This window comes from Pseudonaja textilis, chromosome 4 (assembly GCF_049901715.1).
Source record: "Pseudonaja textilis isolate UNSWEBS1 chromosome 4, rPseTex1.2, whole genome shotgun sequence".
Taxonomy (NCBI): domain Eukaryota; kingdom Metazoa; phylum Chordata; class Lepidosauria; order Squamata; family Elapidae; genus Pseudonaja; species Pseudonaja textilis.
Genome location: NC_141993.1, coordinates 49,006,507 through 49,150,685, shown reverse-complemented (window position 1 = coordinate 49,150,685; position 144,179 = coordinate 49,006,507). Strand labels below are relative to the sequence as shown.

Sequence of the window (144,179 nt, the reverse complement as noted above, 5' to 3'; positions counted from 1 at the left end):
ACGATATTCTATTTTTTCGAGTTTCGCCTGTATATTGCAAAAAGCTTTAAAAGGGAGCTAAACTTATTTGAGTTTTAGAGTTTGCTTTTCTTCAAGTCTGTAAAATGTCTTTAGAGGGGCATGAATGCCACCTGCTGGACAACAATTAAGCTTACAGCAAGAGTACCTTCTGCAGAAAACGGTAAAGCAGCCTTCCCTAACAATAGTGATTTCCTTATCTTTGGTCCTGTTTACAAGAGTTCTGTATAGGTTTGACTTGTATACAGTATTGCTTGTTTTCCCTCCCTTATAGCCATATCTTCTGTTTTCCAGCAGTTCTCATTTCTCATAATGCATTTGGTTTGGGTTCTGGCTGTTTTGACCACTCGAAGATCTTTTTCTCCATCAGGATGCATGGGCACATTTATATATTTATGAATCTTTTATTCACAAAAAACACAATTACCCAGTTCTTTTTGGACAATTTATTTTTATTTATTTATTTTTATTTTATTTATTTTTGTCAATTGCTTACAAGATAATAGGTATAAGTAAAAACATAGTTATGAATACATGGATACGTATAAGAAAAATACATATATATATATATAAAAGAAACAATAGGACAGGGACGGTAGGCACGTTGGTGAGCTTATGCATGCCCCCTACAGGCCTCTTAGGAAAGGGGTGAGGTCAATAGTAGACAGTCTAAGGTTAAAGTTTTTGGGGTTTGGGGAAGAAACCACAGAGTCAGGTAGAGTATTCCAGACATTGACCACTCTGGTGCTGAAGTCGTATTTCCTACAATCAAGTTTGATGCGGTTAACTTTCAGTTTGTATCTATTGTGTGCTCTTGTGTTGTTATGGTTGAAGCTGAAGTATTCATTGACAGGTAAGTCATTGCAATGTATGATTTTATATACTATACTTAGATTGGACCGAAGGCGGCGTAGTTCTAAGTTTTCTAGGTCTAGAATTTCAAGTCTGGTGGCATAAGGTATTCTGCAATGAGTAGAGGAGTGGAGAACTCTTCTTGTGAAATATTTCTGGACTTTCTCAACTGTGTTAATATCAGATACGTAATGTGGGTTCCAGACTGATGAGCTGTATTCGAGTATTGGTCTAGCAAATGTTTTGTATGCTCTAGTCATTAGTGTAATATTACCAGAGAAAAAGCTATGTAACAATAGGTTAACAACTCTTAATGCCTTTTTGGCTATGTAGTTACAGTGGGCTCTAGCACTTAGGTCATTAGAGATGAGTATTCCAAGATCCTTGACAGAGTTTGGATCATCAACAAGGTCTTGATTATTCAGCCTGTATTTTATTTTCTGATTTTGTTTTTGCCAATATGTAAGACAGAGCATTTATTTCTTGAGATTTGAAGTTGCCATTTGTTTGACCATTCTGATACATAGTCGAGGTCTTTTTTGAAGGGTAGCAGTATTGTCTGTGGTATTGAATAGCTTTACATCATCAGTGAAGAGAACGCAGTTGCTCTTGATATGATCACAGAGGTGATTTATGTAGAGTATGAAGAGAATTGGTCCTAGAACACTGCCTTGGGGAACACCATTGTTGACAGGTACAGAATTTGATAGGATGCTCCCAATTTTGACCATTTGTTGTCTCTTTGACAGGAATTCTTCTATCCAGTTATGAAGGTGTCCAGAGGTGCTATAAGATTTTAGTTTTAGGAGTAGTTTGTTGTGTACCACTGAATCAAAGGCTTTACAGAAGTCTATGTAGATTGCATCTATGCTTTTAATTTTAATTTTATTTAATTAAATAAATTTATTTAGTTATTTATTTAATTTTAATTTTATTTTTTTAATTTTAATTTGTCATTGTTTAACCATTCATTTGTTTTTGGCTCTTCAGGACCTTCAGTATGATCAGAATTTATGCAGGACTGTCTCCCATTAATTGCTTCTTGAAGTCTTTATAAGCTCGTGCTTCTGTCATCAGTGATGATAGTCCAGATTTTAGTGATTCTGCCAGCACACAATCATAATAATAAATATTTGGAGATTCTGAAACTGCCACAGGACCTGCCTGATATTCCATTAGTTCTGCTGCCAGATGTCTATTGCTAAGACTGCCTGGCAATTGTAGTTCATCTCTATTGGCCAACGGGACAAGCGTAAGCACTGTGTGGTTACAGTAAGGAAGACTGTCCTTTGCTGGGAGGTTTTTTCGGTGCAATTTGTACTAGACTAGATTTTCTCTCTTTTTTTTCTACCTCTAGCTTTTTTTCTTGGAAAACCGTCACTTAACTGGCACTAACTGGCACTCAGGTTTGAGTGAGTGCAGGTAGTTTGTCCCTGTTGCATAACTGGGTCTACTAGGAGCTACATTTAGAAAAATTGGGTGAATGGACTAATTTAACTGTTTTTGGTATCTCCATAACAGCCCACTATTTTCCCTTCCTCCCTGAAGTATGTTAAGACAGGGACGCCTTTGCATTTCCTTGGACATTTAAATATTTTATAGTGTGTGTGTGTGTGTGTGTGTGTGTGTGTGTGTGTGTGTGTGTGACATGTCCTCCTAAGCTTAGGACTGAGAGAAGATGAGACTATGTTAAGGGTGGGGGCAGGGTACCAGTTCTTTAATCTGTCACTCATGGCTCAGGCTGACAGGAGCTGTCCTAGTGGCAAAAAGCACTGATTGCTGATTTGAGGAAACAAAATAGCAGTTGTAATTACGGGCCTTGATAAGATAAGGCCTTCTGAAGGGAGGAGGGGAGAGTCCTGAGCCATCACCAGCCATTTACACTGAATTAGCAGCTGTCACTCATTCCATCCTGAGCAGGAACACAGTGGGAGCACTCTTTTTTCGGTTATTTATTTGTAAGGGAGCTAGAGGGTATCTTGGCCACAGAAGAATCCTCTTTTCCTTTCCAAATTCTGTACAAGTGTGAATGGCCCCACACCTGACCTATGATAAAAAAAAATAGATGGACTCTCTCTCTCCCCCTCCCCCTCTCTTCACCCCCCTTTCTCTCCCTGAGTTAGGTGAGAGACCTTTACTTGAATTTCACTAATTCACTGACACTCATGCCACTGCCTCCTGATCAACGGTAACACTTGCAATCTGCAGGTCCTCAAGGAAGCTATTCTTAATCTTTCTTAAGCGAGTGAGAACCATCCTCTTCCTTTTGTTGCTCCCTCCACTGCCAAGGACTTCTCTTGTTATGGGCAACCTGTGTTTAAAAATTAAGGGAACCATTTGCCTTAACAAGGGGATGTCTATCTTACAGCATTCTGAAATCAGTGCAGACCTAGATGACCTGGGATTTATCAAGTGCTGAAAGAATGACTTGGTGCTGTGCAGTCCAGTTCTGCAGGTCCTAATTTCTGCCTGAGTTGAATGGGATTAACTCCTAAGTAAACAGACAGAGATTAAAATCAAAGTGGTAGTTAGCTAATTAGCTGGAACCGTAACAAAAACATTTCTCATGTTTTTGTGGTATGGCCCTCACTGAAGTCCTCAGCTTCTCCTTTCATTTCTTGCAAGTGTTTTAATTATCAGTGCTTAGCATATCTCCATGCGGTCATTTGCCATCTAGTTCTGAACAAGGTTCTTCTCTGGTTTGATCCACAGCAGGGCTTTAACAGAAAGGTTCTTGTTCAAGATGTGTCTCTTGGTATTTTTGCACTTCAATGTTTTAATGCCTCTTTGCTATTTTTTTTCTCTCTATTTCATTTTTTACACAGGACCATCTCCTGTTAGCAAGTCTTTTTTTAAAAAAAAACAAACAAACACCCTCTTCTTTCCACTTAAAAACAAAAGCACTAATCTCATACTGCCATACTGGGAAATAAGCTCCACTGAACTTGGCGAGACTTAATTCTGATTAGGTATGCCACTGATTAAGCATTTAATTTCTTTTACGTAGGCAAAAGAATACCCATTCAGCAACCAAACTTACAACAGCGCTAAACAAGTGGTAGATACAACCAGATCTCATACTTATGGCTGTTGCAATATTCTAATTAGTTGATCAGAATATAAAATAAAGAAATATGAAAACAATGGGAAAATAGAGGAGGAAAAGAAAAGGATGAAAAAGTGAAGGGGAAGAGAAAAATAAAAGCATGGACTTCCAACTCCATTTGATGCAGTAGAATAAGGTAATAGCATACAACTCCAACTTTTTTTTCTTTTATACACTAATATATATTAACCATTTCTCTAATAACAAACCTATTTAATCAGCAAAGCTCAAAATCAAAGAATATGCAATCTTAAACATTAAAAGGAAGAATTTCATATCTTCAACCTTAAAAGAGATTGCTCCATCATGCAAGGGCTATTGCAGAGAAGTCGTGCTTTCTAGTTGATACTCATTCCTCTTACTTCTGGCTTAAGTGGATCCTCTTGAAATTCCTTTACAGAGCAGACAGACGCAAACTGGACAGATGGTCTGTTACATACACTTGTGCTGTGACATTTATGGGCAATTTCTAGTTCTGTTTGCAGTGTATATGTATCACGCTCTGTAATATGAATGGTAATTCCATATGTGAAAGACATTCATCCCTAATCAAAGAAAGAAATCAAACCACAATTAATGTTGTATTTAAACTTTGTTTGGGTTGATATGTCTGTCTGTCTGTCTCTCTCTCTCTCTCTCTCACACACACACACACACACACACACATATTTGCTTATCAGCAGGAAATATTGCTGGTTCTGATAACCTGTTTCTATAATGTTTTCCTTGTACATTGAATTAATGTCCATTTCTTGTCTAGTATAGACATTGTCTATTCTAGCCACCCATCAGAAGTCTCAAATTGATGTACAATATGACTAACTCAGTAAGTGGATACAGTATATATCAAAAAAGTCTCGTTTTTTATGTTTTCCAATGATAAAATTTCTAATAGCAAAAAATACCCTAAAATAGAAGCAAGGCTCCCCAAACACGATAAATACAAAAATAAACAAATTAACACAGAATGATCAAGGCAGACAGTTTTAAAATGCTGCACCTGAATGAGAACAAATGAACCCACACAATGATTATTTATTTTGAAAACTTTGGAAGGTTAAATTTACACCTGCTTTTTGAAAAATGTTGAAGATATCACACAGCCCTGTTTGAATCGTTGAAACAACTTCCAGAGATAAGCCACCTATACTTTTATGCTGTATGAAATATGGAGTCATGGAGTCCTTGGTGCTCTCTGAGCTTATTGTTTGCTGGCAGACATTTTATTACCCAACCAGATAACACCATCAGTGCAAGTGAATGTGCAGTTTGTTCCCTATTTATACATACTGGGAGTAGCCAGTATGGCTACTAGAAGTATAGAGCCAATAAGGCTATTCCCTTCTTACTGAAGTATGTGGATTTCTACTTCCAGACTGTCCTAGTCAGCACAGCCCATTTCTGAGAGTGTATGTATCTCAAGTATATTTAAATTGAAAAGGCTGGAGTACATATTGGAGAAGCTACTCTAACATTTCCTTTTAATTTTCAATTAATATTAACACTCTGATTCCTCGCTAGTCTTTTCTCTAAAGAAATAGCTGGTTTAACTGTCATCCTAATAGTAACTGGAAACAGCTGAAATGTCATGTTTTAAAAAAGAAAATTATATGGCTTCACTTATATTCCTATTGAGATTAGATTTAAAATTTATATTTAACGCATTTTAGTTAGAATTCAAGGTGTCACTAAACAGGGTCATCCATTTATTTTTTAAAGGCAAGTTGACAGCAAAACTGTACAATTGAAGTTTTGCTCCTTTTATATACAGCATGTTACATGTTAAATAAGAACAGAAGTTCAAGTGTACAATTGACTTTTTTTTTTTTACTATATCACAAACTGTCCCAAAGCTGCTTTTTCAAGAAGCAATTGGACTTTCTGGAAAGTCCAGTTGCTTCTTGAAAAAAGTACCTTTGGGAGAACCATGACCTGGATGACTGAGAATTTAGACATATATCACAAACTGTTATGAAGGGATATCCAATGTGTAACGCCCTCAAAGTAACAATGGACATCCTTAGAGATAGAATTCAGTGCTACCTTTTTTCCCATTTTCTTTGGGTTTTGTAAAAGTTTGTAAAAGATTTGACAGATTAGATAGATAGTTAGCTGATAGAGAGATGATAGATAAATAGATAGATAGATAGATAGATAGATAGATGACAGATAGAAAGATGATAGATAGATAGATAGATAGATAGATAGATAGATAGATAGATAGATAGATAGATAGAGGATGATAGAAGATAGATAGATAGATAGATAGAGAGAGAGAGAGAGAGAGAGAGAGAGATAGTTAGATGATAGATAGAGAGATGATAGATAGATAGATAGATAGATAGATAGATAGATAGATAGATAGATAGATAGACGGACAGACAGATAGACAGACAGAGATATACTTTACAAATTACCTGGAATACATAGCATTTATAGAATAACCCACCTACACCCTTTTTTAACATCTGAGATTCATATTCCCCAGGTTTGAGTTTGGAGCAGAATAATAAGAAAACACCTTTCTCATTCAATATTTATTCCTTTATCCATCAGCTGTGGGAAGTGACCAAATGTTTAGATAATTGATTTGGATCAAGAGAGATAGCTGTTTATAAAGTGTTACCTTGGCAAAGATAAAATAACAATGAAGACCTATCCTAACCTTAAAAGCTATCATTGTGGCTAATAAAAAAGTTAATCTTTAAGGCAACAAGGCTTTTATAGCTGCTGCAGGTTGACCCCATGGATCTTTCAAAGACTTACATTTCAGTCTGACCCATTTAAAACTGAATATATGCTAGATCTGAGATTTTGGTTGTTCCTAATATAAAAAAAGCATAGGTATTTGCAAATGCAAAGTTGTCTGAAAGAAATGTCCTGTATTTTAGATGTTTCCTTACTTTCCTCTATTCCCAATAAAATGAACAAGGCTGTCACCATTGGCCTTATCAGCGTGCTGAGCAGATAAAGTGACCTCTCAGACAGAAGCTGTGCCGCTTCTGTTGTTTCTGGCCCTCTAGCTAACTGTATCCTTGCTTGATCTTAGCTTCAGCAGACAAGAGGAATTATTACTTTGGAACCCTTTCATGGTTTTCTAGGTGTTTATGCCACCAGTTTTCTCCTCCATCACAAAATCTGGCTTAGGCAGCCTTAAAAGTAGAGTGAGAGAAGTCGGGTAAGCGGATAATGAGACTTAGTATAGATAATAGGTTTGGTGGCTTATTTATTTGTTTAGTAGCATGTTTTTCCTCTTCCGAAACTCTTGTTCTTTACTCTAATCCTTTGAATGTCTATCACTTGCTGTAGGTAGCTTGTGCCGACTGTCTCAATCCACAAAACCAGATTTCCACAGCTCTATGCATAATGATTCAAGTCCAGCACCTTCCTTCAATCTGCTGCCGTGGGGTAGGAGCGCCCAACCAACCCAGTCTAGGACCGTGCCAGATTCCTATCATCCTTAATCTGCACTGTGGGTCTATAGAAGGTAACGTTCAAAGCATCCGGGAGGCCACTAGAGCAGGAGGCTTACAACATAGCACAGGTTAAAATTGCAGCTGATGTTGCCTGTGAGTGTTGAACATGGCAAGCCATTCGACTGTCGATGTGCGAACATTTCCCCCCCAAACACTTGACCGCTCTCATTATCAGAAACAAAATTATAATGGGAGGCGGGGGGGGGGGAAACACCCAATCACCTACTCCAGAAAGTCACACTGGATTCTAAATTTCAAATTAAGGAATTGCGTAAGAAATTGTTATATAGTCAGGGGAAAAAAATACAGTACATCGGAACACACCACCCCATCATCTAATGAATGAATTCTTAGATGCTTTTTATAGAATGGTCCTTTGACAGATGAGGAGTTTATCTCTTTTTTTTTGGTACAATGTTGTTTAGGTCTGAGGTTCACAGCATGACCTGAAAAAGTGATTGTTAAAATATCGATTTATCGCACTTTTATTACTGTCTACAGTCTCTAGCATTGATCCATGACAAAAATCCTTATTTCTAGCAGCCAAGCAGGGCAGTCTCCAACTTGTGCCTTCTGTTAACAGAGCTGTAGTTGGATACAAGAAGATCAGGTTTCAATAAGACAGAGTTGCTTCCCCAGAGTTTGGGGGGTGGTAGTGGAGGAGAATGAATGCAAGCTTCTCTTTTCCCAACTTAGTATCTAGATCTGTGAGACTCTTACTGTGATCAATTTGGGAACTAACTGTGTCTTCTTCATAGTTACAGATGTGTTATCTCTGGATATAGCAACCTAGCTAAGGCTGGGGTTTCAGGACCAAAGTTCAAATCTGGGGGGCAGAGTTTGCAAGAGAATTGCAGGAGATGGACAAACATGTCCAGACTGATCTGTCAATTGGCAAAGACATGTTGGGTTGCATTCTAGCAGTTGCTTGCTCTTTCCCTTTTCCCCTCTTTCTTCTGTTATACTTGTGATTGGTAAGTATATCACGTACATAGTTGCACGCGCTCTTCTTAACGTTTTTGTTTTAAAAAATATATTATTTCTTCCCATAATTAAATGATGTATATTCCGAAATAATGTGCATGGCTATGTAAAAGTAGGGTAGTGGGGAGGCAGGGAGATGATAAGTTATTGGTTGCATCAGAGGTTGGACGTAATTCTTAATGAATGATTTCAGTTTTAAACAGAAGGGATCCTATAGTGTGATATTTTTGGATTCCAATTCTCATCAGCTTTAGTCAACATGACCATTGCTTCAGATTGACCGGAGCTATTGTCCAACAACAATGGAAGCATCTACATCAGGGGTCCCCAACCCCTGGTCCATGAACCAGCACTGGTCCACAGCATGCCAGAAACCAGGCCATGCAAACAAGTGAAGCCCCACCCACAGGGTGCAGGCAGCACATGAAACCACGCCCTCCCCCCCACCCCGCCGGGTCTGTAGAAAAACATCTCTCCACAGAACCGGTCCCTGGTGCCCCAAAGGTTGGTGGTCCACTGATTACATCCCATCTTTCGGCTGCAAACAATCTGGAACCAAGATAATTGATGGGGTTCCTACATAAAACCTCCTCTTTTTTAGGATCAGCTAATGAGGGTTTCCTCTGGGTTTGAGCTTTGAGGTGGTGATATTTAGTTAAGCGTAAACAAACATTTTCATTTTCATAAGCTTCTTCTGACACGTACTTGTTTGGGCCATTTAGTTATACCGTAAAATGTTCTGCTCTTTGAGGTTGCTTTGCTTTTATTGTGGCAGGGTCAATATTGTTGGATCCATATTGGGGATATGTACTGTGAGTCAATAGTTTTGGAAAGGTAGCATATTATAGTATGAAGTAATAAGAATATTTTCCCATATTCCTTTGAACTCTTTCAGAATTTACTTGGAGTTGTGGTGTTTCTTTTTGAGCAGGAGTAGGTCACCTTTGGTTGGCCAAGGGCTGGGCTTAACATTTGGTTTTTGTTGTAAGATTTGCAAATTCTGAGGGACCACATTACAGGTGTGGGCAGAGCTGGGTTTACAGGTGAGTTTGGGGTATTTTCTTTCTTTTTTTTAAACTTTGGGTACTTACAACTGTTTTCATTTAATTCTTAAACATAAAGGGAGGCTTCACAGTTTTCAGTAGTCAAGGCCAGAAGGGGCTCTGAGAGTTGCAATTGCAGGTTGCTCACCCACTTGCCTTATGAAGTCTGGCCAATTCAATTTGTGGAACTCCCAAAGTTCCTCCCAGAGTTATATCTGATGGAGATCCTCTGTTGGAAAAGACAATATGTATTGGAAGGAAGATAGTTCCCCTTCTCTCTGCTTTGTCATCTAAGAAAATGAGATCAGTCTTCTGAGTCATGTACAGTAGAACCTCTGGTCATGAACGCTTCTGATTACGACCAAATCGGGTTCCAACCAAAAAATTCACAATTTTTTTTGAATCTGGTCACAAACACATACTCTGGTGGCAATCAAACGTGATCCCTGACCCAGAAATTCCTGAAAATGAAACATTAGAAGATGAAGAAATTGCCAAGGTTATGGAACGAATTATGGTCGTGACCACAGGTTCTACCTCAATTGGTCATTTGTTACCTCAGTGGCTCAGACAGCTTCAATAGGCCTCAAGGGTCATTCGTTCCGGGCACTTGGTCTTCTTCAGTGGACATCTTTCTCTGCAGACTTCAGAAATTGCAAGATAATCTTGCAATAATGAAATTAAGTCATTTTTAATTGGATCAATTCACACATTGTACAAAACCATATTGTGGTTTATTTGCTTTCGACTCAGTATGATGTGTGAATCCAATCACTATGGCTTGTTCGAGAACTTGTTTTGCCCTGATCCATTTTTAAATCCTAGCTTAGCATTACATATGAATGTAGAACATGTATGAAGTCCTCAAATTCAATTCTTTTCTTTTTTTCTAATTACTATCTAATGAATTATTTTGCTGTTTTTGAGCCAAGGGAATTCAGTGTGCTTCACTTTCTCCCCATCTTTTCTTTTTTTCTCCTCCTGTCCAGTTAGAAAAGGTGGGCAGGAGCTGCAGTTTTACCATTCTTATTGTATTTTAATCTTCAAAGTGATTAATTTCTGAAATGCAGAAGGGTTCAAGCTGGTATGGAAGCTCAGCCTCTCTTCTCCTCCCGGCTTCTTTTCCTCGGTTACTTAGGCATTGTTTGGTCTGTCCTGGCTTGGAAGCACTGAGTGGTTTCAGGTGTCTTATGGCTGTATACCACCATTAAAACCAACCAGGGCTGAAGGGCAGGTGTGTGTGTGTGTGAGTGTGGGTGTGTCTGTCTGTCTGTCTGTGCGCTTGCGAAGGTTTGTGTTCCTCTATGTAGTCCTAAGGGGATGAAGCCATCACTGGTCTTTATAGGTATTTGGTATTGCTCCACACATGCTGTTAACAAAGCACCATTGGTTAATCAGGTACATCATGCGTGGGCATGCATGCTCCTATATCTGCGCTACCTGGCTTTATATCTACGTTTTAACGCTAAAAGGGAGCACGTTGCTTTGAGGAATTTCTCTGCCGGCGTTGGATGCAAATGGAGGGAAATGCTAAATATTCAGCCGCTCTTTGGAAAATCAGAAGTATCCGAGTTTTGCCCTGGCGTTCCTTCCCTTCCCCTTTTGCTTCTTCGAAGCTGCTTCCGAGACGCAACCCCGAAACCCGGGAGGAAAGCTGGCATTCCCTAGCCGCTCAGGTGACCTCTGCCCTGGTACTTTCGCGGGGATTTCTGTCTGGCCTGGTCTCCCTCTTTTACTCATTTTTCTCTGCCAGGCCTCTGGAGCACTGCCCACTTCTCCAACCGGGCAGGCGAAGCAGACGCCCGGCCACACTTGGCAGACGTTCCGCGTGCGTCCCAACGTTGGGCAGAAAGGAGCGCTCGAGCTTTTTAGCCGAGCTGTGGTGCGCGCAGTACTTTCAGCGGGAAACCCCAGCAGCCGTCTCCACGTAGGGGCTCGAAAAGAGCCACCCCCCTCAGATTGGTTCCGCGCCTTTTTCATCACGGGGGCTGCAGGTGTTACGCCGACAGGCTCGTGGGCAAAGTAGGGGAACCCCAAAGCGTGATCGTAGCTTCTTTCTACACCAAAGGCCACAACCGCGCGCCCGAGAAACACGCGAGGCGTTCGCAAGCAGCCTCCCCTTCGGCCAAGCTGAGGGGGGTGAACGAAGTTGGGGGAGGGGGGAAGAGTCCCTGGAAGCCAGCGCATCTCGGCCAGCGGGATGCTTCCAAGCGCTGCTGGGCTGGTCCCGTCGAGAGGTGGATGGGGGACGGTCTATGTTGTGGGGGGGGGAGAGAGAGAGGTGGGGAGGACGCGGGTCTAGGGACATCCCCGGATAGATGAGAAGGGGCTGGCACATTGGCGAGCAGTACACAAGAGGAGGGACCAGGGCCGGGCTGGTGCGTACTCCCCCTCGGGTGCTCCGGGAGTGGAGCGCACACCCACCCGGCCGAGGGCTTGCCTCCCCTTCCGAGTTCCGCAGCCGCCAGCCTCGAAACGCCGGGCTCTCGTGCTCCCGGCGCGGAGCTGTCAGCGGAGCCTCGTCCTTCTCCGCTTGGCCCCGAAGTCTTCTGACAGCCCAGCCGCCGCAGCCTCAGGCGCGCCGAGCCGGCCGGGTGAAGCTCCGGCTGATTCTCTGCCGCTCGGCTGCGGGACGCTCCTCGAGGGATGGGCTGGGAGCGCCCAGGGAGCCCCTCGCCCTGACCAGGAGGTTGAGCCTCCCCGGCGGGAGACGGTCTGCGGGCAGAGCAGCGCCTGGCGAAGGGAAAACGACGCCCGCGGAGAGAAACCGAGAGCCTCCCCCGCCCCCCACCCCCACCCCCAATCCCTGCTCCGGACTCCCGCCGGTTAACATAAGCCAAAGCAAACCAAGGAAACCACCCGAGCCCGCAGCGCCTGCTTCTGCGCCCGGAGCCAATCAAGTCCCCGCGTAAAAAATCTCTCAGGATGAATCTCTTCTCTTCCATATTCAGCTATTTGTAAGTATTGAGTCCTGCCGCTTCTGGGCCGCTTTCGATCCCCCCCCCCCACTCCCCGAAATAGTCTCCTCGATTTTCCATCTTTATTTCTGCTCCATTTCAATGGCAAAATTCATCTCACCATCTACTTTGTTTTCCCCTCCACTCCCCCTTTTCCATTATTCTAGGCTACTGCACTTGTTTGCTTTCTGCTTGCAGGCACAGGTAAGGAATTGTTTTAATCCTTTCTAAATAGATGCGATGGTTTTTATGATACGGGATAGAGCCAAGTTTTTCTTTTCCTCTTTACCCGCCCCCCCCTTTTAAAAACTGATGTAATAAAAGGAATCCCTGTGATTAAGAGGCGAAGTGTGGGGTGTAGAGAATAAAATGCAAAATGTGGGAACCAGCGTTGAGTTGAAGTAAGAACAGATGTACGCTGAACTCCCCAATTGTACAGCGTTGAAGAATCCCCATGGGAAATTGGTGATGATCTATTTAAATCTAAGTAAACTGTTTTCCCATCCAATTTCCAGACTTAAATAAGAGCACATTCCTTCCATTATTATGCTTTGTTAAAATTATATTTAAGAGATAGACATTAATTATAGGAAAGACCTTACTAATACTCTTGCTTCCTAGAAATTAGAAACCTCATTAACATATGGAGCAACACAGTCTGATACTCTGGAATTTATAACCCTTTTGGTGTGGTATTGATTGCAAGCCCAGAGAGTTAAAGCCAAATGTTTGCAGAAACATTCCCCTGCAAGGGAACAGGTGTAGGATTCTGAATTAAATTTGGAATGATCTCCTATAAAGCTGAGTAAACAAATTGAATCCAGTGGACCTGAGTGTAAAGGGGTTATAGGCTCACCGTGTTGTAATATTTGGGGACATGCGATGGAAATCAAAGAGCATTATGGCTGGCCACATGGTCTACTCATTAGAGCAGGCAGAGCAATACAGAAATGTTACGGAAAGAAATGCCAATAGGAAACCCATGCGTCCCTCCGTGTGTGCATGCACACACACGCACAACGCAACACATACAAAGGATAAGAGAGATACGCGATCAAGGGAAGACTTCTATGAAGTCTATCTTTCAGGAAGAGCTTGCTTCCCTGCGTCTTTTGGACAACTTTAGAAGCTGATAGGGGCTGAAGATGGGCGGGGAGGCAGTGAGGAGGGAGGCTTTCTTCATGCATTACCACCCCGTGAAGTTGAAAGGAACAAATCTCCTCAACATTTGCTCAGAATACGTCTTTATAAATGTCAGGGGCAAACTAAAACCCTTCAGACTTAAAAGGGGAACTGGAGACATATTGGGGGTGGAAGAAGAGCAGCCTGAGAGAGGAAGGGAAACAGACACACGGGGCCCCGTGGCAAAGCCCAACTGCATGGTTGCAGTTGGAGCTCAAACCTCCGGTCGCTGGACCTTCAGCTAACAGGCTAACGATAACTTTGAATGCGGGCGCGGGTGGGTGGGGAATCCACGGCAAGTTTCTCTGCATGGAAGGGCCTCATAAATATTTGGGAGAGACAATTCCGAACTGCCTGGACTGCTGACACAACCGATCCCTGTTTAAGGGGATAAAATACAGCTATCCCCATCCCCACCCCCACCCCACCCCCATCCACCAGTCACTCTGGTCCAGGGCATGGAGCCACAGGACAAAACTCTCAGATGGATCAGTTGAAACAGCTGGGAAGCCAATATCAAAGCAATAGAAACAAATCCAGGAACCGAAAGCCTGATTTCCAGGCAAGCAGGACGCATCGTATTCCATGTGATTGTATTTAGGCCAGTTCAGGATTTAGTCGTGTGTCTTGCATGATATCGTTGTGAATGATGGGCATCTTCATTTGCGTTTTTGTTTGCCTTGTGGAGCCTTCCTTGATTTAAAACGTCACAAAGAGGATTGAGAACCTAGTTTAAATCTGTGTAAGTCTAGACACACCACTTTGAAACCAAAGGAGAGCCATGCTAGTACTTGATTCCGAGCCAGGATCATCTTTATTTCCCTCTCGCATACTTGTTTTCCAGTAATGAACTCCTGGGCAGCCCAGTAACTTTTCAGTCACGGCTAGAATCCTGGTCTTTTACTATATCAACGCAAATAAGAGTCTCGACTCTACACTGCACCAACTTGGTGCCCTCTCCAGATACACCAGGAGCACACCAAGATAGCCTTTCTCAGAGGAGTAGAGATTATAATGGTGTGTTGTATATTTTTTAATTTCCTAAAGGTAACTGTTCAGTCCCCACCTAATTTTACACAGCATGTGAGGGAGCAGAGCCTGGTGACCGACCAACTAAGCCGGAGACTCGTCCGGACCTATCAGCTATACAGTCGAACCAGCGGGAAGCATGTTCAAATCCTGGACAACAAGAAAATCAATGCTATGGCAGAAGACGGAGATGCTCATGGTAAGTCTGTATGTGTGGGCAGGAGCATTGGGAGAAGACTGGGGGGTGGGGAGGGCGTGCACGCAGCCCAGTAATTGATGATTTCCGTCCCCTTTGTTTGCCAGAAATCATTACAAGCATTTGGAATGCAGAAAGCTTCTGATGGAAGAATGTGGGGATCAATATTTGTAATAACAGTATAATGCTTTCCCTTTGCGGATTGAGTTGGAGCTTCTGTGGAGGGGACTGGGCTGGATTTTACACCTGATCACTGACCACGGAAATGGTGGGATGAATTGCAGATTTTACGAATTCAAATCATGGGACTGTGGGAGAATAGAGGTGTCCTCTTGCAGTATGTTCCAGACTAACATTAGTGCAGCGGAAATAAGGAAACTGGGAGCATGTTGTGATGTTAAACCCAGGTTTTCTAGAAGCATAGGCAAAATGTGCCTTTAGCTAAGGGAAATAAGCTTTTATGATGCACAAAATATCTTTCCCAAAGAGAAAAAGATGTGAGAATAGAAGACCAGCTTTAAAGTTTTAAGTGAGACTTAGTTTTACAAATGATCAGTTTATATTCAGTTCATCCAAAAAAAAAAAAAAAAAACCAGAAGTCCATGTTCTCCTTTCTAACTTTAATTATGCTTATGAAACACTGTATAATATTAAATGAGATGCTCCATAATTGCGCTGTCTTCAATTTGTGGTCTGTAATGCACATCCTAGTATTGAATCTCCATATCGCTACAATTTATGTATCATGACTACAATTATTGACCTCTCACATTAGCCACAATTTCCCCCTCTCACATCAAACTGTTATCTGAAAATCAGGCAGGCTTGCTTATATTTAAGCTGGCTGAAGATTTTATTAACATTTTTAGCAGGCATTGGTAGTGAGGGCAATGTTTGCATGTGTATAAAGTATGCAACTTAGCTTTCAAGAAAAATGTCCCAGCCATAACTGAAATATACAATATAGTTTGATTCTAAATAAAGGAAAAATGTGCATCCCTTCTTTAAATATATCATTTTCTAAAAAGTTACTTAATGTTTAAATAACAGCACTACAACACACAGGAATGAATGATTTGAAAAAGAAAATATTTCTATTAAAATGGTTAAGCATAAGAAGCAAACTCAGCAGCGATTTAAAAAGAAAGAGAACACAAGCAATTTTTCAGATGTAAGGTTTTAGGAGAATTGCAAGTCTGTAAATGTTAAAATAGAGATTCAGGATTGTTCTATATGAATCTCTGGAGAGACCCCCATGTCTGGAAGAGCTATTAAAACTCTTCTTACTTTCACCTTTTTAAACATTTCCTGAATACTTTCTCCTCTTTGCAGTCCAGTTAGGGGATCAAGTGTGCCTCGCTGCATTTTTTCTGCATCTACGTAGCCACTTTCCTTTCAAAGTTTGAGCATGAAACATAATTTTTACTGGGATAAATCTGTCACTGAAGGGAAAGAATAGAGTTGGAACTGTTAAGCTTTCATCCCTTCACTAACAAAACCAACTTTTCACACCCTTCACATCTTATGTTATACTTCAGGTTGTTTTGTTTTGCTTTTTAGTTATTGTTTTTCTTTCTTTCTTTCTTTCTTTCTTTCTTTCTTTCTTTCTTTCTTTCTTTCTTTCTTTCTTTCTTTCTTTCCTTCCTTCCTTCCTTCCTTCCTTCCTTCCTTCTTTCTTTCTTTCTTTCTTTCTTTCTTTCTCTTTCTCTTTCTTTCTTTCTTTCTTTCTTTCTCTTCTCTTTCTTTCTTTCTCAAAAAAGTGATTTATTTCCACCAATGGCCATTTTCTCCACTGTGACATTTTAATAGCTGATTTAAGGTCAGGTCCATTTTTCTTGGTTATCTGTCTTGATTGTCAATGTCTGACTCAGTTTTCTAATTAGGAGTGAAGCCTATGGATCTTAAAGCCTGGTATCCTTCTGTCTTGTATAGCAATCTGTAATCTGGCTTTGAATCATTATGAGAGGAACTAGCATTAGAAATGAATGATAATTGTTGCATTTGTTTTCAGTGGTGTCTTTTAGGAAATTTTGCAACCTCAGAAATAATAATAAAACATACAACTTTTATATTATTATTATTATTATTATTGGATTGGAATGGACGTTTTGCTAGTTTGGCTTCTTGCAAGCAGGTTATCATTTTCTCTCTGACATTTTCTACTCTGCTTTCACTCTGTATCTCTGTGCCAAAGCAATGCAGTTGAGGTTGTCAAGGCAGCAGCATTTCAGTGTTAGAGGGTGAGTCCCTGAAGAGGCTCGTGTGGTAAAGCTGACCAACAGGCAATAAATCAGAAAAAGGCCTTTGAAAAGGTAGAAGAGGAAAAAAGCATGTGGTGTTCTGCCTGTGTTTGGGGCTGCTTTTCTATGCCTTTCCACCAGTCAGCAGAGGAAGAGCATGAAAACTGATGCTCTTTAAATGTTAACTGCTCTCTTGATCGACCTCCCTTACTCGTGTCCCCCAAAGAGAGATAAATAAGGGAACCTTGTCTATGCAGTTCAATGAAAAGGAGTCAGGGGTCCAATTGTCCTTGGGCAAGGAGGAGGTTACAGATGTTAATATTTTATAGACAAAAAAAGCAATAAAGTTAAAGGGCTCATAATAGGTTAGAAAAAGAAGTGATGTGATGCTGGAATTTAGCAGTTTTCAACCTGGGGATTATAGTTGGTGAAGTCCGAAGCCAGTTTGGAGAAGGCTGCAGTAGTGTAATCCATATATAGCTCAACATTCACCCAGGGAAAAGAACTGATCCTACGCAGTTTCAAACAGCAAGAGTTAAGAGAGGCAAAAAGAGGTGAGGAGGGTGAGGGTGACGACGTCAGGTTAGATGGCTTCAAAAAGATGGATTCATTAGGTTTATGAAAAAATTGGTGTCCAATTGAGTGGCTGAATTGGTACGATGCAGAAAATGCCCTGCATGCTTCTGCTAGTAGCATCCATTTCCAATGATAATATTAGTTCAAAAAATACAATTCATTTTGAAAGAAGTTCTCAAGGAACTGGGTAATGAAGTAGAAAAACAGAAGGCTCTTGTAAAGGAAAAAAATGCTGTTGATAAATTTCAAGTTAGTGGTTTCTGCATTATTATTAAATATCACATTATTGGACTTGGCTTACCATTATGGGAAATGGAGTTTTGTTCTAGACAGACTTAATCTGACCTAGCAGTAATTGTGGCTATGCTTTAATTAAAATAAGAGTAGAATAATATATTTTTATTATAGAACAAACTATACTTCTTTAGGAAAGCATATAGATCACTTGGATAGGGAAACCAGACCATAGTTTGTTTGAAACCTTAAAGGGATTCCTTACCTGATCAGTTTTGTGCCCCATCCTAGTGGTGAGAGGGCAGTCTAGGATTTTAATATTCCAAGTATTTAGAATATTTTGGAGGAATTCATTGATGGGAAACCATCAATGTTCTTTTAATCTTATTGAAAAACTGCTCCTTGCACAAAGTAGTAAGACCTTATAATAGCCACCATCATTCCAAGAATGGGGTTTTCATCCCAAAAAGAGACATGCCTATATTTAAAATATTTTCACATTGGTGACTTGTAGCATCTTCTCACATCACCCAGCCACCTCATTATCTCTTTAGTGACTCCTCAATAGTTGGATGTCTCCAGAAGATGTTGCAAGTTCCTAAGGAAGATCTGAAGAAAGTTCAGTCATAGCCCACAATCTTTGCTCCTTTTATAGAGCAAAGAGCTTTGTGACTGGAGTCATTTTTTCACTTTGGCTGCTGCAAGTCACAGGATATGGCCATCATGACTATGCATTAGTTGTGCTAGAGGAGAATGGAATTCATCTCATTTTGGACTTTTGAAGTAAAACATTAAAGAAGTAAAACAAAATCTCATCAAATTAGACTTAATAAACCAATTAGTTTACTTGGACTGTTTTGTGGCATTTCTCAGATGAACATTGACATTGGAACTGTGGCTGTGGGGGAGGGAAGCATTCAAGAATTCAATAAAAAGGAGCTACATGTAAGTCATATGTTGTCCATCTCTGTGACATAAAAGTGGAAGAGGCAGATTTGGCATGAACTATAGAAACCTGTGAAATAACATATCCAAAAAAGTATTATAACCAGCTTCTAGTAATAGCAAGCTTCTATTCATTCAGGATACTCCTGGGGTTATTGTCTTGATGATAACAGTATCTTGGCTCCCATTAGTTTATTTATTTAGCCCAGTAGAGTGGCAGTTTCTAGCCAACTCATTGCAGGGCTTGTATGTGGACTATGGAGCAACTGATGCGGTAAATAACAAATGAACAAGTTCTTGCATTGCAAGCTGCAAGATGAATAAAGTGAATAAAACCCAATACTTGATAAAGGTATCGAGTTTTTGTAGACAAAGAAGTTGTAGAGGTTGTTTCAGTGTTAACATAGTAGCCTGGGCACTAAAATGATAATACCATGTAATCTCTCCCTCTTTCTCCTACCTGGGAAAAGTAAATGGTTTGCACTTAGTTTGTTGCATGGTGTAGGTTCAAGAAGGCAGGGCAGAATTTATTTTTTTAAAAAGACTGAAAGATCTAACACACCTGTAGAAATGTTTGTTGTTTATGGAGAAGGCATATCATTAGGCTGAACCTGACAGTTTAAAAAAAAGCCTTCCATTGATTATTTATCAAATATGCACTCATCTTTGTTGCAAAGAGATCTTTCTTCTGCTTGAGGCAAGCATATCATATCTTCAGATTTGATAGAATAATTGATGTGGTAATTTATTGTTGCTAGAAAAACAAGGTATCCCTCCCAATCCAGCATTCCTCAGACAGTCAACACTCTTAGAAGTTGGGAATTCTGGGAGCTGTTGTCCAAATGTATATAATTGGGCAAGACTTTTGTAAGCAGAACAATTGTGAAATGTGGCTGTCTGTTATAATGATTGGTTTAAAAAGAAGAGTTCCTCCCAAACATCATGATGGCAAGTGAGACAGTATGGCTATGGATGATTCAACCTGTGTTAACAAGAACAAAATAAATGCAAGATTATTGGAGAGAAGGCAGAGATTAATGGTCCAGGACTCATAAATTCTTCCCAATGGCTATCAGAACTGCAAAATTGTGGATGATGCTGACATGGCAACTAAGAGACTCTTTAAAAAAAATCATTCAGCATTTACTAGAATTTGTACTGCAGTTCTAATAATTTTATTTTTTCCCTTATACAGAATTATGTCTTGCGTTGGAAACACAAGAAATAATTACAGAAATGATGACTTAAAAGATTGAAGTGAGGGAAAGATCATTAGGAGAATGGATAAACCAAGGTTAAACAATTTGTGCAGTTTCTCTTATGCTCATGTGTTTGCCCTTATTGTGTACTTCTATTTTTGTGCCACAGTTAAAAATAGTTTTTTTATATTGAAGACTTTAGCTGAATGTAGTATTTGGGATAAAACAGTGAGCCTCTCCAAACTTTATACCAAACTGGTATACTTCCAGCTGTTCTGCTTGTCCACCAGCCTGGTTTTTCACTGTAATGCCTTGACATCCAGTCTAAAAAGTAAAATACAAAAAAAAAAAAAAGATGGTAGGGACAACAATGAATATTATGGAAAGCATTGTGGCTTGTCTCCATTGCTATTCCTCTCTTTCCCTAAAATTAATTACAGGTAAATAGTGTAGTACTACTTTTGAAAGGACCTTGCAGATAACTATTCTGCAAAGGCTGAAGTGCCATAAAACCAATCATCTGGTTGGCTGACCATGTTTGTGTTTATATTTGTCCTAGTGTGATTAGCACAGTCTCAGTGAAGTAGGATTTGCATTAATGGGTGCAAATTCAGGATCAAGCATGACGCACAAAAGTTGTTTCACTGGTACCAGCATACTAGATCCTTTTTGGTAGGATATAGGTAACTTTATGCTCTCCAGATATTTGGACTGCAACTTACTTCGGTTCTAGTTGTCATGGCTATGGCAAGAGACACAGTCGAAGACTACCTGTACTGAAACTCGTATTCAGCATTGTTGTTTCTGATTGTAGCTCTGCAGTTCATCTTTTTAATTCCTAGCATATCTTATGCCTTAAGTATGAGTATGGCATGTTTTAGCCTAAGCAAACTGTGGTTTGTCACAATCTCATGTCCTCTGAACTCCTGTAGACAATTGGTCATACTGAATGTGAATGAATGGACTCATCACAATCCTTACTCATAATGGCTAGGAATACAAATGTGTAAGAATTTTAGGGGACAATATTTGGGAAGGATAGAAGTAGCAATGTAGAACTTTTTATATCTATATACTACTAAATCTTTTGTTATCATGACCTTTATTGAATGAAACAGTGTATCGTAAGGCAACATTTTTTTGAAGCAAGGTACCTCAAATGAACTAACTTATAGAATGCATCCAGAATCTGAGACCCATGACTTTGAGGTAGTGAAATTTGGAAAAATTGTGATTGCTTCAGTGCTGCTGGCTATTGCTGCACTGCCGGGTTACTGCTGTGGTCATGTGATCTTAATTTTCAATGTTTCATGACAGTTGCCCAGTCAATCTCATAATTCCTTGCTCCCTCCCTCACCCAGCCACTTACCTGCCTGCTGAAAAGGGGAAAGAAGGATGGGGGAGGGGAGGGGAGAGGGAAGGATTTCTGATGCTCTTGGCCATTCTGTTTCTCTGTTTAGGTGAGGAAATATCTCTGAAACCATGACCCAATAGATTGTCTATTTCATATTAAAAACGGGTCCTTCATAGAAGCGGGTGGGGGAGACTAACAGAAAAGATCAAATATGGACCATAGAAGAAGAGTTGTTTCATCTCTACAAAATATGATGGATTCCAATCACTAGTGTGGATATTGTTATAAAGTTACAAAATTTGCCCTTTGTCAGCAAAAGGCTTCGTCTGCAATGACTCAAGTATTATCAGAAAAAAAGGGTGGGATGCAATTTAGAGATATATCATTTTATAATCAGAAATGGCAAGTAAGAAGTCCAGTTCTTTACAGAAATTTTGGGCACCCTGAACCCTTAATAAAAGTTCCACATAGAATTCTTTATTTCTTTCAGACACAATAATATGGCAGAGTTGGAGTGCTGAGATAGTTCTTGGAGGACAGCTGGCTCCAAATCTTGGGGTTTATGCAAAAGCAAGAAGAAAGGACAAGCTATTGATCTGTAATTTACATAGCAGCTCTATAAGTCAATCAATGCCCATTAAAAAACTGAGATTAAATCAATATACCCTCTCAACTCTCACAAAGATGAAATGCATTAAGGGGCCAGCTTTTCTCTGCAAAATCAGCAACCATACAAGGAAGGAAGAAGTGGAGAAGAGTCTTAAACTGTCTTCTGGTTCTTCATGGCCTACACAGAATAGAGATGCAACGAAGATAAGATAATGAAAGAAGAAATTATATATTATTTTTGTTGCACAGACCATACCGCTACCTTTAGAAGATACCATTATTTTAGTATTTATTGCTGACCTAGATTTTGTATTAACATATGATTTTCTTGTATCTCCATATTTTGTGCTTTCACCATTTGCACCGATTGTGACACAAGCATGTGCAGGCAATATTGGTTTGTGTGTGTGTGTGTGTTCCCATGATGTTGCCTTCATCTTGTCTCCAGACTATGACAGGCTTAATCTCTTCTTAGATGTTCCAGTATTAACATAATATTTTCCCTTTATTTCAATATTGTCCAAGGTTAGTATCAGGTTATACAAAATCTATAAGATTATGTTACTGTTACCTTGGAAGGTAGCTAGATGACTTGAAACAGCAGTATAGGGACCTGCTATGGGGACAGCTAATTTCATGGCAGTGTACATTTTTTGTTTTTTTATTTCCTAAATGAAGTATGGAAAAAGAGTATTTAAATTCAACAGTAATGAAAGACTGTCCATCCGCTTTCTCCTCCGGTTAGTTAAAATTCTAAGTTTAAAAAAATATAAGAAATTTAGAATAGTCACATTTTTTGCTTTCTTTATTCTACCTTTTGGACAAAAGGCTGCTGTTACAATAATGAAATGAATTATTATTTTTTTCTGTTGCGGGGTATATACAACAGGGAACAATGCAAAGAGTAAACTTGTGATGCCTTAAAAATTAACCAAGTTATTATCACCTAATTCTTCATGGGTAAAAAAATTCCCCAGTCTTTCAGTGACAAGTGGAAAAACATATTAGTGCTATTGGTGTCATTTTTTCATTCACTCCCTTACCATAGGGAAAAAGTAATCTACAATACAGCTCTTGGTTCCCTGTAAAACATATTCCTTTTTGCCTTTGCTTCAAATGGAAACCCTTAAATGAGATTTGGGTGTGGATGGACTTTCAGCAGGCAAGTTGCTCTGTGTATTGAAAAATAAATGTATGTGATTTTACATCCATACTCCATACTTTCATTCCTTATCACAAGAACAGCACACAATCCTGGGTCCTCTTTAGCTCCATTGTCATTGTACACAATGCCCAAATTACATGGACTATCACTACTTTTCATTGTACTATAAGTCTTGCTACAACTGAAAAATGTTATTCTGTCTGGCAATTTTTTTAATCTCTGGGACTTCTATATGATGTTGATCTTATAACTTGACTTCTTCCTTCTGTTGCCTTATTCTTTCCAGCTAAGCTCATTGTGGAGACTGACACTTTTGGGAGCAGAGTAAGAATCAAGGGAGCAGAGACAGGCTTCTATATTTGCATGAACAAAAAAGGAAAACTAATTGGCAAGGTAAGAAATAAAGTTTTGGGAAGATTGTAAGAATATGGCTGAATTGGCTTTTGATGAGGCAGCAAACAATATAGCCTTATGCAAACAGGAGGTTATGTGACTGAAGCTAGAAATTTGCTCATTTGCATACTTTTATGTGTTTTGGGAAATCTTCATGCAGTAAGTTTGCCTTAACCTCAAGAATCCAGTGATTAAAGTAGTCAGTTAAACACACTTTTAGAAGGTGGAGAAAAGAGAAGATGCTTAAATCAGTATTAGGTAGGTGACTTTTTTGGATTAGAGGAGTATTTGGATGGACAAAAATATATAGTGGATTTCCTAACTAAATAGCAATAGCACTTTATACTGCTTTATAGTGCTTTACAGCCCTCTCTAAGCAGTTTACAGAGTCAGCATATTGCCCCCAACAATTTGGGTCCTCATTTTACCCACCTTGGAAGGATGGAAGGATGAGTCAAACTTGAGCCTGGTGGGATTTGAACTGACAAATTGTAGGCAGCTGGTTGCGGCATAAGTGAGCTTGCTGTACTGCACCCTAACCATTGTGCCACAGAGGCTTCTTCTAAATAGTTAATATTGGGATATAAAATTGACTATTTATAAAATGGCAAATGTGACCACTCAAAAAACACTTATTTCGATAATCCCAATAATTGTTTAGCATTTTGTTTTCTCTCTTGCTTCTCTTTCCTATGTCATTGGTTTTACTGATCATAAATAGTCAAGAAACATTTACACCAGTTTTAGATGCTGTGTAAAATATAAATGGATGGGAAAACACTGTACTTGACCTGGCAGCCATCTTATTTCATGATGAGATCTATCACAAACATGATTCTTCAGGATTTTTTTTTGTTATATGACTATTCATTTTAAAAGATCAACCATTTTAACCTTAAGTCTCTGCAGGCTGGCTGGAGACCAAAACTGTTTGTATTCTAGGCAAAATTTGTGACCTTGACCCTTGTAGAAATCCAAATGAAACATCACTGGATTTGTGAAACATCTTTTTCAGTCAACATATATGATGAGGAAAGGAGAACAGGGTTTGTTTAATTAAGAACTCTGATGAATTTAAAATGAGAACATTGAAGGGGTGATACTTCTGCTAATTTTTACACAAATTGCCCATGAAAATTCTATAACTCAAAGGTCTTTTGTAAAAAAAAACCTTGAAAACTGTAGCTTATCTTTTTTCGATGAAAGAAAATCATGCTTGGTACTATAAAAATAATGACTTGCAGAGTATACTAATAAGAAACTTAGAATTTGCCCCTTTAGAGCCCCTTTACCCAGCCTGGAAGCTATTATATTTAACACTACCTTAAATCACAGTATTATAAAGCATTCTGGTTTTTTAAATTCTCCCCTTTTTCTATATTTATATGAAGTATTTGCATGCTGTTTATTCCACTAATGCTCCATAGAAATATAATTAAAACAAAAGTACTTTTAAAGACAGATCTTAAAATGTTATTAAAACATTAAATTAAACAGTTCAGAACAATCAAAATAACTTAAATATATTTATGAATAGTATCTTTGACAGCAGTCTAGTTAGGGGCAAACTGAGTGGCACACCCAGATCTTTTCTTCAGGGTTTACAGTCTAGGCTGCCTGAGGCAGTTAGTTCAGTCTGCTGGATGGCAGGGCCAGTTCCTTCCGATTAAACCCTGAGGAGTTAGACACAACATCAGCATCCTGATCCTTGGGGATTAAAGACGACACTGGGCATGACCATGCAGCCATCAGAAAAAGATTGAGGAAGGCCTTGGCCCTGGGGCTAGACCAACCGATATTACTGCCTGAAGTTGAAGAGCAAATGCAGTCTTTTCCCAGAGAACATGTGGGGGTGGATAGGTGGGAATGAACCTTGGCCAAGTTAGTTGGCACCTGAGGCAGAAAACTCACAGACTTCTTTTTACACTTCTGTGTAAAAATAAAGTAGCAATACTTTTAAAAAAAAACAAACAAGAATTTTCTTTCTTCTCATGAAAACTATGAAAAGGTTTTCCATGGATGAAACTAACTGCATGTAGAGCCACCTTAAAGACAGCAATTCCAGTCCTGGAGAGATATTCTGGGAAGGTTTAATATTTTCTCCTGTTATGCTTTCCTAATTCAGATATGTTACAGGTGGGATAATTCAGTCTGATGGATTACATAAAGAAAGAACTTAACCTTCAGTTTCTTGTCAAAGCTTCCAATGTCCTTCAATTTTTCATTCAAATTATGAGCCTAGATTTACATAAGTAGATATATGGTCTTCCATGATGACTCTTCCTTTTCAATTTGGTCGTCTTTTAGATCCCTCACTTTTGCTTTGCAAGTGCCATCTCTTTATGGTTAGAAAGGATCAGCAACAGAGATGATGAATTGATGAATCTTGTATTGAGATGCCCATCTTGGAGCCTAACTACCTCTGTCAATCAGGAACCATAACACCACTCAATCTCCAATGGATATGATGTGGTGTATTCTGTCTTCTAAATGAATCTGCATTCTTCTAGTGGCAATTATTCTTTGACATTTTAAGGGGAACATTTTATCTAAACCATATAGTAATTATACCCACTCTAGATGTTTCTGCTTTCTTTTTGACAGAAAATTTATTATATGTGGAGGACAAGAAATTCACAATCAGAGTGATTCCTTTTGGGCCCCCTCTGGATTTGCCAGTTGGTGTAAAGTGTTTGTGTTTGGTTTCCAAACACTCCTATTTACATCTGTAATGAGTGAGGCTGCATTCAAATGAAGTGACACTAATTAGCGGCATCCCAAGTCTGCTATGTTTGTAATAAGCGCTAAGGATACTTGGCACCTTCTGTGAGGTGCCATCTTCTGCATCACTTTAGAGTCTAAGTATTAAGGCAGGGAAAGATCCACTCTATCTAGATACAGCTTTATTAACTAAAACATAATGAAAGGAAAGAGATATATACAAACTATAATTTATTCACGTATGTATATGTAAGAGAGTGAAGTAAATGGGAGAAAATAGACATAACAAGGTCATATCAAATTCCTCTTTCAGTTTCTCCAACTTTACATTTCTAGAAATATGTGTTTGTTGAATAGAGAGCCAAAAGAAAGTTACAGTGTTTGTGCTACTGAATACATCCAACATTAAAATTAATAGTCTTATTGTTAACAGACTGTAAATTTCAATCCTAGTCCTTGTACAAAGTAGGAGAAAAAGTTTGAAACGACATGTAGTACATATATATAGGTTTGTAGGTGGAATCTAGTTCTTAAGGCATTTAGCTGCACACATGGTGGTTGAAGCATAAACAGATATTATCACTATTCATAGAACTGTTGCTATTCTGATTATACATAGTGATTTTGTTGTGCAACAGTAAGTAAAAATGTTTGTCTCTTTCTACTTAAATTGGAGCTTTGCGTAATAATAAAAGAAACTCATTGCAGTTGTAGGGATCAAAGGATAGTCAAAGTATAATAAACAACAAATAATCATAAGAATAAATATATGAAAACTCTATATAATTCTTATGAACTTAGTTACTATATCAGCCATTGCTATTTACTCTCTGAATTTATGAAGAAAAGATTTTTCTTCAGTCATGAAATTATACCATATCACCATCATTCTGGTATTTGCTTCAGTAAAGCTGCTTGGCATAATGGAGCATAGAAGGCTTAGGTAAATGGAAACAGGAGACACCTAAAATGTTTTATTGGAAGAGGCTTATCCTCAGTGTGGGTCTGCTACCTGCCCAAAGAGGCTTTAAGGACAGCAGAGATGGGCAAGACAAAATATCTCGGATTATTCATTCTTTTTCACTTGCAGAGCAATGGCAAAGGCAAGGATTGTGTCTTCACTGAAATTGTGCTGGAGAACAACTACACAGCATTACAGAATGCAAAATACGAAGGATGGTACATGGCCTTCACCCGGAAGGGACGTCCCCGCAAAGGCTCCAAGACTCGTCAGCACCAGCGTGAGGTGCACTTCATGAAGCGGCTGCCCAAAGGCCACCAAACAACAGAGGCTCATAGACGCTTCGAATTTCTCAATTATCCTTTCAACCGAAGGAGCAAAAGGACTCGAAACTCCAGCCCAAAGCCATCGCCCTGACCTGCCTCACTTTGTCCCACTCAGGACCATTTTCCTTTGCTGGAGGACATTGTGCAGAGACTCAGTTGATGGACAATAACTAGAGACTTACCTATGACGATGACTATAAAAGGGGATTGGAAGAAGAGGGGGAACAAAACTTGATTTAGTTGTTTATAATTGTTCTATGTTTTTTTAATAAAACAAAAGAGGCTCTATTTTTGTATTCCAACTTGAATGCTTTTTTAAGAAAAAGCAGTATAATGTTTAAATACTCATGGAAGGTTGCTCTTCACTTCAGAAGATTTTGAGTTCTTTGGGAGGGGGCAAGCATTATGTTTTGTTAGATTGCTTTTTAACTTGGGGTAGGGATTGGTAGGAGGTAGTTGATCTAGGCATAAGCATAGAACATGCCCTCTTCAATAAATCATACACTTGGGACCAAATTTCTACCTCAGATAAGATACGTAACTTAAGAGGATGGAGTCCATCCCCAATTTTTTGTACTAGGAGCTTATTTTGGTGTGTTTTTGCATACATGTGAAATGTCCCTGATACTTGCAGATGGTAATCTTCCTTGAAGTCAAATTTGTTTAAATAAGTCTTTTAGGTCCTACCCAAATGGGACATGTTCATTGGTCATCATTTTTGTGTAATAAAGAAGAGATGATGAAAACATAGTGACTGCCCTTGCTGAAGGAGATGCTTAGGGTGCTGGTTTGCTTTGTTCTTTCAATTGTAATCATTTTTCCAAAGGTCTGAATTTTTTAAAAAGGATATTCCATAAGATTGAATAAAATTTTCTTGTATACTAGGGCTATCAGAATATTTTCAGTCCCTAGGTAATCCAACAGACAAAAGAAGCCTTCTTTTCAGAAGGTTGGCAACTTTTAACCTCTGAAGTCAAGTCCTTGAGGATTTTTTTCTTAGTCTTGCAGTTTTGCCACTCTAGAATTTGCAATTTTATTTGTAAGCCAACTTCCCAAAAAATACTTTGAAGAAAACTAGCAACTGAACTGATTTGTGGTTATTTTTTGTTGCCATGTTGTTAACACATATCAGTGGTTCTGAACTTGTAGCTACTGATGTGTTGGTATTGGTATTTGTGTATGTGTGCTTCACATGAGGTTCAATTGACATATTTATGTCAGGTGGAAAACTATCTAGGAACATTTTCTGTTTTCATCATCTTGTCCAATTGTCACTGAACAAACATAGCTATTAGGTTATAATCTATTGGGAGTTATGGTTATGTTTTCATACAATGTTCAAATTTAAAGATGGATTTTTAAGGCAATGTAGTAAGTTTATAAGTTTTTAACAATTTCCATTATACATTAATTTGATTAAAATTGAGGGGGAGGGAGATCATGCAAGTCAAATTTCTCACAAACCTTTCCTGACCAAGCAAGCTTTGCAACAATATTAGTTTTTTTTCCACTATCCTCATGACTGTTTCATTCAGAATTTACCAAGGAATATTATTTGCCACTCTGTCTTGATTAGACTTCAAATTGATTACTATGTGAGATGTTGATGTTGTCTACTTCCTTTCTGTGCCCTGGTTTAGTTCTTTATCTGGACAAAACAGGTTTTGATACAGTCCTCAAATCTGCAGTGGTCTGGAATGATATGTCCTGCCTGAACAGGGATTTCAGAAGGCTTCAGTAACTGTGGAATGAGATTCTATGTCACATATTTGATTGGAAAATGTATTTTCATACAATCATTAAAATAACACCAATACAAAAAAAGTATGTTAAAAAAGGTTGCTCTGACAACCTTGCTCTAACAGCACATTTTTCTCTTCTTGCTCCTTGAGGGCTTAAAAAAGTTTACTGTATACAAATTGAAATATGAAATTGTTGGAAATATTTATTTAATATGTGCATTAAAATTTCTACTAGTACAAATGAACTTGATGTTTTGACTCTGTGATTTACAGTAGGAACAAGGATCTCATAGGAATGGAAGATGAGACTGTGGGGAACAAATCTGCAAACAACTTTGTTGAGAAAAAAAGATTCTGGGCTCCTGATTTTGGCTCTGAGGCATCACAGCAGCTTGGCTGTGCTTTCTGCAAATATTCTAACTATAGTTTTCCACTCAGCTGGGGATAATTTTAATGACCCTTAAAATGTTTAGAAGAGTGGTATGCATCAGTGTAGGAAAATTTCAAATCCTAACTTTCAATAATTGAGAATTGGTGGTAATGATTTAAATATATTTTTTGTAAAAATTGGTAATTTAATTTTGAATTTTTTTCTTTTAATTTTACTTTCATAAATTATATTTAAAATGATATTATTTAATAGCTTGTACTATATGAGTTAAACTGAAAAGCTATACGTACCTGGAGGTAAATTCCATTTAACTGGGTAAGTCCTATAAATAAAATTACACTATTAAAGAAGTTAAATATTCTTGTACCTTCTTTAAAACGATTGGATACAGTCATCATGCATAATTAACTTACATATTTCACTGTCAATAGGAGACAGCTTTGAAAAACTAGAAAAATGGCTTTATTAGCAGCCTAAGTTTTTATATATGGCCAAAAAAGGGAATATGCTAATATCAGATATGAGTGGGATGGGAGTGAGAAAAGTTACTGTGTGAGAAGTCACAATAGGCTTACACAATCCCAATAAGAAACATTTAGTCAAAAGGTGTTGATCTGTGGGTCCTTGGAAGTCAAATATTGAAACGCAAACTGGAGATCTAGAAAGATTAAGCAGCATGCAAACATATAATAGGTTTAAAAGAAATAGTTACAGAAAAGTACTTGAGAACCTTCTAACTGAACATTTTCTGTTCCAGTTGCCTTTCAAAGTATAGTCTTCCTTTAAAATATTGCTACTGTATATCTGCTGAGATAAATGACCATCCTTGCACTTAACTTATAGATGAATATTTATCCCAATGAATTCTCAACATGAAACAGGGATTGGATATAATTCATTTGGAGTGTTCTGCAGGTGCTTAATTTGGTTATTTATTTCAAAATTCTCTAGTATTTTCAACAGTGTATTTTGTTAATAGTAAAGAAACAAGGAATAAAGATAACTCTGGTTCACATGACTTCGTTTTCCAAAGTTAAATACAAGAAATGGAGACATTTCTTCTTCTTGGCTCGCTGGATGAAGACAGGTGAAGGCAGGAACAATAAGAACGAACTGCAGACAGATTCAGAATTGGCTCTGGGGTCCCTTTCAGGGTATGAGGGTTGATGATTGCCAAACTAAGTCCACCACCATCGGTAGAACCAGAAAATCGCTCAGTCAGTCTTGCTACATAGTAATAATACTAGTACCTACTTTCATTAACTTTCCATTTGAAGCCATGGATTTTTTCTGATGATTCTTAGTATGTGCCCTTGATAAATGAAGTATAATAATGTACGCTCCTTAACGCTGTTTATGAAGGGCAGTGAAATAATATTTACTGGCAACAAAGATGTGAGAAAGAGGTATTACTGTTCTGAAGAATATTTATTGAGAATATTTCTTTGTAGATACCCTGGACATTGTCTTAAACAGAAATTCTTGGAGGGAAAACTGAGATTTGAGTATGAAACTATAAATATCCTAAAGACAATATGGCTCACTCTTCCCTATCTTAGTGTGCTACAGACTGTGAGATTCAATCTCTATAATTCCCAATTTGCAACTATATGAAGCAGTAAAAAGATTGGATGTTCTGTAAATCAAATTAAAATCAAATGAAATAATAACAAATGATCAGTTGAAGTCTTTTGGGAATTTTCTTTCCATGTTTTGTGTAAGAAAGGACACTACCATCAAACTACCACAGAACTGGCATAATTACTATTAACAGAAGCTGATAGACTGTGGCTATTACTAAGATTCCTTTTCCTCTCTCCCCATCCCTTTTTAAAAACTCATCCCTTCGGGAGGATAATTATTTGAATAACCTTAATATACAGTATGAAGTGTATTAAACTATCTGAAACAAACAATAAATTGTTTGTAAGAAGAAACCATTAGCATGTTATGCTGAAACTTTGGTAGGACTACACTTGGAGTACTGATCACCACAATACAAAGAAGATGCTGAGGCTAGAAAGAGTGTAGAGAAGAGCAACTAAGATGATTAGTCGGCTGGAGGCTAAAACATGATGAATGGTTGCAGGAATTGGATATGTTTAATCTAACAAAGAGAAGGATTAGGGGTCACATAATAGCAATCTTTCAATATGTGAGGGCCTGTCACAGGGAAGAGAGGAGTCAATCTATTCTCCAAAACACCTGAGGGCAGGACAAGAAGCAACAGATGGAAACTTATCAAGGAGAGATCCAATCTAGAACTAAGGAGAAATTTCCTGATAAGGGAACATTCAGTGGAACAACTGGCTTCCAGAAATTCCGGGTGCTCCATCACTGGACAAATTGGACAGTCATTTGTCCAGAATGGTATAAGGTCTCCTGCTTCATCAGGGGATTGGACTAGAAGACCTCCAAGGTCCCTTCCAATTCTGTTATTCTGTGAGATTCTGGTCTAGCCAAAGTCATATGTAGACAATGATAATATTTCATATTTCCTTGTGGCCCATTTTTTTGGTGAAGAATTCATGGTATTTTGAGTGTTCATTGCCTTTTGAAGGCAATCTTGCTTTCCTTTGTTACTGTACTGCCTTTAGCCCAAGCAAAGACATATATACTAATTGATTCCATCAACTTCTCTTGCTGTTTAATGACATGAAGGTTTTTCGAGCTTGACACATAACTTTTTTGTAGGCACACTGACTCACTGACACTCAGCTTCCTCCTAATGTCCTATTCTTTATGCAATGAAGCCCTTACTGAACAAAATGGATCGTGGTGCCAGGACTGAAGATGGAAGCTCCTGAGTTGAATCTCCCAGGTGTCCTGACTACAAGAACAGGCCAAGAACATTTGTTTATTGCTTAGGGCTCAGCTTTCCAACATCTTCCCTTTAGTCCTGTGTGTCCTGCTCCTGCTCCATTGGCCCTCCCTAGTCCTTTAATTAATTCTAGTTACAAAGTGCTGCTTTATTGTACCATAGAGCCAAGGGCTCCCCGTGGGAAAAGTCACACCTTCTGAACAGCTTCTGATGCCATGCAAATGAAGGAGAAGTCCAGGAAACGCTTTCATGTGGGACTTGTCCAACCCCCTGCTCCATTAATTACACATGTTTCATTTGTTTGAGAGCAATTCCAATTGATGGGGGAGGGAAAGGGAGGTAGAGAGGGCTTTGGGTTTGCTGCTAATTTCTTCTGCATTTTCTAAAGGCCTCCCTCCTTTTCAAGAGATTTATAGCTAAAAAGGGATTGTAAAAATCCCACCTGGAAGATTCCATATTAATTCCCTTTTTTCCATTCTCCACTTCAAACTGGCTCAACCCACAAACTTTTGCCCCACTACGGCTAACTGCTAAATGTTCTGAGAGCAAACTATATTCTTAGCACCCGTCAAGATAGAACCACCAAATAGTTCCTATCTTCATTCGTAAATTGTCACTTTTAAAATCAAGGTTAGGAAGATACATCTGAAATCAGCAGACAAATCTTTGATCAACATTAAAATTGGTGTGTGCCAAAAGTCACGAAGAGACCAGAATGTATTTCAGATAGCTTTTAAAAAAACCTTTCAAGGATAGTAGAAAGTGGGGAAAAAGTTACTAATACATATCTCTTGGGTGGGATGGGTAAGGGAACAGAAACTGGATTTAAAGTGGAGTTATCTGACATTTAAACCAAAGACCAGATTATTTAACTATTTAAATCAAATAGCTTTGGAATAATATATGGATAGAGGACATTGCATTTCCCTACTAATTTTGAAGAAAACTATTATCTTCTCCCACATTATGTAAACCAACAAACAGTGATTTGGGTTTGGATTTGTTGGGCAACTAGTTTAACCCAATACACAAAAATATATATTTGCCTAGCCAGTCAAGATGAACTTTCTTTGTTAATTCCTTAGATTTAGGTTTCCTATCAAGGTCAACACCCATGTATTGAAATCCTACCCAAATCATGATCAATGGTGCTTCCATTTAGATGGTTTCCAGTCCCTAGCTCTCAAAAGATATTGGATATTTATTCCAACTACTTCTCATTAACAGATTCCCCCTCTTTTTTTTTTTTACTTGTATGCGTGCCAAGAAATAAGACAAAAGAAGTGCTGGGGAAATAAAGAAAAATTACAACTGAGAGATGCTATCTGGATGTCCATAAAACTTCAGGAGTAAAAGAGGTGTTTGCGTGATAACCTGCTTAGCAAAAGAACTCCAAGACTTGTTCTTCACATCCATTGCATTGAGAACTTCTGGCACTCAGAAGTTCTATTCTTAGTCTACCTTTTAGTTTTGCAAAGGTTGCTGATACCTCAAGGACTAGGTACCCCTTCATAGGTCTCTACAATGTAGACAGTTCAAAAAGTGATAACTTTGAGCAATTAAACTATTAGCTAAATTGTTTTGGTGCATTTTAAGCTACCTTTGTGAAAATAGTCACGTGGGGAACTTGACCAGTGGTCGAGGGGAAGATCCAAGGAATGAGACCAAATGAAATTTCAATTAAGTATTCTCTGTGGCCCCTAACAAGTCATTTTTGTACTTGCTGGTACAAGTGAGTTTGTGCTGGTAGACAGATACAGTGGTCTATTCTAGTTAAGAGGAGTCCAAGCACATCTGAGCAAAGGTGTCACTCAGACTGGATTCAAACAATGTATATTGGAAGCTGCTTCACCCAGACTATATGTTATAATCTTTCACTTGTCCTTTCAGTTTTCTCTATTGACTAAGTTAATGTATTTTCAACTCTTTTTCACTCTTTGTCATTCCCTCTTAGTTCTTCAAAGTAAAGATGTCCTGCTATGGATTGGAGTTTTCCTGTAGATGATAGTGGAGCAGCAGGAGGCATTACAACCAGGGGATTTGATTGTTGGAGATGTTGAACACGCTGGGTTTTCACAGCCACTTTGCTAACAATTCTTAGTGTTTCTAGTGTAAATTAAAAATACCATGCTATCATCATCTAATTAATAACATGATTTTCACCCTCTTCTTGAATAATGAAGGCAAAATAGAATTAAAGTAGGCATACGGACAATTAGTTCTAATTTCTACCCATCTCATGCTCAAGTTCTAGATGTTTTCTTTCCAAATTGTTACATGGATTTTATGGCATGTATTGGAAAGGTTTTCCTCTCTACTCCAGTCAGTGTATTATTGCAGGCTTATATTGGGATTTTTGTTTTAAACATTTATCCTGCTTTTTTTTTCATGTATAATTCAAGGTGGTGAACCCACAACAACACCCTGATGTGAGTTGGGCTTAAGAGAGTGACTGATACAGATATGTCATTAGTAATAGAGACAGAACTCAGTTCTGTATCATTCCTATATTTCTATTTTTTTTAAAAAAAAACAACCTGTTTACATTTTTAAAATGACTGGGCATGTTGCTACACTGAACTAATCAAATAAGCTTTCAAAAAACTCTGAATACTGGAAATTCACATTAGGCCTAAGTATCATGTAGAATCTAAGGTAAATTCTAGTGTAGAGTGTAATTCTAACACCTGCATTCAAAAATGGCTCTTAGGACCTTCTGTGGTAATAAAACATGGCTCTCATTGGGATTCTTCTGTTGCTTCCAGTGGGGTTTCCTTGTATGTTCCAAGCAACTTTGATTCACTCCTACTGTGTGTGAGGTGCATATAGCTTATCATTAGCCTAAAAAAATCTGTACAATCAAAGGGAAGTGAAAGAGAGATGGAAATATAAAAACCAATCAATCACATCTTTGGTCCCTTTAGCTTCTTTAATTTAGCCCAAGATGTGGTAGGATCTCAGTTCTTAGAAACTCAGGTTGATGGGTGGCACTAGTTTAGTGAAGATATTGGTAGAGTATTAATTAAATATAAGCTTTTTTTATTTGCCAGTAGCCTTTCCTGAAGACACAGACAAAATGAAACAAAAACAGGCAATTTAATAGATTTCCAAATATAGTCTTCCCTTCAAGTGGCTTGCATCAGGCCAATGGTAGACTAACTTAAGAGAAGGAAATGGGTCCCAGTATATTTAATCATTTTCTAATGCTGGACAAAATATTTTAAAGAGGCAATGTTTAAGCTGAATATGATAATCCAAATGTGATCTTACTTGATTGAATCATCCACAATAAAGTCATCAAGCACCAGATTCATCTTTTATCATGAAGACATTGATTTGTTGCTTACAGTCCACGTAAAGTGATACCCAATAGGGAGAGAAAGACCTTTTGCTAATCGCTTGTGAACTTCTCTTTATTGCCTGTTATCACAGCCCTGCCTGCTAATTTTAACACAAGGTAAATTGCTGAGCATCTCATGTCTCTGTGAAGCAACTGCTGGAAACCAGCTCTTATTGCAATTAACCACCAGTTGGTTTCAGTTCAGTCTGTTAACTATCAGCCTCCTATCAGGAGCTGGTAATGATTGATTCTTCAATAGTTGCAAATGGATGGAGAATGAAGACATGGGTCATGGAGTGGTTTTATGGTTTTTGCCAATTTGGCAAAATACCCTTTCCATAATTCTAACCAGAATTACCAAGTGAATTATGAGATGAATTTATTGCTGGGAGTTAAGGGGTTTTCTATCCATATAAATGGAAGCATTTTAATTTCCAGATTACACTTTTGCTGAGTCATGGAAGTAAAATCTGATATAACTGAAGAATTGCAGATTGGGAAATGTTATACTATTGAATTTTCAAATATGTATTTCTTTATCTCAGTATTTATTAATACACTGGATTTTTGTGCACCCGCTATTCTGCTAATGCAGAGCTCTTACTTTTTTTTTGCTGCATCAGGGCATAAAAGGAAGTTTTATATTTGAACTAGAAACTAAATCAATAAAAATAGTTAGGCTCCAAGATTCAAATCAACATTTCCTGAGTTGGTAACCTTCAAATATATTGGAGTTCAACTTCCTTAGTTCCCAGTCAGCATAGTTGGAAATGGTGGAAGTAGAAGTCCAATAAATCTGGTGGGCCTCCCATTCCTAGACCATGTTCTCTGGGAATTATGGGGACTAACAACATTGATATATATTAACAGAGTTGGAGGATATCAATTTGGGAAAGGCTGTTGAATGTGCTGGACAACTGATTGAAGGAGAAACCTTTTTCTTGGGAATTTAGATGGTGATATGAGGTCCAGGGAACATGTAGTACCCCAAATTTCTTAAGAATTATCTCAGAACACATTATTTATTTATTGCATTATTATGCTGTAATTTTGCCTGTTTCCTGTGGCATTCAGTCTGTTATGGTTCTGGCTTACCCAATAATAAAATACCATAAAAATTTCTTCTTAGAAGTTTAGCTTCTTCTTTCCGTCATTTTTACCAACTGCAAAAACCCTTCTCAAAAAGCATCTCCAGGGCCATTAAATAGAGAGTTTATATTAGTATTTGTATTCATATTAATTTTTACATGTTGCATTTCTATGAAATTTCTTAGGGCTAGTTTAATTTTACTTTTAAATAATTGCCATATAGTTGTTAGAGTGACCTCACAAGATAGATTTGTATTATTTGATATACATACAACCTGCCTTCAACATAGATAAACTCCTTTTAAGTGAAATATTCTTAATTAAAATATAAGACAAAAATTGATATGGGATTCATAATTGCAAATATTGTAGTAAGGGAGGCAAAAGACACTGAATTAAAATAACTATTATTGTTTGCTGACATAGAAATGTTCTAAAATAATAGTGAGTTATTTCTTCAATTATTTTTATCATCTTTACTACAGGTTAATATCTGTATAATTCTTTTCTCTAGTTTATCAACCATTCTATAAAACAATTAGACTAAGACAGAGCAGTCAGGAGAAAATAGTTAAAAGGAATTTTGAATTCAAGTATCTCAAAGTAGTCCAAAGTTCCTGGTTTTTCATTATATTTCATTAAGATATTTGCTTGTTGGTAACCCAAAATTCCATTATGATCTTGAAATGCAATTGTTTTTAAATGGGGGGAGGGGGGGGTTGAAAATGTCCACACACCTGAGTAACTAGGTAAAGCTCTTAAATACTTGGATAATGATTATTTTGAACAAAATAAAAAACCCAGTATAACATCTGAGACGTTCTTATATTTATATTTATGCCTTTCAGATGGATTATCTATTGCACGCCAAACCCTGTTTTATAAAAGAGATGGAAATTGTGACCATCAATTGACAAAAAAAAATATATATCAGTGTGTTAAATAGGTTTATCTCATGAAATTGCTGGAATTTAGAAATAATGGAAAATTCAGTTAAAGGATTGTCTATGTTTATAAATCAAAGATTTTCATTCTTTATTCTTGCAAAAAGAGATTTATAAATAAACAGACTTTATAGGTAACAGGGTAAATTTTACACATTTTCATATACCGTTGAAAAGGGCACTAAGCATAATAAGCTATTGGTATAATTGACCTATCTATGAAATGTAAACGAGTTTAAACTTTCAATATATTTATTTGGAATGTGTGTATAAAATCTATATGACCAGAAACAGATTATTACAAAAGATTCTTGCAATGTTTAGGGGAGTGATGTGATTCCAATGCGGTTATTTGTTTTCCCTGGCTTGTTTTTCAGAAGATACAACAAATATTACATATTTTTATTTAAATGTAAAAATCTTCTTTTAATATTAAAAAAAGAGTGAATTTTTAATGGGGGAAGGGAACAAGGAAGCTTCTGGCCAGCTACTAATCTGCCCTAGTCTATTGCTTTTCTCTTGTCTCTAGCAATATCTGATCTATCTGACTGTGAGTCTAAAGCATTGTTTCTGGTACTTAGGAGCTTTGCTTACACGTATGATCAAAGCTTCTGGTTCAAGCTGTAGCATGTAAAGGAGTGGAAAGAGGCTGACACCTGTTTGAAAATATTTAGAAGACAGAGAGAATGTGCTACAGTGATGGAATATCCCTGACCTTATGAAATGTAAAGAGATAATGCAGATGTTCATACCATCATGACCAGGGAAAGACTAGCAAGTAGATAATGCAAAGATTGAACTACAGTATTAACTTCTCTTTCAGGAGCTGGACTTATAGGACACTGTCTTTGTCAGCATACAGTCATGTTTATGGATAATTCTTGGGGAGAGGGAATAAATATGCTAAGCAGTTTGTGATTTTATTTGAGCAGAAACTATTACACAGATTTGAAAACTGCTATACATGACATGATAGCAAACCCATAGGTAAACTCAGTACAGATAAAGTGCCAACTTCTGTTGAGTCCATTCTGTGATGAAGAGAGAGTGAGTTCATTTTATGTTTTATTTGTGTATTCCTTATATTCCCCATGACTTATTCATAGATCTTCTGTTGACAGAATGTACTGAGGTCATATTGGATTTCCAATTAGAATTTAGCCCTCAAGAAACTATGTTTTGAAAGCAGGAAGTTATTTAATCATATGCCAGTATACTTAAGGATGAGTCGTTGAGGCAGTGCCCTTATAGAACCATATTATGGGTTAAATTTCAATAAGGATTGAAGAACACAATTTGTTCATCTAACAATATTAGCATGTATCCAAATTATTTATATCATGCCTTTTATATCCTACCAAATTGTCTTATAAGCAATACAAATCATTGTAAATTAAAATACACTTGTGTACATTTAATGAGAAATCAACCAACTTCCAGGATTCTTCCCACAGAGTAGTTGATGGCGATGGCTCTACCTGTTAAAAGTAACATGAATAAAGAGTCCACATATACTATTTAATTATTTAAAGGAGCTGCAGGGCCTACCATCCATTTTGCTTTGGATTTGATGATGTAGAAGTATTACTGAGAACTTCATACCCAAATGAAACCATTGGGAGCATAAGATTTGCATTGAATGGGATTTCCTCCGAATAGAGAATGTCTGGTTTGGTCTTTGTAAAAATGCTCCCATTTAAAAATTATGTAACATAATCCTTCAGATGAAAGAGAAACAATGCAGGCACTCATATGTCTTGGCAAGTAATGTCAAAAGGAAAGGAAACAACTGCAAGAACAGCAGCAACATGACAACTCCATAGCTTTCTGAAGCATAAAATCTTTGCCCCCTCTTTCTCTCCCTCCTCCTCATTCTGGAATTGGCGTCTTCCTGGAAAAAACAAATCTACTGGATTTCATCCAATTTTAATAATATTTGGTAACTCAACATAAATTATTATTCAAACAAATTGTAGAAACATGTTTCTAGGCAGAGAAAGGATTAGTTCAGTCTCCCAGGGATCAGCCTTCTGTTACATTCAGTAATGATATGCTGTGGAAAGAGAGTGGGCTGATATAATACAATCCACAGATAACTAGGAAACATTACTGTTGCAGGGAAAGAGCAGGAAATTAAGCAGGATTGGTACAGATTATGTCATGAATAGGAGAAACAGAAAGCAAATGCAACCCAACCTGGTAACAAAAAAAGTAAGTCCATATCCAGTTTTTCATCATTTGGGTGCTCATCTGCTTGAAAACCACAGAGCGATGAAAGTCTATATCATTGTCATGAACAAAGCATGGTTGGGGGAGAAAACCCAACCGACTGGACTCCTGATAGTTAAGCATTTTCAGAAAAGAAAATCATTTTATATATGTAGACATTTCTCATTTAACAATGCCACAGTGAGAGTTCATTCGCAGTTATGATTAAAAAATAACTTTGTGACCAATCTTAGCATATAAAATCTTCACAGGTCTATAAAACAAAGCAAAGCTGAAGCACAATTTTAAGCACAGTTGCTATTTCACTTAGCAACTGTTTTCTTTAATGACTGAGGTGCCAGTCCCAATTGTGGTTGTTAATAAGGACTAACTATAATGCAGTAGTAAAGCTGTGATTAGGTTCTTGTAGGCATAGTGGAACAAAATAGATAAATTCATGTGGCAAAAGACATACATAAGGCAGAAAAAGAATATTAAAATATAATTTTGGTTGTTCTTTCTACTTTTTAATAACTTAAATTCTTCATCTTGGATTAAAAGAGGATGAAGATATCAAAATCTGTCTTGTCAATGAATACATAGTCTAGAAATGTCTCAGCAAATACAATCTTTAGATACCATTATTTTCCATTTAAGTCCCTCCCCCAGGTAGGTTGAATGGAACATAGTCTCCTAGGTTTGGAATATTGTCTTAAGGTGCTACAGTATCATTGGACCAATAATATTACAAAAGAAACAGCTACTACTGATCAGCAGAAGATAGTAGCCCAGCAAAAAATGGCTGCACAGGACAGTGACCAACTGCTGGAGGGGAGTATGTGTGCTGGCCATCAGAGCCAGTCAGCGCTGGGGTTGTTACTAGAATGGAATGAAGAGCTGGAGACCATTCTCCCTGAAGGGCTTAACCTGGCTCATGTTGGCAGTTTTGAATTGAACCTGGTGAGGGCTGGTTGAAATGGATTGAGAGTGGGAGTAGTATGACATCATCTGTTCCTGAACACAGAAAACAGGGAATAGTTGACCTTCCCTTAATTTTCTGAGTTTCTGATTGGTCTACTTTGGATTACTGAAAGGACAAAAAAATGATTTCTTTCCCTTTGCTTTGTTTCAGGTAGCGTTCTGGTGACTTTTTTATAAATTCAGTTCAAAACAATATATTTATGTAACTCTTTTCAAAATTCTATCTGCATTAGTTTGTTGCAGCAAAAAATAATGAATGCATAGAATTGTAAAAGTTACGTTGTAACACATTTCTTGATTTTTAAAAAAACACCACAATATTCCTTGTTATTTATATGAAAAAACTTTTCTTTCCTGGCAGATTGACTTCAACAAATACAGAACAAGGAGAAATTTAACCAATTATGCTTTATTCAATCTTTTAACTGTATAATTTATCCTTGTAAGAAATCTATGAAAGGAATAGTAACTCTGGAAAGGAAAGGAGATATATACTTTTTCTAAAGAAAACATTTAAAAGCAATGCATATCTCCTATTTTATAATTTACAGTAGCATTAGGGTGCATAGAAATGAGAACAACTTATTTTAATTCTGAAGAATCTATCAACTTTGTAATATCAATATATGTAGATTCCCCAGAGCACATGCTGTTTGACTTTTACATGTACACACACATCCATCATTTACCTACAACATAAAATATATCTTATGGGAACCCTATATTATTTTCAAATGCCCGTGAAAATTTTTTGAGAATGAGAGATGCCTGTTTTTAAAAACACAGAAAATGAATCTCTTCTACTTAGTTGGTGCTAAGTGGAGATGGAAACTCTAGTGGCATTTGAAAAAAGTCAGTTATCTATATGCAGACTAGAGGAAGGACAACGGGGGAACAACTAAGCACAGAAAATTCACTTCAAAGGTAAACAAGCGTGTGAAAGGCTCCTGGAATGGAATGAACTCCTATGGGTGACAAATTCAGAAATTGAGCTACCAAGAGTCAGATGCCTCCAATGGGGTTTTGTATGATTGAATTTATTCACCATTTATTCAATAAGCCATACTTTCCTTAAACATAATTTGTTGAATTAGTCCTAAGTGGCTGGAAAATTCTGCATCTCTGTAAGAAGGTACTGGGGTTGCTAGTGTATCCACAGATGCCTTTCTGTTTTCAATAAGGCCATATTTGTTGTTGTTTTTTTAATGTTAATAATCAGAAAATTTTCCTAAAGCAAAATTTTATTTTCAAGAATGCTCCCGGACCCTTGAGATATTCTTATATTTAAAAAATGCTAGATAATTAAAGCATAGTGTTTTTTTAGGAACATTGCTTGCCTGTTGTGAGGTGGGGTAATAGCTGAAATGGAAGCAAGAACCTTGCAGATTTAGAGAAGGCAGCTGGAAGCAACCTTACAAATGTTTTCCTCTGGTAAGATGTTTCATGGGTGGCATGGTCACCATGAGAATGCCCACAACAAATTCTCAAAATTCCATTTGTGTCCACTCATCTCTAAAGTGGAAGACTTCTGTACGAAACTATAAATTATGGTCTACAAACTACATTGGTTTGGTCCTTACTATACGGAAACCCCAAATCAGCCACACATTCTAAGTTAATATAATGCATCTTATCCACTATTACAGAATGATAAAGAAATCAAGATTGTCAACTTCATGAATGAAGGCAAATTATACATGTTCCAGGAGTCCATCTTCAGGAAACTTCTCTCTATGGACTATTCTGTGACTCGTGTTTATGTGGTGCCTTCCTATTGGCTTAGGAAAGCACCACATAAATCCACAGTATAGCCCAAAGCACATATTCCAGTGGAGAGAAGTTCCTTGAAGATAGGCTCCAGCATGAGTCTGAAAGCTTGAAAGTGTAAATTTCTGGTCTGTGTGACTGACCCAAATTCAACTGTCAACCTCACTTGTCCTTTGGTATCTAAGAGTTTGCCAATTAGAGGCAATCTGTAGATGGATAAGTGCCAGATGGATTTTTCTTGAAAAAAGAAACTAACAATTTTATTACATATCTAGGAGTGGAGAAACAGAAACCCCTAAACTATTTATGCTTGATTACAAAGCCATTTTTGCATCCATGTCTGGCTAGAATTGCTAAAAAGTGAAGAGACAGTTGCAGGAGAAATGCTCAAAATCTGTAGTGTAAGCTTTGAAATAGGCTTGACATAGCAGAATATCCCCAAATTTCCTACAAACTCAAGAATTTCCCTACATATCTTCAGTTTCTCTACTTAGCATCATTATCCCTGTGGCTCTTGGATATCCCAGAAATATTAAATGTGGCTCTAAGACTTCAAAATATTTTCCAACCCTGTACTACAGTATTGTCTTTTTCCGTATTGTTACTGAACATAAGCAGCACAATATGAGTTCTGCCATTCATTCAATTCCAGCTGGTTACTAATTGAAATACTTGTTAGGTGAAAAGCTTATATGCTATGCTACGACAGAAAAAAGTTCCAAAGAACCTTAGGTTGCAGTCTAATGCTACTTTACATGGGAAGTGAGCCCCTTATTCAGTGGGTATCCAAGAGTACAATGAGTGCATTGTAAGGTGTATAAATGGGATTCTCATATCATGCTGAGTCATAATGTAATTTGTCTGGTTTTAGCATGATGTGTGAACCAGACAACTATGGCTGATGATTTTCTATGGTAACACCAGTACCTTTGTTTTTGTTTTAAATCAGGATTGCTGCGCCTCATGAGATTTTGGCACCATAGGCCCTAGCCATGTAAAGATTTTGAGAAAAAATGAAATCATGCAAAATCTGACAAAACTGTGACATTTCAGCTTTTTAAAAAAAACAACAACTTATTTTGAAGTTTCAGAGATGTCATTTGGGAATGTCGTGTGCAACATGGTGCTGATGGGCACGCATAGCCAATTCCTGAGGTAGTGGGATACATGACCCCAGCAAGTGGATTTTCACTCTTAGTTAATTTTCTAGTGCAGCCTCTCCAGTCAATATTTATTAGATATTTGTCACATCTATTTTACTATATGTTCTTGACATTTAGACTATGGAACAGATTATTGTCCACTAGCTGTTGTTGCTGTTCTTTTTTATTTATTTATTTAAAGGCATTTATGAACCTGTAGAACTCTGAAGTTTCCTTCTATTTGGAAAGGAACTGAGTTTGGTACTGGTATATACGTGATGATACAAAGACATGTTAGTGTCAGGTATGAAAGTGCAATTCATCCTAAGGAAGAAATCATGGCCAGCAAATCTCAACACAAAAGTTAGCCTATTATGCTAAGTCAGGGTTCCTTCAAACTATCTTACCAACATTGATTAGCATACTCATCAAGAACTGATAATGGTTTTCTCACTCTAAGCATTCCTTTCTTGAAAGAAAGAAAAAGAAAGAAAGAAAGAAAGAAAGAAAGAAAGATGTATTTTTTTATGGCAATCAATGTACATATCAATCTTAGTAATGCTACATGCATAAACCTGCCTCTGCCTGCTAAGAGTCACGACCCCCAGTGATTGGAGCCTTCACCCTTCCACTCAATATAAAAGCTGAATGGTTTCTCATCCCTGCACTAGTCAAAACATATCATATTATAACTTAATATGGTTTATATGAACCTAGTCAATGTTTTCCAGTGTTTGGAATTAGCTTTCCCAATATAATCTACGAAAAGCACATAGAATAGAAAGGAATGTTCCGATTCCTAAAGCTTAACATTTTAGGACTTGTCCTTTAGCTCAAATAGTGATCCCAGTAATGCAAGTTATTTCACTTTGTCTTAGTTTTTGTCTTTGTAAAATGAAATGTCAGAGAGCTACTTCCTTTAATGATGATGGAGAAGTGTGTTTGGAATACATTTTAGTGAAAATTTATCAAATTTGTTCTTTTTATAAAGTATACAAAATGCACCATATTTTTTATTATGTGTTCATGTTGTATCCTGCTCAGAGTTATATTGAGTTGGCAACTTTATACTTTTTGAAATAAAGCAAGCAAACAAACAAAGAAATATGTAAACTATAATGCCGTTATATACCAAAATTGCCCTTTCCCCCAAATTTACAATGAATGAACAATTCAAGGGGGACAATGCACACAAAACTGTATTAGCAAAGCTTATTCATAAAGCACTTGTAATAGGCACACAAACACACATCTATTAGACAAAACCATGGTTAATAAAAGGAACACATTAGAACATATGTAAACAAAATACATGTGGATTTTCATATGGATATTTAGAAAATTCCAAAAAATGATTTATCATTGGAAAGATGAGAATCTTTTGCTAATCTCTACTTCTAGCCCTGAATCTAATACAATCCCTTCCTGAAAAATGAAGCTTAAACAAAAAAGCCTTTGTTTTTACATTCTTATGAAATTTAAGATATCTGAGCCACAGTATGAAAATAGTTTACCATTGCCATCTTTAAGGATTTTTTTTTTAAATACTCCCCAGTCTAGCCTACAATCCTAGAATTTTCAGTGCACTAGGGATCCATAAATCTGATATTTCATTATTGCTCTTTCATGATAAATGTGGGGAACATTGACTCATTTTTTGTACAGTGCACATGGCAAAAAGACTGTCTGGGTACACAGAAGTTGCCTTTTCAGTTTGTTCCTATTGCACATTTACCCACTATTAGTTTTTCCCCTTATGATCCCTGCTTTAATATGAATGTTAAACACCATTACTATTTTGTGAGAATTCCAGATGCCAAATGGTAAAGATATATCAGGTAATATTTTTCTTAGATAGGTTTTTAGTGTAGCTGGGAGAGTATAGAGGAACGTCTGGGGAAATGAAAAACTATCTGCTAGAAATAATCTGCTAGGAAAAGCAAGAAACCAAACCAACCCCAGCCATAGTTTTCTGCCAGCAGAGGGAGCAGCACATCATTAACAAATACATTGTTTTCTGCACTGAAGCTTGCAACTTGGGAAGCAAAGGCAAGAGAAACCGAGATAAACCATGAGCAAAAGACAACCGTAAAACTACTTGATTTAATGTTGTGCACTAAAAGTAGAATGGATACAATGGAAAAAGATCAGGAAAAAGAGGTAATGCTGATAGTGTGAAATGTAATCAGTTAAGCGGGAGACAGAATTTAAGACTACAAGAAACCAAATAATGTGGAACTCCCCTTTCTTAGAAACTAGTTCTGAGTTTCCTAAATGCTCCTCATAGTTAGGCACTATTTAGATAAATCTGATTCCTGGTGAATGCATGGATAAATGTTCATCATCTTGACCCTTCTTCACCAATAATTCAAAGCTCTTCCAAGGACTTTCATCACTGTTACGTTTTTAGCTACGTTTTACCTATAATCTATAGATAGGCTGGATCCCAAAGACATCAATTAAATGTTTTCGGCTTAATAAACAATTCAAGGACTCTTTGTGATTTATATAAGTATAAACTGTATAGGCTTTACAATTTTAATAAGTTTTGGTAATAATATTATATAATTATCCAGAATAACTATATTATAGTATTTGCATTTAAGAATAATCTATCTTTGGTGTCAAGTACCAGCACACTTAATATCTTAAGACTATCTTAACAGAGAAAAACAATGCTCATGAACCAAACTAAAGATTAAATGAGACCAAAAACACTTTGTTAGGTGTTACGATTAAACTTCAAAGGTTCATTGAGCGTCGTTTTGATTGCAATAGCATAGAAAAACGTTAAGCAAAAAGAAAGCAAATAGAGCCATTGGGTTAAGCTATCACACTGAAATCCAGTGTACAAAAGATGGTAGAAACCTGTTGTGAAGGTTTATTTATTTCATAAATTTGACCTAAACCATATCAGAGACCTTTTCAGTGTATAATTAAATTAGATCATCTGATTCGAATTTATCTCCTTTGATACCAAAGAATCTATCACTAGGCAGCTATTATCAGATGCTTGTCTATATAATTTTTTTAATAAACCCATACTAAGATGGGTGATTATAAATGGTATTACTTTCTGCAGCCTCTTGCCTAGTGTTGCAATTAATATTTTAGTATCCATGTTGAGCAAAGATATTGGTCTATAATTTACACATCCAGTAAGGTCTTTCTCAGGCTTTAATATTATTGTAGTACAAGCCTCATAAAAGAATAGAGATTAAATGATTGATTGCAGACCTCTAACAATATAGATGCCAATTGGGTTATAAAAGTTCTGTATCATTCAGCTGGAAATCCATCTGGCCAAGGGTTTCCCAAAGTTCATAAACTGAATTGTCTCTGTAATTTGTCGTTCAGTTACAGAAATCTCTGATTTATATAGCTGAGTACCACAATCATAAAACTGAAAATTATTTAATTGTGTCAATAAATAACTGTCTATCAGCAGTCTGAATTCTAAATAAAAATTGTATTGCTTTTGTCATTTCAAATGATAAGTAATAATAACTAACTTTTACAGTTGCCTTTTACTGCTTTTATTTATAAACTGCCCAGAGTCACATAGGTAAGATGGGTGATACAGAAATTTGATATATAAATAAACTTTGCAGCTTTTTCCCCCTGATAATTCAAAGTACATTCAAATTCTCTGAGAACAATGGCCACAAGTTAAGCTTTGCTGCTATAAATGTTTGACATGATTCATCAATGTAGGGATATCATCTTGAGTGAATCTAGATAATATTCAGAAAAGATTTACAGAACCTCTCTCATTCATCAGGATGTAAAATAGGGAGATAAAGGATAATCAGGTTGCAATATTCTTATTATGGTCTATCTCAATAAACTATAATTCCAATTTTGAATGTATTACTGCAGTGCATTTTTCATCCTTGAAGACTACAGCTGAAGTAGAATGCAGTGGCATGTGTACTTATGGTTGCACCTTAATCATAACCATATGGCACATCTAAGAAACACTGATACTCTCTGCAAGCTGCACTGGTTACCATTTGGTTTCCAGAGCAATTCAATGTGTTGTTAATCATCTATAATGGCAAGGGCCTATCGCCCCCCACCCCCAACCACAACTTTCGTTTCTATCTGTCACTACTGTAGCCTAGTCTAGCAAGTTGTATGAAGGCAGCCATGAAACAGTCACCTAAATGAGAGCTGGCCAAACTTTCTATCCCAAGAATGAATGTAGCTGATGCACAAGATGAAATCAAAGGCATTCCTGGCTGGTTCTACTCTCTGACTTTGCAAAAGCAATACTGGATTCAAAATCAGCAGTAAACTGAGCATTCAGAGAAATGATACTACAGACTCAAAGAATCTTTAGTGGCTACACAAGACCTTTGACATTCTTGTTATTTGATCACATGGAATGTCTGGTCTGCAGATATTCTGGGTAAGTTTTCTCTAGCAGTTTCAGTTATTCGGGCCTTCCCATGATCACCAGTACTGTATTACCCTTTGCTTTGATCAAGTTCCAGGAGATGTAAAAGTGTGAACAATCTAGGAGGCAAGTATCAAAATGTAGATGTTTCAAAAGCATTTTAGGCTGTCTATTGAATATTCTACAGGGTGGGGGCAATGGCAGAGAAGGCTCTCTTTCTGGAGCCTTTCAGTCCATATTCTTTAGTTGGTAGGGTTCACAACATGCCTTCCCTGCCTGATTGGGTGGGCTGGGCTGATGTAATGGGATAAAGATGATTCCGTAGGTAGCCTGGCACCATGCCATATAAGGTTTTAAAGGTTATAACCAACACCTTGGATTAGACCTGGAAGCAAACTGTCATCAATGCAGCTCTCGCAGCAAAGATGTTATATATGCCATTCTTTGGGTACCCAAAATTGGCTGTGCAGCCACATTCTATACCAGCTGAAGCTTCCAAATACTTTGCAAGGATAGCCCATGTAGAGTACATTTCAGTAGTCCAAATGGAGATGATTGAATGGCGAGCCTTCCTAGCCAGGAAAGGGCATAACTGGCACACAATATAAAATCATGGCTGCCACCTGATCTTCACGCAGGTTGGAGGTAGTGCATCCATCCTTGCCCTACTTTGACTTCACAGCTGTGAAGGATTGGTTCAGAGGATTGGGAGTTGATGGGAGTTTTGTTGGTTTGTCTCCTTCTTTCAAGGTTAGTTCCAGTCAGTGATGACTGTGGAGAGGGGTTCTGCCCTCAGCTCCTAGTATGGGAGTGCTACAGGGTTACCCTTCCCTTTTAAACATCTATATGAGACTGCTGGGTGAGCTCATTCATTGCCATAGGGTGAGGTATCATGAATATGCTGATAGTACCAATTATATCTCTACTTCTGGATGATTAAGTGATGCTGTGAAGATCTCAACCTGGAAGCTGTGGGGGTCTGGATTGAGAACAATGAGCTTCAGCTGAATCCAAGCAAAACTGAATGGCTCTGGATTTTAGGGCCTACTGCTTCCAGTACTGTGCGATCATTGGTACTAGAGAAGTACCAGACAGATCCAGTGAGCAATCTTGGGTTGTCCTAGTCTCCCAATTCTGTTTGATGAGTAGGTGGCAGTCATGACTAGGAGGGCCTTTGCTAAACTTTGTCTTGTGTGCCAGTTGCTCCTGGATCATCAGGCCTGATTACAGTCAACACCAGATTGGACTACTGTAATGTGCTGTACATGGGGCTGCCATTGAAGACTACCTGAATGGATAGAGTTTATCAGCTGATAGACAATGCAGCAGCATGGGCAGTTATGTACATTCCTAAAAACAGCATGTACAACACCTCAGCTCTACGTTGCATTGGCTGCCAGTTTGTTTTGGGGTCCAATTCAAGGTGCTGGTTTAAACTTTAAATGCCTTTATGGCATGGGACCGGGCTATCCGAAGGGCTACCACTCCCCAGTCAAATCAACCCACCCCATTAGATCTGGCAGAGAAAGCATGCAGCAGATACCATCAGTTCGGGACCTACATTTGGTGGATGACAGGAGACATGCCTTCTCTGCTGTGGCACCTGCCTTATGAAATATGCTTCCCCCTGAAATTAGATTAGCCCCATCTCTTGTGACATTTCAGAAGTCCCTCAAGACCCAAATATGTAATCAGGCCTGGGACTCCCAGGGAACTGGAGACATGCTACCTCCATGAGGTAGTCATTCTTATCCTCTGTCTCAGGTTATATTGTTTGTTATATTGTTTTATAATATTTGCTTTATAATGTGTTGTTTTTATATCTGTTGTTTTACCTGACAGATTATTATTAAAACACATTATATTTTACCTTGTTGTTTTTCTATGAACTTTGAAAAATGCCTTGAAAAACAGAGAATGTTTTTTTTTAATGAACAGCAATCAACTGACATTCTTTATTTGGAAAATAGTTAAGGTTGTTTCATAATTGCTTGGTCCTTGGAATTTAAGCATATACTCTATTATTTGTAAAATACTCAATTAAAGAAACAATTGAATACAGTATATGGTATAAATGGCATGGAGGATACTTAAAATACATATATTGATTTTTGCATTAGAGTGGTAATGCTTGATGATTTTTATTTTTTCCATTATTTGTACTGTATCTTGTCAGATTTCTACATAAAGAATGTTGGGTCATCAAAATGATTGTAAATTTATTTCATATTATTAATACATCACTGAAATTATAATTCCACAAGGGCAATCTTATATTTTTTTGATATTGTAAGAAGTTCTAGGAGTGTGAAACAAATGCTGCAGGCATTTTAAACAATAAATAGAAAAGACTGTTCTTCGCCAAGCCCCATGTATTAGACCCTATGTAAAGATCCACTGTTCTTCATAAGCCAAACTGGAAGTGAAATCAGTTGTGTTCCTTGGAAGATGAGTTCTCTCTTTTGGCCTTTAAGGCATATTGTAATTGTGTCAGATAGTCCTGGAAATAAGGCAAACAGAAAAAAACCCTTAATCTATAATTAATTAATATAAAATACTACAGATATGACTGTCTGTTTGCTAATGTACTTACATATCTTAATTCTTATATTCTATCTACTCAAAGTTGGCATAAGATTGTCTTCATGCAGCTTACATTGTGAAGATACATTTGCTTATTGTCTAAAGAGCACAAGGAAATATTTGGGAGATATTCAATTTACTGTAATTTGGAGATACATTGTGGGTTCACACCTCATACAGGTGCTTGAATCCTTCTAGTCCTCACTGGTCAGCAGTAGTTCTATCACTGTGAGAAACACATTGGATTAAATGCCCCCCCCCCCCCAAATGAATGGCTTAGCTTCTTGGGTGGAAAAGTTTGTCCTAGGATTAGAGCGTTTTTTCCTACTGATTGCTGGATCAGGATAACTGTACGTTTAAACACAAATAGTGTTCTCCACAGGCCGTTTGAATCTCTTTTTATGAAATACAAACTGGTTTTTTAAAATCACTTTTTAGCCCAATGATTATTCACTGGGCCATTTACTGATTCATTGTGGAACGCTTTCAGCTATTCTGGTGGGAGCATGAAACTCAGCCTGGCAGGATGGAAAAGCAGCAGACAAATGATCGTCCAACCTGACTTTTGAAAAAGAGGCTCAATTTCTTCAAGATAAAATGAGCCAAAATGAGCTGGAATGCCTTGCTAACCCCTCGAGACCATTGCTATGATAACAGTTGTTGTCCTGGAAATCTAATGCCTGCAAAAGGGTTAAATGCTGGCCAATGGGCAATATCAGTGACATGCCTCTGAATTGAACATGCTCCTAGAGTGAGACTGTGGACTGGTGTTTCTCAATGAATAGGGGCCACTCCAAGGGAGTTTTCCCTTGAATGGAATGGGGTCAGGGAGCCGCTTTGGGGAACAATGGTTGCCACCAGCAAGCTGAATTTCTTACAATCACACACCATACCCCCTGATCAAATAGCTCCTTTGTCAGGCTGATATAAAAACATGTCATACAATGATGATCTGGAAGAATGACATGGGCTAGCCTTTCATGGAGATCAGAAGGGCTTGTTATGCACAAAAGGGAGCCCCTGTCAGAGTCAAGAATGGGGGAAAGAAACAGAGAATAAAAAGGAGCGAATGGAAACAAACATTAACAGCCACAGCAGCAACAACAACAACAGAAAAGAGAGTGAGTGGGGAAGTTGTGCTTGGTTCTGCTGCAAGATGCTTTGGGGGACTGAGAAAATTGCTCTAAATCTGCTGTGGGGTCAACAGATGATTTTAGTGGGTTCGGTCCGAAGGGCTCTATTGTCATTCTGCACTGGGACAGAAAAAATTGCTGGGTGGGAAAAGGTCAGTAGGCCCAACAAACCTGTCCCAACCTTATTTTTTAAACTTTGCCTCAATCTCTGAGAAATAAGCAGTCATAGAATAATAAAGCTGATAAAAAGGAAGTGTTACATAAAAAGAGGGAGAATGCATTTATTTTTTGGGTAAAAGGGCAAATTTCTAGTATTTTAAAGCCAAATATTAAATAAAAGTGAAAGCCAACATCAAGAACACAGTTGGAAAAAAATAATAATTGCCTGGGGATAGTCTGAATGTTTCATCACAGGAGATTTTAAAGAAGTCTTAAATAAGTATAATTGGAGATTCTTGTAAAAATCAATGCAACATATAAAATGGACTATTATAGCTATTATAGCATATTACAATTACCTTTGGCAATAAAGGTAGGAATGAACCATATGAATATTCTGAACTTATTTCCTACATGGGGGAGATTACATCTGATTGCAACATTATTTGCTGATGTTTTAAAATTTCTATCCACTTTTACTTTTACTTATCTTTACTAACTTTCAATATTTTTATTTTCCTTTTTTGGCCTAATACCAGATAAAGTCCAATATATTTTTGCATCTGAAGCAAAAAATAAAATAAAAAATACAATGTTTCTTCTTTCCCAGTGATAAAAAATATATAAAACAACATCTGATGAATAACATTAGTTATTTATCTGATAACAATAACTCAATTCCATCAAGATGTATCAACTGCATTTACTGAACAACTCATTTTTGCACAATAGCACAATTTGACTCTTGATAACTGGGATGAAGTAAAATGTTAGTAATAAAGGTAGGCTATACGAAGAAACCTTTTATGGGGCTGCTGTGTTGATTGCATTGTAGCTTCAAAACTAGACCTTCTGCAGATAAGGCTAATCTGAAGTAATTTCTTAATATCCATTGGATAGCTGATTGTTAACAGAAGCTACTGCACTCTACATCAAGTCTGCTAAAAATATAAAGGAATGATGGTAATTCAGGAAAGTACAACTGTTGTATAAGTATCAGGCTTCTAATTTAATTACTGTCATTTCCATGTGTTGGGAAAGACCTTGGAGAAGACAGTACTGAGCTAGCATAATATGTAATGTTAGTTCCTACTGTATTTGCTATTATCAGCTTGGGCTTCTACCTTTATACTTTTTCCTATCTTTGCAGATGAACAAAGACTACTACATTTTGATATCTATCTCTTCACTCTTAAGAGCATGCACAACTATTTTTTTACAGCTGTGGAACTTTTTTTTCATGGAAACTCATCAAATCCAGAAATATGGGAGGACCTTTAGTGATGTGGTTAAATTATTTAAAAACTATAGTATTTATTATGTAATTGAACATATATGGGGTATATTTGCCTTTTAAGATATTAGTATACTGTGTGTGGTAGGCTAGAAATAAGGGAAAGCAGAAAATATAAATCAAAGCTGTACCATCTGTTTTAATACTGTCTTGTCTTTCAAAACAGGGAGCTGATTCTGATAAGTGCCATACATACCACATTGATTATAGTAAATATTTCATCTGTATGCACTTAGAAAAGGAAAGAACTAGTATCCTGTAGCTAGTTGTATATAGCTGTGATGGTGAACCTATGGCACGCATGCTGGAAGTGGCATGTAGAGCCATCTCTCTGGGCATGCCAGCTGTTGCCTGTTGCTCTTCTGGGCTCCAGCGTGCGCATGCGCATTGGCCAGCTGGTCTTCTGATTTCCTGTGTAAGCATGTGTGTGAACACTCCTGTTTCGGCACTCAGTGCCGAAAAGGTTCGCTACCACTGGTATACAGTTTCAGAAACTACTGTAGCTCCGAAGTTTCTGAATGATTGCAGGGATAATGATACCCATCTTATTTCCTACCCCTCCCTTTTCTTCACTTAAATAATAAACATATTTATGTAATTAATAAATGGAAGAATCTGAAACTATAACCATGGTAGCCTAGTTAACCCAGTCATCCCAAACTAAGTTTATATATAGATGGTGGCAGAGTAACTTTTCTTAACAAATTAGATCTGCTTTTGCATTAATACCACAGGAACAAGTTGATGGGATCACTTCCTTCCTTTCCAGGAATTGAAGAACAAGAATTCTGCAAACTCAAAATTCCTTCAAATTACCATACTATACTCATTTAGCAGAGAAATAAAAGTGAATCAGAACAAAGCATCTGAACATAAGGAGACTAGTATATTTACCGTACTTCTAAAAATATTCTCATGCTTCAGTATCAGATATGTGAACTTACAAGTTTTAATATCAAACTGTTAGTCAAATTTAAGATCCATCCCTTGATACTGATGCTATATCTATTATACAAAATTCCAAACTGTAAAATTCCGACTACTTAGTTCCTACAGTTGAATTCTTAATTAGATTTACTCAGAAGTCCAGTTGAGTTCAATGGTGCTTACTTTGTGATAAGTATCCCCCAAAGTTCACTGCATATATCAGTACACACATACACAGCATTGCACATTTGTATTCTTGTAACCTGGCAAGTAATTTTCTAGTAAATCTGATCTCCAGTGCTGTACCACAATGGATGCCTGGTGTCATGTATTATATTAATACAAAAGCACTCAGATACCATGGTGATAAGTGCATTAGAAATCCTTAAAACAGCTGCATTCTTATTCTGCAAATTGCACCCCTCCCAACTGGGCATTTTGAATTGACGAGGCACTTGAAACCTATGAAAAAGACCTTGTGTTTTTACAAGAAACAGAAGCTGCTGGACAGTTCATTGCTATGGGGATGTAACTAAACTGGACTTGTTTAAGGCAGAGGGCACAAACTAAGAACAAAAAATAGACACAAGAGGGGGGAGAAGGAAGGAGCTGCATTGATTTCAGTCTGTTCAGGTCTAGCTAGAAAACACAATGCAATGAAACGGTCCCTTAGGCGGCAAATCTCTTTAGGGAGTTTTTTCCCAGGGTTTGAAGTAGAGTTGGAATGGTGCAACAGAGACAAGGCAGAGATGTGAAGCATGTCTTACAGAAGTGTAAAGTGCTATCTTTCTGCTTGTGCTTTTGTATTTGTTTGTTGGCATAAAGGTGAAGCAGAGCCAGGTAGATAAAGATCTGAGTCTTGTCTTATTGTAGGTGCAACTTCTAAAAGTTCTAATGCCTTTGAGAAAGTCGATAGGAAAACTGATTTGATCAATTCATGAATCCTGTTCTCTTTGTTATTCTACAGCCTGCCCCTTACTTCCTTCTATTGTTTAATTTCCACTCAGATCTCCATATTTTCCTTTAATGTTTATAGTAGATGCTGTAGAATGCAATGTACCTTTCCTTCCTCCCCTCTTTTTTTCTTTGCATGACCCTTTAATCCACAGGTGTCAAGCTCAATAGCATCATGTGATGTATCCTGACATTTTTTGCCTTTGCAGAGGCAGGGTGGGGAGTTGCCCTTTGCATTATTTTATCCAGCCTGTGGGTTGCCAGTTTGATAGGCCTGCTTTAATCCCTTTCTTTGGGGTGGAGTTGGGGCAACTGAATGGAGTTGAGTGTTTACTGGCTGGATGCCCTTCCTGATGCCTAGATGGAGTTCACAGCAGATATTTTCTCTTTGCGTCCTGATAGAGAAACATCTGCTACTACCTAGGACTGAACTCTCAACCTTCTGAGTCAGAGGTGAACGTCTTCACCTCTTGGTCATCACATAGCTCTTTCTTTCCTCCCCTCTGCTATATGATTATTTCTGTTCTCGACACACACACACACCCAGTATTATCAGTTGTTTTATATTGAAATGAACAATTATTTATCAGGCTTGTTTACAAAGCTACATTAGTTGAACTGACATATCATGCTAAACCATTAATGTGCTAAACCAGGAGTTGCCATCCTTTTGGACCTCAAGGACCACCAAACACATAATTTTAAATCCCATGGACCAGAGACCCTGAGAAAATCCCCAAATAAGTTTTCAGGAAAATTCCCCACCCCATTTTCCTACCGATCAATCATTCTGTATTTGGGATCGCAGGATACCGTCTCCAGCTTTGTTCTCGGAGGGGGGCAGGAGAGAGACTTTTGGCTTCATGCAAGGAAAGCACAAGTCTTTCTCTCTCTCCCCAAACTCCATCAGAAATGAGTCTTTGCCGGCACAGCGTCTTGGAGCAGGATGCCTTGCAGGGTTCCAAAGACTCATTTCTGGCAGAGTTTGGGGGAGAGAAAGACTTTTGCTGCTTTCGTTGTGTGCAGCCAAAAGCAGAAGTGGAAAGAAGTAGCCCTGTGGCCAGGCGAGGCGTGTGGGGCAAGTTCCCCCCTTCTGCCCTTTCCCCCCTCCCCTCACTACCTCGTGTTGTCTGCAATGCAAGCGACACAAGCCTTGTGTTCCTGCGCAGCCTGTATTAATTGCTTTGGGGGGAACAATTCTCTGCGGACCACCCAAATTTTCTTGCGGACCACCAGTGGTCCCTGGCCCACTGGTTGGTGACCACTGTGCTAAACCATATATGTGAATCCTTATACTAAAACTGCTTTCCATCCTACTTTCTCCTTTGAAAGTCATAATGAAGTAAAAAAAACCTGGAAATGTTTATTTTTTTTTACTGGCATTCTTTGAAAGAGATAGCCATCTTCCTTTAAATTTCTCTGTGCCTAATTTACAGTTATGTCATCAGCTGGTTTATTTTATTTCCTTCATCTATTGAATGAGTCCGAATGAAGTATAATCAATATGTCAATGAAACTCAATTCTGTAATTTTTATCATTTCAATCAGGGAAATCCACACTGGTATCTGGTCTCAGGAATGAGCTAAATGAAGCCAATGAATTAAAGTTAAATCCTGAGAAGATTTAAGCCCCGTGATTCACTAATTCATTTATGGAAGTTGGGTGTGCAATTTAGACAGTCTTGCGTGCACCTTGAAAGTTTGGTAGACTTTCTGGATCCAGTATCGTTATCTGGATAGAGCTGACTTTTGAGGTTCAAAGTCCTTTTATCAATCATCAGCTGATTTAAAAAGCATGTCAGCTCTAGATCAGAAGTTGTCTGGTCATATTTATTTATGCTTTCCTGGGTCCTTAAGTAGCTTACAGTACTGATTAAAATATAAGTCAGAATGTTTCACTACTGTAGTATGAAATGTTTATATATGTGATCAAATGAGATAATATATTACATTTAAAAGAGCTGCAGTTGTTGCCAGGTTATTTTTGTGGCCAAAGAAAGGTACAGGTGATTTTCTTTAAAATATTAACTGTTTGAGGCTAATCACTTAAAGAAACATTTCTCTCTATTGCTGCTTTCCCATATTTCAAGACTTTCCCAAAGTACCTTTTGCTCATTATATTATAATGGCAATTTGTAAAATATTTTTTCCCCAGAGAGATATCATTGCTCTAATGTTAAAATCAGTCTTTTTAAACTGCCATCCTTGCCCAATGTATTTTCTTGTCTTTTAATGTTGATTTGAATTGTATGTTATTTTACTGGATTTTAAAATGTTATTTTCATGTCTGTATACAAATATAGTCTCTTGGTACAGAAGATTGGTATAGTCTTTCGATCAATATTTAACTTCCCAATTAAAAACTGGCTTTGTATTTTTGATTATCTTACGTTGCTGCTATTCTTGTTGTTATTGCCAGTACTATTTAATGTTTATTAAAATTAATTAAAAATTAAATGAAATTATTGTATGCACAAAGATGGAGCAATTCAGCATTACCCACAATGGAGAAATGATTGGTGAAGAGGATGGAATATGCAGAAATGGCTAAATTTACTTTTTTGATCAGAGAAAAGACAATGTCTACATTTATTGCTGACTGGAAACACTAGATTTTATTTTTGAAGTGAAAGAGGAAAAGGAAATTTATCATTTAAGGTTTTGATAATTAGATGGGAATAGATTATATGAAGAAGGGAGTGATGCTGTAACAACAGAGTAATTGGGCTTCATTGCTGTAAAGAAAATCAGGAGTTACTTCTTTGTTTTTTCCCCGTTTTATTTTTCTTTTCCTTCTTACACTTTTAGCTTTCTTTGATTTTTCCTTTTTCTTAATTTATATTAGTTTGTATTAATTTTTATCTTCTCTTTAACAGAACAACAGAGTTGGAAGGGATTTTGGAAGTCTTCTAGTCCAACCCATGGATGTCCAGTCTCTTCTTAAAAGCCTCCATTGATGTACACATAATTTCTGAAGGCAAGCCTGGTTAACTGTTCTCACAGTTAGGAGTGAGTTCTTAGTTTTCCTTAGTTCTAGGTTACTTCTCTCCTTAATTAGTTTCCATCCATTGTTTTTTGTCTTGCCTTCTGGTACTTTGGAAATAGGTTGACCCTCTCTTTTTTGTGGGAGCCCCTCAAATATTGGAACACTGCTATGTATCACCTTTAGTTCTTCTTTTTGCTAGATTAGACATACCAATTTTCTGCAACTGTTCTTCATATGTACATGTGAAACTTGAAAAATTAGAGTATTGTGCAAAAGTTTATTTATTTCAGTAATGCAACTTAAAAGGTGAACCTAATATATGAGATAGACTCATTAAATGCAAAGCAAGATAGCCGTGATGTGACATAATAGAGATGATCATGGCTTACAGCTCATGAAAACCCCAAATCCACAATCTCAGAAAATTAGAATATTGCGAAAAGGTTCAATATTCTAGGCTCAAAGTGTCCCACTCTAATCAGCTAATGAAGCCAGAACACCTGCAAAGGGTTCCTGAGCCTTTAAATGGTCTCTCAGTCTGGTTCAGTAGGAAGCACAATCCTGGGAAAGACTGCTGACCTGACAGTTGTGCAGAAAACCATCATTGACACCCTCCATAAGGAGGGAAAGCCTCAAAAGGTAATTGCAAAAGAAATTGGATGTTCCCAAAGTGCTGTATCAAAGCACATTAATAGAAAGTTATGTGGAAGGGAAAAGTGTGGAAGAAAAAGGTGCAGAAGCAGCAGGGATGACAGCAGCCTGGAGAGGATTGTCAGGAAAAGGCCATTCAAAAGTGTTGGGGACTTTCACAAGGAGTGGACTGAGGCTGGAGCCAGTGCATCAAGAGCCACCACACACAGACGGATCCTGGACATGGGCTTCAAATGTCGTATTCCTCTTGTCAAGCCGCTTCTGAACAACAAACGTCAGAAGTGTCTTACTTGGGCTAAAGAAAAACAGAACTGGTCTGTTGCTCAGTGGTCCAAAGTCCTCTTTTCTGATGAGAGCAACTTTTGCATCTCATTTGGAAACCAAGGACGCAGAGTCTGGAGGAAGAATGGAGAGGCACACACTGCAAGATGCTTGAAGTCCAGTGTGAAGTTTCCACAGTCTGTGTTGATTTGGGGAGCCATGTCATCTGCTGGTGTTGGTCCACTGTGCTTCATTAAGTCCAGGGTCAACACAGTCGTCTACCAGGAGATTTTGGAGCACTTCATGCTTCCTTCCGCAGACAAGCTTTATGGGGATGCTGACTTCATTTTCCAGCAGGACTTGGCACCTGCCCACACTGCCAAAAGCATGAAAACCTGGTTCAATGACCATGGGATTACTGTGCTTGATTGGCCAGCAAACTCGCCTGACCTGAACCCCATAAAGAATCTATGGGGCATTGCCAAGAGACTGAGACTGAACAATGCAGAAGAGCTGAAGGCCGCTATTGAAGCATCCTGGTCTTCCATAACACCTCAGCAGTGCCACAGGCTGATAGCTTCCATACCACACTGCATTGAGGCAGTAATTGCTGCAAAAGGGGCCCAAACCAAGTATTGAGTACATATGCATACTTATACTTTTTAGAGGTCCGATATAGTTCTATGTACAATCCTTGTTTCATTGATTGCATGTAATATTCTAATTTTCTGAGATTGTGGATTTGGGGTTTTCATGAGCTGTAAGCCATCATCATCACAATTATGACAAATCATGACTTGAACTATCTTGCTTTGCATGTAATGAGTCTATCTGATATATTAGTTTCATCTTTTAAGTTGCATTATTGAAATAAATGAACTTTTGCACGATATTCTAATTTTTCGAGTTTCACCTGTATTAGCAAGAACACTTGCAGGAATTAAAATGGTTAAAATATTTAACAAAGTGATATAAAAATTAATTAAAATTAGAGAGTCAGTTTGGTATAGTGATTAAGGCATTAGACTAGAAAACAGGAGACCAGGAGTTCTTAGGCACAAAGCCATCTTGATGACTTTGGACCAATCAGTCTCTTTCAGCCTTAGCAGGCAGTGGCAAAGTACTTCCAAAATCTTGCCAAGAAAGCTACAGGCATTAGTCCACTGTCAGGAAGGAAGGAAGGAAGGAAGGAAGGAAGGAAGGGAGGGAGGGAGGGAGGAAGGAAGGAAGGAAATAGTATACTGGATTATTTAATAGGAAATTTTCTTTGTACTCCAAATATAGCTTGCATGTAACATTATTTAAGTGATCATTTACAATTTGTGGGGGGGGGGGGTAAAAGCTAACTTGGGTTAATTTTTCTAAGAACAGCATAATAAAACTGATCCAAATGCATGAAATAGTTTGATAAAAGAATGATGCATTGTTGGGATCAAAAAGAATAAAGAAATTGATCTAATAATCAATATTTAGATCAGGTTAGACTCAGTACTAGATCTATAGCATTTTGCAAATATTCAGAACAGAAACTAGAGGAGAGTGGAATAGAGCCTTACAGAATTCAGCATTCTGCCTCTGAATTTATGTATTCTTTACTGATTCAGAAGAGAGATTTAACATAGTTGAGTCTGGACTAAGAAAGGCAACCTCATTAATTTCTTTCAGAATATAATACAGTGACATACAGCACATACATATGTATATAAAAATGTGTGACCTGGCCACCCATTTACTGGATTGCAGATGTTAAAACTATCAAAAATGTAAGTCCTTGTAGTTCTGAAGAAAAATATTTACTATTTAAGAATGGGCTTTTTAATGTAAATAAATAAACCCACAAAAATAGCATGCTTTTCTGTGGCAAGATTGACATATTACATGATGTAACCCTAACAAAATTGTTATATTATTAAGAACTCTTAAATGTACTATAAAAAATATATTGCTTCAATGTCGTTGATGAAAATTTATCGACAACAAATTGCCCCTAAAAATGATAGTTCTATAAAATCTGCATAATTTGTCATAAAGGATAACTTATTATTTAATTAATTCATATACCTCTATTTTATAGCTATAACAAAGACTGCATATCTACCAAAATTATAAAAAAGAAAGGAATGCAACATTTTTTTGTCTCTGATCATGGCTTACATAGATGTTTAATAACTTGCATCCCATTCTTACTGAAAATAACTTATAACTATCCTATTGCTACTCCACCACACAATTACACTTAGTACTAATATAAATTATTATAATAAAATGCAGACTTCTCAAATGTAAACTTATTCATTTATTTAATAGTATATATTCATGTAATATAGATCAGTCTTGAAAACACAATCTTGTAAATCATAAAGTCTGTAACTAGATGTTAAATTAATCATTATTGTATAGAAAGCATAGAATAAATGTTTAAATATATGTGTTTGCTGTTGAATCTACATGCAATATTTTAAATGATACTGCCATTCTAAACACACTTATCTGGGAGCAACCCCCATTTATTTTAATAGGCCTTACTTCTGAATAGATACACATAGGATTACATAAATACAATGTTTTCCATCTTTCATCTTAACACATTAACTTTTTTTCTTTTAAACTGTAGAGGTTTTATAAGAAAAGGAAAGGATAGTTGATAATATAAGCACCTTGATCAGCAAAGATTATTGTGGAGAATAAAATATATATATACTAAGATATACATTTCTAGCAAATATTGTATACTAAATCAATTTGTACTTATCATTACAGAGGATTTATTGTTTAATTAAGCAGAAAAGAATTTGTTGAACATGATTTTACATTTAAAGGACACATGTTTGAGGATAGTAATGCAAATGAAAAGCTTTAAAAGGGCTGTGAATCTTGTATGTGTGTTGGTGGGGGGAGAGTCATATTATGGACTGTTTCTTTGACTCTTGCCTTTGCAGTAAATAGAAAGTAGGCTCAAGCAGTCTTTCTATGAAGTTCTAATTGTTCATGACAAAAGCTTTCAGCAGCCCACAAAAAATGTTCACTGAAATGGGCCCAATTCTGCTATCAAAGGAGTAGGTGGGATTTTGCTATTGATTTCTAGAAAAGCAAGGTCAGGCTTCAAGTGTGAAGGGGGGAGGCTTCTCTTAAAATAAATATCTTTGTAAGAGCCCACTAAAAAGACCCAGGATTCAAACACATTCCTTCTGGAGATCAAGGATGTCCGGCCTTTGAAGCCTGAAGGGTTGGGGCGTTTCACAGTCTGTGTGGCAGTCACACTGTGGCATTAGAAATTGTGCATTTGGAATTGTAAAGCATTTTAAATGGAATCTTTCAGAATTCCACAGCTGGCTGGTGACTGACAACCTGATATAGCCTGGGGCACAGGGAGAGATGACATTGCTTGGATTAAAGTTAAAATGATCTCCTTGAGGTGAAGAGATACTTAAGAACATTTTGGTTAAAAAGGGGGAATAAAATAAAATTCAAAAACAGGGCTGAATGTTTTGTATGGTAACAAAGAACTCTGGTACAAAAATCAAATGGATATACTGGAAACTGAGCTGCAATAATAGTAACACAGTCCTAAACATATTTGGTTAGGCATCAGGGATATTGCATTTTATGGGATTTATAACTATCTAGACTGGGTTTTTTTTTTTGAATAAACCTTACTGAACTAAATTAAAATTATTTTTGTACAGAAATTCATAGTAGACATTTCAGTCTGCTTAGTGGAAGCTATAAATTGATTTGTGGATTAAAGTTAATGTTAAATCACCACAGAAGTAATATTGAATGTACTGGATGGAGCAGATACAAACCACCAATCAATCAAGCTTGCTGCATCAGGATTTTGCTACATCTCTCTTTCCTTACCTTTAAAAACTACTAATATTTATCCCTTTTTATTGTCATAAAAGAGCAATATTTCTTTTAAAATATTAAGGAGACAGGGATGCTCCCAATATGGTTAGGTTTCATCTAAACTAAAGGTGGAACCATATTCACTGAACATGATTATTTTGTTCTCGTACAGAAGAGAAAATTGGACTGCAAGCATTGCTTGTCTTGTTCTCTCTTTATGCTTAATTTATGCTTTATGCTTCATATTTCAAACACTCAAATATTTTTTAAGGTTGCACCTAGAGGCAGAAGCTGAATAGCTGGGTGATGATAGGTACTCCTATAAGAGAAATTATATCTTGGTTGGACTAGCTGATAAGATTCTTACTAGAGTAGGATCCTCAGAGAGCAACAGTAGAAAATTACTGAACCTTTTATTGATCCAATGTTCTTTTATAGGAGTATTCCATTTTTTCTTCTTATGGTCAGAACGTGATATGTATTTCAGATTTCAAATCTGCTGTGTTTGAAAGAAAAGAGCCTTATAGTCTTAATTTTTTAATAAAGTTACTTAGATCTGGGAAATTGCTCAAAAGGTCAGAGGACATGGCTTTGGGGCTGGTTTGTGTCTTAATAGTTATAAATAATACTTTTTTTAAAAAAGTCATAAATGCAGAACAGTTCTCACTCTCTCTTTTTTGCTCTGATTTGCTTTGCTACTTCTTCAGAGTAGTGAAATCCATGAAGCATAATTTGGAGAAGACTGCACCCCAAATTCAATGCAACCTTTTTTATCCCTCTTAATCCTTTGATAATTTTTTGTGCTTCTCTAGTAGAAAAGCAATTTTGCTAATCACCTTTGTGCCGATGCCTGCATTCCTGACAATAGCGTGAACAACTTCCATCAAAGTCTTTGATGTGGGAAAGACACGCATGCACACACATATAATCTGAAAACAATTCCATTCCTTGCCACTCAATGGAGAGCACTCTGCTTTAATAGAGAGCCGATTCTGTAGAAGTTTCTAATCCTTTCTGCCAAAGAAGAGAGGGACTCAGCCAGGTAGCCCACCTTATTCAGGAGTTAAAATAACATGGTTTTGCTCTCAAGAGAAAATCAAAACAACTCAAGATCAAAACCAGATTTTCCCAACCCTAACAGGGCAGCCTCTCTACTCAGATAACTCTTGATCTAAGTGTGTAACAAGTAACTGGCTTTAATCCCTCAAAGTGATGGCGTTACAGATAAGTACCTCACTAGTATCAGAGGTGTCTTGAATTTCAGGAATACACAAAAGTGTTAGTTGGAAAGAAAAACAAAAGAGAAAAATCTCATCCGCATGTCTAGTGTCATTTGCTGAAGAGGTAAAAAGCTTGAGCAGCATAAAGAGCAGGTCTTTGAAAAATGAACTGCAAATAAAAGTGACAGTCAGGTAATGAAGAGGTAATTCTTCAATATAGTGCCTGGTGACTTTTGGTTGCGTTTTAATATCTTTCATAACTGGTTGCCCTCTGGGTGTATTGGACTTGATATTATGCTAACTAGGAAGATGGGAAGCTTAAGCCCAACATTGTGAAAAGCAGATTAGGCATAAATTTGTTCCATGTTCTGAAAACCACCTTATGCAATGCATTACATAAGCGTATCTATGTAAATTCCTGAACACCTAACAAAAACACTGGGAATCACTGACATATCCGGGGAAAACCTATTCTTGAGAGATAGTTCACATAAGATCTAATAACTTCATTATCACATTTATTCAGCTAGAACACATGGAGTGATTGCTCCTGATAACTGAGATTTTTCTCTCCCATCTGAAATCTTGATAGGTTAGCTGTCCCGCCCTCCCATCTACGTGTTCTACCCCATAGACCTACATGCCAATCAGAGAGTGACTAGTCCCTGCAGATGGACATTTATGCCTATCAAAAATACCTCATCGTATTTTACATAACCCGACTTTTCATAATAATGGGTTTAAATTGTATTCATATAACCTAATCACATGGATTGAGTTTGAAGAAACTTAAGACTGAACTGAAATAAAGGCTGAATTAAATGCAGTCTAAAAAGGACATAAACCAGGGAATGATGGCTTGGGGTGTGTACAGAGGCAGGAAAATCATTAATTGACACATTGCATTTACTTCCGAAATTGGTTTCAGGAGAAACACCAAATGGAACACTATACAGTATAAGGGTTTCTCCAGTCAAGCTCCATGACTTTTGATTGAAAGAGGGCCAGTCCTATACGAGAGAAGGAATCTGGGTCTATTCAAATTTTCTCAACTATAATTTGTAATTTGCATAACTGTAAAATTAGGAAATAATTATTTAAAAAAATCAGAATTTTTCACGGAGTGTGTTTTAGGAATTCAAATATATCTATTTAAGCAGACTTGATACTAAACTGACTAGTAATTTACTTCTTTTAAGTTATTTTATAAAAGAAATTCTAAGCACGGACAGTCTGTTAAATGTTGAGATGCTTCATTATATAGTATGGAAAAGTCTGATGTTTCTTTTTTTAGAGTATCCTTCACATTTCAGTGCCTTCCAAGTCCTGCTATATTGTCCCATTGTGGTGATGATGGGTGTTTTGGCAGAAGTGAGCACAGAACGCTGGAGTATATGCCAAGAGCATATAATGGCATCAAGGATCCTGATGCCCGGTATATTAGGCAATGTGATACTATATAGGAAGATGTTGGGGGTAAACGATAACTTTAGTGACAAAAGCAGTAGTATCATTTCATCCTGCTTTTGAGAAGGTTATGGTAAACCACTCCTTTTTTAAAAACCAAATAATCACATGGATACACATTGTGATAGACAATATATGGATGATGAGCCGCTTACGTTGAACGCTATTGTTCTGAAGCAGACTGAGGATATTTTACAGTACTAATGGAGTTTACAACATGACTATGTTAAAATCTTTGGGACATCTAGTTGCTGATGTTGCTAAGCAGGAAAAGAAAATCCAAAGCTGAAAAGGTAGAATTAATGGGAACAGGTAATGTGAAAATCATGAACACATTAAGCTCAATACATTGAAAGATGAAATGAATCTATGAAACAAACATAGCTGTTGAACTTCTTAGGCATCATCAAATTGAAAGAGACTGAAATTTGACCATATCCTTTATTACTCACAACACACACACAAAATGATATTTCTTGGCAAGATTTTTCAGAAGTGGTTTGTCAGCCTTCCTAAGGCTGAGAGAATGTGATTGGCCAAAGGCCACACAGCTGACTTTGTGCCTAACGCAGGACTAAAACTCATTCTCCCAGGTCCTAATCTGGTGCCTTAACCATTTCACTAAGCTGGCTCTTGTAGTGTTGGCCTTAGATGGTATTGCTTTCTTATAAATACTTTTAATACTGGAAGATGAAGACATACCAGTATTGTGGTTATTACCAAGGTAGAAGGCTAGCAAAAGGGATGAAAACTTTGCAGGGATATGGTAAACAACAGAAGAATCTATAAAGATTCTATAATCAACTATTCCAATAAATCTGGAGAATGACACAATGGTCAATTGATCTGCGTACTATTACCAAATAAAGGAGTCTTAACAGAGTGTGCAGATTATCATGCAACATCCTTAATTCCTTATGCAAGCAAAATAATGCTTAGGATCATCCGGCAGATACTAGATGGCTTTAAGAAAGGCTGAAAAACAAGAGACATCATTGCTGATGAATGCAATTCAATAAAGAATGAATTGAAAAAGCTAAAAGAATTCCAAAGAAGTCAGAATTTGCTTATAAAAAGGCCTTCAATTGTGTTGATGTCAAGCTGTGGAATGTATTTAGAAAAATGGGAATTCCAGAACATTTCATTGTCCTCATGCAAAATTTATACACAGGTTAGGAATCCTGTCTGGACTAAACATGATGAAACACACTGTCTATGGTTTAGTAAAGAACTGAAACAAAATTGTAAATGCTCCACTTATTTATACAACATTTATGCAGAATATATATAGAGGAAAAGAAGACTGAAAGATGAGCATTGTTTAAAATTGGAGGAAGCATAATCAATAACCTAAGCTATGCCAATGATACTGATTTAACTGAAAATGCAAATGATATGCAAGCTTTAATAATAAAAGCCAAGGAGCATAGTGAAAAAATGGATTAAGATTAAATATAAAAAAGCAAACAATTGCCAATGAAGATGCTGAACTGATTAATACAGAATCTCCTACCTGTGGATTGACTGCTCCAATGAACCAACAATCAACTTTCAGTTCTTTACATTGTAAGCCATTCAGTTACCTCAAACCGTGAGATGGGCAGCATATTAATAATAACAATTATTATTATTGAGTGCCTTACACCTTCTTTGGCTGAATTTGTCAGCTGTATGGTCCTCATTTATGTTTTCTCTTCTACCCTGATGTATGCATTCTGCCTGGGCTTTCAAAGTTGTTGCTTTAAACAGGTTCCATGTACTTGAAGGAAATTGGGCCTTACTAATTTTTCCTCCCAGCTTTCTTTTAATCAGTTTCCTTTGTATCTTACCTGATTTCCAAAAGTCTTCCTTCTCATAGTAGTGAGGAAATAAAATTATGTAATCCAGGGGTATCAAATTCAATTTCATTGAGGGCCTTATCAGAGTAATGCTTGACCTGGGGGGAGGATGGGTGTGGCTAGGATGGGCATGGCCCACTCAACATCACTCATGTCTGAGACACTTGTGATGGCCAAGTATTAAGGCAGGACTTCCCTCAGACCCTCCCTCTCATTATAATCTTCCTTCCTTCCTTCCTTCCTTCCTTCCTTCCTTCCTTCCTTCCTTCCTTCCTTCCTTCCTTCCTCCCTTCCTTCCTTCCTCCCTCCCTCCCCTTCCCTTTTCTTTTTCCTTCCTGACAGAGGCACCATGGGCCGGTCCTTTGCTGTTACCAGGGCGGCCCTGCAGATCAGATCTAAGCACCCTGGGGGCCAGATGTGGCTCGCAGGCCTTGAGTTTGACATCCCTGATGTAACCAATCTGTAAATGTAATCAAATCCATTTTGATTCCGCTGGTGTGCAATAGCAGCCTGCTTTCTTTATCTGTGAAAGGCATTTTATTTCATTAGAAGGTTCCATGGAATTACTGTCCATAATGACAGCAAAAGCCCCACAAATGCTCAGTGCTCTATTAGGCCCTGTATGCTTGTCTTTAATTTTGCAGATAAAATAGAATTAATGTGTAGTCAAGTGAAAGAGAAAAAGGCAAACTTATTAACCTGAGAAAACACTTAAATAACGGCTGGACATCAGGAAAAAAAAAGGAAGCTTGCAACCATAGGAGACTATATGCATTTCAAGTGTAGGGTAGACATGATGCAAATTTGCAAAATTTGATAGCTTTTGGAATTCATTTCATTTGGAAATAAAAATGAATTTAATTAATTAGTTGTACATTTCCACCCAATTACTTGCTTTTAGACTTGAATTCTAGCATGATTTTTGGCTTTACTTTATGATAACTATGATCTAACTGGTTTGGCATTACAGTGTATAACCAGTATCAAAACGTGGACCAGAACATCAGTTATCTATGTCTACGAGAATTACTTGTACAGTGCATCAAAGGCATGGAACTACAAATCAATGTAAGCTTTTTTTAAGGAGTATCAAATATGGAGACCAAAGCTCAGCCCACCTATTATTTTAAGAACCTGACTCTACCCAAATTTTGGAGTTTTTTTTTTTTAAAAAAAACAGCCTAATGTAATTTCATTTTCTGTGCTAAAGGGAAAATTAACTATAAATTGCATCAGGAATGTGATTTCCTTTGTGGGTCAAGAGCAGATTGAACATTAGACATCTCCTTTTATATTGCTCCTTTTGTTAGGAGCAATATTTGTATGGAGTTTATTTCATGTCTACTTCTACTATTATTACTACATCATCCTAGGTACTCAGAAAATTAATATATTTGACTTCTTTTTAATGGATAAGCTCCCCAATATCATTTATAAGAGGGTTGTATTCAGTGTTGTATTCAGTCTCATGGAAGCTCTTGATGGATTTTAAATGAACTTTTGTTATAAAAGATATTTTATAATAATCTAAATAATAAACATATCACAACTATGTAAAATGCATGAAAAGTGGCCTTGGACTATAATAGATATTCTAGTTTGCAAAAATAAGAGCAAAGAATTTTCTTTAATGAATATATTTCCATATCTGTGAAAACTTTATGGAATACAGCTTATCATTGTTAATTTATTTCATTCAAGAATTACAATTGTTTATAATTGTCTATCTGTTTCAAACTAACAACTTTTCAACTTCAGCTCCACTCTATAAACAAAGAGGTAATCTGTCTCAGGTATTTATTTATTGGATTACTATTCAATATAACAAGATCCCCGATTCTAATTATCACTAGATTCTCTGACAGTATAGACACTAACTGCATCCCTTCCCCTTATAGTGAAGGGGGAAAAAATCATTGTATTGCTCGCAAAATCTGTAGCCCATATTAACTATTGTTATCAATGTATTTCTTCCAAACTCCAGGGATTTTGCTAACATAAAAATAGCATCTATTCACATATCCAATTGTTTCGATGATGATACACATTTTGTTAAATATATTTTTCATTCATTTGTTTGCCCTCTCCAGCGTACATGAAAAGATAGAAGAAATGAAAAACATTCAGAGATATAAACAGCAGTCAGTTATATTTTCAGATATTCTGGAGATGGTAAATACGGAGTGTCTGAGGACAAATTAAATGACTATACTTAAACATATATTTATTTGCACTGTTCCTGAAAGTGTGCTGGACTGTAATAATAAAGTCTCTCCATGATGGACAGATGGATGTTTCTGAGATGTTGTATGAACACCTGATTCTTCTTAATGCATAATTCTTATTGCTCTTTATGAGGAGACATATCTGGAAATATACACACACACATATAAAATTCTGTGCAGTCTATTTCCTTTCATGACAATTCAAAATAAATAGACTAAGTTTGTAAGGTAGTTATATGTATGTACAGAACCTAAGCTGCATATAGGGTCATTCTTTAACACTTCACCTGAAACACTGGTTATAATAGATGAGAATAATAATTCCATCAGAATATTTGTGATATTATTCTTTAAATTTAGATCAATATACTAAATTTTCTAACAGCATCCTCTGTAAAAAGTAAATATCCTTGTGCTTTTAAAAAGTTATTTCTTATGATTGTGTTATATCAGGATACAGGACAAATGAAGATGTACTACTTGCATTTTATAGTTTCATAAAATGTCTGGGATCATAAGACCTTCTTTTCTACAGGGATTGTTTGGTTAAGTATTGCAATAAGGCTACATTATATTTATCATCAGTGTAACACTAATTAAAAGTAACCAGATATAAGTCCTTCATTTTTTCAAATATGGCAGTTCCAAAATATGAAGTAGCTTAGAGAGAGATTTTAACTTAGGAACTAAGGACCTGGATTTTTAGTAGTTGTGATGTTCCTTAATAAGAAAAGTTTGGTTTGGAGTTCAAGTGTTCAGGGATACTGTCCATAAGAACAATTATTAATTTTCTCAATACATGTAAGCATAACTTTTCTGAAATGACAATGTTGCAATTCAAGTAACACATAATTCTTTAGGAACTTTTCTACTTCTTTAGGAACCAGGAAGATACGAATCTATTTCTATTGTCTGTATAAAGTATAAGGACGTTACAATCCTGAGGAAGGAAAATATGCAGAAAACTCCTGCAGAGATAATAACTCTCGCATGAACAGTTGTTTGCGTAACATATTTACCCATTATTAATCGATCCGTTTTCTGGGCTTATGTATTAATTAAAATAAGTGCCCAGGCTAGGTTCTCACAATATGCTAGACTACGTGTAACTATCCTTGCCTACCAGCTCATTTGTAGAAGTAGGCCTACCTCCAACTAAGCCTATCCTTCCGAGAAACATATGCTAGCCCTGGGGAAAAAAGAGTATCCGATTGTCATTTTCCATCCTGAACTCCACGCAGAGCCAGTTCAAGCGTTTAATGCATTACCGAAGACCGGTCTTTGGAGGGCCGGGCGCACTCATGTGACCGCTCCGGCAGGCGGGCAGAAACAGCCGCCCCGAAGAGCGACGGCCTACCCGGGCCCGGCAAGCAGCAGCAGCAGCGTTCCCGCTGTTGATTTTGTCGCTGCCGGGCCCGGCCGGGAGAGATCACCCCTCGATGGGGAGGCCCAGCAGCCCTCCGCAGGCCGAGATCCGATCTCCGCTGTGGGCGTTGCCGGAGGAACTGCTGCTGCTGATCTGCTCGTACCTGGACGCGAGGGCCTTGGGCCGCCTGGGCCAGACCTGTCGCCGCCTTTTCCGTTTCACTTGCCGTGATGTCCTGTGGAGGCGCCTCGCCCGTTTGTGCCTCAATGCAGGCTTCAGCGCACTGGGCGCCGACCTGTAAGCGTCTAGGCTGGGGAAGGCTGGTTGGGAAAAACAGGGCGTGCGGCCTAACAGGGCGTTGCTAAGGCCCGCCTGCTCGATAAGGGAGGAGGGCTGTGCTTGAAACGGCGTAGTCGCGGGGCGGAAGGAGGGGAAGATACTGCTTAAAGTCCTGGCTTTGCTTTGTGCAGGTGGGAATTCTCAGGTCTGGGTTGGGTTGAGTCCCGTGCTGGCTATGAAGGAGCTTTGAATTCAGTTGCTCAAAAGGGAAACTTCCCGTTTTACGTTCCCTGGAACATACTAACCGACTATATTGGATACGAGATTGCTGGTGACTTTTATCACTCCGGTTTTTTTAATATTTCCCCTGCCCTGAGTTCGAATTAGAACCATCATTAAGGCAAATCCGAGATTACTGATTTCAGGACAAGTTTAGTTGGCTCACTTTAGAGTGAGTCCAGGGAATAAACCGTGGCAGTTCATTTTGAGGGTATACCCTGTTTTTACATACCTCTAAAAAAGATGGGGATGGCATTGTTTACTTTACCCAGTTATTTGTGAGTGAAGCTGGGATTTGCTTTTTTAAAAAATCCTAAAAACGTTGTTTTAGGAATTCTGCGGTGTTCGTATTTTTTTTCCAATCCGAATAATTTTGGGCTGCCCCACTGGTTCTTTAGAAGGTGTGCACAAGCTATTTGAACCAATAGTTATATTAATTTTGAAGCCTAAAAATGTTTTTTATTGTGTTAGAATGTGAGTTTCCATAGGTCTGCAGGGTTATGTGAATTAGTAAAATTTTTAGATCGTGAGGTGAATGAAACTAATAAATCTGCATTTGTTTCAACATGTCCGAGACCATTGATGAACAGAACAAGTCTAGTAGTAGCAGTGAAGGTGCTTTCTGACCTTTAATATGACAATCACAGATACAGTATTTCTGAATTATGTTAATCTAGAAAGGAAAAAAATGGAATGTCTTCCCTGATCAGTTCAAAACTGCCAATGGTTTGCCATTGCCTGCTTTCTAGGGCTGAACAAGAGCAACTGGCCCAAAGTAACCCAAAGTTACCTGCCTAAGGGAGGGTTAGAACTCACAGCTCTATCCTCATACTTAACAACTACACCATATTGGCTTGCTGTTGTTAGATTAGTAGTATTTAAATGTTTCATGGAGTAGCTGGATGCTAAAACTACTATTAACATTCTAATCAATTAACTTTAAAACGAGTTTATCAGTAATAGCATTAAAGAGAAATTGTAGTTAATATTGGAGGAACCATAATTTGATGGTTGAATATGCAGAAGATCTAAGTTTAATCCTTAACCTTTCAGTACATGATCTGAGCATAGGGATTGTTCAGTAGTGGGAAAAGCCCTGGGATGGAGCCTACGCTAGGCCTTCTAGGGCCTCGTCCACCCCTGAGGCACCACCTGGGCCCCTTAATGATCCATGTGTTTGCTTAACAGTCAGATCAGGTGCAGCATACAGTCTGGGGCTGTTAAGCAAGGCGATCTTGTTTAATGGCCATTACCATTTGTGATTGTAATGTGGAGGCTCCATTACAGTTGTAAATTGAGGACTTCCTGTATATACATTTTCAAAAGTATATTAATAGTTTCTATTTGATTTATGATATTGCTCCCCATAGTCCACAAAGAAAAACAATCTAGTTTGCTTTTAGGCTATTACAAAATCTGTTTTGGGGAAACATAATTTTCTAACAGCTAAACAAATTGTTCAGTTTCTTTACCTCTTGCTACTACTACTTATATCTCTTCTTATTTGGTGCCCGCTACATATGTTGCAACTACTTTGGGAAATCCCACAATTATGATATTACCAGTTGCAAATAGGCATATTATTTAATATGCCGATATAATGTAATGTACTTTATTTTGGATTACCATACATATGAATTTAGTCATTGTAAGGTCGTGGTTTTTTGCTTCACAAACATGTCATGGTTTAACTGTAGTTAAAACAAACTTAGGTTTAACTTCATGGCCTAGATTATAGCTTAGCCAGGTCTTAATCAGTTTCATCTGTTTCAGGCTGTATTCTTATTCACTGAAATGGAGATTAGAGTTGATTATAATAGATTGTAGGAGAATTATACATTATTATTAAAACCCTCAAGCAAAGTCATTGGAGTACAAATAGGAGAAATAATGAATACCTTATTAAAAATGCACATTGCTAATCAATCATTATATGACACTTAGAATTATATGCCGTTTAGAATGACAGCATGTGATAAGATACTTCTTTCCCATAGGGTTAGTGTGATGTTTTAGGGTGTAGATAATGTAATATATTCATGTATAGTTTTATTCCTATAAGCATTCTAGTAACCTGAAATAAATATAGACTTGTTTATTGGGTTAATAGTACCAATATATGATGGAGATAATATTAGCTAATAAATGCTGTTTGAAGTTACATGTTGAATGAAGTGAATGAATATGTAAGGCTCAGAAATGTCAGGTTAAAATATAACGGGAGAAAAAAACGCAGAATAGTTAATATGAAAGATGCTACATTGTAGTAGTTGATCATCATTATAACAACTTATTTTACATCTATGGTTAAAGCTTATCTGTTTGAGTCTTATAATTTAATGGATTTTAACTTTTAAGTTTACAAGCATTCTTGGAGAGTAGTATATTGCCATTCCCACCATTCCCATGAATACGCAACATACCTATAAACTACTATGTCAGTCACTATTTTTCTCCCAATATTTTTCTCCTTTATTCATCTGCCATATCACCTAGATTGGAGTTCAGACATTTCTTCTGAAGGTGAAATATCAAAATACAACTGTCAGACTCCCAAATGGAAACATTTGCCTTGAGTATGTTGACATTTAAAATCTTTCATGGCTTGGGTCAGTAGTAACTAAATGACTACCTAGCAATTTTCTACGTTGCCACATATAGAAATAACCATTTCAGAGACTGTATGTATGCTGACCCTGTAGCAGCCTCCCTAGATAAGATATTCTATAGTCACCTGACTTTGATACCCATCAGATATTTTTTTTAAAAAAATCCTTGCTTTTTTTCTAAACTATTGTACATATGTTCTTTTTATAAATTTGTGTCTTTTTGTGTGTTTCTCAGTCATGGAGCATATAGTTGAAGGGCAAAATGTAAATAGTCATAAAATAAAATAACTCCTTTAAGGAGGGGACATTGAATAATATTTTTCAATTGATTCTCTGGTATCTATGTGACCAGGAGAAGACTTCTAGGTGAAATAAATCTATATGTTTTGTGTAAAGCTGATCCCATGCAGAGGAATGCAGTCAAATTATAATGGTGACAAAGTGCCGGAAAAGGGAGTGGAACTGAAAAGTAAGAATAATTGAGCCACAGGCAGTGGGGAAAGAGCTGGGAATACTGGTTTGGCCAGGCCTCAGGGCCAGGTTATACATTCTCCCATGCATTAACAGCCACAAGAGATCTTTGTTTAAAGGGGGATTTCCCCCCCCCCCCATCTCCTGGGCACTTTGTCATTTTTGAAACAATAGTAGTGCTTGGGAAAAGAGGTAAGAAGGATAACTGTAATTTTTCTACAGTGTCATTTAGTGGTCTTTCATGTGTCGTAGTTACAAATGTGGTCTTAACTGAATTCACAAATAAACCCTTAGTCATTAGAATATACCAACTCATCCTTTAGTAATAACAATAATAAACTATTCAATTATTATCTGATTTAACAAAGCAAGCCAAACACACAGACGTGCAGACACAAATCCAGAATAACTTATTATGAATTAAGCCCAATAAGCCCAATTGAACGTAGGATATAAATATGATCACACAGCCTATGCTACTTATTTTATGTCAAGCAAATTTTCAACACAGTGGAAAGGGGTTCATTGTTAAACAGGTTGGAGATGACATAAAAAAAATATCAAGGCCATGAAAATTAACATACAACTTTCACTGTTTTGAATTGGCATGTTTAAAAAAATACGCTATGAAATAAATATGATTTTAGTTGTCTTAAGACTTACCACCCAGTGAGCAATGCTTAATGTCCCTTTAATTCTAACATAGCCTTATTGAGACACAAAAAGAAAACAGTTTAAAAGCACCACTTTGTGTGTGTGTTTCTATTGTTTTAAATGTATTATTCATGATTTTTGAGGTCTGTCCAGTGAGGCATGAAAAGAGCTTTTTCTTTGTTATCCCTCACAGCTAATGGGAAGTTAGAGATCTTCAATTCAGCGTCATGTTTGACGGATGGAAAATCTCCAATTGCAGCCTTTTTGTTTGTTTATTTGGCAGCAGAGCCTAGTTCATGTTTCCACTCCTACTTGTTTACTTATTTACATACTTCTATGATTATTTCTGTGATTGTGTAGAGCAGGACTAGTTCTAGTATTGAATTTCCAGTTTAATAAAGAAAGAAATATGTCACAGAAAACTGCTATGTATCTCTCTGCTTTAAAGTAAATCTGTGATGGACAAGGATAGATGAATTATGTTGAACTATAAATGCTTGCATTTTGTGTTGTACTTTGTAATGGCCTTGGGAAGCAAGCTTACTTAGGGTAGTGGCCTTGAAAAAGAAAGTATTAGCCACTGATATTCACTGTTGCAATCTTGTTTTAAAGGGTAAAACTAGAGTAATAGAAAGTAGATTTTTGTATAAAAATTTGTACAGAAATGTTGCATGCAGAAGTGAAGAATTGGTCTAGATTAATATTACTTTTGCTAGACTTGCCATAAAGATTCTAAAGTTACATGTAATGATACGGACTCTCTCCCCTCCAGACTATCATGGAAAATCTGAGAATTTTGGTTGAGTTCCTGGAAGGAAATATTTAGAATGATAGTGAAAAATATGTACAAGGAAAGCCTGGAATGTCAACATATTTGTCATTGGATCAACATATGACAAAATGAGCATTATTGGACAAATATAAGTCATTGTTACAAGTAATTTTGAGGCCAAAATTTAACAATAAGGATGTCCAGAATAATAGGAGAGGAAAGCGTAAAGTAAGGGTAATGAACGATGGAACATGCAGAAACACCTGCTTAAACTAGACTGTTGAAGTTGACTGTAGCTAATTAGCCTGAACTCACCTTTCTAGCTTCATGTGAACAATATCCTTTCAAATTTGTGTTAATAATAAACAGCTACGATAACTCTAGTTTTGCAGCTTGCCAGGAATTTGAGGGGTCGGTGACCAAGAGCTTGGTGAAAGAATGCACAAAGCCTTGATAAAAACATTTCTGAAGGTTATTCTCCCACTCTTATATATGCTTTTAAAAGTAGTTTGATTTCATGCAGAAGATTTAGAGCAGGGTTGTCAAACTTGGGGTCCGCGGGCCGGATACGCCACATGCTGGCCACACCCACCCCTGTTTTAGTGACGGGGAAAGTTGCAATACGTCACGTGATGATAGTGTGTCATCCCGACTTTGACACCCCCGATTTAGGGAATGCTCATTCTTTACTTTGTTAGTCCATCAAGTACTAAATTTAAACTCTGACCTCTTGATAGTGCTGGTTAAACAAAACCTCCTTGATGTGTGACTGATTTTTTTCATTTTTCATTTAAAAATAAAATGCTGGTTTCCTTCCCTCTGTACTCTTTTGGGCAAGTCCTGTTTGCTCTGAACCAGTCTATAGCTTTGAGCTATAGTTACAAATGTATTCCTCTGCATGAGGATTCATTGTGAACCACATGCTTTCAAATGAAAATAAATTGTAAGCAGTGACTTGGAAAACAGGAATGAGAAATGACCAGGAAAAAAAGGTCTTAAGTTTAATATTGACCAGAAAAAGAAGTTGCCCAGTTTAATAGCCAGTTTATTAAGTGGATCCCTCCCATATATAATCATATATAACAATTTTAAGCACTGATAAGACACATTCTTTTTCAAATTCACATTTAAAACAATTTTAAATAAAGATACACCCAGCTTCCTAAAATGGTGCACCAGAGTGTCAGAAGCATATGATAACTATGGGCAGAAATATTGTTCATTCACATTTCTAAATTAATGGAAAATAATGAGATGCATACAACAAAATCTGCTAAATTACTGTACAGTCGGTGTAATGTGTTAGAAAATTTCTATCTGGAAAATTTCAAAGAGTTTAGTTGCTTGTATACTAGGACTGCAAGTGTATTCTATTACAGTAAAGTAGATTACATTGCTTTTCTTTTCCTTTAAAACCTGGAACTGTAATAAAATCACCAGTTCTTTAGGCCGCATGATAATTTTCATGGAGTCCTATCAGACCCTGACTTTAGATTGTCTTTTCTTCCCACAGAGTGTTAGGAGTCCCAGTAAAAGAAAGGGTCAAAGTTTCTCAGAATTGGAGGCTTGGTCGCTGTCGAAGAATTCCACTCCTCAGATGGAAACGCAAGCAAGTGATTCCTTTTCTTTCCTCACCCTACTATCTACAGCTAGAGTTACCTTTCTTTGGAATTCATCCCATTTTTGGCCTCTGTTGGGCTGTTACGTTGAATTTGGACATTTTGCAATTGCTTATTGTAAGGCTCTGCTAGCTTATATCACTAATATTTTTCTAATATTCCAGTTCTCAATACATCCTTAGTTTTATGCTATCATTTTCCTGTTACCTAAATGCAGACAGCGGTGATTATTAATTTTAAATAGGACTGAGTAAAGGCTAGTAAGAAAATAGCCTCTTTCATTACTTCTTGCTTCCAAGAAAGGTAAAGATTTTTCCACTACAACAAATAGATGGATTGATGGATAGAAGGATAGATAGAGAAAGAAAGAAAGAATTTCAGGTAACAACAGACTTTTCCATAAATAATAAGACAATATTTTCTGTTTCCCCCAAAATAGGTATTTACTATTATCTGTAAATTAGGTTATCTTTTGTGTGAATCTGTGTTGGGGCTTGAAAAAATTCCATTTGCTACTTAACGATTATTCAGCTTTAAACTCATACAGGATATATTATGTATATCTATGTGCGTTTGTGTGTCTGTGTGTATATTTGTATGCCTCCGTATCTGTATTATCTTAATGCAAACATTATAGTATTAACCTAAATTGGCAAATGTGTCCTTCATTGCCATTTTTTCACATTTTTGGTAGTTGTATATATTTTTTTCTGCTGGAGCAATCTCCCATAATGCCCCTGATCATGTTTTGTAATAACAAAGCTGGCAGTTAGCATCAAGAAATGAACAATTCTTTAAATTGTGTTTCTTAATATAGCATAGGAAATTGAGCAATGAATCAGCAGCAGGAAAACACTATTAACTGATTTTAACTATTTCTTTCAAAACTTTCAACCCAAAGTCTTGGATATTGATTGACCATTGCCTCAAAAGACAATCATATAAACCATTTTGTCTGTAACCTTGACAAAACACTCTGGAAAAATTAGAATTTATAAGATTCAATTTTAATAAATTGTAGTGCTGCTCATGAATTATCTTCATAGTCAATTCTTGGTAATTTGATGAATTGATTGAAAATGAATTCTGTGCTGTAAAGGGAACAGTGAACTTCATCAAGTTCAAATCCCAAATCTTCACAAAGTTTTATTAATATTTCAAGAGAAACTAGTATGCTTAGGGTAAAAGTCTTATATAATGATAACGACTTTCCCTTGTTATTAAATGAAGTAGATATGAACCATTAAATGCTATAAATAATCTTAATTGATGAGATCTATATATTTTAAAAGGAACAATTAAACTGGTCCAGACCATTTTGCGACTTGTTAGGTTGGTATATTATTTCTTTTTTAGATTACTTTCCACTTCCTATAATGAACCACTTTGTTGCTTTTAATTTTTCTTGCAATATTTGCCTTTATATAGAAGTCTTCTCTGTCACAATATTTTCCAGTATATTTTTTTCTGCTTGTTTTCACATCTTTTGTATGGAAAGGCTCTCTTGCCTACCGTATTCACTGCTCTCTTTATAGCATAGAATATTTTGTTTTAAGTTTGCAAAATAGAAGCATAAATACCCTCCTAAAAAGGAGGTTTCTTCTTAATTTGAGTTGATTTTATTGGGATTAATACAAAATACAGCATGAATGCTTTAAGAAAGGACAAATTTGAAGTTCTAAAACTATAAAGTGCTAATTTAGGATTTCGTTTCACTTGCATTTGAAATCAAACTGATTTTATGTACACCATTCAGACTAACAGCTAGATTGAATATCAAGTCTCATTCAGATGTTGTACTTTACCAATGTTATGGTATGGTTTTAGATAGAAAATGCATTTAAAGATCTGTTAGTTGCATAGCAGATTACAAATATATATAACGTTTGCATTCATTTTTATACATTATATTTTTTGTATTTGGTATGAATAAATATTACATGAAACCATTACCAAGTGGAAATTGACTGATTTATTTATTTATTAAACATTTATATACAGTTACCCAAATCACACACACTGATTTCTATTTAAAATATTTTCTTCTCCAGTTTAATGCCCTGGATGCAGCTAGATGGTGATTATCTCTATCTATCCCAAGCAGAAGACATCCACCTTTATTGGCTCCACCCTAAAGATACCAATTTGTTATGGTATCCTCAGACAGTTTTTTCTGGTCACCGGGAGGATGTGTGCCGTTTTGTAGTTGATAATGGCCATATTATCAGTGGAGGAGGGTAAGTTCCTTGTTGAAGAGAAACTGGAGGAGAATGAAGATTGTTGAGTGATTAGCACTGATATATAGATGAACTAGAACAGGAAGAAGTGACTTTCAGAACACCTGAATTGTGTGATTGTTATGAAGAGAGCTTTATAGTAGCGAGCTATGTACTGTAGTTCCTTGCCTCTTCCTGTTACACCAACATTCAAATAATTGTACCAATAAATAAGATGTGTATGGAATATATAATACTGAAATAAAGGAAGACTCTGAATTTTATTGAATAGGTATATAAATAACCTGATTTTCTCTGTGCAAAATAGAAATTGAGTTTGCATAATAATGCAGTAATCTTTATTCTTTGAAAATTTGTCATCAAATGTGTCAACCTATATCTGTATAGGCTGGTAATTTGCATGAAATTAAAACTGTAGACCTGATTTTTAGAAAGAATATATACCCTGTGAAAGGTATATTTTAAGATCAATTTGTAGACATCTTTTTGTATACAGAATTTATTAGCATTTTAAATATATACTGAACAATATGTTATTAAACTTGCATACTCCTGATATCTCTACTGTAATCCCAGCTAGAAGAATAGAAGAACTATTCTTCTACTAATTCCCTTTTCTGCTGTAATTTTGTGCATATCTAGTGACTGCAGTCTAGAATAATTTAAAGCAGAATCAAATAAATTGGCTTACTTATAGAATAACAGGTCCCTCATCTGGATCTGCGCTTCATCATATGCTACAGTATTACATGCTGTATGATCTTATCTGAGATGGTAATTTTCTTGCTTGTGATTTCATTTTTTAGAGATGGGAATATTGCCTTCCATAAACTTAATGGTTCCTTCAGTTTTAAGATCCTTGGGCATCAACAGGAAGTGAACTGTGTGGATTGCCAAGAGTCTATCGTTGTGAGTGGTTCTCGAGACAGAACAGCAAAGGTGGGCACGTCCATTATACTGTATATTTGTGGTATCAGGTCAATGTACATAAAGACAGTTGATGACTGCGACCAATATGTACTTCTTATATTTAACTTTGCAAACAAATAAAAACCCAGTGCCAAAGTCCTGCTAACTCATAGTCCTTGGATAAAGGCACCAACTGTTTAGAAACCCAGCACAGAACAGAATATTTTATTTGTTTCTCTTCCTTAAATTTCCTAAAGATGGGACAAAAATAATCAAAAATCAAAAACAGATTGGGAAACCATCAGTTTGAAGTGTGTGCATCTATTTTATGTGTGAGAGCAACATTGTAGTACATTTATTAACAGGAAATATCTAGCTTGTTTTTTTTTAATAGTATACTATTTTTAATAGTATTTCTTGATCCAGAAAAGTACTGGATCAAGATGGCAATGTAATCATTTTCTTTAAGTATGAATGTATTTCTTAACTGCGACACTCATAATATGTTACAACATCTACAGCATATCTCTTAAGTGATTTGTATAGTCCTAAAGCTTTGAGAACATATGATGTTTTAGGCCTCTGCAATGGTGAAACTATGGAGGGGAGCAAAAAACAAGAGGAAGAGTTGCATAACATTTTCTTCATTTTTTTAAAATTTCCTTCTTTCTATTTCTCCTCCCAATGCATTGAGATAATTATTTTTAGAACCAGGATTTATTTTTATCACTTCCTATATATAGATCAGAAATAATTTCTGCATTTACTGAAAAACAGTTCTGTGTAATTTGAAAGTTTCTGTATTTGTCTCCAGAAGCTGTTGTAAAAAGCATAGTTAAATATGTGTTACTGTTACAGCATTCATATGATATGAAATGGGACAGTAACCCAAACCATATAACCATATTTCTGGAACTTGTCTCAAGGCAGCATACTTTAAAATGGGCCATTTTCTATTCGCAGTTCATCTTGGAGGATTTTACTGACTTAACAGAACTGTATAAAAGCATACCCAGTGTTCATGAGAAGATAGATAACTATTTAATTATGATGGATGATCCACCATGCAGAATTCTGTAGCATCCAGTGTGCTTACTCTGTTACTCTGAAGTTGAAGGCATCCCATGACCTTGGGGGCATTTTGAAAGTCATAGAGAATTTTCCTTTAATTGTTTTCATTGGTTTTTTTTTCAAGGCAGAAATGGAATCTGGCTCAACTAACACTCTTCAAGCCTGATCCTTATGAGAAGAGAATTGCTTTTATTTTTACCCTGACATTTTCCTTGTGTTAACTCCTAACTTGAAGGGAATCCCTATTAGGTCCCCTAATGGGAGCTGTAAGTGCATTGGGTGCTTTGGAAGGATAGTGAGTGTTGATTAGGGTTGAGCTTTGAGTAGCTGCTAATGCACATTCCACATTGATAGGCACCAGATAGCATGCTCCTAGCAATATTTTTAACCTCGATGAGATAGGGATGCATTAAAAGAGCTAATTTTTTTCTGCTGCTTTTGCTGACATTAGGTGCCAAATTCCTCCCTGACACTGAATAGCCTGCAATCCTAAGCATTATCAATGTCAACAAACAAACACAAATAATATGCCAACATTGAATACCTCTAAGATTTTGAAGGTGGGGGGAGGATAAATGGAGTGAGGAAAAGATCTTAGCATGTGAAAAGTAGAATATCAAGTTTGGAGGATGCAGAGAAATTTTGGAATTTGAAACAAGTTCTGCAATGCAGATTTAATCTACTCTGTACGTCAATACCTGTTTTTTTGTAAAATCATTCACACACCATTTTAGACTGAGAAATAATATATAATGTGGTACAATTACTATTAAGTGTATGGCATTCTATTATTTCATTGCTATAAACAAAGTTATTCTCCCAAAATCTTGTAACTAAAATAATAGAATGGAGGTTTTACATTAATTTAAGAATGTGTTCAAAGTATCTCATTGGGAGGAATATTCTTTTTGAACACAAAATATATCCACCTTATTATGCATCATTCATTCTTTTTCTCTCTTCAGGTTTGGTCCTTGTTATCGGGCAGGGCTGGGCAGTGTCTGCATACAATACAGACAGAAGACCGGGTCTGGTCTATTGCTATTAGTCCATTATTAAGGTAACAAAAAGGACATTGAAAAATCTCTCTTCAATATATGTATACCTCACATCTAATGTAATGTTTTTTGTTCATAACATTGCCTATCCTACAATAAGTAGAAGTTTGAAATATTGTGTCACAATAGAATCGATTTTATGGTTCAGAAGCCTTATTTTATAGTTACTTGTGGAGAAAAAGATGTGAGTGGCTTGAACAGTATTCCAGTTGTATATATTTTTCCCCACTGAACTGAACCCTAAGATTTGAGAAATTGAAAGTTTTGCTTTATTTTTTATTTATTTCATTTGAGATGGGGGTGAGAATAAACCTTGAAATAGTATGCAATAGTTATTTAATAAATGACCAAGCAATCAGTTCTGCTTCTTACTTGAAATTATAAAAGCAGCTTTTGTTTCAGCCTTTTCCCCAAAACCTTACTATATAGCCATTCAACGTAAGGAGTTGGTTCTCTTAATAATAGCATATCTAACCTTCATATAATACATATAAGAGCTGTACATATTCAGAATAATTTATAAAATAAGATGAAAACTATTAATACTTAGTATTGTATTCCGTCTCTCCCCCGCCCCCCACCCATTATTGAACTATCTGACTCACTTGCACAATGCATTACATCTTCACAATTTCATGGTCCTTGTGCATCTTTTCTTTTACTTCCCAATATTTTTTAGATCACTTCAATTAAGTTTGTTTATTTGTTGATGTTTATGAGTAGTATTGGATTTGCTTTAGCCAGTAATCTGATTCCTGGTACTATTTCTAAATGATTTATGGATAAGGAAGTTGTGATTTTCTTCTGCTTTGAAGAAGTGGTGTGGCTCACCAGGCTTCTTTTAGAAGGTGAAGGTTCTATATATACCTGCAACAGTGAATAATCATACAAATGTTTTATTTTCGTTTCTGCATATTTTGATGTGAGCACACATTCTAATTGAATAAAAAGCGCAGTCTCACTTCATTTTCAAAATTCCAGCATTATTCTTATAGCTGATGTTCCCATTATAAGCACTAGTTTGAAAACACATCTTTCAAGCTCTTTCTATTTCTTCCACAATTATGATGCTATGCATTCTATAACACTTAATTCTTGTATTATGGATGCATGAAGTACAGTTCTGTATTCAGTATGTCCCCATATGCAATGGATCTTTGGAAATGGGATCTGCATGTATCAATTCTAATTGGTATCGCATTTCTATTACAATGTACTGTACTGTCCAAATATTGGATTATTTAAAATACAAATACAGAGCCTTGCTAAGAAGATGAAAGTCAAAACTAGCATGAAATGAAAAATTGCATTTGTACTACTTGACCTTAGAATATTGCGATACTAAGTGTCACATTACTAATAAATATCAGTATTAATTACAATAGCCTCTAATAAACTTCAGTATTAATTGCAATGGCCTCTGTGTATATATTTTGTATTCTGTATTTCTTAAACTGACAGTATTACTGTTGAACAGTGTCCCTTCTAATTTCTAATGCTATGTGAGAAAAAAAAAGTTTTGTGCAACTTTTCTAAATAATTTTTGCTTCTCAAGCTGAGAACATGACTAAATTGCAAATACATGAAATAACCATTGTTGAAGTCTTCATATATTTCTTAGTTAAAATATAGGAACTGAAAATATAATAATTTGCCACATGCACAGGTAAAAGTTGTTCCACCAAGTCATTTTTGATTCCTGGCAACTGCCTCCAGCATTGTTAGAAGTGTTTGCCATTGCTTCCCTTCTAGGCCTCAGAGGGAATGACTAGCCCAAAGTCATCCAAATTGAACTTGTGCAGAACCAGAACTCACAATCTTCTAGTTTCTAGCTTTATGCTATAACCACTACACCAAAATATCGCTATACATACTTGCTTATAACCTGCTAGTAAAAACCTGCTAGTTACTGATAGTTATAATCAGTATTGTGCAAGTACTTACAATTGTTTTTTTCCCTTTTTGGAATTTGATGTTGTAATGAAAGAAAAAATAGAAAAAAGAAAGACATTATACAAAAAGATTTGACATAGCTCCTTCTTTTTCATTATTTCCCCATTTTTCCTTCTTTGAATGTATTCTGAACTCACCGAAACTTTAATTATTAATTAAATTGAAATGTTTATACAGTTAAATGATCCCAGATCTTCTTCAGCCCAAAACTCAATAGATATTAAATAAATCTTTTGGGGAGAGAGGAAGGATACAATAATTCAGTAACAGTATAATAGAGTTGCAAGGGACCTTGGAGGTCTTATAGTCCAGCCCCCTGCTCAAACAGGACATTCAACTTGTTTTGGAGGGAGGCAGGAAATGAATGCCTCTGTTGTGCATTGGAAGCTGTGTGGTATGGAGCTGGTTGACTATAAGATTGGGGAAGGACTACCTGCCTGCTGTCCCAGGGAAAGGCCAAGCTTGCCACATGCCTTACTGGGGGAGGGAAGGTTGCTTACTGACTCTGTGGCATAGACCTAATGAATTTGCCTGTCACATTGCCCGTCACATGGTGTTTCCACTCAACCTGCACTGCTGCAGTGTCACGTGATAGTTACTGTTGCTGTTAGGATGAGATGGCAAGCTTGTGCAGGACTCCTCACAAGTTGTGAGCTCAAGAGTTTTATATGGCTACATTTATTTAAACTTAATTTTATGTTCACTTAATGTGACTCATAGAAGTCCTTTCTCTTTGAAAAAATAAGAGGCAGCTGGAGTTTACAGTCAGAGATATACAGGAATGGCGGGTTTTAAGAAGGAGCTCATAAATTTGTGAAACTGATCAGTTGCATTTGTTTGGCAAAATGGGTGAGGCTGGACTTTTTATGCTAAGTTGTATGCTTGCTTGTTTGTTGAGCATATGGACTTCGGTGGGGGGGTGCCTTATAGTGGGAGACTGATTCCCTGGTTAGATGATCGATCAATAGCTTAGTCCCAGGGAACACAGAGGCAGAAAGAGGAGAGGTAATTGGGATCTTGTGATCAAGAAAGCAAATCAGAACAAGGGTTTTAAAATGTAATTTATTTATTTGTTTTGCAAAGGAGTTAGTTGGGGCAGAAGAGTGGGGAGGAATGATTTTCTTCTGACACTAAGCATCAAGGAGTGGAGGACACAACTGCAAAATTAGTAAAAATATCATGTAGGGGCTGTCATTAAGATTAGAATTCCTAAAGAATAAGCAAATCAAGATAATAATAATACCTTGGAGATAAAAATCAACAAACAAGTTAAAAGGATAAACAGGCACCAACAAAATGGTACAACTCAAAGAAATGCAACAAGAATGCAGTTTGGATTAAGGAGGTGAATAAGAGTAAAAAACAAGCTTAAATAAAAGAACTTATAATAGCAAAGCAATGAGCAAAGAGGCAAGATCAGAAATGCTCATCAGCACCAAGTGTAGATGAACTGTGACTAAAATCCAAACTCATTTGAAGAAGGCAATTAAGACTTGGGCAATTCCAGTCATTGAATACACAGCTGGAATGGTAGACTGGATTCAAAGTAGAACTAAAAGTCCTGGATAGGAAAACCAGAGAAATAATGACCGTGAATAATGCCCTTCATCCTTTCAGCAGTATTGACAGACTCTAGGAAGGAAAATAAGTGGGTGTGGAATGTTGCAAGTACACCAGGCAGTTGAACATTACTAAAATACATCAGAGTACATTTAATATATCTGGATTTCTGTGAACATAGTCTGGAAATAAGCTCTAAAGAAAATTCAAATGTTTTGGTAAGTGTTTTTGTTTTTGCATTTCTGTTATAATATGCATTCTATCATGGTAACCAGGTAAAAGAATGGTAATGCAAAAAACAATCACTGCAACTTGAATAGTGTATTAACTCATTTTTTATTTTGAATTGCAATGTCTTTCAAAGTCAAAACTTTTGTGTAATAAACTTCTTTTAAATTTGGAGCAATGTAGAATTTTTTAAAGCCTACATTAATGGTGGGAAATTAAAACAATGAAATACTCTGGGCTCAACAGTTGAACATTTTTTTCTATTCTGTATTTTGGTATTTTATTATTTATTAGATTTCTGTGCTGCCAAATCTATTATTGTCCTTACCTAGGGCATAGAGCCTGGTTACTTGAAGGATCCCCAACTCCTGTACTATCTATCTGGCCATTAAATTGGACATAGTTGATGTGTTCTGGGTCTCTTCAGTTAGAAACGTGCCTTCAGTATTGTATGCCTGCACTCTGGAATGAGATTTCTCCTGAAATCTGTGTGACTCCAATCCTGCTGGCATTCTGAAAAGGCTTAAAGGCCTGGCTTTTCTCCCAGATCTTGGGTTAGGATGGTTGCTTATTTCTCTTTTTTCATAATTATAATAGTGTATTTTTATTCTGTTATTTCATTCTACATTGCCCATGGTACATTTGGAGTCAAATAGTGCCTAAATTGAATAATTTGCTTCCTAATTCACTTCAGTAATTCGAATTAATGAGCATGTAAGGGAGACCTGTTTCTTTCCATTCTACTAAGTGAGTACTGTTTGATATTTTCTTTGAATATAGAGTTAGAAACTAGCAGAGCAGCTCAATATTTCCAGCACCAACAGTGAACAGTCATTTAACAGATTTTTTTTTTTTATTACTGGCACAATATTAAGAATCTTTGAGCTGCTTGTTCAGAGCTCCTTCTAGAGTTTCAGGTGGTAAGCACTGAGTGAATTGCTATTACTGTGCATGCTCTTGGACTGCACACTGTTTTATCTTCCTAAGTGATGACCTGCAGGGCTGGCCTCTTGTCAGAACGCTAACGTCTCTCCCTGGAGTGAACACACACTCTCTGTCACAATATTTACCTAGTGTGTTTTTCCCCCCACTGGGTGATAAATGGAAGCTTGCAGAGTGGCTTCTCCATCAGCCACCAGGTTTGGATCACTTGCTTGTTTTATGAGACAGCTGATCCCATCGCATTTCTTTTTCCTTCCCACCCCCAGTATTAGAGACGATTAGCCACGTCATTAATTCTTCAATTTGATGGCTGATATAGCAAGGCCTGAAACACACTGCTGACCCTATATAATAGAACCTTAGCTCCTTAACATATTAATGATGGGAGAAGTTAATTAAAATTCCACAGAGAGAAGGTGTCAGTTAACCTATAAACCTGTCAGTTCCAAAAACACCCAAACAAAACAAAAACTATTGCTGCTATCCTAGAAAGAAGAAACAGTTTGTGGGGTGGGGAGCAAGATTGATATCGGGTGGATTTTTCTTCATCCAACTTAGGTGTTTTGAGTAAAAATAATTTTAAGGTGGCTAAATATCCTAATCTGGTTTTTGATTCCTGAACTTCTTTGCTCTGAATAGACACATATTTTAAACAATAAATTATTGCCTATATAATGGAGCATACATTTTAATTAATTCAAAATTGCTGATATGTGCTCTGACTGATTTTTTTTTCTTACAGTATTTTAGAACTCTAAGGATTTGTGATAGCACTTCAAGTACTTCAATAACCTTATTCTTTTATTATCTGTGTGCAAGGTTGAAATCAGAAGCACTTTGAATACCAAAATGTACACTATCATACAAGATAAGCTTGGTTGCCTCCTTGATTTCTATGGAACAGATGGAAAGAGGCAAGAAAAGACTAAAGATCTGCTTTGGGGTTTACTAGGGCTACATGTGTCTAATTTTCATCATGTCCTATAAGAGGGGTGTCAAACTCAAGGCCTATGGGCCAGATTCCGGCCCACAGGGTACTTAGATCTGGTCTGCAGAGCTGTCCTGGAAACTGCAAAGGACTGTCTTGTGGTACCTCTGCCAGAGAAAATGGACTCAGGGGGGGCCATGTGTGGGGGCCTAGGCCCTGTTTTTCCTGGCAGAGGGCTACAGGAGACCATTGCACCCCAAAACGGAGCTTGGGAGGACCATGTGTGGCTCTTGCAAGCTCCGTTCTCGCTGGCAGAGTGTTGCAGGAGGCTGTCGCAGCCAAAAACAGAGTTTGGGAGCCTGTTTACATTGGCAGAGTGCTTGGGCCACCACAGACACCCCCAACACTAGCAACATCAAGCTGGCCATGCCCACCCTGACCTCCCAAAGTCAAACACAACTCTGATGCGAAATTGAGTTTGACACCTCTGCCCTACAATATTAAGGCTTGCCTTTGGTTATGCCTTCAGTTTTATAGTATGCTGTTAACCAGTTAATAAGAGAATGCACTATTCTATTTTATGGGCTATTGTGTTAAGAGAATTTAATTTACATCACAGCTTGCAAAATTTATTGCATCACATTTTTGAAGATTCCAAATTGCACTACCAAAATTCCATAGCAAAACAATGATTTTTGGTGGTATAGTTTTTATCTTTATGCTTCTCTTGTTTTGGGATGGTTTAGGATTAAAAATAAGTATGATCTTAGTAGTTGACAACACCTTTAAAAAAGTGGCTGACAGTTGTGTTCCTAATCTGGCCTTTTGTTATCTCCCGTGTGGCATTATGAAGATGAACACTTCTTAAAGTGTAATCTCCAAGAAGAAGAAAAAATAATCAACTTCTAATATTCTGAATCCTTGTGATTTATAATACCACAAACTTTGTAATGTCCATAAGAACATCTATATCTGCATCTGCTTTGTGGAACCTACTTCCCTGTGAAGGAAAGCAAAGTAATGAGTCCCCGTAGATCATCCTGCAACATCTAACAGAGAAGTACATGCTAGAGCTGGATCTGCTTTACAGGCTGTTTTTATTGACTTTAGGTCCACCTTTGATTCAATATTGAGAGCTAGGCTATGGGACAAACTTGCCAATTTCAGTGGGTACTTATCTCCTGAGATATCTGCTACCTGAAAATTCTAAGTCAGCTTATTTTACCCCACGGTGTTTAATTTAAGGAATCATCTCAATAAGAGGAGTTAGTCAAGGCTGCACACTAACACCGTCACAATACAGGTAGTCCTTGAGTTACAACAGTTCATGTCTTGTGCCAGGGAAATCAAAAGATCCAGGCAGATCAAATGAGTATAAAAAATTTATTTCAAGCTGTAAGTTCTCTACAAGAATCTGAACTACTGACTGTGAAAGCAAATTGGCGGTAGATAAAACTGAAAGGAATTCAAGATGGTCTGGAGTTAGATCTCTTGTAGGCACAAAGGTACTCATGACTGATGATGATTTGAACCCTCCCATGGGCTCAACTGATCATCTATAATTCTGTCATGCTTCTGTCGGAGCCCGAGGAGGAAGATGAACAGCTGACAGGGAGTGGGAGTGAGGCTCTGTTGGCTGTGGAGGAAACTGGGGAAGGGCAAAGTCCGGCTGGGCAGAGCAGGGGGGAGGTAGAACAAGGGAGTTCAGAGGAAGACCCAGGCTCACCCCCTCTTCATCCTAAGGCACGCAGGGAGGAATGGAGCAATGTGGGTTGCGTGGCTTACAGGGGAGGAAAGGACCCAGCTGGACTTTGCCCTTCCCCAGTTTCCTCGAAAGCCAACGGAGCTACAGTCCTGCTCCCTGTCAGCTGTTCGTCTTCCTCCTTGGATTCAGATTCAGACAGGGGCATGACAAATTCATTTAGTATTTGAAGTTGTAATAGCGCTGAAAAAAGTGATTTATGACAAATTTTCACACATACAGTCATTGCAGTATCTCCATGGTCATGTGATCAATATTCAGACGCTTGGCAATTAACTCATATTTATGACGTTGCAGTGTCCTGGGGTTCTGTGATCACCTTTTGAACTTTCTGATAAGCAAAGTCAAAGAGGAAGCCAGGTTCATTTAACAACCATGTTACTAATTTAACAACTGCAGTGATTCGCTTAACAACTGTGGCAAGAAAGATCATAAATGGGGCAAAATTCATTTAATAACTGTCTTATTTAGGAACAGAAATTTTGTGCTCAGTTGTCATAAGTTGAAGACTACCTGTAACATACAATTTTTACATAATTCTGTCATTGATTATCAGAACAACCCAACTCCTCCCACCCCGAATTAGTCCACAGACACTTACCCATGATTTTAAATGCTAATTATGTTCTTCTGTCCCAGATCTCAATTACTAAAATGTAAATTCTTGCAAGGTTGAATAATTAGTATTAAATTAAATTAAATTAAATTGAAAGAAGCACAAAAGTCTTCGTATTTACTAAATGTCCAGAATCCACAAGTACCAATTAAATTGTCACAATATTGAGCAAATCAAGAGTTTCAAATATTTTGGAATTGTTTTTCCAGTGGGAGAAGTATTCACTCAGATTAAGTAATCCAAAATAGCCCAAAATCAACCTTGGCAATCAGAAATCTATGTTGATGAAAGAATTCTATCAATCAAAGATTATTCATTCTTACTGCTTTAAAGTTATTTTCTGACAAAGTATTCTCTCAGCTTCTGAATTGATGTTCACTTAGGGCTGTCTGGTAATCATCCAAAATTAGAATCTACAATCTAAATTTCTACGAAGCATCTTTCAAGTTCCCCACTGTGTCTCAAACACAATCCTCTGTTGTGGGGTCCATGTAATTAAGATTGAAATTAAGTTTTGACTAATTTTCTTTCTTATTGTTTAAAATTAAAATTTCTGCCCATCAGCCTGATGCCTCTCATGCTAGCAGATAATTTTAGTGCTAGATGGAGGAGATAACCTATCTGAATACATACGTTTCTGTGGGTTCTCCAGAAAGGCTCTCCTTTTTCTAGGTATGAACAGATGAAAAAAGTACTGACACAATGTGTGCTGGACATAGAAAAAAAATTAGATCAAGCTCAGCCACCCAAATACATTTTCTTAAGTAGTTGATCTTCCTCTTCCAAACCTGTAGAATACTTAAAGTTTCTAAGCTCAGTAGGGTTTTATTATTAGTTCAACTTAATATTCTGCTATCTGTTGTACTAGATGGCAGATATAAAAGAGAGTACCTTATGCTTCTAATTATGACTTTGTGACATGGGTGCTATTGAATCTACTGCTCATGTTTTATTACTGTGACAGCTTTTACCAGGATTCCAGAATTCGCTTTATTTACCTTTATGTGGCAAAATATCATGCCCCCCACCTTTTACCCTAAGGCCTTTCCTTTTGGATCAGTCAGACTATTTCCTTGGATGCTACTAAATTTTGCCATAAAATATTAAAATTAGGTAGGGCTTCATTAACTAATTTGTTCAAAGCAGCTGTTTTTTTAATGTTTTTCATGTCAGTTATCTTACTGAATATTAAATTATCCGATTCTGAATATTTGAAGGCCACATTGATTCATGATTTTTCAATATAATCAACTTTTTTCATTATGCTAGTAAATAGAGGAAAATAATTCAAACTTTAGTTATGTCAGAATTGTTATATAATTTAATAGATTTCCTTTATTAAAAAGTAGATGAGAAATGTGACTTAGTGGTAATGTATAATTCTTCTCTTATTTTGATTCTCCTGTTTTTTTTCTGGTATTGTAGTTTGTAAGATTTTAATTACTTCCAAGGGCGGAGGTGCTTCCTGAAAGGTTAGGAGAGAAACCTATATCTTATACCATAAGGACAAAACGCCCATATTAGTTTTTCTTGTCACCTTGATTACATTTCAGTCATAGGACTGCAGGTTTCCATTTCCAGTCACTGATCTTTTCCCTTCATTTTTCAAACATTCAAGGGGAAGAATGAAGAAGGTAATTTTCCTGGGCCATGGTCGCTGTTTACTTTTGCTTGACTGTGCAGCATGCCTTTGTTTTTCCACCTTTGATCAGTGCCCCGCCAGCAGATAATTTAGCAATTGCATCCCAGAATGGAACTGTGGAGTTAATGTTAAAATTGGCTTTCCTTAAAAAAAAAAAACAACTTTACTGGTTGAAGAAGCAGGGATTACAAGAAAGGAGGCAACAGAGGCCATAAATTCTACTACTCATGTGGCTGTTGCAAAAAATGAAGCCTTCTGATGTCTCCACAGCACTTTCATTAACATTTAAATTAAGGGTTTGTTTTTCAGCAACGAGGCCTTTCATGGCCTAAATCATGCAAAGCTGTTTTTCTAGTCAAGTACAATAGCAATCACTGTTTGTTTGTTTAAAACTCTCTGACAAATGTTCAGTTTTTTTTTATTTATTTAGCATATGGTTATGTTATATTAGCCAGGAGACTACAGTGTGAGTACAAAGATAATCCACAACAAATCTGCCCAGGTACCAAGGCAGCTCTGGTTGCTAGCTATTTTCCTACAATTAACGTTATCCATATTCCTTGCCCTTTTCTCTTGCCTCTGGTCTTCAAAGACTCTTTTGAGGCCCATTCGACTTGTGATTGCTTTGGGTGCATGAACATTGGACAACCTTCATGCTTTAAACAAGAACTTAGTGGGGGTAAAGAAATCTATAAGGGAAGTGGAAAACTAATATGGAACTTTCCTAATAGCACCATCTGTCCTATTTCTCTTTACCACCGCCTTTACTTTTGAATTCTTATGTTAAAGCTCTTGGAGGAAGGTGAGCTTCTGGCTAGGTGGGTGGGAATGTACTGAATTATTAAAGGGAGTTAGTGGAATGAAAGAATTGGGTTTTGATGTGTTAAATTTGTTCAAGAATTTTGATCATCTTCAGACGATATTTAAACATAGAGTATTGTAGCAGATTATGTCATATAAAACAGTCCAACTTTTTTGAAAGCAGGACATTGTGTGCTCAATGAAAATGGGGAGGGGGGGATTAGTCCAAAAATTTAAGTGGCAGCCTATAGCCTGTAGCTTTTTCTTTCCAACTTAATAATCCGTCTTATTTTCATATATGTTTTGTGTCTGAGACCTGAAAGAAGACTCAACCTTAGAAGAATTATATAACTTCTTTTTTGAAGAATAAAAATGTCTGTTTTAACTGTCCATCATGTAAATGTTGTGATACAAACAGAAGCATATTTAAATGATAGTAAAAAAGGATTCTACACACCCTTTTTTACTTACTTACAGCATATATTAAGAATTGGGTATATACTGAATTTTGAAGTTATAGTTGAGTCGAGTGTAAATCATAAAGAGACTTTGAAGACATAGTGTGATGTTAAGTATGTACATTATCCTTTTTTATCTTCACCTCTTGACTGAGATGTGATAGCACTTGCCCTCCAAGAAGGTAAGTTAGTTGTGCTATGTGCCCAAATTACTTTAGTAGCTTACATGTTGCATCAGTTCCAGGAAACCTGATCAGTATTGCAAGCACTTATAGTAACAAGGAGGTGAAAGCTGCCAGCCTCTGTCTCTCCAGGTGCTAGCTGTATTGAATTGCAGGACTGCTATTAAAGCTACCCTGCCTGGTGATTAATGTAGGATGCAGGGAATATGCATTCTTATATAGTGATAACTTTCTCTGAAAGCTAATTCTCTAAATAATGTTTTTATCTGTTTACCTTAAGCAAATCTTATTGAGTATCTTTTTTCTTTGATGATATGTTTTAGTTTTTTCTGTTATATCTTCAGTGGTACACTGTTGATGAACAATATGGAGGCATTGTCATGCTACATTTTCCATTAGGAAATTTATTTTCTGGTGCATAAAGAATTCTATGGGAGAATCTAATTCTTAGAAAAACCAGAATCTGAAGCTATGATTCTGATTCCTGGCTTATGTGGAAAAGACAAACCAAAAATCCTGATCTATACCTAACTTTAAAAAAACCTTTGGCATTCAAGATTGCTTATATGGGTAAAAAGAAACAGGTAGAAGGAATTCTTTATTTATGATAAACAGAAGTCTAAAGGGACTGGCTTCGTGTTGCATGACAAGTTAAAGCTGCCTCTTACAATTTTACGAATATACATGGATCTAGGGACTTTGATATTTATATTTTCTGGAAACAAATTATTATCTATCTGATCTAGGTATTGAAGGAATCAGTAGTACTTTGAGTAAGGGATGTTCATGTGAGGTTCATGTGATGAGGCTTTGCTTGTTTCTGTTTTTGTCTTTCTATGTTTCTTTTGTTTAATCTTGATGGAAAATTTTGGTCATTTACAGTAGTATAAAATAATTGACGACCCTTAGAATGGATTTTAGGAAGGCTCAATCAGTATGTTAACTTTGAACCATTGTTTTAAATTTCTGTCAAAATAGAATCTGCTTGTCTAGTATGGTTATGTAAAGAGGGCCTGCTGTGTCTCCACTCCCAGCAAGATATATGTGTATCTCAAGTAACAGTCCTGCATGGTGACTGTCATTCTCTGGCCTACTCCAATTCCCTTTTTCTAGAAGCAAATTAAACTGGTATTACTCTGGTAGGCTTTTGTCCCTTAGTTGAATTTGGGCAGCTATGATAGATGGTTTAATATTATTATTTATTGTATTAATGCATTGTATTTTGGATTTTTTATTTGCCAGTCCAGAGTTTGTAAGGCCTATGAAACCAATAATGTGGGAGCTAGCAAAGGATACATAAATAAAGTTAAAGGGTGTGCTGTCAGCTATTTATGTGACTCACTATCATAGGAGAGGCCCCGTTCTATTCCTCAGGACTCTTATAATCTTGGAAACTTCTGTGTTGCTGGGAAAAGAAGTAAATCTATTCCATGGTATCTTGCAATATCATCCTTGTCCAGTGGCTTATAAAGGTCCAGTGAATCTTTTATTAGATGTCATTTTTTTTAATACTGTGACCTTAATAAGTGGAAATGATTGGCAGACAGTCTTGGCCGAAAGGGTGACCAGTCCCTTTCATCTTCTGTGGTGTAGCTTGGAGACAATAAGCTCAGCATATTTTCCTTGTTGTTCCTCCTTTGAAAAGGGCCTGGTATCTCTACTAGGTACCTGTGACACGGGGGTCCTGATTGGGGTCTCATAAAGGGCTTTGCCAGTGTGTCTAAAGGCCAAGAATACAAAAGAGATCAGTGGGTGGGGGCCTCAGCTGACCGCCAAAGAAAGGAGGGGAGGGTCCTGAAGGCAGTGAAGGGAGAAGCAGACCCTGTTGGGAATTCTTCAGAAGAGGAGGGAGAGAGGAGTGGCCCATTTTTGTCCCAAACTCATCAAGCACATCTGCAGAATTGTCCCAGCTGCTGCCTCCCAGTTTCAAAAGAAAATGATCGTTTGATAAACCGGCCTGATTTGCCGCTTTCTCACAAGAGAGGGAGGCCCACCTTTGACCTCTATGATTTCACATCAGACCCAGCTTTTCTTTTCCTTTTCAGTTCTTGGAGAAACTTTGAAATACATCCTTTGCTTTCTCTTTCTATCCCTTTACTATCTCTGCCTCCTTTTTCTCTTGCTTTGTTAAAGAGAGTTGGTAATGGAGGGAACAGGCATGCAACATTGCATTTTACATAAATAATCAAAAAATTTCCTAGAGTAGAATAAGCTCAAAGTGTCTATCCAATATATTCTCTCTTTTGTATATGTTAGAGGGCACCTAAGAGAACTGATGACATTCTTAAATATCTCTCAAGCTGGCACCTTCTGTTTGTAGCAGGAAACAAGAGCACGTATGTGTTTTTGTATGTGTCTGTATTTTCACAGAATGTATTTTTTAGGGGAAAGGTATATGAATGAAAGACAGTAAGATCAGTTGGAAATATTGTACAAACAAATGTTTGTTTACAAACTCGATAGAAAGCAGGGAGAAAAAGGGAAAAGCATGTATTTGTGTAAATTAATGGGAGGGGAATATTATGTGGGAATTTGGGCACTGGATAATTTCACTATTTTTATGGCAAGAGGATGCTGTAGTGAATCTTATTACACAATCCAATAAAGTAATTTTGTGGGCTTGAATTGCTGATTGCAAGAGTATATTTGTGCTTTTGGTGTACAAATTTGTCCTCGATTTACAGTTGTTTGCTTAATCATGGTTTGAATTAATGTCAATGTCTGAAAAAGTCAGTTATGACCTAAATTCAAACTTATGACTGTTGGCCTACCCCAGCAATCCCCTGATCACAATTAGAGTGCTTGGCAGCTGGCTGACATTTATAACTGGTTTCAGTGTCCCATGGTCATGTCTCGTGATTGCAATTTACAATGTTTTTTGTTGGTTTCTGGTAAAAAAAAAAAAAAAAAGGCAAACCCCACTATTGGTTAAATTGGATTTGCACGTATGACCATGTTACTCAGCTTAAGATCTTGGTGTCTCAATTTATGACTGTTGTATTAATGGTCATGAAATCAGGTCTGGTCACATGATCTTAGCTGATGATCACAATGACTTATGAAGGAAATTCTGGTCCCAATCGTGGTCGTAAATCAAGGACTACCTGTAATAGTGCAAACAAAAGTGCATTAATAGGTTGTTATAGTAATTAAAATGTGTATGTTGCACCTACTGCATTTATCTTTAAGACTAGTTTTTGCCCACAAAATATTTAAAATACAAGTTTTTTGTTTACTCTGTTTTCAGAATCAGTTTTATATATCACCTTCCTGAACTTAAATACCTTAGAGGTGCATAAACTCTGAGAATTTCTAGCAATGTCCAGGCTAGACTGAAAATCCTGGTGTTGAAGTCTGTACATTTTAAGGTGCTTGTGGTGGAAAAGGCAGCCATATAGAAGAACCAAAGAATATTTCTACAACAAAAGAGGGCCAGGATGGAGTAGTGATTAAGGAGTTGGATTATGGATTATAAATGCAGAGACCCAGGTTCTCGTCTTTCCCTTAAGCATGGATTGGAAATCAGCTAGATCATCTTGTCAGTCCTAATCAACATCAGGGACTACAACTGGGACTGCTGTTTGTCAGAAATGGTGTAGGGTCTCCCGTTTGGGCAGGGGGTTGGACTAGATGACCTACAAGGTCCCTTCCAACTCTGATTATCTATTATCTGTTAACTAGCTAGCTGAAAAATAAAATTTATCGCTATAAGAACTTGGACTGCAGTGCAGAACAAGTATGGGAGGAACAACATTTCTTTAATGAAAATAAAGCTAAACAGCATTGAAAGGATTTGCATTTAGTTTATGAATTTCCCATATCTAGTTCATCTAATTGGAGGAATTCCATGGAGTGTTATGTTAAATGATCAGTTAACAGTGTTGAGGAGACCCAGTTCAAATCCACTTTCAGCTGTGGAAGTTCATTGGTGATTTTGAGACACTTTCTCTTAATCCAGTCTACTTTAGCATCCTTTATTATTGGGCATGCGCAAGTTGTCTTAAACTCTGGGAGAAAATATGGGATAGAAATCTGTTAAATGGATAAAAAAAAAACCAAACTCTTTTGCTTTTACCCTGCCCAGGAGGAGTCTAATGTGGCCCAATTGTATCCATCCCTATCCTATACATACACGGGTAGTTGTGGAGAAAATAGGAGAAGGAAGGCATGTTGGCCTTGAGTTATTTGTGATACTGTTTGTAAAAAATAAAGACGGATATGAATAATTAAATACAAATATCCACAATTCAGCTTCAGTAGAGAAAATCCTCAAACTTTGCAATACAGAAAACACTTTCAGAATAAGATAGAGAGCAAGAGTTCATGTTGCTGTTTGTATAGCGAAGTAGAGTGTGGAATAGATCATTATCTGGAGGCTTCTTACAGTTCTCTGCTACTTTTCTAGAAAAAGGATAGAATATGACTCTTGGCATAAATCATATTTTATTATCTTCGGATCTTGAAGAAAAGCACTTCTACAGAAAGTAAAATGGGATTTTAATTAGAACATTTTTTTCCTAATGTGTATAAATATACCCAATGAGGGCTTTTAATCTCTGTCTCTTATGTTTTTAATAATTTAGTTACAATTTTTTTTGTTACAAATACTTTTGTTACAAAGCTGCAGTGCTACTGTGCTAGTTTGTAATCATTGTGCAATGAAAACAGTATGTGTGTGTTGGCACTTTCTTTAAAAGCTCACAAGATGATCGGGTATGGTTTTTGGAGATTTAGAAGTGGATTTTAAATGCAGCACCATGGCTTACTGTACATCATGCAAGTTCTCCCTTCTTTTTATTCTGCTAGGCAATCCATTGTTTCATACCCCAATTCTTGGACACATGGCCAAGATATAATTGAGCACAGATACAGTGGTTCACTGTAATCTCTATATTTTTTTCTAAGCTGTTATAAAACTAGCAAAGTTAATAGCTGCAGCAGTGGCTATTAACTTTGATAGCTTTATAACAGCTTAGAAAAAAAAATAGTGAATAATTATATGAATAGTCAGGATGACAGAATTGGAGACAATGTGCATCTCAGTACATTTTGAGAAATTTGAGTGAAAAAATGTTATTGATGCTAATGTATACTTTGTGGACCTACCATAGGTCTTGTCTCAATACTACGGAAACAGAATTCTAGGAGGGAGGGGTCCTTCTCCGGTGCAACACAACTCTTGTGTAAACATCATGTCCTGAAAGCAAATTGAAATTGATTAAGCAAATTAATATAATCTACTTTGATTTATGGAATTGAACTTCCCTGCCTCTCCCCCTCCACCCCCATCGCATTGGATTATTTTTAGAAGAATGAATACTTCATTTATTCTCTGGTGTATTTTAGTGCCTGAAATGATGTGTTCATGATGATTATTCAAACAATTTTTTAGCACTAACATATTGATACCACAAGAAAATTGTTTGATTTCCTCTGAAAGCAGAAGGAAGCATCAGTGATGTTTGAAGAACTTGCATTCGTTCTAGAATAGGGAATAGTTCGTTGAAAGTGGCAAGATTGTGATTATATTAATGATTATTTTTCTTCAAATTTCCCTGCTTGTTCTCCCCTGTGCTCCTCTATTGGGCAGGGGGAAAAGCTTTGATTTTTGTTCAAGACAGAGGTTAGAAAGGTTGCAGGGGGCACATAGCCCTCTCATAGGGGTGTCTTGTCAGGGCGCAGCATGAAGGGGACAAACAGATCATAACCTTTAAATGAAAATGCAATGGAGGGGAGAGATGAAAGCATTGAAACAAATTAGATACATCTATAGGGAGTGCTCAACTGGAGAAAATTAGCATTTCTTCCTAATTGGTGTTCAGGGCATTCCATTTCAAGGATTCATTACTAAGGGAAGAGGGTGCCGGGCCTCTTCACAGAATGCTTTCTTTAAAAAAAATTCATCTAAGTTTATACATTTATAAACATTTAAAAATAATGGACAAAGAAACCTAGTCTTGAGCTATCAATGTTTATAGATTAATATACACAGATGCACAATATATGTTTTGTTCTACAATCCAGTTTTGGAGCTGTAGGCTACATTTGAAGAAGTGCATTATCTGTACTGCTTTTTTAAACTTTTAAATACTAAGATTTCCATCAGGTTATGATAATGCTGAAGAAAATGCTTAAAGATCTAAACAAAATATTCAGCATCCATAACTTTAACTGAGCATTTCTCATACCTTTAGAAATGAAATAAGATAAAGGGGATTTTCATGTATCACAAATAATAAGAATGAAACTTCCTGCTGACAAACTGCAATGTATATGAGAAAAGCTTAGATCTCATGCCTGTAATTGCCATGTATCTGAATCCCTGTATAATGTTTTGGGCAGAACCGAAAAGTGTATCAAGTCAAGAATGGGATTCATATTCATATGATGGCAGTTTTTGTGTATATGTATGAGCTATTTCATCAGAATTATCTTTCATGAGTTATATACAATAAAAGGCACAGCAATGATTAGGCATTAATTAATGTTAAATAATCGTTTAGCATGACGACAACAACAGTGAACCTCAGATTTAAATTTCCTCTCCTTTTCCAGGAAAACTGGAGAATTTACATAGAAAGTGAAAAGAAATAAAAGTATAAAGCAAGCAAGCAGACAAAACAGAAAAGAGGAAGCTGAAAACAGTACAAAAATACAAAAATATATGTTTATTGCAGGGAACTCAGTTTTTAAATACACATTGAACTTAGATAGAATAATAGACCATTTAATAACCATTCTACTTTTTTTTGAGAGAGAGAGAAAACCAGTTAAAATACAGAAAGTGAACACAACAATACAGAATTGTAAATCTGAGGTAGTACAGACCATCATAATGATTTTTTCCAATTGAAATAGCTTACAAAGTAGTTAAATATTTGATGTTTGAGAGCCATGTGTTAAAAAAATCTTTAATAAAGTTTATGTACTGTTCCTATTTTTTAACCTATGCATTATAATTTTAGTAAAAATACGTGGGGAAACTTTCTACTCTAATCGATTCACATAACTGATTCTGGGTTAGATGGGATACAGCATAAATGATTAAGAGTTTGATGTGTGGTACAGAAAGTTCAAGTGTGATCTCAGCTGTGAAGTTTCCAGGTGTTTTTTTTAAAAAAATCCAGTTCTTTCATTTTCTATTGAGAATATTAAATAATCTGTTCACCCAAGGCATGCCTGCAGAAAGTGTTTGATGAGATTCCTTACCTGCTGCAAAGTGTAGGAAGAGGGGACTCAGCATTTTTGCAGGAACTTCCTCCTATGAAATACCCTTCTGCCTGATAGAAGAACTGCATCCAGAAGGGTTTGTTTGCTTTTTGAAAATGTGGCTTTACCAGGATGCATTTTGGCACTGATGCATGACAGTTGCTTACTTGGGAGTAGGAAGATTGTTTCTGATAATGTATATGGCTACATTTTGTGATTATATTAATAGATTATTATGTTATGATATATTTTGATGTCGCTTATGATTTATTTGTATATAATTTGTATTTTGCTGGTTGCAAGCTGCTTAGAGACCATATTATTGAAGTGATATAAAAACATTTATAATAAATAAGCAAACCTGCTGTACAGGATGGTTGTTGAATGCATGTATGATTTTTTAAAACTTAAGATACAATATGTAAATATGAAGTATTATTCATTAGAAAAAGAAGTAATTGGATGATGGGCCTTTTAAGTTCTGGGAAACTTTGGAAGACATGGCAAAATAAGAGAAATGTAAACTCACAGAAAAGTTTTGATCCTTTTGAAATACTAATGATGGTATAGATTGATGCAGGAGATAGTTTGAAAAGTAGTTTGGGGAAAAATAGAGTATTTTCGCTCTGGTTCATTTCAATCTAAGTAATGTCTTCACAAGAGCAGGTGTTATATATATACTGTGATGTTCAGATTATTTGAATATATGTATGTATGTATGTATGTATGTATAAGTATATGTATATGTATGTATATATGTATATATGAAAATGTTTCTTAAAATATATTTAATTCAGTTTTCTTCCTCCCTAACTCATAAAGTTCAGTGCTTGCTTTGAACACCTTTTTTCACCTGTTGAAAAAAGTTAAATGAAGATTGTTCCATGGTTGGCTAATTGGAGGAGAAGCCCATTTCCTCTGAGTAGTGGAGACTGCATAGAAGTGATGGATGGTTTAAAGATTTATTAGCAAATGTTTGGTGCTTAAAACCACCAGCAGCAGATTATTTCCTTCAGAAAAGGAATCAGGAGTCAGTGCTTGTTACCTTTCCCCACTCTAGAAAGATAAAGAAAAAAAGGATAATTGGAAAGAGCAGTTTGTTTGAAGGCTGCTTTTCATTTTTTGACTCTCTTTTTTAGACTGATCCTGAAATGTCAAAGTGGAAGGCAGCTGTTTAATGGCACACCTGTTGCTTGAATCCTTGCTTCTTAGAATCCAACCATATAGCATCATTGGAAGATGCAAGCATTTCTTCCATTCTGCTTTATCTATGTGTTTCTGCACTGACCTATATACAGTAGGTGGGCAGCCTTGGGTGTCTTTTAAAATTTGTTTAGAATTTAGACACATAGCTTCAAATCTAGATAAAAACTTAGGTCTATATAGCAATAGCAGTGCTTTACAGCACTCTCTAAGTGGTTTACAGAGTCAGTGTATTGCCCTCAACAGTCTGGGTCCTTATTTTACTGACCTTGGAAGGATGGAAGGCTGAGTCAACCTTGAATCACTCAGAATCAACCTTCTGGAGTTAGCAGTGAGTTAGCCTGCAGTACTGCATTCGAGCCACTTTGTCACCACGGCTCTGTCTTAAATGTCTTGTGGATGTGCTCCGAGTATGTGGGGTATATAATAAATTGGGATGGACAAGGGACAAATCATTTCTGTATATATCTTGGGCACATCCACAAGATCTACAACCTACAAAGATCTGAATTAATTGGAATTGTTAATGTCTCTTTGCAAAAAGAGTTTTTTGTTTATGTTGAAAAAAGGCCATATATATTTTTCCTTGTTCCATGATAATGGGGCAATTATAAACCATACCATCTCTAGTTAAGGAATTTGAGAAAGTATAAAACATGCCAACCTATTGATTTTTGCCCCACCAGAACTGTCAGGTTGGAATGCTCCTGGTTCCTTCTACTACTAAGGAATGTCATCTAAGGAAGCCTAGGAATTGTTCTTTCACTGTTGCAACACTCGCTCTAAGGAACATTCCCTGAGAGAAGTGGATGGCCCTGATCCTTTTTTCCTTAAGTAATATTCCTTCAGACATGTGGCATGGAGATTAAGTCAACCCTAGTGGTAAAATTGTTTGCTTGGTCTTTATGGGTTGAAAAATGGAATGTTTTTTATCCAGGCATATGCTTATGGGGCTCTGTGAGCTTGGTTGTTTTCTTGCAGATGTTTTAGTACCAAACTAGATAACAATTCATCTAGTCTGTTTTTAGATTCAAGAAACAGCAAGGATCCCACAGTTCAACCCTGAGCTACAGATATTCTCTTCTATTGGTTTATGTTTATATTTAGTATGTTTATGGCTTGTTCACCTGTGTTGTGAAATGGGCAGCTGTAAATTGCTTAAATAAATAAACAAAATCGGTATATTGATTATTTGAGTCTGCTTTCATTGTACTTCTACCATAATCGTGTTAGAGAAAGTTCTGCTCTCTTTCTACACTGCTTGTTGATGCTGGGCCTTTCCCATATGTATTTCAAATCTGGCAGAATCCTTATCACTAGTCCTAAGTGGTTGAGAAGAACCATCCGGATGCTTGATTTGCTTTTTACTTAATCTTCATCTAAATACAGCCAGAATCTAGCGATTGAGAGATAAAAGTGGAACCATGGTGGAGTGCTTTAGCAACTTTATAATCAGTTATGCTGCCAAAAAATCCAGGAGTAACATACTGCATTTCTGAAGCTGACTTTATGTCAAATCCAGGTCTTAATCAAGACTAGAAAAGTCAAGATAATCTGTTCAATCCAAGACTTCCTTGGATTAAAATGACACCATTTTCTCCATCAGCCTGACTAAATATGGAATATTGATGGTAGTTTATTAAGTATTTAATAGGATTATGATTGGTGTGGTAATTTCAGCTTTTATTTCGATAAATATTCCTAATGAATTAGATAATTTGCTAGGTAAAATTAAATGGGAAGAGTCTTAGATTTAACTTCCTTACAGTTATTTGTGTGGGATGGGCATGCACAGAAGATGATGAACAATATCAAAATGGTGGGCACCACCAGGGTGATAGAAACTCCAGCACTGTAGATATCCTGCTGTAGAGGAACGTTTCTGATTGTGTGGACAGATGTAGCTAATAGCTAAGTACACTCATATTTATGATTTTTGAATGTTTGAAATAGGGTAACGTAAGAAGCCTGATTTTGAGGGGTCCATTTGATTTCTGGTGGTTCTTTTATAGCTGCAGAAAAACAAAATAGACACACTTTTTAATTTGTAGAATGTACCTGCAGTCTGTACTCTGCAGTCTTAGTACAGAGAGGATGCATGCATTATTGAAGGTCACTACACACAGTGATTTTTTTCCCCTGTATGTGCGGAGAATGTACATAAGAAATCAAAATTCACTGTAATGTGTAACTAGCAATAAGGGTTTTTGAATACTGCATAGAGGCATCGTTTTTTAGTCTGTAACATAGTCTGCTCCTTTTACATACCTGGATGATTTTCCTAATTTGACAATGCAGCCTCTGCCATCAAATTTTGCTAGCAGGGTTTCCTGTATGCTTCTAATTGCTGCATAACTGCTAAATCTTCATGGTATAGGAACATCTCCAAACTGAACAGAAATTATGAGCTGAACACTATTTATGAGCTGATCTTATCCGTGGGAATTGGGATTTGTCTTTGTTCCTTAGCCAGTTTTATGCAGGAGTATGTACATTTTTACAATGGAAAATACAAACAAAATTGTATATATATGTATATGTATATATGTGTATGTATATGTGCAGCATGTGTATGTGTGTGTGTGTGTGTGTGTGTGTGTGTGTGCACGCGCGTGCATCTATTGCATCAGTGATTAAAGTTTCCAAGTTTCCAATTCGCATAGCAAAATAAAAGGCAGTGAGGCAGTTGAGGTTCCAGTTGATGGCTAGGTGACTATGAAGGCATACGGAGCAGAAAAGGAGTTTAAAATGATGAAAGAGAGAGACAAAGCTGTGAAGGACACTTGACATTCCACTTTATGCTTTTTCTTCAGAAATTGTCCTCATGTTGTTCAGCATTGCACTGAAAATAAGTCCAACAAAAACTGGAATGGTCAGGATATTTTATTTCTTTCCTTTCTTTTGCCTGCATGTCTGTTTGCTTTAAATAAGCATCCCCTGTATGTGTCACAGATAATGGCAGATGGATGAGTTAGATTGTTCTTATGCATCTTTCGCATGCTGGGACTTATGGTGGTATCTTATTTGACTCTTTCGTGGGACAGATGTCAAGAATAAAATTGAGGATGATTTTTTAAAAAATTTGTAACATCCTAGTACATGAACAAATTTCTAAGGAGAAAATTCCAAACAAATGGTTCATTTTAATTTGTAGGTGAAATAAGCTGTTTTTTAATCTTTGGGCTAGTAGCGCTTTATGATAAATTCTGGCCTGGGATGTCAAAGTAATTAAAGTATCCTAGGAAAATAGACTTTCTAATACAGCCGCTACTTTCTTCTTCATTCTGTTTTTGAGCTTGGGATAAGTTGTGTAGCTCACTCTAAAGATAGGAGAGCCTGCCTTTTGTGATGGTACCTGTGCTTCATCCTTTGCCTAGAGAACTCTCTGGTTAGAGGTGCCATTTCTCTTCACTCCCTCAACGTGTTGATCCCCCAAGAAGCTTTTGTCTGCATCCTGCATGCACGTCTGGCATTGCTATTCCCATATGGGGCACCCTCCCTTGGCAAAGTCGCACTATTCAGAGATGGTGGCTGAAAGAACTTTGGCTAATTATGCTGGGCTGGAAATTACCACTTTGCTGTGCACTCCTGCTGCTGAGGCTGTTTATTCAGGGGCTGTATTTAGTGGGAACAAAGCCATCCTGCAGAGCGGGTTCAGTCCTAAGTATGAAGCTACAGGTAGAAGCTTTAAAATAAAGGGGGTAATTACCAGTGTCTCCAGGTGAAAGCCCCTCTGAACTTCAATAGCTCCATGTAGCTGGTGTTGGGGGGGGGGCAGAATTCCCATTCCCTAAATAAATGATTCCCACCAGGCAATTAAGGGGAAATAATTTTACCCAGTGAAGGGTTAGCAAGCTGCTGCTTAGAAGTTGTGGGTCTTTTTTTTTCTTCACTTTTGCCCTTGTTTGTCATTGCATGAGGAAACAAGGTGGGATGAATGATTCCCACATATATACCCCAATTTCCCTGGTTGTTAAGTGGCTTGAATGTACCTAGTGGGGAACAGAGGAGGGAGAGAACAAATAAAGCACAAAAAGGAATCACTGGAGCTTTACACCTGAGCAGGCTTTGAAGATTTTGACAATGCCATTCACAGCCTCTTGTAAGATATGGGTGTGAGTAGGCATCTTAGCACAGAAACAGGAATGGTGTTCTTTTTCCACAGTGTGGAAGACATAGAACAATCCACATTCCACTCAGCTGTTAGAAACCTGCAGGGGAGTGAAGGAAAAGTGGCAGAAGATGACACATAAGAAAATAAACAGAGCTTGTTTATGTAGTCTATCGCTCAGCAAGGACCATTTAATACTCTCCCTTGATTTTCTGGGTAATTCTATCATTTTTTTAAAAAACAGAATCCCTGATATTGTTTTTGACCAGTACTTTCTGGTACAGTACTTTCTCCTTTAAAACAGGAATGCCATATTTTTTCTCAAATTTTAGGAACCAGAAATATGCATGAATAGTATTTTGAAACAATTAAAAACTTGAATTTCCATCAGCTGTGCTAGATATAGTTATATTGTTTATACAACGACTTGACTAATTCTTCTGAAAGGTTGCTTCTTTCAAGTATTAATTTTCATACATTCATAGATCAAAGATAAATCACAGTTTAAACTATTCATCTAGTTGCTATTCATCTATTGCTTTGTCTCAAGAGGCTGTTTTACTGTGAAAAAATTTAGAAAGCTAAGTAAATAGGAGATAAAAATATACAATGTCTAAAAAATAAAATAAAATAAAAAAAATATACAATGTCTGATTGATCTTAATATTTTCCTTAATGCAATTAGAGATTTTCCTTAGTTATCAATGATATTACTGAACCTTGGCCATTCCATAGGAACAGTTTATAGCAGGAGTGTCAAACTCAATTTCATTGAGGGTTGTGTCTGACATCGGGGGACCGGGTAGGGGCATGGCCAGGATGGGAATGGCCAGTTCAATGTCATTCATCGAGGCTCCATTTTTGGCCGTGGTGGTCTCCAAGCTCTGTTTTCGCTGGCAGAGGCACTGTGGGCTGGTCCTTCGCTGTTCCAGAGTGGGCCTGCAGGCCAGATGTAAGCACCCCGCAGGCCGGATCCAGCCCCCGGGCCTTGAGTTTGACACCCCTGGTTGTCAGAATTGATAGCATTGTGTCTAAGCACCAGAAACCAAGAAAGGAGTCTTTATACCTTCTCTTGACCCAAGAGAATAGTGCAATTATAGGTCGTACCATCTCTGGCCAACAACATTGAAAAAGTAGTAGCTATATAATAATATCATATACATCTAGAGGGTGTTAATTAGATCTGTTTTAATTGGCGATAATATAGTTTGAGGTTGTTCTGGTTTTTTTCTGGACTACTTGTTGATCCATGGGCATACGTACTTTGCATTATGTCCAGGGATGGTTTGGCATCATAGTTGCTGTCTGTATGACACTTGATGCATATGACATCATGAAAAAGCTTGTTATTTTTAACAGACATAATACCAGAGTTGAAAGGGATCTTGGAAGTCTTCTAGTCCAACCTTCTAGTCCAACCTCCTGCTTGAGCAGGAGACCCTATTTCATTCCAGACAAATGGACATCCAGTGTCTTTTTAAAAGCCTCCAGTGATGGAACATCCACAACTTCTGAAGGCAAGTCCTTGTTCTCACAGTTAGGAAACTTCTCCTTAGTTCTAGGTTGCTTCTCTCCATGATTAGTTTCCATCCATTGTCTGTTGTCTTGCCTTTTAGTGCTTTGGAAAATAGGTTGATCCCCTCTTCTTTGTTTTTTTTAAATTTATTTTTTTTAATAATGGAGAGGGGAAATTAATGAAGTTTTCTAGATTATAAATGCTACAGTACTCATGAATATGTGGGTGTCAATTGCTGATCTAAGTAACTTTGTAAACATAAAAACCAGGGAATTCACATTAAGGGATCTTACTTGAATTTTCACTTCAGGAACTGATCTTCCTATTGTTTAGATAATTCATAGACTGTTTAATAATTGACATAGCTCATAGAATCATAGGGTTGGAAGGGAACTAGCCCACCCTGCCCCTGCTCAAGGCAACAGCCTTCATTCCATATCAAACAAATGGTTATCCAATGTTTTCTTTAAAACCTCCAGCAATAGAGCACCCACAGTTCTGGAAGTCAAGTTGTTCCAGTGCTTAATAGTTCTTGCTGTCAGGAAATTCCTCCTAATGGGTTCTTAAATTATTCTATGTGACTTTTAGAAAGATCTTATTTGCTTGTTTTATTTGGAAGATATAATATCTAATATATATGTGTGCACACAGACACATAATTCACATACATACATATGCTCCCACAACTATTTATGTATCTCCTTTATTATTATTATAAATAGCCCAAGGCAGTAAATATACCTAATATTCCTTCCTATCTTCTTGACAGCAACAACCTTATGAGGTGGGTTGAACTGAGAGAAAGTGATTGGCCCAAAACCATTCAGCCTGCTTTCATGCCTAAGGTTGGTCTAGAATTCGTAGTCTCTTTCTAACATGGTACTTTAACCAAGGGTATCAAACTTGCCATGTCACCTTGCCATCATGTGACGTTTCATGACATTTTTCCCATTCACAGAGCTGGGGTGGGCATGGCCTGCACATGATGCATCCAGCCAATTTGACACCCCTGCTCCAGTCCAAACAGGCTCTTACAAAAGATCAACTGGCCCATCTAAAAGTGATGATAAAGTAACTGAGGTAATATGTTAGAAGAAGGTTGTTCCATTTTAAATAATGGAAAGTTATTCTAATAGTAAGATCAATTTGACAAGTAGAATCGTTGACCACGAGAGACTGTGGGCTCCCTTCCACTAGGTAGTAAGATCAGAGGTTGAACAGGTATCATCTACTACACTGACCAAATTAGACCTGTTCTCCTAATCAGATTTTTCCAACTTTTGATTCAACTGAGCTTTTGGTTGCTTTCAGATACAATTGTTTTAATTTGCTCATTTATTTAATATAACAAATATTTTTGTGATATGTTTTTTCACCTGTTTTGCTGTGTTCTCACCAATCTTTTCCTGATCATTCAGACACAAGATTGAATGTGGCTCTCAGTCTTAAAAAGTTGCTCGCTTATTTTGTCTAGCTACCAACAGTTCTATCTTTTATGGTAGATAGATGTTCTCGTACATATCAGCAGTTTTGACATTTCTCTTTTCTAATTTTCTTCTAACAGCTACTTTAATTCTTATAAGTATTTCCAAAGCAACCAAATTAATAGCAGATTCTGTTAAACTGAAATAACAACCAATTCTGGATAAAAACTGGATCTGTGTCCAGATAGGCATTTTTTCTCTCACATGTTCCTATGTATTGTCTTGTTCTTTATAGAATAACAACTATATATATCTATACAGCTTATAAATGTTGAGTGCTGAATCTCAGAGGAATCTGTACTATGTCTTTCATAAAAGTAAAGGCAAAGGTTTCCCCTGTGTCCGAGTCTTAGGAGGCAGAACTCCTCTCTGTTTCTTAGCTGAGAGAGCCAGGGTTGTCTGAAAACATTTATGTGGTCATGTGGCCAGCAAGACTATACGCCAAGGTGCATAGAACACTGTTCTCTTCCCATCTTTCATATCAAATTGAAATCATAGTTGTATGTTCTTGGACTTCTGCATATTTGTTCTGAACCTAAAGCTGTACCTGAACCTCTCTCTTCATATCACTCTTTATTCCACCAAGCAAGGGGGTAGTTTTGAGCATACTTGCAAGCATTTGTTGTATTTGCACGCCCATTCTTTTTGTAGACTACTTTGTGAAAAAAGTAATTTTATTTCAAAGCACTCCAGCTATTTATTTGTCTGGGCTGACTCTTCCTATAATAATACTCTCATATTTGTATTTCTGTATTCTGTGACAAGGAAACAAACGTTTTTGCAGTGGGCAAGACGGATAGATGGAGACAAGTCATCCAATATCTTACAAAATGGAACAGATAATTTTAAAAAGCTGCATGTATCTTCATATTAGGTAACTAGTATATTAGTTAATTCTGCAATTGACTTTAATTATCTATGTGCACCTTCATATTAATTAGTATATTTAAGAGATTAAAGGATGAGAAATATATAAACAGTGAATGTTACCACAGCCATCAAATTTCTAATTTCCTTTCCAAAAAAACACCATCACTTTTGGAAAGTCGTACTTCCATATATTACCAGATACAGTAACAATTTTTCCATATTATAGAAAAAAAATGGTAAAGGGACTGTTGACCAAAATATAATGCATGGATGTCTATAAAAATGATGCAATGAGTTGTTGTCAGTGCACATTAAAAGTCCATCTGGAAGTAATTCAGGTTGATATTACATTTTTGAATGCTTTTATCTTAAAAAGAAAGTAAGCCAAGCAAATAGGGATATAGCCTGATAAGGAACAGAGACAAGTATAACCTGAGTCCCTGAAGGATTTTTTTTCTGCTTGGATTCTGTGTGTCCATGGGTGGCAGGGAGAGAGACTATACAAAAGAGAGGTCAATGAACATTCTTAACAATATTCCAAAAATGCTACTGTACCACCTGTAACTAATTGATTCCTCTCGATATGCAGACAATGTCTTACTTGAGTTAGTAGCTTAAAAATTAGTAACAGTAATAGTAGTAGTAGTAGTGGTGGTGGTATCTTTATTCTGGGCATTAACAGCCATAATATAACATCCAAAAAATAAAATTATGGTTGTATATAATTTTTGTTGCTGTAATAATCTAATCTGCATAAGATATGACTAAAATTTAAATTACCAGCAGAAGGTAAACATTAAATATTTAAGATTAAGATTATAAAGATGATGATATGCCATCAAAAACAAAAGTAAATACAGAATAGATTTATGTAATTTGGATAAAACTATGGGATAATAATTAAAATAAAATAGCTAGTGTGAAATATAAAATCTGCAGGCAAATTTATTAATATTAATATTGTAAATATAAAAATATAGTAATGTGGTTAAAATAGCGTATAAAGGAATGACAGTGACTTAAAAGTCTAAAGAGTTAAAAATGGTTTAAAAAACACCAATATATAAATTTATAGGCATAGTTATGTCAGCCTGATGGATCTAATGACTGTGGGTAAGTGAATTACATCAGTGTAATCATGGTTCATCATATATCATAGAAAAGTACCTAAACTATATTATTAGTGGTTATTAACCATCTGTGGGAGGAGTATTCACATGATATACACTGCTCAAAAAAATAAAGGGAACACTTAAACAACACAATGTAACTCCAAGTCAATCACACTTCTGTGAAATCAAACTGTCCATTTAGGTAGCAACACTGATTGACAATCAATTTCACATGCTGTTGTGCAAATGGAATAGAAAACAGGTGGAAAGCATAGGCAGGTAGCAAGACATCCCCAATAAAGGAGTGGTTCTGCAGGTGGTGACCACAGATCACTTCTCAGTTCCTATGCTTTCTAGCTGATGGTTCGGTCACTTTTGAATGCTGGTGGTGCTTTCACTCTAGTGATAGCATGAGATGGAGTCTACAACCCACACAAGTGGCTCAGGTGGTGCAGGATGGCACATCATCCAGGATGGCACATCAGTGCGAGCTGTGGCAAGAAGGTTTGCTGTGTCTGTCAGCGTAGTGTCCAGAGCATGGAAGCGCTACCAGGAGACAGGCCAGTACATCAGGAGACGTGGAGGAGGCCCTAGGAGGGCAACAACCCAGCATTAGGACCGCTACCTCCGCCTTTGTGCAAGGAGGGACAGGAGGAGCACTGCCAGAGCCCTGCAAAATGACCTCCAGCGGGCCACAAATGTGCATGTGGCTGCTCAAACAGTCAGAAACAGACTTCATGAGGGTGGTATGAGGGCCCAACGTCCACAGGTGGGGGTTGTGCTTACAACCCAACACCGTGCAGGATGTTTGACATTTGCCAGAGAACACCAAGATCGGCAAATTCGCCACTGGCACCCTGTGCTCTTCACAGATGAAAGCAGGTTCACACTGAGCATATGTGACAGACATGACAGGGTCTGGAGATGCCGTGGAGAACGTTCTGCTGCCTGCAACATCCTCCAGCATGACCGGTTTGGTAGTGGGTCAGTAACGGTGTGGGGTGGCATTTCTTTAGAGGGCCGCACAGCCCTCCATGTGCTTGCCAGAGGTAGCCTGACTGCCATTAGGTACCGAGATGAGATCCTCAGACCCCTTGTGAGACCATATGCTGGTGCAGTTGACCCTGGGTTCCTTCTAATGCAAGACAGTGCTAGACCTCATGTGGCTGGAGTGTGTCAGCAGTTCCTGCAAGATGAAGACATTGATGCTATGGACTGGCCTGCCCGTTCCCCAGACCTGAATCCAATTGAGCACATCTGGGACATCATGTCTCGCTCCATCCACCAACACCACATTGCACCACAGGAGTTGGTCCAGGAGTTGGGGGATGCTTTAGTCCAGGTGTGGGAGGAGATCCCTCAGGAGACCATCCGCCACCTCATCAGGAGCATGCCCAGGCATTGTAGGGAGGTCATACAGGCACGTGGAAGCCACACACACTACTGAGCCTCATTTTGACTTGTTTTAAGGACATTACATCAAAGTTGGATCAGCCTGTCGTGTTTTTTTCCACTTTAATTTTGAGTGTAACTCCAAATCCAGACCTCCATGTGTTGCTAAGTTTGATTTCCATTGATAATTTTTTTTCCATTGTAATTTTGTTGTTAGCACATTCAACTATATAATGAACGAAGTATTTAATAGGAATATTTCATTCATTCAGATCTAGGATGTCTTATTTTTGTGTTCCCTTTATTTTTTTGAGCAGTGTAGTAGAATTTTACTACATTTACAAAAGTAAAGTTGTTATGTTAATATGGTATTTAAAATAAATAAAATTTATCAGTGCTTAAGAAATTTAAATCAGACTCTAAAGTTCCTGTAAGAATGGGGGTTATGGGGGATATGGACTGCATTTTATGGTACCTATAACACACAGTGCTGTGCTTCAAAAGAACTTCTATATTTCCCCTCCAGTAATGCTTTGTGGTGGATATTAAACCAGCTCTGAATTAGGGAATTGAAATAGATAAGAAGATGATTTAGAATCTGAAATGTGATTTTTTAAAATGAATATATCATGTGGAAGAACAGCAAACTGGGCTCAAGATAAACATCCCTGGGAAACCCACAATAAGAGACATTTCTGAAAAAATTGATAGTCAGTTTTTGGGACAAATTGATAGTCTTGTTCCTAAACAGTCCTAATTGAATCAAATAACTTGATTGCAGTAAGTATAAACTGTGTATCTTAGGCAAAAAAATAAATAAATTTAAACTGCTGATTTCTGTGCATTTGAGCCATAGAATCCAGATGAGCATTTTGACTGCAACAGGCTAAAAAATTACTGTTTAAATATCTTGACCTGCTTGACGGTATGCCCGCCTAACTGCCAGATTCACTGTTTTGGTTACTAAGATATATGGATCTTGTCTTGGAAAAATCTACTATTAATTCTGCCTTATTGCAATATGAAAAGAGTGATCTCAACACTCTTTTAACTGACAAGGATCAAAGGCAAAATTACTGCTTTATTAGTGTTTAATAAACCATTGATGTTCCTGTGGGCTAGCATTGAAAGGTGAAAAACAAATGAGGTACCAGAGCATTTATTTAACAATTAAATAAAACTGGGCCAATAGACATCCTTGTCTAACTCTTCTCTTTTAGCTAAATATATATTTATTTTTGAAAAATTCAGTTTAAGAACGGCATAAAAATGTTTAAAACTATAGGCTTTTAAACCCCCAGAGATGTTAACACTAATGTAACTACCTGAAATTGTAAAAGGAAAAATAAAATTATTTCTTTTTTAAAAAAACCAGAGGCATAACAATTTATGTATACAGCCTCTCAAGAATGTAGATAAAAGATTAATTCCATAGAGCTGTAAAATAATGATACAACTGAAAGAAACAGAGATGTACCATATACATTGTGAATAGTATTAAATGATCTTACAATCTTATACAAGTCAATAACTAGCAGTAGATAAGTAGTAGAATATAATTTAAAAAATCCATGCTATGCAAAAAAAGTAATATTGAAAATAAAAATACATATAAATGTTGTATATAAACAGCATACAATACTTAGCCCTGAGACCAAATCAAAGGAAAATGTAACAATACAAATGTTTTTTATTATGTTGCATTCTGATCTTCCAGAGTATCTCTCAAATATTCTTGTTGCAGTAACTGCTGGTGGTGTTACTTCCTCTTTCCATTCATAACTATATGAAAACTAGAGACTGCTCTATTAACCCTAATCTGCTGATTGTATATTTGCTGTTTGTGTGAGGTTTCTCTGGAGAGAAGAACGTTTTCTCAATGTCTAGCCATCTCATGAGAATATGCAGACATATGGAAATGCTGCTCAATGCAGACACATCTTGAGACCATTTGCTATGCAATGCCTACTTCTTTCCTACCCTTGACTATGTTTCTAATGTTAGGACCCTCCTTCCATCATTTTCCAGAAGGGAGGGGGTGCTGCAAGTTTGTGTGACCTTAGCACTAAATATAACTGTAGGAATTACTTTCCATAATGATGTCAACTGATTAGGTTAGCAGGTTGATGGCAGCTACAATAAGACATGACATGTTCTAATGACTTATTTTAGAGAGAAACAGAACCAGCATGGAGGAAGATACAGGAAAGACAGAAGGTCCACAGGTGCTGACAAAGACTTTAACCTTTGTTGCTATAATATCAGTATTTCACAGGCCAGGCGGTTTGGTAACCCACTTCCAGACCATCAAAAATTGATTTAATTGCAATTTCCCCCCAATTCAAAGTACTGAAGCTTCACTAATTGGAGTAATAGAGAGTAATAAGGCTCTGATTTAAAAAAAGCTTTCCTTTGCCTCCTTTTGTATCTTGTGTCATTGCCTGTCAGAGGTCAGGGAGCCTGCATATTCTATGAGACTGAGTTGCCTTCATTTGGACAAATTAGTTTACCCAACAGTAATTAAAATGCCAATGTGTGTTGGGAAAAGCTGAATGCATTGATGGGCATGTTGGTGAAGGATCTGACAGCTTTGGTGGTTACTCTCGCACTAACGTGTTGGTGCAGACTCAAAGGCTGCATAAGTTTACGTCTGTGTGGATAATACGGTTCTGTGGTTGGAAGAGGCTCTCTTGTCAGCATGCTCTGTCCCTCTGTTTCTTTTTTGACACTTAGGTTCATTCCTTCCCTATATCCAAACTCTTTGTCCAAACAGATGTTGTTAACCTACTTTGTCATACACCAGATCTGTTCCTAAGAAATAGCTTTCTCCTAGCTTTCTCTTGCTTCATTGATTCTTTATATACAGTAGTTTTGAGAATGGGACAATTAGAACTAATTTACAAGATGCGAAGATGAAAGAAAGGACTCAGATTAAAACCTGAATATGTAATCCAGATACTGTAGTCCAGTATATAAAAGACTGTAGTCTCAGATAAAATTATTGATTTAAGATGAGACAAAAACTAAAGATTTTTTTAAAAGTTATAAGGAGAACCTTAGATTTTATCTACATTCTACGACTGAACTTGCTGCTCAGTCAGGCTCTATTAGACCTTTTTAAAGAGATTACCATCCAGCCTCTGCTTGAAAACTCCAGAAAAGAGACCTAAGGTGCTTTTTCAAGAGGCAACTGGAGTTTCTGGTTTTTCTTTGGAGACGTTTCACTTCTCATTTAGCAATACATCCAGAAAACTCCACACTTAATGTGGCAGCCAGTTTTTCTGCTAGCAGACTGTTTATAATCAGGAAATTATTTCCAATATCTAGCCTGAGCATATTTATCTTTAGTTTTAACCCATTGATTCTGGTCCTATCTCTGGATAATATAGAATTAATCCGCTCCCCCTTCTATATGACAACTCTTCGGATATTTGAAGACTAATATCTCTCCTTAGATATATAATTGGTAGCAAGCCAGATCTCACTCATGCTATATTTGTGCCTTTCATTTTTTGTTTGACCTAGATGTAAAGCTTACATTTCTTCTTATTAAATTCAGTTTATTCATTTCATTGCATGTCAGATCCGTAGTGTTAGCCATCCATTCTAGCTTTATATAACCTGTAGACATGGTAAGCATTCCCTCAACACTTTTGTCCAAGTCATTGATAAAAAATGTTGAGCAGTATAGATCTCGGACACAGCTCTATTGAACTCTATTTGATGACTGCTCTCCCATGCTGAAGTGGAGGCATTAATGAGCACTCACTGGGTACAGTCAATTATGTCTTCAATTTTCAATGTTGCCTTCTTGTGGGAACCACAACTTCTTGTGGTTGTTTCTTTAATCCAGTATTCTTATTTAGTTGGGTTCCATATCCTTCCTGGGCAGTTTCCTTTTTCTTACATGCAAGGAAAGGTATGTTCATATAAATTATACAGTAAAATAAAACACAGAAAGATAACCTGATAACCGCGGTGTTGTGGATTATGTCACTATATAACTCTGTAGTGTGGTCAGAGTTACTGTTAAGAACATCTGGGCATTAAGATTGCCTACATCTTATATGAGGTGGGCACAATTCTTTTCTGATTTTACCTTTCATATCTATGCTCCTAAAATTTCTTGCCCCATGTGCGCTTCTGCCACATACCTGGCTCGATGACGGGAGAGGAAAAATATTGAAAAGGGAATTATAGTTTGGATTCCTGGCACAAGAAACGCAGAGTAAAATATCTAATTAATTGAAAAGGCTATTCAAACATAGAAAGATTATAGAAATCAGCTAATGATGCTCATGTTTCCAATCTCTATTACAACAAGTTCATTTGCAATAGTTGCACAAGCTCATCCTGAATCTACTGATTCTTTGGAGTCTGAAGTAAAGGGATCCTGATTTGGGGAACAAGGCCACTGGTAGGGTTACTACAATAGAGAGATGTAGCACCCTATGCCCAAAGCTGTGGGAGGAGCTTTGAAAAATGGGAGATAAATGAAGAAAATGCAACATTAAGTTCTCCCTGCTTGTTGTTTGTTCTTAGGGGGACAGAGACAATTCTCCTTTGCATATCCCCTACCCATCCCTAAAGGGAAACTGGAATGGAAAGACTTGCTGAATAAAATGTAAGTGTTAGAAGTTCTCTCAGAATCTTCTGTCTACTTTCTGTAGGAGATTAAAAAATACTTTTTCCCAACCATATTTCCTTGTTCGTTGTGGAAGATTTGTCAAATAAAATAATAGATGGAGATTGAGGGATATTTCTAATGTAGAAGATTATTATTGTACCTGGAAGGAATTTGTTTGGAATGGGTTGTTCCTTCTTAAACACTTCAAAAAATAATAGATGAAGATTGAGAGGCATTTCTAATATGGAAGATTAAATTAAACCAATTTAGGATTGAGCAGATATGAAAATATTTGAGATACTTATATTTTCCCAAAATCAGTTTGCAAGAGATGAGCAGGAAGAAATAGATTGATATTGGCATCTTCATTATCAATATATTTAGGAAGAATTAGATGAAGTGATTGTAGATATGCCATTCTTTGCATGAAGAATTTATTTGGAGAAAATTAGGATGCAGCAATTGTAAAAAGAATATGTGGATCTAATATCTAATATGTGGCATGTAATTCTATTGCTATTATTCTGAAAGTTTTTAATCCCTATTTTACTTCTTTATAACAAAACAAAGTATATAATGACATTTTCTTCTTTGTAATTAATTACAGGTCAGATATTTTAAAAATAAATTTTTGTGCTAACAACAAAGGTTACAGTTGTGGAAGTGGAATGCAACATAGGACCTTATATTTGCCCTCAATATTAGAAATTGTTTTTATTTGAATTATGAGGACTTTCGGATTCTTCTAGAATGGGAAGAATTTGTGGTTCAGATTCTGTGTAGTTTGCGGGAAGTGGTGCAATTTGCAAGCCAACCCACCAAGAAATTTCTAATCCCAATCACAACAGGCTATACAAGCAGAATAGCGGGGATTAGTGTTGATGGTCTCCACCCCTCTCTTCAGTCCTATTGACATACCTTGATGCTAATTTAGACCTGTGCAGCCACTGGAAGGATGTTGCATACCTTCTTCTGAAAGACCTGTGTGTCTGTGTTGAGCAAGGGAGAGAGAGAAAAAGCAAGACAGAAATCTTAAAAACTGAATTGCCCACTTCAGTGATTTCCAAGCTGCTATTATGTTTCTAACCACGGTAATTGGCTTTACCATTTATTAATGGCTTATGCTAAAGAGACAAAAAGAGACAAAATTCAGGTTTTTTTTTTTTAGTTCTGGGCTCCATTGAGTACAAGACTGCTTGCTGACTTGGGGGATCAATTGATGTGCCGCCCTATATTTAAGAGCTTGCAGATGTTCTGAAGACTTATCTTGGGTAGCCCATGAGGTGTGGAATGAAATCTTGTGTTTAGACATTTGGGTGAAAAGAATATGCTGCTAGCTGATGCATAAAAAGCAGTCTGTTAGCTCAGGTTCTTGACATTCTCAATGTAGATCTTAACGAAGCAAAATCCAAAAAGTTAATACGTTTATGTCCTGAAAACGTGATGGAAGACTTATAAATTTTAGAAATATTAAAGATTAAAGATAAATTTATTGTCATTGTATTCAGAAACCTGAGAACAACGAAATAAGGTGCTCTTCCACAACATACAACTGAACAACACCAAAAGACATATACAAATAACAATGTAAAACAAATTAAAACAAATAACAGTTAAAAACTGTACAACCAGGATATATATATGTTAAGACCACCAGATTCATAACTCTGCATTTAACCTGATCACAGCACTTGGGTAAAAGCTATGTTTAAATCTACTTGTCCTGGCTTTCAGCACTCTATATCGTATGGCAAACACACATGTTTGCCTTTCAAGGATATGAGAATTGTACTCCAGTACATCTAAGCACAGCTACTTAGGAATGGGTGATTTAATGTGTGAACGGATTACATTTGATCAGAATTTCAAGACTAATAAACATTTTGAATTGAATTTCTTTGAATTTATCTCTTAGAGAGAAGGAGGCACACTTTCTTCATAAATAGTTGTGAATATAATTTTTAACTTCTTTAACTACATTACGTTACCAGTAAAATGGATGGTCAGTTCTGATCCATATAGTGCTGTGTAATATAGTCACTTTTTATTTTAGAGAGAAGGGCACTTGTATGTAAAAATCAGTAGTAAAGAACAACTCTATAGAATTCCATCCAAGTTATGCTTTGAGAAAGAACTGGTATAAAATGTTGTAGTGATTCTATCAATAATAGTCAAAATAGATAAATCATGCAGCAATAAATGTTGGAAGCTCCACAAAAGAAAAGAAGAAACTCCAAGAAGAAATATTCTATCATAATGTGGGGACATATAACCCCCACCCCCACCCACCCAAAGTATTGGAGAAATATTGACAGCACTCCTCAGAAAATTTTAGGAATCAAATTGGAAACGAAACTTCTTTTTTGCAAAGAAATTAGGCATGGTTCAACTTTTGATGTAGTGATTAAGGCATTAGGCTAGAACCCTGGAATCAGTGAGTTTGGGGCTGCCACATCCACAAGGGAGCTAACTTTGAGTCAGTCACTTTTTATCAGCCCCAGGAAGGTGGCAACTGGAATATATTTATGATGGTTGCAGTGTCTTGGGGTCATGTGATCATTTTTTGCAACCTTCTGACTAGCCGATTCAGTGGGGAAGCCAGTTTCACTTAACAGTGTTACTGGCTTCACAAAGTCAATGATTCGCTTCACAACTGTGATAAGAAAGGTTGTAAAATGGGGCAAAACTCACTTAATAACTTTCTTACTAAGCAACAGAAATTTTGGGCTCAGTAGTGTCCATAAATAGAAGACTACCTGTATTATTTTTAGAGGCACTTTCATCTTTTTCTTCTTTTTTTTGACATTTATAAACAATTACGTAGTGGAGATGTTGACATTAAAATTGATACTTTTTATGTAATAAAAGTTTCAGTATATTCTGCATGAAAATTGTACTAATATTACATTGAGTAATAATTGTGCAATCCCAATCAAGATCTGTTCATTCATAAATATTTCTTTTGGAAATACATCTTTGCTTTAAACTATCAATACTATACATGTTTTTTAAAAAAAATAAAACATACAGATTATAAGACTAAAAACAAAAATTATACAAGTGCAGTTAATGTACTTCTTCAAAGTCACAAATGTTATAGATTTATATATAGTATATAACTGATGATGGCAGATGAGATTCTGCTGAAACGTCACTACAACTTTAAAAGCACAACTACTATGACGTGGGAAAATACCCGAGCAAAGCCGAATTCCATACATGTAAGTACCCGCGAAAACTTAAGAAAACAAATATACAAATATATATATATATATATATATATATATATATATATATGTGGATCTTTGGTTGTTCGGGTTTTCTCCCGCGTAAGATTCGAAGTATCTAGGCAACGTTTCGATGAAGTCTCATTCATCATCTTCAGGCTTCTGTCTCCGGCTCTGTGCTTTTCAGAGTAATGTGAGATTGCAGCTGCTTCCTCCTTTTAACTGCCAGTGGGGGTGGGACTTGATTGGGTGGGGGCTTGGCTGTGTTCTGATTGGTTGGGGGGGTTAGCCGTGTTCTGATTGGTTGGAGGCGTGTTCTGTTCAGGTGGGGGCTTGGCTGTGCTCGGTTAGTCTTAGTTGCTGGGGGATTTGAGCTGGTGAGTTGTGATCTTGCTGATCACAAAAACCCGAACAACCAAAGATCCACATATAAATACCCGCGAGAACCTCAGAAAACAAATATATATATATATATATATATATATATGTATGTATGTATGTATGTATGTATGTTATTATTTTCCCATGTCATTGTAGTTGTGCTTTTAAAGTTGCAGCAACGTTTCAGCAGAATCTCATCTGCCATCATCAGGCTTCTGTATTGTGTTTGTCAGTTTTCTTAATTGGAAAAGGAAAAAAGATCATTGTATTAGCAGATTATATTTAGAGAGCTTAAAGGAAGTGCAACATTCCATTTAATCTTTCCAATCCAAGCTTCAGCTGTATTCCTATGTAATTCTCCCTACCAGTCACACATCTCCCTCAGAGAAGGACTCTGGCTACAAACAAAAAGGTTAAAGCATAAAAACTGAATAGAAAATATTTAAAATGAAGACAAGGATTGCTAAAATTTGATATTAAATATAAATTAAAAGGCAGGGGGAGGGCCTTCAGGGCATCAACCGACTCTATAGCTGCATGCTCCTCCTTTAGCCCCAAGTAGCATGAAAGAGCCAGTTCTTTAGATATCTCTGAAAGGCCAGGAGATTGGGGTAGTGGTGGTGGTGGTGTTCCTCCTCGCCTCTTGGGAGAATGTCCAAAATGGAATAATGTTGCAGATATTAGGATGATTCATTTTGAAATAGTTTGCTGACAGATGCTTTCCTTGTTTTAGGAAATTGATATCATGTGATCATTATAGCACAGTTATGATTTTGCCTATATTACTGTTCTGTGTGTCAGAATTGGTATGAAAAGAATAATTTCCCGTATTCCTTATTCCAGTTCTCTCTAATCCGCTGCCCTCTGGTGATATTGGACTTTAATCTAATAAACTCAGCTAGCATGGAGGATTACACAAATTGGAGATGGTTGTCTGACTTAAATGACTTGACATGGACTTCTTGATATTTGTACTGTTCTTTCTTTGTTGAACTGTCAGGCATGGAAACTCTTATGAATTTCAATTCACAAGTCTTTAGCATATTCATTTACTTATAGCACAGATATTTAATAGTGATACAAATCTAATATTCCTTGTTTTCTTCTTTAATAGTTCATTTGTGACTGGAACAGCATGCTGTGGACATAATTCACCTTTGAGAGTCTGGGACTTAGGGAGGTAAGAATGGCATGAATAGGAACTAATGAACTCATTTAGTTTTTCTAAATAGGGGAAGAACCCTATAGGAGCCCTGGTGGTGCAGTGATTAAAATGCAATATTACAAGCAAACTCTGCCCATAGCCTGTAGTTCGATCCTGACAGGAGTCAAGGTTCACTTAGCCTTCCATCCATGCTAATATTAATTAGTAACCTTTTCTATGCTTTGTGTCTCATTTCCCTAGTTATTGGCAATGTGAGTCTGCAGGACCTTTTTTTGTCTATTCTGATATAATGCTAACAGTTGGCTTGCCTTCCCTTTCTTTTCTGTCAAACAATTAAATTATTATTATAAATTTAATGCCAATAATACATTTTATTGGCATAAATGAACCCACCTATATTCAGAAGTGACTTATGCACCTAAATTTGGTTATTGCTATCATATATGGTAACTTATTGTGGATTTTTGCCATTTAAATATAAGGAATAAATACATGACATGCTTTAAGATTTCTAATTCCCTGAGATGTAAGTGCAACGATTCACAAAAAAACATTATGTACACAGAAATCTTTTTGCAGAGCAGTATGCTTATAAAATTAATTGATAATTCTGTGCTACAGAATAATATTATTGTTTCTTTACATTAAGAAGGCTTAATTTAAATATTGCATTTAAATTATGGGAATATGGTGTTCAGTTTACTTCATATAGCCAGCCTTCTTGCCCATGAACTTTTTCTGGGTTACTGCACATAGAAATAACAATTCTTACAAGCAAATAGGGAGTGGCTATGTCACCTTTTCTGCCTTTCCCAAGGAAGCTTCCACAGATAATAAAGCTATGTAGAAAATAGGATTAAGGTAATGAACAGGCAGGATGGAGTTTGATCTTTCAATAAGGCAAAAGCCTGACTGACAGGCAAAGCTAAAGCCTGGGAGGCTACCCAATGAGATTCTTCTTATAGTGGGTGCAAATTCATGATCCCTCCCTTTTCAGTTGTAGTGGAATGCAGTATACCACTGGGCAGCCCCTCTTGGGCCTCTCAAATGGGGAGGAGTGGACATTGCATAATTTAGATATAGCTATAGTTGGTTGAGCATCCTCACATAAGGAATAGTGCTGGTGAAAACTGGGCCTTTACACAGAAAAAGGATCAAATTAGGTGTGTCTGTACCTCTGTATGCCATCCTTTTATGCTTTTTTTAAATAAATTTGTTACTACAATTACTCTTTTTTAAAAACAAGGGCTATTTTCATTTGTGGGTGTTTCTTTGAAGAGGACTGCTGATCTGGCATTACAAAACTATGTCCATCTCCATCTCTATTGTTATTTGTAGCTTCAAGCATTCAAAATAATGTAACATTCACTACATTATTTGTGCTATGATTTAGACCAGGGGTGTCAAACTCCTGGCCTGCAGGCCGGATGTGTCATGTGTTGGCCCTGCCCATGCCTGATTTAGCAAAGCGGGAAAAAGTTCCAATAAGTCACATGATGCTGCCATGATGACGCGAGTTTGACACCCCTGATTTGGAGCATTGAATATTACTTCTTTAGAACAGTCCTGGCTCCTGAGTGACAGTGCCACCTCATTTTTCATCATTGTTATTCAAAAAGAATGTGGATTTTATATATTTTTAAAAATTCCATCTTTATTACTTTCTGAGTTATTCAAGATGGCAACATACCTTCCTCCTTCTCCTCCTCCTCCTCCTACTTTCTCCACAAGAAGAACCCTATGAGGGAGGTTGGGCTGAAAGAGTGACTAGCCCAAAGTCATCCAGCCAGCATTCATGTCTAAGCAGGGGTGGGATTCTACTGGTTCTGTCCACTTCTGTAGAACCAGTTGCTCTGAAAAGCAGCAAACAGAGAGCATACATAGAACCGGTTCTATGTTTGCTGCTGTTTTTGCCTGCCCGCCCGCCTGGGCTCTTAGCTGACCTTTATTTCCTGCGTTTTCAACCACAGCTGCTTTGAGTGACATAGCTGTGGTTGAAAAAGCAGGGAAAAAGGTGGTTTTTCAACCACTGTGCACCCACGTGCAGTGCTGCTCAGCTGTCCAGGCAGCTAGATGACAATGATATACACACGCGCATGCATGCAAAGCGCACATGCGCACGCAAAATGTAAAATCACCGAACCGGTAATTACACAGGTCGGATCCCACCCCTGTGCCTAAGGCAGGACTAGAACTCAGAGTCTCCTGGTTTCTAGGCCACTACATCACTGTATCAAATTGGTTCAATTTGTTAGTATGCTATTAGATTTTTTGTTTATTTTTCTCCTATTTCTGTAACAGTCATCTATGTCTTACTTGTTTCTTCTTGATATATGCAAGATACAGATGTATGTATTTTTCACATTTTTATACCACCCTCTTATTAAACACACTGTAGTGTTCCAAAATACCATAAATAACAATAAAATACATTAATGTCCTTCTCACAAAATCTGTATAAAATCCATTTAATTCATAAAACTTAGTTGCCCAAGTTAACAATTCAGTCAAAAAATAAATCAATCTATCATAAAATAAATCAATACAAAGTACCCATTCAAAACAAAGACAAGTCTTGGATTATCATATTTTAGCCCATTATGAGAAAATCTCTGTAGAAGTCTGTAATATTAGGAAAGATGGAAGAAAAAAGAGGAACACCAGCAGCAAGGAGGATGGACTCAGTTACTGTGGCACTAATGAACAGATCCGGTAAAGGATCAGATTGAAGATAAAATTTGTAAAATTGACTGAATTTGCAGAAAGTTCTTATTTTATATTTTTGTTTTTATTTGTTCTATATATTTTTACTATATTGAAAAAATTAAATATAAAGGTTCAGACTGGAGACAGAGTGTCCTGGAGAATATTTTATCTGTGTGGTAGCTGAAAGTCAGCATCAACTTGATGGCCCATAATCATTGTTAATGGCTAGATATCAAGTATATTATAAAATATATACTTTTCTTTGCGTTACAAAGTTTCTGAAATATAAAGCCGAGGAGCATGTCAAGGGACAGTGTATTGTAGAGTAAGGATTACCACTGAGAAAACCAGTGTCTTAGTATGTCTCTTAAGGGGAAAAATCTTGGGTCACTTTCTCTGAACGTTCATATAGGATGGGCAGAAATATATAGCATAAAGTCAACTCCGAGGTACTCTTCAGCTGCACCATAAAACTCCTCTTCAAACACAGCTCCATTAAGAATGCATGATAATAATTTAGTTACATGCAGTGGTCATATTCAGCTGGTTTGCACTGGTTCGAGTGAACCGGTAGCAAGGATTTGCCATGGGTTGCCGAACCGGTAGTAAGTTCTGGCAGGCCACACCCCCGACCCAGTCACCTGGTCGCCACTAGGTCACTTGCCCCACCTGCTTGATGCTCGCTCACTTCGTCCGCCTGACACTCACCCCTTGAGGTATTTCTTTTTCCCCCCCCTCCCGACAGTCAGCTGTTCATACGATCAGCTATGCCCGGATTCCCCTAGCTTGTCTTACTGCTTCACCCAGGAGGATTCCCTGAGGCCCAGGAAGGCAAAAAACGGAGCGGGTGTGTGTGTGCTGCGTGTCCCCTCTAGGCTCTGGTCTTCCTGAGCCCCAGGAGAGCCTTCTGGGAGCAACCCCCCCCCCCGGAGGCTTGCCTGAGGCTCAGAAGGGCCCCCCAAAGGGGGGGGGTAGCTGCAAAAAAGCAAAAAAAAAAGGAGCCACACCCACCCAGTCACATGGCCATGCCCACCTAGTCACGCCCACAGAACCGGTAGTAAAAAGTTTTGAATCCCACCATTGGTTACATGGTAATAAGGGCATAGGTTATGATGCTCAAATAACAGTAAAGGCTCCCCTGGCTGCAATTTTCATCCCCATGAGCCACAAGTGAAGAACATCTGCTTTCAGGGGAGTAGAAGCTCACCTAGAACAACCACCAGAAATACTGTACTCAGAAGAGTCAGATGATTATCAACAAATATCATTGTCATGCTGCTAGGGCTTAGTCTTATTTCTTTCCCCCCCAAATCCAATCACTTACAACCACTGATATCTTCCAAGACTTCCACAGTATTTTGGGCCCATCAGCAAACAAATTATACCTTATCCCAAATTCTATTTCTAAAATCTGCTTAAGTTGATTTGACAACATATTCTCAAAACCTTCTAAAAAGGAAGAGTTAAAACTTGTCTAATTCAATTGAAAACCTCTTTAGAAAAGGGCTAATGCCATCTTTTTCAAGGTAGGTGGTATTGGGTCATCCCTTTAGCATTAATTACATCACAGTTGCCTAAAATAAGAGACAGCATGGATTTAGTCATCAAGTGGCAGTGCTCATACTGCAGAGCTCCTATCCACTTTGTTAGTAGATTTCTTCTCTGTCCACTCAAAAGAATCCCATGTAACAATGCAAGACACTGCCCCTCTTATCTGACATGGTTCTACTCAAATGATATTGGGAACTGAATAAATACAAGCAACTTTGCCAGTAGAGAAGCCTGAAAATACATTCACTTGGTCCGCAGAAACAGTACCCTGTTTGTCTTTTTCTAAGAGTGTCTGAGTTGCTTTGAACAGGGCAGGTGGGTGAGAATCTGAAGACCAAATAAGAGTGAAGTTTGAATTTGGGCTTTGCAAATCCAAGGATCTCACAATCAGAAACTGAGAAGAGGCTTCACATGAACTATCTTGTTCAATACTCTTATCCTCTCCTTTTTTTCAGAGATTGACCAATGTGACATGGAGCAGCCTGCCAGAAAACCCCCAAGTTCCCCCCCCCCAAATCCTCAGACTCCATTGAGTGTCTGGAATAAACCATCCTAATTGCTTCATCACCCTTATTGTCCTCAGCCTGAACTAGAAAGTGCTCTGACCATTGGCAAAAATAAGACATTGCAATTTTTCATGTTCAGATTATATCAACCACATCAAGCGTATTTCCACCAACATAATTTGGGGGTAGAATGACTCAGAACAAGCTTCTAGTTGTCCTTGTCTTGAATTTCAATGTCAACTCAAATTCCTTGCTCAAAGTATGTATGTTTTAGTACCTTAATACTAATCGTCTCAGGGATTTGAACATCGTTTGTGAAATGCTGCTGTTGGGCTAGTATATCAACCCAACCTTACCCATATAGCTCAGGTTCATATACAGGCATTCACAACCATTAAAAGTTAATGTTACTAATCACTGCTGAATCTGCCTAATGATCACAACTATCCCTTATGGTTTCTACAGAAACTTTAGAAACTGAAAAACTCAGAAGGACAAGCTGGAAATGACCAAATAAACTTTGAATCTGTATGCTGCTAAATAGGTGTAAACCAGGGGTGGGATCCAACTGGTGTTACTACCAGTTCAGTGATTATGTTTTGGTTCTGTACTGCTGCTCTTCAGAGCTACCGGTTCTATAGAGCCGGGACGAACTGGTAGCATCCCACCCCTGGTGTAAACACTTGAATATATGTGCTTTCTTCTTTAAACATCTGTGGTAATAAAACTAGCTGCTAATGAATGTTAAGCCAGAATAAATGTTCATCTGATCAAGGAGTCTTTTCTTCATACTCTATACTCTGATACCGTAGCTTAGTGTCATAAGGCTGCGCGCAGGACTTAAATGAAGAATGCTTCAGAGCATGTGTGGTTGATCAAAGACCACCAGTTGGCAGCTTCTGAAAGGAGTTGCATTTCTTCTTGGGTTGCACAGCTGCCCTTACAATCTGAAGCAGGATCTTGGGAAAAGATGTGTTTGGTTTAAGGAACAGTGAATGAGTACTGTGCTTATAGCCATGCACACTCCAAGGCACCTTTCCTTTTCCAGATTTGAAATCCTACACATCCATCACATTTAAATGTATTAACAAAAAATTGTTCTTTCCCATTCGTATAAATGCTCTTTTAAAAAAAAGTAGTTGTGACTGCTTTTTTTCTTTTTTCTTTGAAAAAAGGAACTCTATAATCTTTACATTTTAATTCTCAATATCCTTAATGCAGTGGAACTGGCTTCATGCCATCTGTGACCCCAAACCAATGCCTTGGCATTGCCATGCTTCTTACCCCTTTCTACCAACAGATGTGGACATTTTGTATCCCTTTTATCTGTCCCTCTTTAACCTCTTCCTGTAATTAATTTCTCTTGTTAGTTGTGCAAAGTGGGTTGGCTTGCTACCTACTCTACCTTTTGAATCATTGCGACTGAGCACATACGGATGCTTCTGGTTTGGAAAGGTTCCACCCCACCTACTACCCCCAAGTAATAGTAGTGGGTGGAAGGATAAAGATTTCAGTTATTTTTCTTTTTCCCAATGGAAGAAGAAAAAAAGCAAATGGAATGAAGGAGAGCCTGTGTGAAGAGAGAGAAGTTACAACTGACACCACACCATCAAAAAAAAAAAGTACTTACAAAGTTCTGATAGCCACTACCTTCCCCACAAGGTGACATGACTAAATTTTGGGCCCTGCCAAGAAAATTGCGTGGGTTGGCAGGTGCTGGGAGTTATGACTGACTTCAAGATGCACCTGACCCATATAGAGCTAGATCTAAACATTTTCCAAATGTTTTAATAGCAATGGTCAACATGTCATATATAAAACTGAAATCTGTTTTTCTCTCTTTTTCCTCTTCTTTTTTTCCTTTCCCTTTCCCTTTCCTTCTTTCTTTTTTTTTCTTTCTCATTGAATATGATAGCAAATCCAAAATATAGTTATTAATTGTGGGAAATTGGTTCTCTGAAATCTTTTCATAGTGAACTCTTAAGTTGATAGAAGTTTGCAAGATTGCACTAACAGCAATAGCGTATATATTTTGATTTCTTTTGAGTTTGACAATATAATACATTATCCATTTTCAGATGCATTTTTTGCCATCTCTCTTATTTTCTTAAAAAAAAAAATCAGACTTGCTTCCAATTTGTGCCTTCTGACAAACTGTAGTTTTCTTGGCAAGAGGTCTCATTGCTTTTGTCATAGATCTGAGATAGTCCTTCCTTCCTTCCTTCCTTCCTTCCTTCCTTCCTTCCTTCCTTCCTTCCTTCCTTCCTTCCTTCCTCCCTCCCTCCCTCCCTCCCTCCCTCCCTCCCTTTCTCTTCCCCTTCTCTCTCATTTGTTTCCCTGTCTTTTCCCCCTCTCATTCTCTCCCTCCATCATTTTCTTATTTCTCTCTCTTTCTCTCTGCTTTTCTCTCTCTCAATTTTCTGTATTTCCTCTCCCCTTCTCTCATTTGTTTCCCTCTCTCTTCCCTCTCTCATTCTCTCCCACCAGCTCTCTCATTTCTCCCCCCCCTTCTCTCTCTCTCATTTGTTTCTCTCTTTCCTCTCTCTCATTCTCTCTCTTTCTCTCTTCCCCTTTTCTCATCTGTCTCTTTCTCACACGCACATACACACAAGTGGGATACCCTCCTGGGCTGGGATCATGGTGGCAGTGGCAGCAATTCCCTCTCCAGCTGCTGCCACTGCATGCTCAGGTGGGTAGCCGGCTGCGCTGCACAGGAGAGCCGGATCTCTTCCTTCCCTGCATCTGGCAGTGGCAGCTGCTCCTCCCAGTACCCCTCCTTTCTGAGCTGACACGAAGGGGACCATGGCTGGCACTGAGCTGCCCACGAAGGACGTAGAATTGCAAAAAGCAGCCAGTCGCAGGCAATGCGGAGAAAACACTATGGGCACTTCAGCCGCGTGGCTCTGTGGAGAGGTTTGCGCCTTCTCGGGGCAGAGAGCAGGTTGCGTGATAGGTCGGAGCTGCAGGAGAGGAGTCACAGAGCTGTATGCGGCTCTGGAGCCGCAGGTTGCCAACACCTGAGATATGTGATCTTTGTAATCAATATTGTTGATAATAACAATATATACTTATTGGAATAAGTAAACCCCTACATTTATCACTACCTCAAATATCTAAAATCAGGTGCACCAGGAGCAGATTTCAGCTGCTGTTCCAAAGCATTCCATTGCAGCTCACCTATTAGACCTTGCAGCTAGTTGATTGAACACAACAGTGAGAGTAAGAGCGACTTGAATTTCCTGCCAGCTTCTCTATTGACTTTGCTTATGGGAAGCTGGCAGGGAGCATGGAAAATCACTCCTGTTCTTTAGTTGACCTTTGCAATTGCCTATCATTTTCTTGGGAAGAAGGGAAATAAAGGGAGCCACAGATTGTGAGGAAAATTGCACTCCCATCCCAGCATATCCCTAAGGTCCGCTTACCTCCAAGGTAGAAGAGGGCTGACCCACTGACCGGCAGCATCCCCCAGCCAGCCTTATCTCACCAAGAGGCATCTGAGTCATCACCTCATTGTTTGCTTGCTGCGCACTCCTGTTAAAGGATTTCAAATTTCAGCCTTGGTTCCGAAGTAGCCAACATTGCTTCCCCATTGAACGTTTCTGCCAGTGAGTTGGGTGCGGAGGCTAGAGGGAAGCGGGGAGAGGGATGTAGATCTATCCCTCCCACCTTCCCTTGTGTCACATATCCTATGGGTTTCTGGGAAGTGTAAGACGGAATAGCGCCAAAGCAACCATAACATCCCCAAATTTCATTCCCATGAGAGTCATGGATCCCAGCATTTTGTAAGTCAGCCCATTTGAGTTATTTTGATTCAGTAATTGTTACCCTACACCCAGTGATGGCAAAATTTTGGGACTTGGTGCATCAAAACTTAGGAAAATTCCTAACTTCACTGTTACTAGCATGTCTCTTTCATCCACAAATACACCCCGAACAAAAGAGAAACATTTGTACCTCACTCCCAATCCTTAAGTAGAATTTCACTGATTTCTGTGAAACGTGTTTTCAAGTAAACAAGTACTACCATCACAGCTTTAATGTGTCTTGGGGAGACTTGAACTTTCTTTTTCTTAGCTGCTCTTTGTAGCATGGAGAATTCTTTTTCTACACATAAAGAACTAGAATGCCCTTGAGTTTTCCTTGAATTAATGACTTTTGACCTCCTCCATTCTTTTTTTGGCTCCCATTCCCTTGCTTACAGAGCATTTCTATGACACCCTAAATAAATTATCTTCCACAATATATGAGAAGAGGCTCTTTGATTCATGTTTATAAAGAATTTTTGCTATTTCTTTAGCTAGCAAGAGAATAAACATCACGAAGAGCATCAAAATATGGTACAAGAACATAATACTTTTTTCCTAGGTTTAGCTCAATCTTTTTCTCTTTCTTTTTTCTTTCTTTCTCTTTCTCTTCCTCTGAGACCTCCAAAGTGCTGACTGTTCAGAAAGAAGCTATACAGTGGCTTATTCTCACACAACTCCCTACCAATTCTCCATACTACGCTCTCCCCATTTGAAAGAATTCCCCCACCTTCAAGACATTCTTCACATTCTTTGCAGAGAAAAAGGGTTAAACGTCTGAATTTGGGGGTCACCATGTTATACAAATTGCAATCTAATAGTTTTTACAAGAACACACGTGTGCTTAAAAAAAGGACCTTGGGTAAGAAAGGCAAGGAGACAGACAGTTTGCTTTGTCCTTTCTCTCCTGAATGTTTCTTGCCATTGTCATATTGCTGTGTGTCTCTTCCCGCTTTGCTTCTGGGAGGGAGAGAATTGGTTTGATAGTTAAATTGGCCTGTAAAGCAGAAGGACTTAGTGCCATTTCTGTTTGTTTTCCCAAATAAAAGCCCCAGAGGGGACTCTTTTGCATCATTTTGGCTTTATGTGAGGAAACTGTCTTTTTCCCATCGCTAGCTTTGTCAGTTTATCCTCTGAACTTAACCTTACGACAACCAGGACAACAAAAATCTCCAGGGTCTCAGAGCCAGGAAAGGTAAAGAAATTGTATCTCTTTATTGGATCTTTTAAAGTGTGTGTGGGCTAATTCAGAGTCACCAGAAGAAAAGAGGGCAAAAGCTTTCTCTGTCTCCATCAGTGCAGCTATCATTATGATCCTAGCCAAACTAAAGACATGTATGCCTCCAGCTGGCAAAAGGAAGCATTATAAATGAAGGGCTGTCTAGAGTTAACTTTTCTCAGAGAAGAGACTGCTGTAGAAAACTGCAGTAGTTATTGTTGTGCCCCACATTGCTTTTTAAGTTTATTCTTTTATAAACAGTCTTGGAGTACTTGTTAATTCATTAATAAACTTTTAGGTAGGAGTTCATCAAAGGAATAGATTGCTTTTTCTTCTGATTTATTGTTTCTCATGAATGTCTTGTACAACCATAAGGTTTATTAGAAATAGGCATTGTAAATAAAAACAAACAAAAATGACTTTTTCTCATTGTTGACATGTGCCAGGAGAGATTCGTGGTTTTGAAAAATGGCACAACATGGACATATATAAAGAGTTCTATTTGTTTTCTTTATTTATATACACACAGAGAAATATGCCCCTGGAACGTGATAGATCCTGGCTCCTGTTCACTGTTGTATTTGATGTAGAAAATACAGTGTTTTCTATATTTCATGTACTTTAACTAAATGGTTCCTGCTCTCTTTAACTATACTTTCAATGTTTCTTCCTCAATACAGGAACAGGAATCATTACTAAAAAGTAAATGTCCAATTAGAATTACAAACATTAATCTATATTAAAAATATTTATACATTATAGTAGTGCATATGAATGAATTATATAATTATATGATTGAAAATGAATGAACTATATGATTATATGATTGAAAATATTTAAGATGTGAACTTTGGGTATGACCACACAGAATTAGCTTGGTAGAATTCTTACTCTAGTGCTTTATCCTTTAAGAAACTTGAATGAAAAACAATTGTAGGAAAAGTGATGTTGTCTTAATGTTCATATAAGACAGGTTTTTGTTTCAAAACTTATTTTTAATTTTTGAAATGTTGTAAAAGAGATACATTGCTAATGTTGACTTATTTATATCAAAATTACTATTCTTAGGTATTCACACATTAATAGTGAATTTAAATCAAAACCATATCATTGGGTTATTAGTACATCCTGATAATGAAAATAAAGAACAGGACAAAAAATATTTTTATATATTCAAAGAAGTACATTTGTTTTCCAACCAGAAGAATTGAAAGGGAGAAAATGCAGGTGACCCTCCAAAAGTTTAGGAAGGAGAAAAGGGTATCTTTCATGTTTGCAAAATTGTACTATTCATTTGCTCATCAAGATTAAATAAAAGCTGTACAAGGTGTATAGACATCTCACAAATAACCCATTGATATTTTACTTAACCAACCACTGTGGGCTATCTAGAGATGTGGAATTTAAAAGTAACTGTATTAAAATAGGTTTTTGTCTGTGAAAATACATGTCTGTCTGTGAACGATTGTCAAATACTATAAGACGCTCTATTAATGTTTCAGCAAATGACTAGAGCTCACCTTTACAAAATGAAGTATGTGTATTCAACAACAAAGATAAGAAATCCAGTAACAAAGCTTTTACCAACTCATTTGATTCTGTTCTGGTTATGAATAGTATGCAACTTTTTTCAGTTGGCGAAATTTGTTGTTTAAGCACCATTTCAAGAAGAATACTATTGTGGCAAATTAGAACAAACTGATTCCTCCTACAGATGACTGTGTATTCAGCACTCCAGCTATTGAGCAGGCAACCTTTTGACTTTGTTAAGATGATAACTATGCCACTTAAAAAGAACTTGGGTGGCAGTGATAGATATAAGAGCTTCTTATCAACTGAAAAGAGACATTATTGGTAGGGATTCAGGTATTTTTGTAGTATTTATGAACGGAAAAAAATACTTTAAGTGTAGACCTAAGATAATTTAAGAAACTTCCCTTCCATAGACTAGTCAGATGATTTTCAACTAATATAGGATGAAGTGGGATTATGATTTGCCTCTCTGTAAGCTATAGAACTGAAGGGGGTGATTGTTTGTGGCAGCTGACCCACATGAGCACTTTATAAGTACTTACTTGAGTGGTTAAATCAATTTGTCAACTGGATCTTATTCCCAAGGTTTACTTTTGCCACAGAATACCATAATAGCTCAAAAGACAAATGGACAAGTGTCCAAAAATAATACTTTGAAGAATTGTTAGATGGAAGAAATGGCAAGCTGCTTTCTCTCTTTCATCCATCCCACAATATCCAGAACAATAACTTCTGCAGTTCTGTTGCTCTTAAATCCCACTTCCTTGCTGACTTAATTTTGCAAAGTAATCTCTTGGGGTTGAATGCATTGTATAGATCTGCAGCACATTTTGGTTTTTTTTTTTTTTTCTGTGGCTCTATTACATATAACTGTGATTTTGGTCTGCTTATTTTATCTCTGCCCTAGTACATTTTACATATATTTGATGAAATGGGCTCCATAATAGTTTATGATACAATAATCCTATTCCTGGAAAGATTATTGCATTTGCAGTTACTATAGGTAACTTTTCTGAAATAAATTTATACATAAATGAGAGGTCTCAGGGTTAACTCTTAAGGAAATAAGTTAAACTGTTTCCATCTGCCAGCATCTTTAAATTTTATTCTTTTGCCACCTGGAATGTAGGTGAGGTGCTGATGAGGAAGGCAAGTCTGGGACACAAGAGAAAATAAGCACTTGTAAATGCTGCATATCTCTTGCCAGGATAAAGCAAGTTCCTGTGGACATAGTTAGTGTAGACTTCACAGTAATGGGATCTTATAAATGGAGGGGTAGAACATACCAATGTTATGCTTCCAAACTGAAATGCTTGCCCTACTCCAGTGCATGGCCTCTAGCACTCTAGATAACGGGTGTCAAACTTGTGACATCACATTGCCAACATGTGACATTTTGTGATGTTTTTCCCTTCATGGAGCTGGGATGGGCGTGGCCTGTGCGTGATGCATCTGGCCAGTGGGCTGCCAGTTTGACACTCGTGTGCTAGATGAACCTGCATCTGCCTGTCTTGTCTGAAAATAAAGAAGCTTTCTGAAGCTCTCTGTCACAGAGTTTTAAAATGCTGTCTTCTTTTCCCCCCCTTCTTTTTCTTTGTAAGAAAAACTCTTAACAACTTAACAACTCTTAAAAACTCTGCATTTGTGAATCTTCTATCATACCAATTCTTGCTTTTAAACCGCTTGGTAACTTGGTAACTTAAACTAAAAAAAATACCCTATTTCCTATTTTTTCCATTCTGTTGAATACCGAAAAGAATAAAGAGTGATACTCTTTAAGCATATCTAACTGAACAACAGTGCCAACTGAAATATTTAGATATTGTTGCCCTCCTGAGATGAACTATAGTTCTCATCATCTCTAATTATTGGAGCAATTGGCTAAGGCTGCTGGGCTTAGGAGTCCAACATAAAGAGGGTCACATGTTTCTCATACTGGATGAAGAGGCACCTATCTGTCTGCTTTATGAGCAATCATGTGCAAGGCATTTTGGACTTTTTTTTTTAACAAAGTTATTTTTTTTCCAGATTTTGGAACTGGAGTCTGGATATCTGATAACTTTCACATTTCCCCTCAGATCGATCCACTTGGTTTATTTAAGCAGATAGAAAACTTTTTTTAGTTCATCAAGATGCTTTTGCCCTATAGATAAAGAAACACCCCTATTAGTAGTTTCCCGTTTTAAGGGAATAAAGAAAACCAAGGCTAAACATTTCTAGCACTAGGCCGAGGAAGGAATCCAGGCTGCACTAAGATAGATGGCTCTGTGAGCCTGTAGACCTGTGACCACCATTACTGGGCCTGGTGCCTAGGGTTCCTATCATGCCTCAGCTTTCCCATTTCTAACTCGATTGTAAATTTTTCTTCTTCAGATCCTCTTTTTTTTCTAAAATGATGAGAATTCTACTTCTTACTTCTTTCTTGAATTATAGATGCCTTTACTTCTTGACATAGGTTTGTAAAGAAAACTGGCTATACTTCTTCCCTCCAAGAGTTAATATTTTAACAGCTTGTCCAGCGATTCCTGCCTTGAGAAATACAAAGTAATAACACAGCACCCCTGGATTCAGGTTTCAGAATGGGGGAGAGAGATGAGGATTAATTCCTATACTTGATGTTAAAGCTTGTCCGAGTGGTTTGCTTTGGGGGGAGCATTGCTAGGGCCGACTGGTCTTGCTAAATGGTTGCTAAGGCCCTGGCATTGAGGTCCAATGGAGTGGCCCACAGTCACGGTCACGGAGGGAATTACACAGCCACAAAGAAATTTGTTATTCTCTGTAATCTGCTCTTTGGAGAGTGACTGGGGGAGATGGACTGGTCCCAGCATGCTGTCGGTACTGTGATCACAGAAGCGTGTTGGCTCTAGTGAACGGGTAGGGCTCACCTTCTGATCTGGGGGATACCAGTGCTGCTTGGTACTAATCTGCTTTCTCAGCAATTTTGCTTCTCTGACACAACGGTGTTTACTTGTTTGAACATCTCCTGGGACTCTATTTCACCTATTGTGTGGTCTTTATCCCCACCCCCTCACCCCCATGGAGCTTTAGCCCAGATTACAGATGGAATTAGGCCTCTGGCTCGGGTGCCCCAGAAAGACTGATATGGGATCAAGGAGCAGAAAGTAACAAAATAACTGGGGGGGGGGGGAGTTGTTGCTTTAGGGAGTGGAGGCTGTATTGTCCCATGAAACGAAGGCCAGTGCACTAGTCTGAAAAGGCGTTCAGTGCTTTGTGTCCAATTCTGATTAGACTGTTAGGGAGGAGGAGGAGAAGGGCTGGGAACATGGGAGTCTTTAGTGGCTGAATGAGCTTCATTGGATGCTGTTGTCTGAATGTTAGTGAGAATTGTGGCAGCTTGGCTTTCTCTTGTAAAGGAGATTTGGGGAGGGGGAGGACAGATGGGACATGTTGGTTCTCAATTAGGAACATGCATCAATTAATCAGAGAATCCTGTGCCAGACAGACCTTTTAAGGAGCCTACTCAGCTGTCTTTATCCCAAATCCCCTGTTCCTTCCATTCTTTTGTTTTGCATATTCTTTGGGTCTACCTCGACTTTTTATAGTGTTGCATTCTTGATTTGCCCCGGGACATGTAAAACCTAACAAGTATCCTATGTCTGACCTTTCCAGATAATAATAATAATAATAATAATAATAATAATAATAATAATAATAATAATAATATAACAACCATAATATCTGGCAATACAGACGGATCGTCATTTGGAACACGCTAGATATTACGGTTGTTAAGGGCCAAAGTGTGCAATTTATTGATATTGCTGTACCAGGAAACTCCAAAGTCGAAGAAAAAGAACTGGAAAAAAAAATCACAAAATATCGTGACCTGGCCATCGAAACTACACGGTTATGGATGAAACATGTAACAGTGATACCCATTGTCATTGGGGCACTTGGTACCATGTCCAAGAATTTTACAGAACATATTAAGAAATTGCAGCTTCCTGCAATAACACCAGCGGAACTGCAAAAAATCTGCGCTACTCAGAACATCGTATATTTTAAGAAGATACTTGGTTGATACCTAGGACGCTGGCAGCAACCCTTATCAACCATTAGCACCAGTCACTGGTATTTATGATACATTTTTAAATGTTCCGTTTGACTGACTTTCATGTTTAATGAATAAAAGAAATAATAATAATAATCCTAAATTCTAGGGAAGAACTTGAGTGTATGAAAGAGAACACCAGGTAAAGAACTGGCAGCTATGACTTCACATTGTTGTGATAGTAATAATAAAATTAAGATTAAACATTTGAAATAAATCTTCAGGTTCTGCAACTTACGCTTTTTTAAAATGGTACAGGTAATCCTTGATTTACAACCATTTGTTTAGTGACCACTTGAAGTTACCACACTGCTGAATGGATGACTAGTACACAAAATTCTGGCCATTGATGTGCCCTTGTGATCACATGAGCAAAATTTGGGCACTTGACAACCAATTCACACTTACCTCATTTGGTTATGTGGCATTTATGATGTTCTCTGCCGGCTTCCCACAATCAAAGTCAATGGGGAAGCCAGTGGGAAAGATTGCAAGTTGGCTGGATAAGATGCTTCCCTGCCCCACTGGCCTTTCTTTGCTCGCATATACACATGTTTTCTCGTTGCACAAATCGACCGGCACACTTGTTCCCAAGACCTCTCTATACTAACAGGTATCTTACATCCTCCTCCTCAGGCATTTGTTAGCCCACATGCATCTTCCACCTTCCTCCTGAGCCTGCCTAAACTCACACACCTGTGCCTCCTTCCCCAGCCTCCCTGTGCTTGTGCCACAAAACAGCATCTCCTCCCCCAACTCACATGTGGCCTGTGCCACGCCTCCCCACCTTCTCGTGGCACTCCTGCAACCCTTACCTGAGACTCCCACTGCTTCCCACTTAATGACCCACACACAACAACCACAGCTGACTGGATTGCTGTCACTAAATAACGTGGTTGTGGGATTGCACTTTACATCCCCTCCTTAGCAATGCCAATCCTGGTCCCAATTGCTATTATAACTCAAGGACTGCCCATAACTCTGCGGAGAAAAAAAAGCTCTAAAAAATCCTGCAAACTTGAGCAATGTTGATGGAATTGGTTATTTGTGCCAAAATAGCTTTTCAGTGAATTATTAGAAATCCTCAAATGATCTTTTCCATTATATACAGTGGGAGGACAATGGAAGGAAATTAATACTATTGATGACTTTGTTCCTTCCAATGTTAGCTTCATTATTTCTGCAACCATTCTAAAATCAATACTCACACAGGATTATAAGAAAGAGAAACTTGCTTAGGTCCTTCAAAATTCAAGTACTGTAAGGGTCATCATAGTTTCTTTAGGAATGTTCAATTTGGAGAATTTGGAGGGAAAAACAAAAACAAATACTGTCATTTCTGTTGTCCATATTACATGTAAGAAATAGGCTGAAGAAAAAGATTTTCTGAGACTATAGAATATTTAGAGTTAACAAACTGTATATCTGACCTTGAGCAGTGTATATATTTGAAAATGCGTGGGAAGGAGAAAAATTTGAAGGAACTAGACCTTTAAAATAAGATTTTTCAGTTTTAAAGTCTTAATATACATATCATCAGTGACTTCCTGTCATATAGTAAATTTGATTTCTCCTTTTGTTGGTATTGATAGATAAAAGGGGATAGTTGCTTGCATTTATGCCTTGTTCTAATGACTATTAACACCAGAATAAAATCTAAATGTTTCCAGTCTGTGTTAGATTTTATGTAGGAAATTCATGTACTTCCAATCTATTGGGGATTTTAAAAATGAGCCATTATTTGTTGGAAATTATTATCCTTAGTAAGTATTATTTTCTGGTTCTGCTGCACAGCATCCCATTCATTGGATAAATGGCCTCCCTAGTCCAGGGGCAGCATAATGGCAAGGGTAAATGTGGCAGAAGAGAACTTGGAACATAATGTAAATATCCAAAATAATTATACTTCTCACACATGGACTACCAGTTACAGTATAATAAATAATACTTTTATTTCCTATTTACTATATTTTCTAAATTTAACAGATCAGCTTAACTATATAAGTAGTACTTGTGCTTGCTCTTCATAAAGGATGCTTAAAGCCTGAATAGTGCTAGAAATAGAACTGAGTAATGGCTTTTATAATTTTAAACTGAAAATGGATAAATTATTTGGATAAATTTATTCTCGGACGTAAACTGTTTCAACTCCTTCCCTCAAAACATGGCTATAGAGCACTGCACACCAGAACAACTAGACACAAGGACAGTTTTTTCCTGAAAGCCATCACTCTGCTAAACAAATAATTCCCTCAATACTGTTCAACTATTTACAAAGTCTGCACTACTATTACGATTAATCTTCTCATCACTCCTTTATCACCCATCCCTTCCCACTTGTGACTGTATGACTGTAACTTTGTCGCTTGTATCCTTAAGATTTATATTGACTGTTTCCTAGTATGATTTGATTGCTTATTGTATCCTATGACTATCATTAAGTGTTGTACCTGATTATTCTTGACTCTTGACAAATGTATCTTTTCTTTTATGTATACTAAGAGTATTTGCACCAAGACAAATTCCTTGTGTCCAATATCTACCTACCTACCTACCTACCTACCTTATCTATATCTATCTATCTATCTATCTATCTATCTATCTATCTATCTATCTATCTATCTATCTATCTATCTATCTATCATACTAGTTTAACCTAATATATTTTTGTACAATTAGTGATTGATATTTTTTCCCTAATCCACACTTACTCTACTTCTTTATTGCTACTGAAAATATATGTGAAGATAAAAACCTTGGGTAATAGCCATGATACATAGTTAGTAAGCACTGGAATTTAATTTTTGTTTGTTTCTCTCCTCAGTGGGCAGCTGATCACCTGTCTTGGAACAGATTTCCACCGAGGAGCTGGAGTCTTGGATATTTTCTATGAAACACCTTCAACTTTGCTCTCTTGTGGATATGATACCTACATAAGATATTGGGATTTAAGAACAAGTACAAAGTTAGTTTGGAACCTTGCTTTTCTTTTAAGAAATGGAAGTATTTATTTGATAGCTGTTTCAAGATGACTTGTTAAAAGTCCACATTAGTGACAAGAATGTCTTTGTTGGTTGGTTTGTTTGTTACCTTCAAATCAAAATAGACTCCTGGTACCTGTGTGGATCAAGCCCCTACAGTTTTCTTGACATTTTTGAAAGTATTTTCCCATTGCCCTCTTCCTAGGGATAAGAGGGAATGCATGACCTAGTTACCCAATTGCTTTGTGATTAAGGTGGGCCTGTTTCCCTGTTTCTAGCCTTAAACACTGCAAACTGGCCCTTGTCACAAGAAGTGACAGTGTTTAGTGAAAAAATTCTAACATTATCTCACAGTATTTGTTACCATCAATTTCCCAGGGAATGTGTGAAGAAATGGGAAGAACCACATGACAGTGCCCTATACTGCATTAGAAGCAATGGAAATCATATGATTGCAAGTGGCTCCTCTTATTATGGAGTGGTACGTCTTTGGGACAAACGACAAACAAGATGCTTGCAGGTGAGGCATCATCACCATATTCCCAAACGTTGATTATGAAGAGAACTGCCTTACAAAGACTAAGTGGGATAGTGTGTTCTTGCATAATTCCTAATGCTTTCCAAATAAACATGATGGATAGAATGATAGATTTGGGCAGAGAAGATGTGAGTTAAGCATTCAAATGGCATAAATAATGAAACCCATGAATGTGGATTGTGGATAATAACAAGTAGACTTAACTTGCAAGTGCAACTGGGACTGGAATTTCCGTTGTTAAATAATACAGTCGTAAACTGCAATTCTATTGATAAGCAATAGCAATCCCTGCAGTGTCAGCTGCCATCATTAACTGAATCCCATGGTCATTAAGTGAGTTAACTTCCTACCGGCTTCCCTCAAGCAAGGCAGGGATGAAGTTGGCAAGAAGTTGGAAGTCACAGGTGGCTTGCAAACAGGTTGTTAGGCAGGCAGGTGAGTCATGGCAAGGATGCACAAGGGTATGAGGGGTGCAGCAAGGCTGGAGGAGGGCATGTGAAGGTGTGAAGAAAGTGCAGTGAGTGCACAAAGATTGAGGGGGATTTGGGAGGCTTGGGGAGGGTGTGTGAGGGGACAAGAGAGGCTTGGTAAGGCTGCACGAGGTTGTGGGGGGCCTGCAAAGGGTCTACAGGGGGGCTTGAGGCAGCAAGCTTAGAGAAGTGCAGCACAAGCCCAAAAGGCCTGAGGGAGTGTGCATGGGTAGGAGAAACTTACTCCAGCATCTTGCAACCTTCCATGCCAGCTGCCCTATGACTTTCTAGAGAAGCTAGCAAAGAAGGTTGCAAATTGTGTTTCTATGATTGCAGCTGCTGTAGCCAATCATGTGAGCCAGGTGTCAGGTGCCCAAATCATAATCACATGACTGGGTGTGTGTGTGTGTGCTAGGATGGCCAGAACTCTGAGATTCGTCATAGCCACAATTGATCAGCACCATCATAACTTTGAACAGTTGCTGAACAAATAGTAATATTGAAGACTTCCTATAAACAGTGTATTCATATTCAATGTAGCCCCAGAAATATTAGTGAAGATGTTTATAGGTATGATTGCTATTGCTTTGAGATAATTCTGTTCAGGAAATGGATTACTAATATATGCTGTCTGTTGCCTTAGCCCAGTTCTATTGCTTCTTTGCAGTAGAAAAGAATTACAAAATTTGCAATAGATGCAGCTTACAAAATTGAATTGTGAAAATGCTACAATTGTCATTTTGTCACCGATCCTATTAAAATTTTAAATAGCTTACCTAGAAATATTTTTCTTACTGCTTTTGCAGAGTTTCTCCTTGTCATCACCTATCAGCAGTCCTGTGTATTGTCTACGTTTCAGCACCACTCATCTCTATGCGACACTGGCATCCGCACTGTATGTCCTTGATTTCACTACCTCCTGACACCGATATGCTTGGACTTTGAGACAGGACAGTCAGCTCAGGGAGCACAAAGAACATGTAACACCTTTCAGACAATAAAACAGCAGTTGGTAAAGAAGATCCCATTTCTGCCTTCTGGTGTCAGTAAAATCTAATGTATCTTTCCAACTAATATTTTGTACACATTTGATTTGGATTACCTTTCTTATTTCTAGAAAGGCAAAGTCAGTAAGTCTTATGAAATGCATATTCTTTGGTACCAGCATAGTTTGGGCTTCTGAATGTTGCATGTTCATATATTTCAATATGATAATTTAATTGAAGAGAAAGCAACTATAACTGGACAGTGAAGTAGAAGAAAATATTTTACTTCTGCTTTACTGACATCCAGATTTTTTCATGAATAAATATTGGGCTATAAGATTGAAAAGTTGGTTGGCTCTCTGTAAAGTATAAATATTATTGTTTGGCTCCATATAGAAACTGCTTTATTGGATTGATGCTGACAGGCCAGGTATTGAATAAATTATTAAAGTAGAATACAAAAAGTATCTTTGATTTCAAAAAGTAACTGAATAGTCACAGTGCATTTGACATGATGCAATTTATTCAGTACCATGATTGACTTTACTTATCTATGACATACACAGCAAGCTGAGAATAAATATTCCTGAACAATTATCACAATTGTGAAGATAAAGGATTTTTTTAACTTAATATTTGAAGAAACACCTAACCATGCATAATTCTGAGAGAAGATGCAAAAACATGGGGTAGTATCCTGGCCTCTGTCATCACTTTCACCAAACATCTGAATTTATAAATGATATACCATGAATACTAATACTTCTTTTTCTAAAGACAGTGTTCTTTAAACCCTACAGTGTTTCTGAACAATGCACTCCCCTTCTTGTACATATGAGTTTAAATAGGATATTCTATTTAAGGTAGGAATATCATCAAATAAGAAATTATTAGGGGACTCAAAAGTTTGCAGACACACTAAAAATAATAAACCAGTATGAAAATATGTGAATGGAATTAGAATTGGCTGGCCAAAACAACCAATAGGAATGCTCCCACACCTTACTTTTTATTCTAATTCTAATTATTAAATTGTTAAACGGTGAAGTCTGTGTAAGACAGAACTGTGTTCTTTTTGTAGAATTGAATTAAAAAGCAGTGTCTGAAACACAAACATTTCTTTATTTCAGTGTCTGATATATAAAACAGTGTAATTGAGACAAAGGGATTTTTTTTTAGAATGG

The 144,179-nt window shown here is 37.2% G+C and overlaps 2 protein-coding genes and 1 long non-coding RNA gene across 4 annotated transcripts; 2 read left to right on the top strand and 1 right to left on the bottom strand.

Annotated features, from left to right (window-relative positions):
* The first annotated feature begins 12,404 nt into the window (after positions 1-12,404).
* Positions 12,405-27,657, top strand: FGF8 (fibroblast growth factor 8). The gene is made up of 5 exons (XM_026701092.1): positions 12,405-12,436; positions 12,604-12,640; positions 14,666-14,846; positions 23,452-23,558; positions 27,370-27,657. The coding sequence occupies exons 1-5, from the start codon at positions 12,405-12,407 to the stop codon at positions 27,655-27,657; spliced, it is 645 nt and encodes a 214-aa protein (XP_026556877.1).
* Positions 27,658-50,589: 22,932 nt separating this feature from the next.
* Positions 50,590-71,607, bottom strand: LOC148125821 (uncharacterized). Its single transcript, XR_015743516.1, has 2 exons — positions 71,467-71,607; positions 50,590-50,890 (listed from the first exon to the last, which is right to left on the bottom strand). It is a non-coding gene; the product is annotated as an uncharacterized LOC148125821 (long non-coding RNA).
* On the top strand, positions 71,048-143,592 carry FBXW4 (F-box and WD repeat domain containing 4). Of its 2 annotated transcripts, XM_026701162.2 has the most exons (9): positions 71,050-71,600; positions 77,881-77,976; positions 80,038-80,223; positions 81,030-81,162; positions 83,169-83,263; positions 122,580-122,645; positions 140,845-140,985; positions 141,380-141,521; positions 142,816-143,592. In XM_026701162.2, the coding sequence occupies exons 1-9, from the start codon at positions 71,377-71,379 to the stop codon at positions 142,930-142,932; spliced, it is 1,200 nt and encodes a 399-aa protein (XP_026556947.2). In that variant the 5' UTR covers positions 71,050-71,376; the 3' UTR covers positions 142,933-143,592. The 2 variants fall into 2 exon arrangements, with proteins under 2 accessions (XP_026556948.2, XP_026556947.2); XM_026701163.2 differs by lacking the exon at positions 122,580-122,645 and having other exon boundaries at positions 71,048-71,600; positions 142,816-143,459.
* Positions 143,593-144,179: the final 587 nt, after the last annotated feature.

Bases quoted from the DNA above. Each gene is read 5' to 3' on its own strand.
- FGF8 (XM_026701092.1), top strand. From the start codon at position 12,405: ATGAATCTCTTCTCTTCCATATTCAGCTATTT. The intron at 12,437-12,603 runs GTAAGTATTGAG...CCATTATTCTAG, and splicing joins TCTTCCATATTCAGCTATTT to GCTACTGCACTTGTTTGCTT. The intron at 23,559-27,369 runs GTAAGAAATAAA...TTTCACTTGCAG, and splicing joins AAGGAAAACTAATTGGCAAG to AGCAATGGCAAAGGCAAGGA.
- FBXW4 (XM_026701162.2), top strand. From the start codon at position 71,377: ATGGGGAGGCCCAGCAGCCCTCCGCAGGCCGAGATCCGATCTCCGCTG. The intron at 77,977-80,037 runs GCAAGTGATTCC...TTTCTTCTCCAG, and splicing joins CTCCTCAGATGGAAACGCAA to TTTAATGCCCTGGATGCAGC. The intron at 140,986-141,379 runs GTTAGTTTGGAA...TCAATTTCCCAG, and splicing joins GATTTAAGAACAAGTACAAA to GGAATGTGTGAAGAAATGGG.